Consider the following 110,641-nt stretch of genomic DNA (forward strand, 5'->3'; position numbering starts at 1 on the left):
CAATATGGGAAAATAGAGCAGGATGTTCACAGCGATATGAGGAATGCATACAATTTGAATTATGGAAAGAACACGTACTGCTGAGCGGACCTTGACCCTTGACCCCATTAACAAGGGGCCGGATGCTCCAGGATAATGGTATATAGGGAGTGGAAATGAGTGCAACTCCAGATAACTAAACTCCTCCTGAAGAAGGCCAACGGATATTGGCAGAAACGCGTTGAGGTTTTATCTTCTATAAATTAAGTTGGTGACGGAGACTGCGGACTAAGTGTTATACCGCGGAAGCGCGCAGCGGTAACCTTTGTATCAAGGTCCAGGAGTCTCCGTGCGAGTGGTGACGTCACCCGGAAAGTAGAACCAACATACATCAAAGTTACGCTAAGCGGAAGTGCAGCGAGCGGGGATCTGTATCTTGTGAGCGGAAGTGACGCAGGCTGCACGAGAAGGCTGGCGTGGAGTGCACTGAGCGAGCTGCGTGACAGCGGAAAGTCTAGAAGGTCCAGGAGCGGTATGTGGACTTTGTAAGGATTTACCTAGCAAACCTTGTAGATTGAGGCACTTGCCATATAATCGGACTGATTCATATCTGTAACAGGAATGTGGTACTTGCTGGAGGAAGTTTAACAGGACGGTCCTTAAATCAGTTTTAAATTTTCTCTTGATCCATATAGGAAACTGCTGGGTCGGAACCTGCATATGTAGGGAAGCATTATTTGCCTATTTTTAACGTTCTAATTTTTATGATTATTTTTATTTCATTTTTGTTTTTTAGAAGGGCCCTTCAGTGGTATGAAAGTAGAGGTGGTGTGGAGTGTATGAGTGGAGTGGGGTACTTATTTTTTATTGCAATATTTGTAAACAACTTTGTAGGAATAAAGCTTATTGATTGGATTAGCGCGTGTCAGACTCCTATAAATCTAACTATTTGCACAATTTGAGCATTTAAGGGTACTCCTCAGTTCTGCACGCTGCTTTGATTAACTAGGGGTTTGTTTTTTTTTCTCCAGCGCATGGTAACATTCAATCTAAATCTATCAACTGCCCATGTGCAGAACACTTCCAGCCATGCCAGCCTGGCAAGGGATGCTATGATTTTTGTCCCCAAGTATTTAAAGCTATCCATGTAATCTAGAGGGAATTGCATCATAGAAGTGGGAACAACCCTATCATCAAGTGCCATCCAAGCTGATTTGCTCCAATTGAGCTAGAGCCCAAAATATTACAAGTCAGTAATGATTTTAAGTGGTTTTTTTAAATTTTGCCATATTTGATGAGTACAACATTTGGAATCTCTCCAATAAACTTCCAATGGCACAATTGTAATTGCAAATAGGGCACCCCAGCCTAGTCCCTTTTTTTTGGAGGAAAATACAATCTGAGATGTCCCTATTGCTTGCTGTCTAGCGAAGACGTTTACAGAAGTTTAACTCAATTTATCAAAGTGTCCCAGAGAAAATTGCACTCGACACTGTCTAAGGCCTTGGCAGCATCAAATGAGAGAATTGCTCTGTGAAAAGGATTATCTTGGATGAGTTGTAAGATCAGAAATACCATTCCGATTGTAATGGCAGTTCTGGAAGGCTTGAAGTAGAATGATCTGCATGGCTCAGCTTCATTATCACCCAATTCTGAGGACAAAACCTTAGCAAGTAATTTTATAGCCAATGTCACAGAGAAATGGGTCGATAAAGTTGTGGCAATAGGGAGATGGTTTCCAGGCGTTGGAATCGGCACAATCAAGGCTTTTTTTTTCAGTGGATCCAGAATCCTGCTCAACTACTAAAGCCCCCCTCATACAATTCGAATGGATTAGAGAACAACTTATCTTTATAGAGCAGTGATGGCTAACCTTGGCACTCCAGCTGTGACAAAACTACAAATCCCATCATGCCTCATACTCCCCAAGTTATGTTTAGAGCGGTCAGAGTATTGCAATGCCTCATGGAACTTGTAGTTCCACCACAGCTGGAGTGCCAAGGTTAGCCATCACTGTTATAGAGTGTGAGCAGCTCTATTGGTAAATCATTGTGGGTTCAAGCTCTTTTAGCGTGGTCACAATTTTTATCTAGAATGTAGTCATGTCCAAGGTGCCTGTGCCCCAAACTAATAATGAGAGGAGTGTGATCCAAAAGAGCTCTAGGAACGGGCTCCATTTTCAACACCAGTGGGAGAAACTTATCAATACCAATTGTAAGATCTGCATGGGATGGGGACATGTGAATCCTGGAGTATCGTGTATAGTGTAGGTCTTGTATATGAAGAGACCACCGAATGTCAATAAGACCCAACTCTCGAATAGTCCTCCCAATGAAGTAATGGGTCCTACCAGAGTAGGAGAAAGAAACCTGTCTTTACTATTCTGAATACAAGAGTTAAAATCTGCAATTATACAAGGTGAGCCTTATCGGCAAGAAACTTGATAACTATATTAACGCAATGCTATTATATTGCAATGTATGTTCACACCAGCATGTTATGGTGCGGTGGAAATGTCGGCATAACAAAAGGCATGCTGTGTGGTATTGGACAACATGCATGTTTACGGTTGCAGTTAAACATACTTTTTCAATGATTGTGTCACATCATGTGCCTAATGCACAATGGTAATTAATCCTTCCCTATAGTTCAGCCTGGTACACACTTTTAATCACCAATCTTACCACCTCAATGTACATAGTATGAGGGTTTGCCTGCACAATCTGCTTATAGTATTCAATACCTGTTGACCCTCATACTACATGAATGTGGTAAAATTGGTCAGTGATTGGTAAATCACAATTGAACATGTGTACCAGGCTTAATGCCTGGCATACACGGTGAGATAATGGGCTGGAATCGAGCCAGTGCATCACTGCGCGTGGATCGATTCCTGCTCGTCTCTGCGGGCGCTTCCTTATCAGCGCTTCGTTTTCTGTATTGTCGGAGCGTGGTATCGATCCGCCGTGGTGATCGGACACGTCGGATATTATCAGTCGAACCATCAGCGGCTCGATTGATGAGAACTATCGCGCCGTGTATGCCCAGCATTAGCCTCAGATCATACAATTCACTATTAGGTGTCCTATCAAGTTCAACCCTCCAAAGATGCTCTAGGGCACAGGTGTCAAACTCCAGGCCTGGAGGGCCAGATCCATTCCAGTTTTTAGGAAGGACTGAGAAAGAGAGGAATGTGTCCTACCTGATGGACTACGCCTCTCCTGATTCAGACCCATCAATTAATTTGAGCTGTGTAAAAAAATGTGTGAGGACCTTGGCCCTCAAAGGACTGGTTTGACATCCCTGCTCTAGGGCGTTCATTTGCACCAGAACATCCTGGGACCAGTAAGTGGTCAATGTAACTAACCGTGCAATAATAGTGCATAGAATATGTAAAGAGAGAAGACACAAGAATTGCACAAGTTAGGAGCTGCCCTGTTATTCATCAAATAAATGCCTAGCATGACATTCTTAGGCCCAGTTCCCACTTGTGTTTAAAGATAAATTGTAACTAAGAATTGAACTTCATCCCAATCAGTAGCTGATACCCCCTTTCCCATGAGAAATTTACCTTTTCTCAAACGGATACTCAGGGGGCTCTGTGTGACTGATATTGTGGTGAAACCTCTCCCACAGTGTGATGTCAGGACCATGGTTCTGACATCACACTGAGGGAGCCTTGTTGCATTGTGGGAAATAACAGCTGTTTCCAACTGCCAAAAAAGCAAGCAGCATCGCCTTCCACAGATATCACCTGCCAGCAGTAAAAATGTCACCATGTGATAAATGTCAGAATGTAAAACTCTTAAATCATTTATAAATAATTGTGAAAAAGCACTTTTTTATTACTGTATTCTCACTGGAGTTCCTCTTTTAAAGAGAACCAGAGACTAAGAACTCTCATGTATGTTACCTTATAAATCAGTGGGAACATGACACTAAACACCTAATCTGCTTTTTGTTTCATTGTTCTCTGTTTAATCTGACTGGTAACACCTCTGATAAGAATCCCAGACTGAGCATTCAGTCTGGCTTTGCTAAGGAATGATTATAGCTGAGTCTGTCTTCTCTGGTGTCTTTTCAAGCCCAAGCCTGCCCCCTTGTGGCTCTGCTATAATAACTCAGCTATAATCATTCCCGGCAAAGCCAGCTTGAATGCTCAGTCGGGATTCTTAACACAGCTGATAACAGATACTTTTAACAGTGAGGATCAAACGGAGAGCAGGGTAGGTGTTTTCTCTAATGTTCCCACTGAAATATATGGTAAAATACATGAGGCTGCTCTGTCTCTAGTTCACTTTAAGTGGCAAATGATCAGTGAAGACTGATGTGATTACCAATCGATTGGATCCGTTTTCACTCCATTTGCCTTTAACTGCTTCCGTTCCATTTCCCCATATCCGGCTCAGAACTCTATTACGGGAGGCGTGGGCACAGGGCACAGTGAAACTCCTTTTTTTTTTTGCAGATGGTTTAACCCCCCTTTCTGGATTTTAGTGTCTAAAAGCAGTGCAATTTTTTGAATGCTTTTAGATCCTAAAGCCAGGGGAAAAAAATCATACTGCTAGGGAGTTCTGCAGCGCAGCCCAGCACTCACCTCCCTTGGATCCAGCGCTGCAAGTTTGCCTCTGTCATCTGGGTGGTGCTATAACTCTATAGTGAGATTGACAAACTCACCAGGGGGAAGCAGAGCCTCGGAGGAGAGGAAGAAGAATGGCTGTCGATGTCGGGTACCCTGGGAGGTGAGATAAAATGCTCTGTGTAGACCTCCCATTGGTTATCAGGAGTTTAGCTCGGGTTTATTGCTCCTGGCATGTTTTTTTCCACCCCGAGCTGAACTCATGATTACCGCTGAGGAGGTTAAGGGTCCCATTAAGTGACAAGACAATATACTCTGGGCTGGATTTGTACATATTACTGCCTAAGGTCTACTGTCACCAACCCTGCCATCCACCTGCCCTGGTCCTGTGCTTCCCCCATCCTGTTCTCTTCTCCCCCATCCTGTAATGACCTTCACTGCCGCGGACTGGGTCTGTGACCACTGCCATTTACATATTTAGCCAACTACCCGCCTGAGTGTGCCAGCAGCTACCCACCCCTTGCTTTCTGATGCTCCAGGCCATGTCTTTTGTAGCCTTGCCTCAAATCCGGCCATGATTATACTCCACAGCACTGCGGAAGATGTAGTCACTATATAATTACTAAATAATAACCACAAAACCAGCAGTAATACAATCAGTGCAACATAGAGCTATATGTCCAAACAAAATGGTATGCACATATCTGATTCCACATGATAAAGGAACTGTTCTGGTTTGTCATCATTTTTATATTATTCATACAGACTAAAAGCATAAATCACACTTCTCACCCCTATGCCTGCTCGCAGCACAAAGAAAAGGCCTAGCAAAAAGCCGGAGAGGAGAAAAAGATGACAAAGGATTAGGCAGAGTAGGTAGGTCATGCAATTGATAACCACACATACATAAAATAGCACTATAAAAAGATACAGAGATTAGGTAACTACCTACTGTGCAGGATGTTTCATGATCCTACATATGAGACAGCCAAAGACCTATGTCCAAAAATGGAAATTCACTTATATCATGACCTGATGACTCCATTGTAGGAATTAAAGTCTTCAAACTCTACACATACTGTACTTCCCACATAATGATATATTTATCAATCAGCTCATGTTTTATAGCAATTAACACTTTGATTTCTTCAAAGTGGTTAAAGAGGAACTGTCATTAAATTACATTAGTTATGTTAATTAAAATAGATCGGTAATATAATCTCTTACCCAGCCTGTTTTAAAAGAACAGGCATGTTTGATTTCATGAGGGCAGCCATCTTTTTGGTGGAAAGCAGGTGACAGGGAGCATGAGACACAGTTCCAACTGTCCTGTGTCCTGATCACCCCTCCCAGTTGCTAGGCAATGTGAATAACAACATAGGAAATCCCATCAGGCTTTGCACAGCATCAGGGGAAAAATGCCCGGGCAGTTTTCTTTGATGGGGCGGAGCTTAGCTTTTGTGCAGCTAAAAATAACATATTCCTCTGTTTAGAATGGAGTTCCTCCTTTATGGTGTCCCCCAATACTATATATACTAAATGTGTCTGCCTCATAAGAGGTTAGTCCCAATATTTCCTTAAATGCCGTCCAGCTTTTTCAATCAGTGTAAAATACCCAATGGATCCAATGTATCACAAAGATTCCACACTTACAGTTCTGTCCATGTGAATCCGCAGATACTTCATGCCGTTCCTAATAATCTCCAATGATCCTCATAACCACGAGTCCGGGGCCGTCTGCTCTCAGACTGTACACTTACTTCGCTCCACGCTGGTCTCTGTCTGCGGCCTACGTCACTTCCGTGTGGCAAACACAGTGATCGGCCCGCCGCACTTCCGTCCAGCTGACTCTCGCTTGAGTTGGTAATGGGTGACATCCCCACTCCAGGATCTTTGGATCTTAGTTGCTAGGTAACCGCTGCGCAGGGGAGGACTGACAACTCATGGGGCCCCCGGGCAATAGGAGATTATGGGGCCCCCATACCAGTGTTTCCCACCATTCACGTTATTTTTTTTAAAGACTAAGATATAATAATTTACTGACAACAGATATTTCATACTGATAAAAACACCTGTGCCGCGTAGCGCCGCGCGCCAAAAAAATGGGTGTTGTCACGCAACAGAATGTGGGCGTGGTCATGGGTAGGGCAAAATATACATGTCCTTAGCAGTGGTGTAAAAGGTCTGCTGGGGAAGTTTGAACCCTGCCATAGTGTTTCCCCCCAAAATACATGTAATCTGACAGCATTTCACCAAAAATCCATGAAATTTGGCAGAGGTTGCTCCAAAATACAGATAATATGGCAGTCGTTCCCCCAAAATAGACGTAATCTGGCAGCAGTGGTTCTCCCAAATACAGGATCTTCTCAAAAAATTAGCATATTGTGATAAAGTTCATTAGTTCAGCAGATGGAAGCATGAACCCACTTTTGAACCAGAAACAGCGGCAGAGGCACCTGACCTGGGCTACAGAGAAGCAGCACTGGAATGTTGCTCAGTGGTCCAAAGTACTTTTTTCAGATGAAAGCAACTTTTACATGTCATCCGGAAATCAAGGTGCCAGAGTCTGGAGGAAGACTGTGGAGAGGGAAATGCCAAAATGCCTGAAGTCCAGTGTCAAGTACCCACAGTCAGTGATGGTCTGGGGTGCCATGTCAGCTGCTGGTGTTGGTCCACTGTGTTTTATCAAGGGCAGGGTCAATGCAGCTAGCTATCGGGAGATTTTGGAGTAATTCATGCTTCCATCTGCTGAAAAGCTTTATGGAGATGAAGATTTCATTTTTCAGCACGACCTGGCACCTGCTCACAGTGCCAAAACCACTGGTAAATGGTTTACTGACCACGGTATTACTGTGCTCAATTGGCCTGCCAACTCTCCTGACCTGAACCCCATAGAGAATCTGTAGGATATTTGTGAAGAGAAAGTTGAGAGACGTAAGACCCAACACTCTGGATGAGCTTAAGGCCACTATCGAAGCATCCTGGTCCTCCATAACACCTGAGCAGTGCCACAGGCTGATTGCCTCCATGCCACGCCGCATTGAAGCAGTCATTTCTGCAAAAGCATTCCCGACCAAGTATTGAGTGCATAACTGAACATAATTATTTGAAGGTTGACTTTTTTTGTTTTAAAAACACTTTTCTTTTATTGGTCAAATGAAATATGCTAATTTTTTGAGATAGGAAATTTGGGTTTTCATGAGCTGTATGCCAAAATCATCAATATTAAAACAATAAAAGGCTTGAACTACGTCAGTTGTGTGTATTTGAATCTAAAATATATGAAAGCAGTGGCGTTCCTACTGTAGTGCGCAGGGGGGCGGGGCGCACCGGGTGACAGACACCCAGGGGGGTGTCGCCACGACCCCCCACAGCACAGAGCAGGAGGGGGAAGCAGCGCTAGAAGGAGGGGCAGTGGGGGCAGCGGTGGGGAGGGGGGAAATATCCCCCCCCCTCCCTCACCTGGGACCCCTCCTTCTGCCTCTCTCCCCCTCCATTCAGCGGTGGCAAGTGCGGGCTCGGCGGCGGGGAGACGTGCGGAGAATTACTCACCACTTCCGCGTTCCAAGCGTCGGCAGCGTCATGGCGTCACAGATCTCCGCCTTCAATGTCGTCACAGATCTCCGCCTTCATTGAAGGCGGAGATCTGTGACGCATGACGCTGCCGGCGCTTGGATATTTCCCCCCTCCCCACCGCTGCCCCTCCTTCTAGCGCTGCTTCCCCCCTCCAGGGACATCTATACTGGGGGCAACTATACCAGCTATACTGGGGGCAGCTATACTGGGGGCAGCTATACTGGGGGCAGCTATACTAGCTATACTGGGGGCAACTAAACTAGCTATACTGGGGGCAACTATACCAGCTATACTGGGGGCAACTATACCAGCTATACTGGGGGTAGCTATACTGGGGGCAACTATACCAGCTATACTGGGGGCAACTATACCAGCTATACTGGGGGCAACTATACCAGCTATACTGGGGGCAGCTATACTAGCTGTACTGGGGGCAACTATACCAGCTATACTGGGGGCAACTATACCAGCTATACTGGGGCAACTATACTAGCTTTACTGGGGGCAACTAAACTAGCTATACTGGGGGTAACTATACTAACTTCATTGGGGGCAACTATACTAGCTTCACTGGGGGCAGCTATTCTGGGGGAAACTACTAGCTATACTGGGGCAACTATACTAGCTAATACTTTAAATTACAGTTAGCTCCGCCCTCATCCGGTCATGACCACGCCAATTTTTGCCACGAAGCACGCCGCAGGTTGTGGTCACGCCCATTTTTTTTAGGGGGGGTGTCTTTTAATACCCAGAACCGGGTGCCAAATGCCCTAGGTACGCCACTGTATGAAAGTTTAATGTTTATCAGTACATTACAGAAAATAATGAACTTTATCACAATATGCTAATTTTTTGAGAAGATCCTGTACATATAATTTGGCAGCGGCTCCCCAAAATATGCGTAAGGATAATGAATAATTGTATAAATTATGTACAATAGTATACATTTACAGGTTAATATCTGTTAGCCCTTCGTTACTGGCCAGGGAAGGTCTCTGGGAATAGTCTAAGTATAGTGAGATCCAGACAGGATATGTAGTACTCCCAGCTGAAATAAATATATATTAAAAAAAAAAAATATATATATATATATATATATATCGTATATAGCCAGCGTATATATTCAGATCCTCCCCCGTATATAGCCAATGTATACAGTCAGATCCTCCTGTACATAGCCATTGTATATAGTCAGATCCCTCGTATATAATCAGATCTCCAATGTATACAGTTAGATCTCCCCTGTATATGGCCAATGTAAGTCTGACTGAGTGACCCCCAGGTGTACACACCCACAGAGAGAGAGACAGAAGTAAAATAGAGTGGAGAGTGTCAGGAGAGAGAGACAGAGCAGAGAGAGAGAGACAGGAGGGAGAGAGAGCAGAGGGAAAGAGGAGAGAGACAGGAAGGAGAGACAGAGGAGAGAGAGCAAAGAGAGACAGAGCAGAGAGAGATGATGGGGAGAGAGACAGAGGAGGGGAGAGAGAGGGGGGAGAGAAAGACAGAGCAGAGAGACAGGAGGGAGAGACAGAGCAGATAGAGAGACAGGAGGGAGAGAGTGGGAAGAGAGACAGGAGGGAGAGAGAGGGAAGAGAAAGAGACAGGAGGGAGAGAGAGAGAGAGACAGAAGGGAGAGACAGGTAGAAAAGAGAGCGGAGCGAGACAGGAGGGAGAGACAGAGCAGAGAGAGACAGAGGAGAGACAGGAGGGAGAGAGCAAAGAGAGACAGAGCAGAGAGAGATGAGGGGGAGAGAGACAGGCTGGAGAGACAGAGGAGGGGGAGAGAGAAAGACAGAGCAGAGAGAGAGACAGGAGGGAGAGACAGAGCAGATAGAGAGACAGGAGGGAGAGAGCGGGAAGAGAAAGAGAGACAGGAGGGAGAGAGAGGGAAGAGATAGAAGGGAGAGACAGGTAGAAAAGAAAGCGGAGCGAGACAGGAGGGACAGAGCAGAGAGAGACAGGAGGGATGGACAGAGGAAAGACAGGAGGGAGAGACAGGAGGGAGAGACAGAGCAGAGAGAGACAGAAGGGAGAGACAGAGCAGAGAGAGACAGGAGGGAGAGACAGAGGAGAGACAGGAGGGAGAGACAGACAGGAGGGAGAGAGAGAGGTGTACTGTCTAGCGGAAGTGTCCAATGCTAATGTTCACCAATGGTGTACCTGGGTGGCCCAGCTTGTCGGAGGAAGCGGCAGGCATCTGGTTGTCATGGCTGCAGCGGTGGAGGAGCTGCAGCATGGATGGGCCCGCCTCTGGGTTCCCCGTGAGCCTGGAAGGGGGAGCAGAGCAAGTCTACGCTTGGCATCTGGTGATGGTTCCACTAACGCTACTTCTGCCAGAAGTTTAGGAGACACGTGACCCACTAGGTCACCTGATCGTTTCCACTGCCTCCCTCATAACTGCGCCGCTGGCCCAATCCCGGTCCTCGCTTGGCTGCAGGCTGCTTGTTGTTTTCATAGCAGCCGGCCGGGCGTGTATGAAAACGGCGGCCGCGCTGCCTGCCCTGCTCGCATACAAACCAAGCAGCAGGGCCAAAGCACAGACACTAAACCTTCGGAGGGGCTCCAGGGGCGGATGGGCCCCCCGACCATGGGTCCTCGGTCCGTGCCCGAGTGCCCCTATGGTCAGTCCGCCCCTGCTGCTGCGCTTCTGCGGTATACCTATAATCCACGATCTCCGCCAATCATTAAGAGTAACAAATAAGAAACCTCTAGGCAATTCAGCCACTTATCGGTGGCCTTCTTCAGGAGGGGTTTGTTAGTCTGAGGCTGCGAGAAGTTTCTGCTGCCTAAATACTTCCCATCAGATTGTCCGTCCTCCATATTAATGGGGTCATAGGTCAGGATGCATAGGATAACTTTCCTTCTGTAACGATTGTGGAATTCTCTCCGTGATCAGCACACAGGGCGTGCGCTGACACTGCAGAAATCCTCCACAAGCGTATAATTTGAGGGAACCCAGCAAAAGGTGCAATGCACCTGTAGAGGGAAATTCCTGTCGACAGGTGGAACTGTGGAGTGCAGAGGAACAGCTCCTCTGCCCTGCCACAGACGCCAGACAGGAATTGTACGAAGGGAAGAAACGCAGGGCAAGATAGCCCTGAAAGAGAGAGATCAAAGCGACAGAGGGTATGTGTGTCCACCAATCTAGTCGCCACCCTGCGACGATGAACACACAACCATGAAGATAAAGTGAGAAGGCAATCGCCAGAGATGGCGATTGCTAACAGCGACACAAGACCGAATAAGCACAGATGAGGAATGTATGTATGTCCAGCAATCTAGCCGCCAACCTGCGACGGTGGACACACAACAGAAGAAACCAAGTGAGAACGCAATCGCAAGAGAAGCGATTGCGGAAGAGAATGAGCACAGGGACAGAATGTATGTATGTGCCCCAATCTAGTCGCCAACCCGCGACGGTGCACATACAACAGCAGATATGAAGTAGGAACGCAATCACGAGAGAGGCGATTGCCAGAGGTGACACAAGGCTACAGCAAGGCAGAGCACGAGAGTAGCAAAGGCACAGCAAATCATACAATGATAAGATAAGGAAAATAACAAACGCTAACTAAACGCGAACACCGCACTCATTCGCAACAGTGCACGCCTTTATGCGCGGTCTCCGCGTGTTAAGCACAACAGAGACAAGCACGCCTAACTAACCACCGACAGACAAACATGAAACAGAGGACGCGAGCGCTTGCTTAACGGTTACCTCACCAAGCCTCCAGCAAGCGTTCATGGCAGACAAGACAGATACACGAAAACAGGAATAAGTGAGAGATACGATCCACTGCTCTTTCCGCCAGAGCGAGTGCGATCCAAGTATAGAAACAGAGCGAGCTGGATCCACTGCTCTTTCCGCCAGAGCAAGTGCGATCCAAGTACAGCAAGAGAGATGGAGATCAGACGGATCCACAGCACTAGCGCCAGGCGAGTGCGATCCAGGCAAGACAGATTAGAAGGAGCTACCAGTAACAACCGCTGTTCCGGTTAGCACCCAGACACACAGAACGATCTCCTGTCGACCACCGCTGGGACAGGACAATCGTAACAGACAAATAAACAGATATGCAATCCTAACTGCACTAGGAAACCTGCCTAGTGCAGTCCCAAGAATTACTCTAAGCTAATCTTTAAACAATGAGCAAGGCTGACACTCCAGGAGTGTTTCACAGGACTAACCCTTATGACCAGCCCAGGTCTGTGATATCACATGGTATTTATAGAGCAAGCCTACAAAGGATGTGGCTAGGCAATCTGCATGACAAACGTATGCAAATTCCTCAGCAGCAAGCTGCAAAACTGACAAAAGGTCTCTCTTCCAGAGACCTGCAGAATGCAGACCTGAACAGTGGTCAAAAAGCTGCCTGCCTGCGCAGGCAGCCGAGCGGATCCTCACACCTCCATTTATATTCATTCTTTTAATTTGAGTCCTAATTTTTCCTTCATAGCACTGATCCTGTAATAATGCACTAGCATCCAATGTTAAAAAATGATAAAAAATAAAATAAAGAAATAGCAAAAAGCATATTATATGTGCATGCCTCCACTCGCACCAACATACACACTCTAATTGCCTCCCCCAAATAGGATATTTTGAATCTCACAGCACTACCTTACTCAAATTCAAGTCTACATACTTCAGATACAAATCTAATAATTTTATCTACCAATCTCACACATCCACATTTCATTATCTATCATAATATACTTTCTTACATCCACATTATCCAAAGAAGGCAAACAGCTCCATTTCACTGTTTAAACCCTTAGGAATAAGGGTATCCAGTTGGAAAACCCACCTTGACTCACTCCGTGACATTTTCCTGATATAATCCCCTCCCACTTTGTTTAACAATCTCAAGACCAAAAAATATCGTCCCCCCTCACACTACCTCCATGTTCCTCTTTAAAATGTTTGGACAAGGGATGTCCCTCATTTCTCTTCTTGACCCCGCATGACCTGCAGCACATGCGGGGTCATTTACTGCATTCAGTGTCCTTGTCAAAAGAGATACATAGGGAGAACTAAGAGGTCACTGCAGAGTAGGGTGGGAGAACATTTTAATAATATAAAGAAATGTTGGGGGTCGTCTTATACGCCGGGTGTTATTGATGCCGGGTGATACGCCCTATCCTGTTACCGCCTCTCAGATCTCCCTTCTGAGGAAGCGCAATCTATTCTCTTATACCGCTCTGATAAACAGGTAGACAAGGAGAGCTGACCAGTCTACTTAAGGAGAGTTGACCAATGCAACAAGTCAAGTGATTATATACTGTTATATACTGGGTAACATATACATTACAGCATCAGTATATGTTCATACACAGCACCAGTACATGATTTTTTTAATTTTAATTTTAATTTGGTGTGCGTTGGAAGAGGGGTAGTCTTATACGTCGAGTATATCCCAAACTCTATATTTTAACTGGAAAAGGTGGGGGTTCGTCTTATACGCCCAGTCGTCTTATACGCCGGAATATACGGTAAGTAGATAAATACTACTTCTACAGTACTTACATAACAGATGTATTGTGCTATCCACGTAATGATTCCTGTGAATTTTATAAAGGAGAAGCAGAAAATCATATTCTAGGCAGTGGCCATCTTGCCAAGCTAATGCTGATATCATATCCTCCCTGACTCTTGTTTTCCCCCCTCCCTTCTCTTGCTCATTGTGTATTCATTAGCTGCCCTCCTCTCAGAGTCTTCAGACACTCCCACTGAGGTGTATACTAACAACTGCACTGGTTTTTTTTATTTACACATCCAATCACTGAGTCACCTCAGCCTTGCTTGTAAACGCAAGTAATCAGAGGGTGTTTCTGATAAGGAACTAGGCAGGGAAATAAATGGAAGAGGAGGAATATACAGTGGGTTGCAAAAGTATTCTGCCCCCTTGAAATTTTCCACATTTTGACACATTACTGCCACAAACATGCATCAATTTTATTGGAATTCCACATGAAAGACCAATACAAAGTGGTGTACATGTGAGAAGTGGATCGAAAATTATACATCATTCCAAACATTTTTTTACAAATAAATAACTGCAAAGTGGGGTGTGCGTAATTATTCGGCCCACTGAGTAAATACTTTGTAGAACCACCTTTTGCTGCAATTACAGCTGCCAGTCTTTTAGGGTATGTCTCTACCAGCTTTGCACATCTAGAGACTGAAATCCTTGCCCATTCTTCTTTGCAAAACAGCTCCAGTTCAGTCAGATTAGATGGACAGCGTTTGTGAACAGCAGTTTTCAGATCTTGCTACATATTCTCGATTGGATTTAGATCTGGACTTTGACTAGGCCATTCTAACACATAGATATGTTTTGTTTTAAACCATTCCATTGTTGCCCTGGCTTTATGTTTAGGGTCATTGTCCTGCTGGAAGGTAAACCTCCGCCCCAGTCTCAAGTCTTTTGCAGTCTCCAAGAGGTTTTCTTCCAAGTTTGCCCTGTATTTGGCTCCATCCATCTTTCCATCAATTCTGACCAGCTTCCCTGTCCCTGCTGAAGAGATACACCCCCCGAGCATGATGCTGCCACCACCATATTTGACAGTGGGGATGGTGTGTTCAGAGTGATGTGCAGTGTTAGTTTTCTGCCACACATAGCGTTTTGCATTTTGGCCAAAAAGTTCCATTTTGGTCTCATCTGACCAGAGCACCTTCTTCCACATGGTTGCTGTGTCCCCCACATGGCTTGTGGCAAACTGCAAACGGGACTTCTTATGCTTTCTGTTAACAATGCCTTTCTTCTTGCCACTCTTCCATAAAGGCCAACTTTGTACAGTGCATAACTAATAGTTGTCCTATGGACAAAGTCTACCACCCGAGCTGTAGATCTCTGCAGCTCGTCCAGAGTCCCCATGGGCCTCTTGACTGCATTTCTGATCAGCGCTCACCTTATTCGGCCTGTGAGTTTAGGTGGATGGCCTTGTTTTGGTAGGTGTACAGTTGTGCCATACTCCTTCCATTTCTGAATGATCGCTTGAACAGTGCTCCGTGGGATGTTCAAGGCTTTGGAAATCTTTTTGTAGCCTAAGCCTGCTTTAAATGGCTCAATAACTTGATCCCTGACCTGTCTTGTGTGTTCTTTGGACTTCACGGTGTTGTTGCTCCAAATATTCTCTTAGACAACCTCTGAGGCCCTCACAGAGCAGCTGTATTTGTACTGACATTAGATTACACACAGGTGCACTCTATTTAGTCATTAGCACTCATCAGGCAATGTCTATAGGCAACTGACTGCACTCAAATCAAAGGGGGCCGAATAATTATGCACACACCACTTTGCAGTTATTTATTTGTAAAAAAATGTTTGGAATCATGTATGATTTTCGTTCCACTTCTCATGTGTACACCACTTTGTGTTGGTCTTTCATGTGGAATTCCAATAAAATTAATTCATGTTTGTGGCAGTAATATGACAAAATGTGGAAAACTTCAAGGGGGCCAAATACTTTTGCAACCCACTGTATTATAGATAAAAAGAACTCCCAGCATTCAACTCTTTGGCACTAGGGCCAGTGCTCCTAAAGTATGTGATAACTACAAACCATAACAGCAGAAAAAGTTTTGCAAGTTTTGAATGCAGGATTAGCATCTGTATCACTTAATACACTCAGACCAGTTGCTGTTGAAATTTGATGTTTATGGTGACAATACCGCTTTAACCTTCTGGTGCTATGCACTCCACTGCGCGCTCAGTGATGACCTGTGTAAAAACGACTTCACATAGCGTAATACTGCATAATCAAAAGGTATAACACACTCCTCAGTGCAGGTGATAAGGTGCTCACACGTGATCCCATCTCCCCTATAGGTTGAAAGGCTCACCAGATAGTTTCCACCGAATCACAGGTGGTAATTTCACATCAGCACATATGTATCACTTAGACCTTCAGTGACCATATCCAATTCTGATAAAAAGCAGCCTTTAATAAAACACATACAAATACATCATCGCGCAGTATGTCAGTTCCAACATAAAAACACACTGCGCCTCTCGCGCACTCAGAACACTTACAAGATCCCTCTGGGGGATAGAGTAGCTTGTCACAGCGGTAAGTCCCTCGGTTCCAGACGCTTGAGAACTTATTCCAGCCGTTCGCGGCGTCCCGCACTGCCGGCTCCCGCGCCTCCGGACTTCCGCAACTCCAACCACGTGACGTCACGTGGTTGGAGTTGCGGAAGTCCGGAGGCGCGGGAGCCGGCAGTGCGGGACGCCCCAGATAACTCCGCCCCAGATAACTCCCTCCCATAATGTAAAGTACACAGTGGAGCTTGAAAGTAACTCACCTCTCCGAGAGCCAGCAAGGCACATTACCCATACTCTGCATAGGCCCATTTCATCCCAGACAATGAGTCGCCTTGTCCGCCCATCCCTAAAAACGGGCCTGACCTTAATGGTAAAATAATAATACAATCTATTGACAGCTAAGGTACCTTGTTATGCATATATAAACAGATCAGAACCAGGGCTGGTTCTCTCATAAAAGGATACCCAAACTGACATGTGACATGATGAGATAGACATGTGTATGTACAGTGCCTAGCACACAGATAACTATGCTGTGTTCCTTTTTTTCTTTCTCTGCCTGAAAGAGTTAAATATCAGGTATGCAAGTGGCTGACTCAGCCCTGATTCAGACAGAAAGTGACTACAGTGTGACCCTCACTGATAAGAAATTCCAACTATAAAACACTTTCCTTGCAGAAAATGGCTCCTGAGAGCAAGAAAGAGGTAAGAAAGGGGAATTTCTTATCAGTGAGGGTCACACTGTAGTCACTTCCTGTCTGAGTCAGGACTGAGTCAGCCACTTGCATATATGATATTTAACTCTTTCAGGCAGAGAAAGAAAAAAAGGTACACAGCATAGTTATTTGTGTGCTAGGCACTGAACATACACGTCTATATCATCATGTCACATGTCAGTTCGAGTATCCTTCAAGCAAGGGGAAACATTTGCATCAGGCAGCACAGAACACATGGGCAGCATGTTTTTACTGTGGTTACAATAACAGCATGCAGTCAGAGTAGGAGGAGAAGTGAGAGGCTAGGGAGATGAAGAGGTCATCATTAGGGAAAAGCAGCTTGTTCTGCTCTGTGAGAAGTCTGACAGTGAGTCAGGAGAGCAGCAGTCTTTCATTTGACTAGCAGAGCAGAAGGGAGGAGGTGGCACTGCTGTCCTGACAAAGGAGGAATGGAGTGTAGAGATGGGAAGTTCGGATCTTTTCAATGATCCGGATGATTCGAATCGGATCATTGAAGAGATCCGGATCTTTGATCCGAATCTCGGATCATTTTACTACCGAAGCATTCGGGGGTGAAATGAACAGCAGGACAGGTCTGTGGGCAGGAGAAGGAGAGGGGGGTGGACACACGGAGAAGGGGAGAAGATGGACAGAGGGCAGGGAGTGGACAGAGAAGGGAGGAGGGACAAGCAGAGAGCAGAAATGTTTGCACACAATACCCACATGCTGCAATCATATGCTTTACATGTATTTCACCTATATGCTCATCCGTATACTGTGAATGGAAACGTCGCACAGTGAAAGAAAGCATTCCCAGAAGATAAGTGCAGCTGTTTAGTGCCGAGTGCAGGAGGATTATATTGCCTTTCAATCACACTGTCTGCAAAGTTACTGAGCTGTGCTGAGCTGAGCCAAAAGCTTCCCATGTGTTCACTGTGCAGCACTACGGAACAGACAGCCTGTAGTGAGCAGCACATTATAGCCAGTATGTGTGCTCTACACATATCTGGCAGTGGCACCCATGTCCCCTCTCTCTCATCTACCTGTCTCCCTGCAAGGCTGCCTCCCCTCCAACAAAGCGATCCCTGCTTCCAGGACCCCGCTGCCCGCTGAGAGGGGGCGTGCCGCTCCTGGCCCCGCCCCTTTTCCGATCCGAATCGTTCATTTTGATGATTCGGATGATCGACTCATAAAATAGATTCGGATCAAAGATCCGAATCGTTCATGATCCGGACAACACTAATGGATAGAGATGGGAAGTTCGGATCTTTTCAATGATCCGGATGATTCGAATCGGATCATTGAAGAGATCCGGATCTTTGATCCGAATCTCGGATCATTTTACTACCGGAAGCATTCGGGGGTGAAATGAACAGCAGGACAGGTCTGTGGACAGGAGAAGGGGAGGGAGTGGACACACAGAGAAGGGGAGAAGATGGACAGAGGGCAGGGAGTGGACAGAGAAGGGAGGAGGGACGAGCAGAGAGCAGAAATGTTTGCACGTAATACCCACATGCTGCAATCATATGCTTCACATATATTTCACCTATCTGTTCATCTGTGTACTTTGAAAGAAAAGGTCGCACAGTGAAAGAAAGCATTCCCCAAAGATAAGTGCAGCTGTTTAGTGCCGAGTGCAAGAGGATTATATTGCCTTTCAATCACAGTGCCTGCAAAGTTACTGAGCTGTGCTGAGCCAAAAGCTTCCCATGTGATCACTGTGCAGCACTACGGAACAGCCAGCCTATAATGAGCAGCACATTGCAGTCAGTATGTGTGCTCTACACATATCTGGCAGTGGCACCCATGTCCCCTCTCTCTCATCTACCTGTCTCCCTGCAAGGCTGCCTCCCATCCAACAGAGCGATCCATCTCTGCTCTGCTTCCAAGACCCCGCTGCCCGCTGAGAGGGGGCGTGTCGCCCCTGGTCCCGCCCCTTTTGCGATCCGAATCACTCATTTTGATGATTCGGATGATCGACTCATAAAATAGATTCGGATCGTTCATGATCCGGACAACACTACTAATGGAGTGGCTATTGTGTTGAGCTGGCAGCATGTAATGTGAGTAAATTGTTGGTTGTTATGCGATCATTCCATATAGGGGACGCATCCTCACATTTGCGAGTGACTGCACAGAATACAAGACTATTAAATGCCTATAATCCCGTATATCACACCAGCAGCAGCACTCCTTTACCGAGGTACAGCAATGACAACCCACCCCTACACTCAAGTTGCTGAGCAGCAGCAGTGAAGCGCTTGTAGTTCCAAGGCGGACACGTTTCCGGGCGGAGGGAAGAGCGTGGTGCGCAGGCTCGGAGTGCTGTCACACGGTGCTGGAAATAGTTGTGGCTCCCGATGCAGCTGGGTGTGATCTCCGCGCTGTGTCACCCAGCGCAGGCAGCTGCGGACTAGGACTCTCTCCTCTTCTGGTGGTACAGTCCGGAGCCGGGCAAGATGCCGGGGCTGATGCTGTTCGGCCGCCGCTGGGCGATTGCTAGTGACGACCTGGTCTTCCCGGGAGCGTTCGAGCTGCTGATCAGAGTGGTGTGGTGAGTGATCATTGGCTGCTGCTGTTCAGGAACGACAAGGCCTGCTTATACTTGTAGTGCAGCTGCTGGTCACGCTCTGCCAGGCAGGCGTGTGTCATGTGACAGCAAACTGAGCTTGGCATCTCCCCGCCATCCACCAGGGCAAGTGGCGCCTGCTGCTGTGTCATGTGACCACCAAATGTCAACATCAATGTTTTACTGCATAGATTACAGTGGAAGTGCCCATGGAGGTTACATTTAGATCTCATCGTTTGTGCATGTAGGTGCTTGGGGGGTCTTGGAAGGTGGCGACCATATTTTTAGCAGTGTTTTGGTGATCTTTCTCCCAGACCCATGTGCGTAACAATAGGGGATGCAGCCCATGCGCCTGCGGGGGGGCCTGGGCCCCCCCTAGGGCCCGCTCGTGGCTGATTTGGGGGGCTGGAGGGGTCGCACCATGAGGGGAAAGCTATGGCCACACTTGGCGGGGAGGGGGGAAGGTCCCCCCCCCCTCCGGCTTTCCCCTCTGTGGACCCATGTGCGTAACAATAGGGGATGCAGCCCATGCGCCCGCGGGGGGGCCTGGGCCCCCCCTAGGGCCCGCTCGTGGCTGATTTGGGGGGCTGGAGGGGTCGCACCATGAGGGGAAAGCTATGGCCACACTCGGCGGGGAGGGGGGAAGGTCCCCCCCCCCCCCCCTCCGGCTTTCCCCTCTGCTGTGCGCCCCTCCAGCTTCAATAGCTATACAAGACAAGTGCAGCGGCAGGCAAACATACCTTCCGTGCGTTCTATCGCGGACACTTCTCGCTCTAGTGACTGACGTGACTTCCTGTATAAAACAGGAAGTCGCGTTAGTCACTAGAGCGAGAAGCGTCCGGACGCACGGAAGGTATGTTTGCCCGCCGCTCCGCTCGCTGCACTTGTATAGCTATTGAAGCTGGATGGGCGCACAGAGGGGAAAGCCCAAGGTGAGGGAAAGCCCCCCCCCCCTCCCCGCCGAGTGTGGCCATAGCTTTCCCCTCATGGTGCGACCCTTCCAGCCCCCCAAAACTGCCACGAGCGGGCCCTGGGGGGAGGGGGGCCCGCTCACAATTTCTGCAGGGGGGCCCGTGGGCTCTTAGTTACGCCCCTGTTTTTTCCTAAGCGAAATTCACATCTCTTTTTGTCACACTATGCACATTATAGCGCTATAGAGATATAGATATATAGATATAGATATATATATATATAGAGATATAGATATAGAGATATAGATATAGATAGATATAGATATATATATATATATAGATATGGCCGTATTGATATGTGGGAACTCAGTGCCAATATGTTTGTTTATATATGTAGATTAGCCATGCGTCTTCCTATGCTCTGGATAGATAGCGTAATCGCGTATATTTCATGCGACTCTCAGGCCGCATATGTATGGGGATGCCCTGATTGGTCGGTGGTTCGGGCCTCCTAGTGTCCACCTGGTGACGCCAGGCGGCGTAACGTCGCTAGCGTCCCCATTGTTTCCGCCTCTACATGCTGCGGCGGCGCTGTTTGGCGCCGCCCATGGCATGACGAAATGCAGGGCTCCCATCAGGTCCGCCATGTGCGGAGGAGGTGGCGCCTCTGCGATGGGAGGCGGACAAAGGAGGTTCCGAGCCGCTGGCCAGGAGGGGCAGACTAGATGGGAGGTTCCTGGACTCTGCGTCCTATCAGGTTAGCAGCATAAAAGTTCCCCATCAGGTCTGCGATTTTAGGACTATTATGATTGGTGTGAATATGTTTGAATTCTATTGGCTGCTGCCATCCATGATCAGTATAAATACGTAGTATGTTTGTTATGTTACTGTTATTCCCAGCTAAGCTTGACAAAGAGGCGTGCAGCCATGAAACTTTGCACTTTTTTGCTGGAATATATTCATGCTTTAATGCAATAAAAGAGCAAAAGTAATAGATGGTGCCGGCTTCTTACTTCTTGTGTTGCTGATTGATCCGGAGTGCTGTTGGATCGCTGGCCGAGCACTTCGATTTGAAGCTATAAATAGAGTGTGCAGTCACATCATTTCCAGTTTATCTAAAAAAATTAGCATATTTCATCTGACCAATAAAAGAAAAGTGTTTTTAAAACAAAAAAAGTCAATCTTCAAATAATTATGTTCAGTTATACACTCAATACTTGGTCGGGAATCCTTTTGCAGAATTGACTGCTTCAATGCGGCGTGGCATGGCGGACCAGGATGCTTCGATAGCGGCCTCAGGGCTCGTTTCCACTAGTGCGGCTCGTAGACGCACGCCAGCACTGAGCGGGTGGGCAGGATCGCAGGCGAATCCCATGAGCCGTGCCATGCACGGCTATGGGAACCGCAGCCTCCGCCGCAAATTCTGTAGGGGGTTCAGGCCGAATCGCTACTGCAAGCGATTCGGCCGGCGGCGCCGTTATCCCCTATGGCAGAGTTTCCCCGCGCGATTTGCCTGCGGGGAAACTCTGCGGATTCGCGGCCGTTTCGTGAGAGTGGAAACAGGCCCTTAAGCTCATCCAGAGTGTTGGGTCTTGCGTCTCTCAAACTTTCTCTTCACGATATCCCACAGATTCTCTATGGGGTTCAGGTCAGGAGAGTTGGCAGGCCAATTGAGCACAGTAATACCATGTTCAGTAAACCATTTACCAGTGGTTTTGGCACTGTGAGCAGGTGCCAGGTCGTGCTGAAAAATGAAATTTTCATCTCCATAAAGCTTTTCAGCAGATGGAAGCATGAAGTGCTCCAAAATCTCCTGATAGCTAGCTGCATTGACCCTGCTCTTGATAAAACACAGAGGACCAACACCAGCAGCTGACATGTGCCATGTGGGTACTTGACACTGGACTTCAGGCATTTTGGCATTTTCCTCTCCCCAGTCTTCCTCCAGACTTTGGCACTTTGATTTCCGAATGACATGCAAAAGTTGCTTTCATCCGAAAAAAGTATTTTGGACCACTGAGCAACAGTCCAGTGCTGCTTCTCTGTAGCCCAGGTCAGGCGCTTCTGCCGCTGTTTCTGTTCAAAAGTGGCTTGACCTGGGGAATGCGGCACCTGTAGTCCATTTCCTGCACACACCTGTACACGGTGGCTCTGGATGTTTCTACTCCAGACTCAGTCCACTGCTTCCGCAGGTCCCCCAAGGTCTGGAATCGGTGCTTCTCCACAATCTTCCTCAGGGTCTGGTCACCTCTTCTCGTTGTGCAGCGTTTTCTGCCACACTTTTTCCTTCCCACAGATTTCCCACTGAGGTGCCTTGATACAGCACTCTGGGAACAGCCTATTCGTTCAGAAATTTCTTTCTGTGCCTTACCCTCTTGCTTGAGGGTGTCCATGATGGCCTTCTGGACAGCAGTCAGATCGGCAGTCTTACCCATGATTGCGGTTTTGAGTAATGAACCAGGCTGGGAGTTTTTAAAAGCTTCAGGAATCTTTTGCAGGTGTTTAGAGTTAATTAGTTGATTGAGATGATTAGGTTAATAGCTCATTTAGAGAACCTTTTCATGATCTGCTGATTTTTTTGAGATAGGAATTTGGGGTTTTCATGAGCTGTATGCCAAAATCATCAATATTAAAACAATAAAAGGCTTGAACTACTTCAGTTGTGTGTAATGAATCTAAAATATATGAAAGTCTAATGTTTATCAGTACATTACAGAAAATAATGAATTTTATCACAAAATGCTAATTTTTTGAGAAGGACCTGTATTTTCCTGCAGTTTGGTAAATATTGCCTAGGGTTTTGGTTCAGAGAAGATTAGAGGAAATTACAGCTTGGGCTTTCAGATAGATTGATGTTGAACCCCGTATAAAGTCTAGAAAAGAAAAACACAATTCCCTAGGTTAGTGCTGACTAGTCCAGCATTACTATTCATCTATTTCTCTCAACAGCATTACCTGTGAGTCAGTTGGTAGGGCAAGTCCTCCCCTTTGCTGCACTACCGCTTCTTCCTTGACACTAACTTTGTGGTATCCTTTAGGCTGGGTTTCCACTGGGGTGCCATGTTTTTTTCCAAAACAAACGTGACACCTGTGCTGATTCGACTTTGCATCGGAATTGCTGTAGATGGGGATTTGTATGAATTGGGCAGAACACTGTAGCAGGCACCATTTCTTTCCTGTACTTGATTGGAATACAGCCTATTGATTTAAATAGGCTTCGATTCTGCATTTGAATTTGTGTGTGGGAAACTGCGGCAATTTTAGCTGCAGTGGAAACGGACACTTAAGGCTGCAGCATCTCGTCCAAATTCTTTTCTACAAGTGTCCAGAAAACCATTTGGCAGCTTTTGATGGCAATCAGCATTTTCCACCCCTGCAGGGGGACAAGGAGGCACATTAGTAAACAACCCTGAAAGCAACCTAAACAACAAATGCTGCGGCAATTATTTACCGCCCGGCAAGTGTCCGTGTGACCTGGCGGGCCTAAAGCTAACTTGCAATCATAATTTCTACTCTGTTCTAAAAGAATAGCCGTACTAGTGCAGCTGCTAGAAAGACTTCGGTTGAAGTGCTTGAAATGGTTACTAAGTTTTACTTTCACTTTCCCCTTGGAGCCTGTAACAATGCTCTGGCTCATATTTCCCAGCTATAAAGGAGAGTGTGACAGCAGCGGGTAGCTGCAAACATTGCTCAGTTTATAGGTATATATGCAATGGCATGGCCGCTTCCATCGATTGTGGCTGTTCAGTATATTACGGGATGGGTTTAATTCACAGGTGTCAAACTCCAGGCCTGGAGGGCCAGATCCATTCCAGTTTTTAGGATGGACTGAGAAAGAGAGGAATGTGTCCTACCTGATGGACTACGCCTCTCCTGATTCAGACCCATCAATTAATTTGAGCTGTGTAAAAAATGTGTGAGGACCTTGGCCCTCAAAGGACCGGTTTGACATCCCTGGTTTAATTGTATGTCATGACTGTAAATCCACATAGTTTGCCATGCCTAATTGGTGGTCCTGCCTGCCGTAATTCAACATTAGATTCAATATCCACATAGTCCACATACATTGTTATGTATGTGAGATGCCCTGATCGTTTGTGATAATTTTGGGTGACAATTAAACAGCAGGGTGGGGGGTTGTAAGAGGATGAGTTGGAGGCACCTGCTGCTGGTGCTAAAATGGCATTCTGTTGTGAAGGACTTGTGAAGAGCAGAGATGGTCACAAAATTCACCTAAAACTCAAGTTCAACCGGTTCTAGTCCAGCCCTCAAAAATGTAGGATCCTGTTGAACACGTATTTCCAAGAAGCACTTAATGCTTGTAAACATGTTTAACCTAGATTAGCTGAAACAATGGCTCATGATCAATATATGTACAGGTGTTCCCCAACACCCGCCGACTGCTTATTAGTGACTGGGCATGCTGTTGTAAAATCACCGCTGATGCCAGCTGGTTTTCTCCTTCCCTCTTTAATGGGCAGAACAAACTGCTCAGCTGATAGCTAAGAAACATGTTTGTACAGCAAAACACTATCCAGAATGATCACGAATGAAGATTTCAGATGACCAGTATTGACAGTGTGTAAGGAAGGAGCTTTGGGGGTTATGTAGACTGACCTTTGACTTCAAGTAGAGCTGGTTTTTTAGCATTAGTTTCAGTCAGGGATGATCAATGAGATGCAAATATTTCAGTTTATGCAGATTTTTGCATTTTTAATGCAAATATATGCAGCTTGAAAATGGACCAATCAAGTCCCACCCAGGTGTAAAATGATTGGTCCATTTTCAAGCTGCATATACAGTAGAATCTCATTATAGTAAGCTCTGATATAGTAAACCTCGATATAGTAAACTCAGTCCTCTGGTTCCAGCAAATGTGTCTATATAAATATACAATGAATAACCAATATAGTAAACTACTTTTCCTGGTCCCTTGGAGTTTACCATAATGATATTCTACTGTATTTGCAAAATACATTTCATAAATCTGCATGAACTCAGAAATATTTGCAACTCATTGATCATTCCTAGTTTGAGTGCAGGCCGCCTGCTGGTTTTCTTCAGCTTGAGGTTGAAGTCAGAATTGTGACCTGAACTCAAAACTTTACACCACTGTAATACAAACACTTAATTATTGCAGTTCCCATTCATTGATCTAAGTCCCTGTGTGAACGATCGTTGGCATCAATGAGATGCGGCTTCATTCACCAAAACCGATACTTACACGTCCATGCATTACTTCCTGTTTGTGTACTAGTTTTGAGCACAGGAAAGTTATGCGCGAGGTTATCTTGTGGTCAAATAGTAAAATTATACCTACACACACTATTTTAAATAAACAGACCTCACCAATTGTTACCCAAATAAAATTTTTGTAAAAAAAAAAATAGATGCAATAAAAAAAAACAAAAAAAAACATAATTATCTTAGGGACTGAATTTTTTTTTAATATATATGTCAAGAGGCTATATTACTGTTACTTTTTAAATTATGGGCTTGTAATTAGTGATAAACGCAAAACTGAAAAAAAATTAACCTTTATTTCCAAATAAAATATTCGTGCCATACATTGTACTAGGGAAATATTTAAAACGCTGCAATAACAGGGACAAATGGGCAAATAAAATGTGCGGCTTTTATCCACAGTAGAACATTGTATTTTAAAGCTATAATGGCCGAAAACTTAATGATTTAAAAAAAAAAAAATCTTATTATTCCCATTAAAATGCATTTAGATTACAATAATTCTTAGCAAAAAGTACCACCCAAAGTACCGGTAAGCCTAATTGGTGGCAAAAAAATGTATAGTTAATTTCAGTGTGGTAAGTGCTGATAAAGTTATTGGCAGATGAATGGACTGAAAGGTAAAAATTGCTCTGCTTTTTAAGGTGAAAAACCATTGGAGGTGAAGTGGCTAATTACAATGTTGGACAGCTATGCTGACTTGATTTTTACATGAGACAATCGCAAGTGATCGTCATTAAGAAGAAAATTCTTGTATCTGTGAGAGCCGATCGCTCTCTGAGCCTCTCTAGGGGACAGCTGAGTGACACGGCTGTCCCCAGCTGCTGTAGATCGCAGCGCTGTACAATGTAAATAGATGGTGGTTTCACTGTCTATCAGTCTCCTATCAGCAATCACCGCTGGTAGACTGATGACGGAGCGGAGCAAAACCCCGTCCCAGGACTTGACGCCTTTCGGCGTTAGGCGGTCCTGGGGCTGCCATCTTCCTGACGCCTATCGCGTTAGGAGGTCGGGTAGGAGTTAAACGTCAAAATTATATTCATAGGCTTTTTTGCAAATAATGGGACATCCTCAGCAGCAGAAATAGACTATTCTTGGAAGAGAATGTGAAGTATAATAGCAGCTCAGAGAAATCACATGAGAACCTTCCCAGTGCAGTGATTCTGTGATTATGACCTTGGACCTCAAAGTACAAGACTAAGCCAAACAAGCAGCGCGGTCTGGGTCCAAAAGGGCAGTATCTTGCACACTTTGTAATATCTTTACCGTAAAGACAACATTGTATAAAGTAGCAGGGCTGTGAAGTCGGTCCAAAAATCCACCGACTCCTCAGTTTAGGATTCCTCCGACTCCTCTAATTTGCATATTACAATCTTGTTGATTGAAAGTATGTAACATGAAATTCGTCTTCTCACTGCCAACGCTTAGGAATTTTAAAAGACAACTGAAGTGAGAAGGATATGGAGACTGCCATATTTATTCCCTTTAGTCATAGACTAAAACTAGTCCTTGGTAAGAGTACTTGTAAAAGGTACAGGCCGGAACAAAGAACATCTATCAGGCCATAGGCAATGTAACTGTGGGTACATGTAAGAGTGATGTGCAGGTACTCTGCAGGGGAATAAGGAGATTCTTCCTCTATCACACATTCTTCATGCACAATCTGAACCAGGTTTATGGGTGATAGACAACACCTCTGTGTTCAATGTGCACAACATTCTCAGTGAATTCCCTGCAGCTCTGTGGAGAGTGCATATGTAGAGTATAGTACTACTGTGTAACAAAGTAAACCTGAGACAGATGAAATTAAAATTTTATACATACCTGGGACTTCCTCCAGCCCCCTTCAGGCTAATCAGTCCCTCGCTGTCCTCCTCCGCCACCTGGATCTTCTGCTATGAGTCCAGGTACTTGAGCCAGTCTGGCGTAGTGTGCATGCACACACTCCGCCGCCTGGAGCGTACTGTTGCGCAGGTGCAGAGCGCTCCTGGCTGTGGAAGCGGCACGTGGCCGGACTGCGCTGACTGGCTGAATTACCAGGACTCATAGCAGAAGATCCAGGTGGTGGAGGTGGACAGCGAGGGACTGATTAGCCTAAATGGGGCTGGAAGAAGCCCCAGGTATGTATAAAACTTTTTATTTTCATCCTTCTCAGGTACCATTTAATTCGTAGTCACCAAACCAAATTTTAACAACATATCAAATTATTTGATTTCATGAGCAAAGAGAGTGCGTACATTTGCATAAATCAGAATCAACGCAGAATTATTTTCATCTCATTGACCATCTCTATTAGTGACACAGCTACACATTAGGCTTTATACTTACAGCATACATCAAAGGTCAGCGTAGGTTTAGAAAGTCATTGTATGTAGGGAATGGTAAATTCTTCACCACAATATATCAAATGCTCAGAGGTAGGTATCCGCCAAACATCAAAACTAGAAAAGGCTTACCAAGCTCCCAACAACCCACATTATAAGGTTGTGAAATGGCTCAGGTCACAGATAACGTCCAGGGAACATCAGACGTCGTGAAGATCCAGTGGATTGCCGTTTTTGTTTTCCTATATAAATTCCTGAAACTTTACCTCCATACGGATGTCCACTGGATCTTCACGACGGGCCGGCTTATATAAAAGTATACACGGCAATTGATTTTCCAGCCGGCCTGCGTTTAAGCCGAGGCACCCACTTTTCCCTCAGAAACTAGGAAAAAGTGATTGACTTGTTTATAAGCCCCCTCCCCAGAATAGCCCCCTCCACAATAGTCAGATGTGCCCTCAGTACAAGTCCTCCCCTCTCCCCATAGCCAAATGTGCCCCAAGGATGGGATAGCTGTGTTTCAAGATGCCACTAGATGGCGTCATAGATATGAGACACAGCAATTGCCACACAGGAAAAGGGGATCACTGCGAATCATCTATCAGTTGATCAGACAAGTCACATGCTTCTGCATGAATTCTCCTAGAAATGACCATCACTAGTGGCCTACCACCCTTATGGTTTCCCTCAGTTGACTGCTCACCAGTCCCTGGTTGTGAAAAATTTGACGTCCTGGTGCTTGGTCAGCCGTAATCTGCGTTCCTAGCTAAGTTTCTGTAGTAACTGCAATGCATAGGCTGACAGTCACCAGAGGGGCGTGGCTTTGGTGGGGATTACATTTGGCCATGTACGCTTGACACTACACTATGATTTCTGGTATATTTTCAGGGGATGGAAGAAAGGTGTTTTTTTTTTTTTTTTTTTTTTTTTTTTTTTTTTTTGCAGGGATGTCATCATCAAACATTTGGTACATTTTTCACATCCAACCTTGCATTGCAATACAAGAATGTTGTAATGTTTGTGAAAAAAAATTATGTAATAGTTCATCTGCCGGATATCTGAAGATTTTGTAAACGAACACTGACATTTTTTTTTCCCTTTGCCACAAACTGAATATGCAAAAATGGCTGGTTAGACTATGAAAATGTTTTTGTCCCCTTCCTGATTTTTTTTTTTTTTTTTTTTTTGTTACATTTTTGTCACACTTAAAGAGACACTGAAGCGAAAAAAAATATGATATAATGAATTAGTTGTGTACTATGAATAATTACTAGAAGATTAGCAGCAAAGAAAATATTATCATATTTTTATTTTCAGGTATATAGTGTTTTTTCTAACATTGCATCATTCTCTAATATGTGCAGATTACACAACACTCAGCATTCAAAATGATTCTTTCAGAGCAGTCTGTGAACTAATGACCTCTCCTCTGGCAGAGAAAAAGACATTTGTTTACTTACAGTTGAGATAATAAGTCAGAAGACAGCCCTCTCCACGACTTTGAAAGTCGTAGAGCTTAATGGCTTTTTTGCATAGAGATAACAACTGAAGTTTCTTAACTCTTCCTATACTGGAAACAATTAGACTGATGTATCTGATCTTAATGTTTTATTTCTTAGCTGTACTTCACATACAAATCATAATATCCTAATTTTTTTTTCGCTTCAATGTCTCTTTAAAGTGAACCATTTTCTATTTTACTTACCTGGGGCTTCTTCCAGGCCTCCGTAGCCTTACAGGTCCCTCAGTTTCCCTCTGATCCGGTCCGCTGCTGTACTCATCTGTCAGATCGCTCGTCATGGGCTGTGTGCCTCCTCGCTAACGTGCCCCATGACTGGTCCAGCCGGTGAACTTTTAGAGGGGCACAGCAGCACCTTGAGGAAGCCCCGGGTAACCGAAGCCCCACCTCCTCATTAACACGCCCACGATTGCTCCAGCCGATGACCTTTTAGAGGGGCACAGCAGCACCATGGAGAAGCCCCGGGTTTCCAAAGCTTAAGGACCACAGACTTACACCCCCTTAGTGACCAGGCAATTTTTTTTATTTTTTTATTTTTTTTTACAATTCAGGGCTCTGCAGCTTTAAATAAAAGCTCTCTGCAGAGCCATACAACTTAGCAGCCAAATTAATCTTGGCTCCTTTTCTGCCCACCAACAGAGCTTTCTGTTGGTGGGCTCTGATTGCTGCTGCAGCTTGTATTGTGTTTTTTTTTATTTTATTTTAATTGTGTGGGGTTTTTTTAATAAAAATGTGGTGTTTTTTTTTTTGTTAGTTTTTTTCTAATCCCTCCCTCCCCCCAACAGCCGATGACAGCGATCAACTCTCATAGGTAGCAGCCTATGTGAGCCTCTCCAGGGGACAGCCGAGTGACACGGCTGTCCCCAGTACAGCGCTGCCTTAGATCGCAGCGCTATACAATATAAATAGTCTGCGGTTTCGTTGTCTAACAGTCTCCTAGCAACGATCACCGCCAGTAGACTGATCTTTTTCACTTAAGCATCACTCGGCACGTGCAATCCGCTGCAAAACCCCGCCCCAGGGCTTTACACCTTTAGGCATTAGGCGGTCCTGGGGCTGCCACCTTCCCAACGCCTTTCGGCGTTAAGATGGTCGGGATGGGGTTAACTGACTCTAGAAGTCTGTTCCTGGCATGGTATGTTCATTCAGCTCTCAGAACAAGTAATGATGATCTACTTCACTTCTTGTTGCTTCTCTACCATCAAGAATATTTGTCACAGCCACACACAAATGTTATCAGGGAGAATTGCTACTGTTGTCTGACTTCAATGCTTGTGACCTATAGCTCAGGTTTACTAACCGGGGAACACCGAGAGGTTATAAGTAGGATTAGTACTATATATACATTTTAAAAAGAACCCGAGGTGAAAAGAATATGGAGGCTGCCATATTTATTTTCTTTTAAACAATACCAGTTGCCTGACAGTCCTCCTAATCCTGTGTCTCTAATGCTTTTAGCCATAGACCCTGAACAAGCATGCAGCAGATAAAGTACTCTGACTCGGCTGACTCAGGTTTTACTGCATTAGTCATATGCTTGTTCCAGGGCTTAGACACACTTATGCCGGAAAATGAACAGCACTGCCAGGCAACTGGCATTGTTAAGAAGGAAATAAATATGGCAGCCTCCATATCCCTCTCACCTCGGGTTCCCTTTAAGCTCATCATGTTACAACCCACACATTTCATTCAGCTGTATTCAGGAGTAGGAGCAAACTGTTTTGTACGTTGCAGATGCAGTCAGGTCTACAAGCAGCCATAGTTGTGACAACCTCTAACAGCTTCCGGACTGATATGTTTGCAATCTACATCTAGCTGGTGGCTGTGTGGCTCTGACAGTACGTAGATTCCATACTATACACCGCTGCACACTCAAGCTGTTCCCGCTGCTGTTTCTGCATCTTGCTCAGAAGCCAATAATTATTGTGACCCCATGATTACTTTAACCCTTTCAGGACCGCCATAGGTAAATCCTACGCCGCGTTTGTAGCTGCGCTAGGCCTATGCGGCGTAGGATTTACGCCACCCGCCGGTTCTGCTCCCAAACTGATTGTGCGCACCCAAGAGGAGCGATTAAGCTGTCATATGACAGCTGACCTCTCCCCTCAGTGATCAGGAGCCATCACGATTGGCTCGTGATCCCTACGATCGCTGACGGATCGTAGTGATTACTGTTAGAGCTGCAGTGGTAGGGGGGAAGAAGAGGATCCACTTACCTTTCTGACGTTCCCCCAACTTGATGACGTCATCAAGCCGCGACCCAGAACTTAACGTCAGTACAAGCGGGGATGCCGGCTAGAGCGGAGGAGTCCACAGCTGCTCATCGCTGGAGCCTCGGAGGTTAGTAAATGCTGCCTGCAATACGGAGGACAACCAGCAACACTGGGGACACAATACCCACCATAGCCCTACCAGGGATCCGACTGCCTGACCTCCTCCCCAAACGCACCCCCCAATGCAAAATCGCCTGGTCTTCAAGGGGGGTTAGGTAGCAGGTCCCAAAAGGATTAATCACAGGGCACAATAAAAGGACAGCTCTGGTCCTTAGGGGCTGGAGCCGTCAGGTCCCGAAGGGTTAAGAAGTAATAGGATTTATTCTGAAGGGTTAAGAAGTAATAGGATTTATTCTTCATTCTAGATATGACACATTGTCTGAACTAGGCAGTGAATAATTAGTACAATAATCTATATTTTACCCTTATTGGGTAGTAATAAAAAAACTCACTATTGGCTTGTTCAAAGACGTAAAATCTAATTGTAAATGTGTACGTGGATACATAATATATTAGCATCCTTGTAATAACTTCTGTCTGCATGTTTGTTAGAGATGGCCTGTTCCAGGTCTGTAGCCTTGATCTGAAGACTCCTAGTCTGAAGATATACAGGATCTTCTAAAAAAAAAAATTAGCATACTGTGATAAAGTTCTTTATTTTCTGTAATGTACTGATAAACATTAGACTTTCATATATTTTAGATTCAAATACACACAACTGAAGTCATTCAAGCCTTTTATTGTTTTAATATTGATGATTGTGGCATACAGCTCATGAAAACCCAAAATTTCTATCTCAAAAAATTAGCATATTTCATCCGACCAATAAAAGAAAAGTGTTTTTAAAACAAAAAAAGTCAACCTTCAAATAATTATGTTCAGTTATGCACTCAATACTTGGTCGGGAATCCTTTTGCAGAAATGACTGCTTCAATGTGGCGTGGCATGGAGGCAATCAGCCTGTGGCACTGCTCAGGTGTTATGGAGGCCCAGGATGCTTCGATAGCGGCCTTAAGCTCATCCAGAGTGTTGGGTCTTGCGTCTCTCAACTTTCTCTTCACAATATCCCACAGATTCTCTATGGGGTTCAGGTCAGGAGAGTTGGCAGGCCAATTGAACACAGTATTACCATGGTCAGTAAACCATTTACCAGTGGTTTTGGCACTGTGAGCAGGTGCCAGGTTGTGCTGAAAAATGAAATCTTCATCTCCATAAAGCTTTTCAGCAGATGGAAGCATGAAGTGCTCTAAAATCTCCCGATAGCTAGTTGCATTGACCCTGCCCTTGATAAAACACAGTGGACCAACACCAGCAGCTCACATGGCACCCCAGACTATCACTGACTGTGGGTACTTGACACTGGACTTTAGGCATTTTGGCATTTCCCTCTCCCTAGTCTTCCTCCAGACTCTGGCACCTTGATTTCCGAATGACATGTAAAAGTTGCTTTCATCCAAAAAAAGTACTTTGGACCACTGAGCAACAGTCCAGTGCTGCTTCTCTGTAGCCCAGGTCAGGCGCTTCTGCCGCTGTTTCTGGTTCAAAAGTAGGTTCATGCTTCCATCTGCTAAAAAGCTTTATGGAGATGATTTCATTTTTCAGCACGACCTGGCACCTGCTCACAGTGCCAAAACCACTGGTAAATAGTTTACTGACCATGGTATTACTGTGCTCAATTGGCCTGCCAACTCTCCTGACCTGAACCCCATAGAGAATCTGTGGGATATTGTGAAGAGAAAGTTGAGACGCAAGACCCAACACTCTGGATGAGCTTAAGGCCGCTATCGAAGCATCCTGGGCCTCCATAACACCTGAGCAGTGCCACAGGCTGATTGCCTCCATGCCACACCGTATTGAAGCATTCATTTCTGCAAAAGGATTCCCGATCAAGTATTGAGTGCATAACTGAACATAATTATTTGAAGGTTGACTTTTTTTTTTGTTTTAAAAACACTTTTCTTTTATTGGTCGGATGAAATATGCTAATTTTTTGAGATAGGAATTTTGGGTTTTCATGAGCTGTATGCCAAAATCATCAAATATTAAAACAATAAAAGGCTTGAACTACTTCAGTTGTGTGTATTTGAATCTAAAATATATGAAAGTCTGTTTATCAGTACATTACAGAAAATAAAGCACTTTATCACAGTATGCTAATTTTTTGGGAAGATCCTGTATAGTGTGTGTGTGTAAGCGCAGAGTGCACAGTATCATTGAACAATTTAAAGATTCAGCAATTCTATTATTTAAACAGTCTGAGGCCCAGTGCACACCAAAACCGCTAGCAGGTCCTCAAAACGCTAGCGGTTTTTGGAGCAGATTTAAGAGCGATTCTAGGCATGTTTAGAGACGTTTTCTAAACATGCCTAGCATTTTTGGGGGCCTTTTTGTATAGCAGATTACAAATATTGTTACAGTAAAAGCTGTTACTGAACAGCTTCTGTAACAAAAACGCCTGGACAATCGCTCTGATGTAGCGTTTTCCAGAGCGGTTTGCCGTTTTCCTATACTTTGAGGCAGAAACGCTTCTGCAAACCACAAACGTGCAGCAGGAGGCACGTTTGCGGTTTGCTAAAAACCTCAAACCGCTGGTGTGCACCATCCCGTTGAAATACATTAACCAAGCGTTTTCACAGGCGGATGCGGTTGGCGGATCGCTGCTGAAACCGCTCAGTGTGCACTGGGCCTAACTCACATATACTTGAACAATGTAATGACTTAATAAACAGACAGCATTCAGACATCCTATATTTTATTCACCACATTTGTTGATTAACCTATTTTGATTCCTGGACGTAGAAACTACGTCCAGGAACCATGCGCGCCACCGCGCGCTCCCGCGGCTGATCGTGCACGCGCACTCCCGGCCGTGGATTCGGTAGCCACGGAATCAATGTATCGGGCTATGATGCCCGATCACTGATTCCTCTCCCCCGCTGAAAAAGCGACAGCTTCTCTCGGAAGCTGTGCTTTTTCTGGCTGTTCCCTCCCCGATGCGTCACTCTAAGCGTGTGTTACGCTTAGAGTGACGTCATGTAAACAAACTCATGGCCGCCATCTTGTGGCCAAAAAGTAATACTACAACTGAAAGTAAAAAAAAATAAAAATTAACACAGATTTACATTATAAATCTATTGTTTACCTCCCACCCTCCCAAAACTACCCAAATAAAATGTTTACTATAAAATAAAAAAAAAAAATTACAATAAAAAAAAAAAAACATGTAAATAAGTTACCTAACTTCGGTGATAATTTTATTAAATGGATTAAACTACTGTATACAGGTCCTAGGGCAAGAGTTATTAAATCAAATAACACAATCTCAAAATTCTTCCCCCTTGAGAGAGGTACACGGCAGGGCTGCCCTCTTTCTCCTAGCCTTTTTGCCCTGGCCATGGAACCCATTGCATCTATCATTAGGCATACCAGCACAGTACAGGGTTTGGTCATAGGTAACCTCCATGAAAAGATATCATTGTATGCAGACGATGTTCTCCTCTATTTAAATGATCCTGGCCCCTCACTTACTAATGCCCTTAACCTGTTTGACACCTTTGTCAATATGTCCGGAATCAGAATTAACCTCCCTAACAAGTACCTCTTCCGCTACCTGCAGCTTCGTCATGCTCACAGGGCTCAATTCGGGTCACAACCCCCCGCGCTTAAAACAGATGATCTTGAACAATTACTTCTGACTAAAGACCTTCCCAAACCCATGTCTGCTATTTATAACGAACTTTTGAAACTTCAATAATACCAGACTTGACAAGTGCCTACAGAAATGGGTAAATGATATTCCTTCTTTAGACAGAGATGATTGGGATGTTCTACTAGAGGACTTCCCTACATCAGTCATCTCAGCCTCCGATCAGCTAATCCAAACCAAATTCCTACATAGGGTTTATCTAACTCCCGAAAGATTACATAGAATTAGTAGTAGTAACTCAGACAGATGTTGGAGGTGCAGTATAGAATTGGGTAATTTCATCCATATATTTTGGACCTGCCCACGAATTATCCCATTTTGGAGAGGTGTGCACACAACAATAAACACTTTATTGCAGGTCTCCTTACCCTTTGATACGGGTTTGCTATTACTCGGGAGATTTGGGGAGGACACTATCCCCAAGCACAAACAAACACTAATTAAAATTCTTTGCTTTCAGGCAAGGAAAGAAATCTTAAAATATTGGAAGAAAGTGTCAATACCAACTATAGGTAACTGGGCTAAAGCCATTAACCTGACCCTCCCACTTTACAAAACTACTTACCTTAACAGGCGCTGCCCTAAAAAATATAATAGAGTGTGGGGAGTATGGGAGACCAGAATTCTAGATCCTACAAGTGAGAATTTCATCCCAATTATAGACTAAATTAATGGGTGTGGCCGTCTGGGGGGGTGGGGCGGGCGGTGATCGGACAGAAACCTTTCCTTTTCTCTCTCTTACAATTCCTATCTACCTCTGGACTTGTTCTCTTCCTCTAACCTTCTTCTAGTACCATAGTGGGATTAAAGACTCCCTAATGCTACTGAGTCTATACTTATGATTTATATTACACTTTGTCAAGCATAATGTAACGATGCTGTAGCCACTGCAACTTGATGTACCATATGTGATTATATTACTATGATTCTAGACTTATTTGGTGAATGGAAAACCCACTGTGTGCTATCTACTTCTATCTGTTGTTGTATCACAAAAAATTCTGATAAAAATTTTAACTGTTAAAAAAAAAAAATTTACCTAAGGGTCTAAACTTTTTAAATATCAATGTAAAGATGAAATATTTCTATATTTTTTTTTATTTTAAACTTGTTAATAGTGATAGATGCAAAATGGAAAAAATGCTCCTTTATTTCCAAATAAAATATTGTCGCCATACATTGTGATAGGGACATAATTTTAACGGTGTAATAACCGGGACATATGGGCAAATACAATACGTAAGTTTTAATTATGGAGGCATGTATTATTTTAAAACTATAATGGCTGAAAACTGAGAAATAATGAATTTTTCTATTTTTTTCTTATTCTTCCTGTTAAAATGCATTTACAGTAAAGTGGCTCTTAGCAAAATGTACCCCCCAAAGAAAGCCTAATTGGTGGCGGAACAAACAAGATATAGATCAGTTCGTTGTGATAAGTAGTGATAAAGTTATAGGCTAATGAATGGGGGGTGAACATTTCTCACGTAAAAACGACGGAACGCGAATGGGTTAATCCAAAATATCAGGAAACAGCAGAGGCGGAGCTTATATGTGTAGGGCTTAAAGCACTCCTGAACTCGTATAAATGACCTGTCAGAAAAATAACATTACCGCCTTACTCATGATTTCCCTTGCCATCATATCGGGCACTCCAGGTCTCCCGTTCCGCTGTAATTCAATTTTCTAATATGGCCACGTGCACAGCAATGGCGCTGACCCCATAATTATTTCTGGGTCAACAGTCAGCAACAGTGTACATGTCCTTTTTAATTAGTGTACAAGCCGCTGCGCACAAACTTCTCAGCTCACAGCTCTCCTGCGCACTGAGGGGTGTGATGCGCATTAGGGGGCGGTAACTACACCGCTACTATAGATGAACATGCAGAGAGAAAGGATCATAGAGACGGGGCTGGGGAGAAACTGACGGTTCCTCTCTTCTACATTCTAAACAGGTCGAAGTTTTTGGAGCGGCAGTGCAAGGACCCCAGGGGGCATTTGAAAGTGAGCTTAGTGCTGTGACTTATGTCAACAACAATAAAAAAAACAACTACATTAAACTCTGCTCCCAGTAAAGGGGAACTTTAACACAGACCATTAACTTTAGATCTACAGTTGTGCTCATACGTTTACATACTCTGGCAGAATTTATACTTTAACCTGCCTGGCGTTCTATTAAGATCGCCAGGGAGGCTGCGGGAGGGTTTTTTTTTAATTAAAAAAAAACTATTTCATGCAGCCAACTAAAAGTTGGCTGCATGAAAGCCCACTAGAGGGCGCTCCAGAGGCGTTCTTCCGATCGCCTCCGGCGGCCAGAAGTAACACGGAAGGCCGCAATGAGCGGCCTTCCGTGTTTCGCTTACCTCGTCGCCATGGCGACGAGTGGAGTGACGTCATGGACGTAAGTCGACGTCCTGACGTCAGCCGCCTCCGATCCAGCCCTTAGCGCTGGCCGGAACTTTTTGTTCCGGCTACGCTGGGCTCAGGCGGCTGGGGGGACCCTCTTTCGCCGCTGCATGCGGCGGATCGACGCACTGCAGCGGCGATCAGGCAGCACACGCGGCTGGCAAAGTGCCGGCTGCGTGTGCTGCTTTTTGTTTGAGCCAAATCGGCCCAGCAGGGCCTGAGCGGCAGGCTCCAGCGGTACTGGACGAGCTGAGCTCGTCCAGACCGCCCAGCAGGTTAACCATTTTTCATAGAATATGAATGATAAAACAACTTTTATTTCACTCTTGGCTAGTGGTTGACTGAATCATTATTGTCAAACAACTGTAAATCATAATCGCTACACAAACAACACCAATGATTCTGATCAAAAGTTTACGTGCCTCAGTTCTTAATACTGTGTATTGCCCCCTTAAACACCAAAGACAGCTTTAAGTTTTTTGTGGATGAGGCCCTTTATCTTTTCAAATGATAAAGCTGTCCATTCTTTCTGGCAGAAAGCCTCCAGTTACTGTACATTTCTTTGGCTGTCATGCACATTTGAAGTCTTCCCAGAGTGGCTTAATGATATTGAGGTCAGGAGACTGAGATGACCTCTTTATGTTGCTGTAGCCAATGACAAATCGACTTGGCCTTGTGTTTTGGATCATTGTCCTGTTGTAATGTCCAAGTATGTCCCAATGCCCACCCACCTGATTGATGAGTGCAAATTTTCCTTTTTTTTTACATTTTTGATTACTTACTGCATTCATATTGCAATCAAAAACTTGACCAAGTTTCCTGTGCCATTGTAGCTCACACATACCCAAACATAAGCGATCCACCATGTTTCACAGGAGGAATGGTGCAACTTTCATCATAGGCCTTGCCCAGTTTTTACACAAGGATGTAAGGAGGATTCTAACAAAGCATAGTGTGATGAGGAGTTATACATAGTTCACATTATAAATCGCCGGCGCAAGCGGTGAGCGCTTTTTAAAGTGTTTTTCCCTGCGCTTTTAGATCAATTTGCGCTTTGTTAAATGCTTTTTTAAGTGCTTTTGTCCGGTGATTTTCTTTTTTTTTTTTTCTTTTTTCTTTCTTTCTTATGACACTCAGGAAGGGAACTCTTTGACCTGCAAGAGAATACAATGTATTTATTCTTAAAAGCGCTGGGGAAATAGTTTTTCAAAGTGCTTTTTAAAGGGATACTGTAGGGGGGGGGGGTCGAGGGAAAATGAGTTAGTTACCCAGAGCTTCTAATGGTCCCCCGCAGGCATCCTGTGCCCGCAGCCACTCACCAATGCTCCGGCCCCGCCTCCGGTTCACTGCCGGAATTTCAGACTTTAAAGTCTGAAAAGTACTGCACCTGCATTGCCGTGTCCTCACTTCCTTTGATGTCACCAGGAGCGCACGGCGCAGGCACAGACCTTACTGGGCCTGCGCAGTACGCTCCTGGTGCCATCAGCGGGAGCGAGGACACGGCAACGCAGGCGCAGTGGTTTTCAGACTTTAAAGTCTGAAATTCCAGAAGTGAATCAGAGGCGGGGCCGAAGCATTGAGGAGTGGCTGCGTGGGCACAGGATGTCTGCAGGGGACCATTAGAAGCCCCGGGTAAGTTCAACTCATTTTCCCCTGACCCCCCCCCCTACAATATCCCTTTAAGCGCTTTGCGATTTCCCTATACTTTGTATTGAAGCACAAACGCTCAGGAAATGGTGCAGGAGCCACGTTTGCGATTGGAAAGAAAACTCATTGCTCATGTGAGAACACTCACATAGAGCAACATTGCAGAAGCGCTTTTAAAGCGATTTTTAAAATCGCCAGCGCTTAAAAATAATCGAAGATACCCAGTGTGAACAAGCTCTTAGGCATTAAGGACAATATCCAGGATAGCGTTCCCAGTGACCAACCTTAAAATTAGTTGCCAGTTATACCTTTTTCATTAACCATTTGTATTCTGGGTGTTCACCAAGGTCTTAACCACAGGGCACAATCTGCACAGACATTGTATGCTCTCCCTGTGCCTGTGGGTTTCCTCTGGGCATCCTTGTTTCCTCCCACACACAAAAACATGCAGATAAGTTAATTGGCTTTCTCCTTAATTGGCCCTATACTACAATACATACACTACACAATACATACGTTGACATATGACTATGGGAGGGATTAGATTGTGAGCCCTCTGAGGGGCAGTTAAGTGACAAGACAATATACTCTGTACAGCGTAGCGGAAGATGTCAGTTCTATATAAATACTAAATAGTATTTAATAATAGCCATAGCACAACCCCCTCTGTTAAAGGATACCCGAAGTGACATGATGAGATAGACATGGGTATGTACAGTGCCTAGCACACATTACTATGCTGTGTTCCATTTTTTTTTTCTCTGCCTGAAAGAGTTCATTATCAGGTATGTAAGTGGATGACTCAGTCCTGACTCAGACAGGAAGAGAATACAGTGTGACCCTCACTGATGAGAAATTCCCATTATAAAACACTTTGCCAGCAGAAAATGGCTTCTGAGAGCAGGAAAGAGATAAAAAGGGGAATTTCTTATCAGTGAGGGTCACATTGTAGTCACTTCCTGTCTGAGTCAGGACTGAGTCAGCCACTTACATACCTGATATTTAACTCTTTGAGGCAGAGAAAGAAAAAAGGAACACAGCATAGTTATTTGTGTGCTAGGCACTGTACATACACATGTCTATCTCATCATGTCACATGTCACTTCGGGTATCCTTTAATAGCCAGGAGCATAACCAGACAACCAGGGCATACCTAGGCTGAATGGAGTAATGGTTAAGGGCTCTGCCTCTGACACAGGGGACCAGGGTTCGAATCTCGGCTCTGCCTGTTCAGTAAGCCAGCACCTATTCAGTAGGAGACCTTTGGCAAGTCTCCCTAACACTGCTACTGCCTATAGAGCGCGTCCTAGTGGCTGCTGCTCTGGCGCTTTGAGTCCGCCAGGAGAAAAGCGCGATATAAGTGTTCTGTGTTTGTTCCCTCTCTTGGATGTGTGCCCAAGCTCTGGGGAGACCGGGGTACACCATGTGACCATGTTGCCAATATGCATCCATCGGTGCATTACATTTAATGGTCCAAAATCTCAGAACACTTACCATAGGGTGAATTTGATATTGTACTTTTCTTCCCAAGAAAACGAGAAAACAATTCTAGAATGAATTTACTAGTAAACTAAAAATAAAAGCAAATGATTAGGCGTGGAGATGGTCAGTGACATGCAGATGACTCTATCTTGCATGCATATTTTTTTACAGGCCTGATTTCAAGCTGCATACAAAGTACATTACATTTGCTTGCAAGTTGAAATTATCTCATTTGTCATTTTTTCCACATATTGGTTAGACAAATAGTCACAGCCTGTCCAAGGTCTCTAGCATTGCTCCCTGCACTGTTGTTTGTAGAGGACTTTCATGGTCTGTGTGCAGAGTATACAAAATAACTGAATATCATCAAGATTCAGCAATATGTTCACTGAAGTAACTGTTTAACTAGATCCAACAGATCCACCGCCTGTAAGGCTCGGTTCCCACTTTTTGGGTATGTTTTTGCAAGCTCTGCTTAGCACAGGAAGCGCTTATACTTAAAATAGGATTCGCTTCCACGAGTCTGAACTTGCTGCATTGTTCCTGAAGAGCGGGTGCGCTGCCCATATCCACCTATGGTGCAACACATCCGCCCCCAGACACAAACACAGCTATAAAACGGAGTGGAGCGAACCCAGAATTCCACTCTGTGCCTAATTGATCTGTTGCAAATGGGAACCGAGCCTAGCTCACTTACATCGGATCATGGTAGTGTAGGAAGCCAAATTATTGCTTAAAGGACAACTGAAACTAGAGGGATATGGAGGCTGCCATATTTCCTTTTAAGCAATATCAGTTGCCTGGCTATCCTGCTGATCCTCTGCCTCTAATACTTTTAGCCGTAGACCCTGAACAAGCATGCAGCAGATCAGGTGTTTCTGACATTATTGTCAGATCTGACAAGATTAGCTACATGCTTCTTTCTGGTATTATTCAGACACTGCTGCTTCCAAATAGATCAACAAAACAGTCTGGCAACTGGTATTGTTTAAAAGGAAATATATATGGCAGCCTCCATATTCTTCTCACTTCAATTGTCCTTTAAACCATTCTGTATCATCAGGCCTGGATTTACATCACTGGAGCCTATAGGCACAGATTTCCTGACACACTAGACTTCACCCTCCATGAACCTACAAACCCCTGCTGAACTGCACCACAAGTGTGATGGTTGGCCCAGCTGTCACTTCCCCCTTACTTCCCTTGCCCATCATAAGTAGCTACAGGCTTAGCATTAGGTAGGCAGAGGTACCTCCAGTGTTGAGTAGCTAGAGGTTTGGACTCTGCATAGGGAAGGAAGGAGGGAGCCACTAGGGGAGGGGAGTGAGCTGCCTTTCCATCATCAGGCACCTCTAGGCACATGCCTACCGTGCCTATGGTAAATCTGGCCTTGTGTATCATCCTCAAGACAGGGAGATTCCATCACATATTAAATCTGGTCTGCGTCAATCAGAGAAGCCCCATCATTGCCTACTTTGGAGAGACTGGGAGGAGCAGCACAGCAGAGAACCAACATTGAAATGTCTTGTGTAATTTACACCTTGCACAACTTAATTTTTTTTTTTATTTTTTTTTTTTTTTTTTTTTACTTTTGATGATTGATAATCTTTTGGTCAAATGGGCTCTGTAATCAGTGGTATGTTGTCTCCCTCCATCCTATTTCTTTCAGGCAGTCTATTTTTTATTATAAATTAGCCCCTTAGCAACACACACAACATAGCTCATGTGAAAAATCGCCATTCCTGTTGCCTTACAAATGTATTTGTTTTTTGTTTCTTTCAGGTGGATTGGAATGTTGGTGCTCTATTTTGTCCATAAAGGGCACTTTGATTGTGTTGGAGGACCTGTTCTGCGCAGTTACTTGATCGTATTGATTGTTATGTTAGCTGCTATAATCTGTTCAGTGACCGCCATTGTCTTTGTGAGCATGCAAGGTAAGAAGATGAATTTATATTGCGGTTTGATTTAGATAAGCAAGAGGTTTTGAATCAGGATGATACCATTTACCATTGATTTTAGATAGGAGAAGCAGCTTCCAGAACTCATTTTTGTGCAGTGAGCGAGGGTGTTTATTCGCCTGCCCACAAAATATAGGCTCAGGTATTGGTTGTTAGCCAAATATAGTAGTATCTCGTAATAGTAAACTCTGATATAGTAATCCTCTGGTTTTAGTAAACTCAGTCCTCAGGTCCTAGCAAATGTTTCTGTATAAATATACAATGTATGACCAGTTCTGATATAGTAAACTCCTTTTCTTGGTCCCTTGGAGTTTACTATAATGGGATTCTACTGTATATACTATGGTCCTTTCCTTTGTGAGCACCAGACTAGTCAGCTTCTCAGCACTGACCCTGCTTAGATGATCTGCCAGATTGGAAAATTCCAGCCTGTTGTAATTGTATCCCCTTATCTCCATTTCCCCTCTCCACTCTACAGAAATATGTATGTATATTTGCATCTTCATATTCATCTGTGATGGTGAAGATGGAGGGGATGTTTGTGTTGATTTAGTATTTTTATAGCACTGACCTCTTCCGCAGAGCTTTCAAGAGTATACAGCCACACACCTGGCTATGTGCACACTTAGCAGAAATGGAAGCTAATGGAAGTCTGTGAGCCGCATCAAAAAACGCATATGCATTTTGGTATGCGTGCGTCCTTAAAAACGCTGGTTTTGTTGCATAATATTCAAAAATGCATAAAAAACGCACATAATAAAAGTCAATGGGAACGCAATGTATTGCGTCTTTATATGCATTTTTTTTTTATTTTGTGATGTATTTCCGCTTCCTGTTGTCTTCTTAGTGATTTGCATAGAACACAATGTAAAAACACTTTGAAACTGAAACAAAAAGCATATGCATTTTGTATATGCGAACTGCAAACGCATAAAAACGCACACAAAACACAAGAAAACGCGCACACAAAAAAGCACATGTCAGAAAACGCGACCTTTCACGCTCTGTTATGTGTGCACCCAGTCTGAAGCATCGTGGGAGACCTCATATGTTCACTCCAACCTGAATTATCGCGAATACCTTCTGTTTTAAGAAGGCAAACTCTCTTGTTTTGAATTAGGGAAGAAAGTGGTTCTTGGAGTTTAGCTTTAGTAGACAAGTGATGGTGGCATGTGGGTTGAGGTAGAAGTGCCCCATTGTCATATCACAGGAGATTAGTGTGTTACAGACTGACATTCCATGCTTCTCCTGGCCTCCTATATCTTCTGCTGCTATAGGAAGACGTCAGCATTTACCTCCAAGCCATGATGTATTGGAATTTTTAGCATGTTGGGGCATTTCTGACTTCAACTGTTATAGCAAGCACATCCTGTGAAGAGTTTAAAGAGAACCTGAACTGAAAGTAAAAAGTCAAAATAACCATACATAGGTCATACTTGCCTCCTGTGTAGTCTACTCCTCAATCTCTTTATCCTCTCCTGTGTCCCATTTGTCCACTGTGATCAAGGGAATTCTCCACCCTCCATTTAAAAAAAATGGCCATTACCCCATATCAACTTCCTGGTCAGCACACTGTTAAACTGTAATATCACCCACTTGAGCCATAGGGAAACATGGCCATTACCTTGCACATTCATTTGTAATTGACAGCTGCTGATATATAACTGACAGCAACTGTTATAGTTCAGTTCTGACAAAATATTGTCAGAACTGGAAGGGATTACTGTAAGAAGAAAATGGTGAGCTTCTGAGAGGAACTGACTGTGAGGTTAGTATGTAATATTCATGTTCCCTTTAAAGAGAAACCGTGACCAAGGATTGAACTTCATCCCAATCAGTAGCTGATACCCCCTTTTACATTAGAAATCTATTCCTTTTCTCAAACTGATGGGGGGGGGGGGGGGGGGGGTCTGTATGGCTGAAATTGTGTTGACACCCCCTCCCACAGTGTGATGTCAGGACCATGGTGGACCATAACACTGTGGGAGCCTTGTTTCATTGTGGGAAATAACAGTTGTTTCCAACTGCCAAAAATTCAAGCAGCATCTCCTTCCACTGACATCACCTTCCAGCAGTAAAAATGTCACCATGTGATAAATGTCAGAATGTAAATCAGGGAGAGGAAAGATTTTACAATGAGCAAACAGTGACTAAATCATTTATACATAATTATTGTAAATATTAAGCACTTTTTTATTACATTATTTTCACTGGAGTTCCTCTTTATGGAACAAGAAACCATAACAAAGATGACATGACATGATATGACAAAACCTTTTTGTTTGTGGGGTTTTTTTTGCATTTCTTTTCCTGCAGTGGGGAGAGGACTAGAACTTCTGTACAGTGTTTATGCCATTACAGAGAAGGAGTACAGTGTGATGTTTTCTCGTGTGTTGCTGGAAGGATGTTCACTAGAGGCTGTTCATTGTTTTCCAGGTACCATCTCCAACCCAGGACCCAGGAAGTCCATGCCTAAGCTGGTCTACATCCGCCTGGCCCTCTATGCGCCTGAGTTTGTGTGGGCAGTGCTAGGAGCCATCTGGGTGTCCAACAATGGAGTGCAATGTGACAAGGCAGTAGTACATGTCATTTTGGTTACAGTTATTGCTAGGTAAAGTCTGTTTTTTTTTTTTTTTTGCTTAACAACTTTGAAGTTTATTGGGGTCAGTTTTTCTGTGTGATATGCTGGCTAACATTTATTATTATTATTATTATTATTATTATTATTATTGTGACTTCTTTCAGTGTACAGAGATTCCAGCATGGTCTATTTCCCAGAATTACTATTTTTACTTGCCATTGTTAATGGAACCTGTAAAAAACATGCATTATAACCTGCTGGCATCCATGCAATGGGGCGGAGCTACAGTGCACAAGCTGTGCCAACCCCTACCCTGATGCCGGGTCACCTCTTTGCTTTAGTGCGAGGAGTTAGAGACCCTCCGGGCTAATTTGCGCACGATGCTGCAGCGAGGATTTGAGCGCCACCATAGGCCGTAATGTTAATTATGGCTATAGCGGTGCTCTCTGTGTAATTTGTGCACTGGCAATAGCCGGAGCCCATGTTATGATAAAAATGGCGTTATTCGAGGGATGGCAATTGCCAGACTCCAAATTACGCGGGAAAAGTAGAAATTGGGTAGTCAGTAAGGGACTATATTTTTAAATCAGAAAGGAAAATAACTAGAGCAGGGAGTGCCATCATTCAGTGTGTCCTTGCGCCCAAATTTCCCCGTGCTGTTTTCATACATAAGCCTTTTGATCCCCGCCGTTGCAGCATTCCCTGGATCACCCACATCCCGCCTCAAATAACACACACCGGAAAGAGGTATGTGCTCAGGGGGAGGGGGGGGGGGGGGGGGGGGATAACGATAACTTTTCTTTAATGGCAGCATCAAATATGAAAATTGTGTAAACTGTGGCATAATCCCCTATTCACCTTTACTAGCAATGAAAAATATGTGAGGGTGAACTGGTTCAGAGATATATGAATTTGAAATCATTGAAAGTTAAGTAGTAATAGCTCCCAGGCTTCTAATGCTTCCTACACACTTGAGATAAAAGTCTTTGGAAAAGGCAAGATCACAGACCAATTTTACCCCCTTCCATGTAGTATGAGAGCCATACCTACACAGTCTATTCTATGGAGCTGCACTCCCGGTCAGATAAAATCTTTGCAAGATGCTGCACACACAGATGCTGTACACATTCAAAAGATCAGTATCTGCAAAAGATCTGTTCCTGCAAAATATCCATTCCTGCAAAATGCATTCATAGTCTATGAGATCTGCAGATCATCATACACACCTTGTTTAACAGACTTCATCTGCATATCTGGCAATCATCTGCAGATCTGAAAATCCATCCTGGTGGATCTGATCTGCAGATGATTGTCTGTTAAACAAGGTGTGTATGAGGATCTGCAGATATCATAGACTATGAATGCATTTTGCAGGAATGGATCTTTTGCAGGAACAGATCTTTTGCAGATAATGATCTTTTGAGTGTGTACAGCATCTGTGTGTGCAGCATCTTGCAAAGATTTTATTTGATGGGGAGTGCAGCTCCATAGAATAGACTGTGTAGGTATGGCTCTCATACTACAGGGAATGGGGTAAAATTGGTCTGTGATCTTGCCTTTTCCAAAGACTTTTATCTCAAGTGTGTATGAAGCATAAGGCAGTAATGAGGTTTCAGTGACAAAATGTGCAGTCTTTCTCTTGTTTTACAGACTTTTTTTTTTCTGTTGCTGCATATTATTTTTGCATCCTGTATCTCTAGTTCTGATGTGCAGCTTTCACAAAGTGTTGTTTTTCACAATGACCTCAGCATATATTGCCCTGATTTATGGCAGTTTTGCTTTAACATTGTACTACTTTTTGTTGCTCATGAACCTTTTTCTCTTTGCCGCATTGTTTTACAGTTGGATCATCATTCTGTTCACCGCAATCGCTGTTCTCATTGTGTTTGACCCAATGGGCCACAAGAAATCTCTGTACTATGTGGACAGGGAGGATCACAACTTGGAGAGCAGCCAATCAGAGCAGCTGATGTACAATGTAAAGAAGACAGCCACGCGGGTGTGGGAGACCCGAATCCGACTGTTGTGCTGCTGTATAGGCAAAGACAATGACAACCGAGTGGCTTTCTCCAGCATCGCAGAGCTCTTCAGCGCTTACTTCTCTGTAAGACTGCTCTAGAAAAGTCATGTTTTCATCACACTGATGGCAGCAGTTGTGGATTTGTTTTATACAAGCTTTTCTATAGTGATTTTAATGCTGTTATTAAAGTACACCTAAACTGGTGGGTATATGGAGGCTGCCATATTTATTTCTTTTTAAACAATACTAGTTGCCCTACTGTGCTGCTGATCTCTTTGGCTGCAGTAGTATGTGAATCACACACTTGAAACAAGCATCTGACTAATCCAGTCAGACTGTAGTCAGAAACATCTGATCTGCATGCTTGTTCAGGGTCTTTGGCTAAAAAGGCTCATACCCACCAAATTATTTTACATGGACGATTTTGCGCGACAAAGATTTTTTTTTTTGGGCGATACCGCACAACATCGTTTAGCAATATTTTGTTAACCCTCCTGGCGGTCTATTAGAAACCTTCAATGGGCAGCGCATCAGTCTTTTTAAATGTTTTTTTTTTTTTTAACCGTGTAGCGAGCCTAGGGCTCGCTACATGATAGCCGCTGTGCAGCGGCATCCCCCCGCCCGCTTCGATCGCCTCCGGCGATCTTTGATCAGGAAATCCCGTTCAAAGAACGGGATTTCATGAAGGGCTTACCCCGTCGCCATGGCGAGGGGCGGGATGACGTCACTGACGTCCTCGACGCTGTGACGTCAAAGGGAGTCCTGATCCACCCCTCAGCGCTGCCTGGCACTGATTGGCCAGGCAGAGCACGGGGTCTGGGGGGGGCGGCGATCGACAGCTAATCGGCGGGGGGCGGCGGCAATCTGAATGCACACGCATCTAGCAAAGTGCTAGCTGCGTGTTGCAAAAAAAATTATGCGAATCGGCCCAGCAGGGCCTGAGAAATCCTCCTGCGCGGCATAGCCTGAGCTCAGCTCAGGCTTACCGACAGGAAGGTTAAATAATATTGACTGACGCATGACACCCGTGGTGAGCGTACATGGTTGAACAACCTACAGGTCCGATCAAGTTGACAATTGTTCTGATCCTCATTGACTTGTGCACATTTGCCGTGATTGGTAAATAATTGTATACACAATTGTTTGTTGGTGCTGAAAAACAGCGATTGCAGATGCAGCCAGATGGCTCATGGAAACGATTGTGCAGCAGCGATCCCCCATCCATCTGACTGCATTTGCCGGTGGATATTCATCTTAAGAGCATTAGAGACAAAGGCTCAGGACAGCCAAGCAATCTGCATTGTTTAAAAGGAAAACAATATTTCTATATCTCTCTTAGTTCAGGTGTGCTTAAAGTGAACCTCCGGACTAAAAATCTACTCAGCACAACTGAAAAGGCTTGGTGTTTAACAGTTTCACAGCATCAGAACTTTGCTTTTCTTACCAAAACATCATTTTTAGCTGTATTTTTAGCTAAGCTCCACCCATCAAAGAGACCTGCCCGGGCGTTTTTTCCCTGATGCTGTGCAAAGCATGATGGGATTTCCTATGTTGTTGTTCACTTTGCCTAGCAACTGGGAGGGGTGATCAGGACACAGGACAGTTAGAACTACTGTGTCTCACGCTCCCTGTCACCTCCATTCAAGCAAAAAGATGGCTGCCCTCATGGAATCAAACATTTGCCTGTTCTTTTAAAACCGGGTGGGTAAGAGATTACCGTATAATACCTATCTATTTTAATTAACATAACTAATGTAACTTAATGACAGTATGTTTGTTTAGGCTGGAGTTCCTGTTTAATAAATAAATATACATTCTTGTCACAACAAAAACATTTGAATTCTCTCCTCCCCCACCCCCTATTTTTTCTCTGATATAAATAATTGCGTGTATATAAAAATCGAGTGTACTTTTTTGGCAATAGAGAACAATCTTATAAATTTTTCTTGAATCTACAGCATGTATCACAGATGTATGGATTAAGAAGAGCAGTTAACAAATAGAGGTTTGGAACCAAAGGCAGATATAACATGTGTTCAAAGTACCTGATATTTCCCTTCCTATAATATTTAATGTATATTACTGTACCACAGTGCTGCTTATGTGGCTCATATTGGTCAGTATATAAAATATTGTCCTATTTGGCCTATGCAATGTACAGAGAGATGGAGAAACATGAAAGTGGATAAAATAAAGTAGAGTTACCAAAAAAAAAATGGGTTGGAGGTAGGATAGGCTGTACAATTAGCACTCTGAATTAGCTATTTGATTCTGTAGTGCTTTGAGTGATGGATTTTTTGTTCCCACAATGTCCATAATTTGTTGTATTTCTTTGGGCTTCACCTTCTCTTGTATGTGAGTTTTCTCTAGAGAAGTTACATTTAAGGCTCTAAACCTTCCGTCTGTTGTGGGTTTGTTTTTGTTTTTTTTGGTTCGTCAAACCAAGTGTGACGTATCACTTACCACTGCCGCCGCTATCTGCACCGTCCCTTTGTTGGAAGTGTGCGGCTGGATGCGGCGCCCGAAAATTTACATTGCGGTCTATGCGGAGCGCAAATTACCGGATGCACGTAGATGCCTAAATTAGCAGCTTCGAGTGAAATAGCAACCCATTAGGAAGCTAAAACTCACTGCAAAGTTCTTTGAAAGTTTTAATTCTATTAGTTTGACAGACATGTTTTGGTTTCTTTAACACCCTTCCTAGCGCGGGTCGCTAGATCAGGGACTGTAGACACGTGGTAGTCCTGGCATTGTCCAACAAGACTCTATGTGGTGACCAATGATCAGATTATAACAGTGGCACTGTGGGTATGAGCCTTGCCTGTATAGTGGTAAGCATCGGTATTGTAATCTCACTGTTGGAGGTACCTCTTTATTATTATTAACTGCAAGCAGTGCAAAAAGTGGGCAAGAAATGTTTATATTTTTTGTGCCCTTGTACATACTCTCTGTGCCCTGGTAGATACTCTCTGTGCCCTGGTACATACTCTCTGTGCCCTGGTACATACTCTCTGTGCCCTGGTACATACTCTCTGTGCCCTGGTACATACTCTCTGTGCCCTGGTACATACTCTCTGTGCCCTGGTACATACTCTCTGTGCCCTGGTACATACTCTCTGTGCCCTGGTACATACTCTCTGTGCCCTGGTACATACTCTCTGTGCCCTGGTACATACTCTCTGTGCCCTGGTACATACTCTCTGTGCCCTGGTACATACTCTCTGTGCCCTGGTACATACTCTCTGTGCCCTGGTACATACTCTCTGTGCCCTGGTACATACTCTCTGTGCCCTGGTACATACTCTCTGTGCCCTGGTACATACTCTCTGTGCCCTGGTACATACTCTCTGTGCCCTGGTACATACTCTCCGTGCCCTGGTACATATTCTTTATGATGTGGAGAATGAGGAGCTGAGGCTAGTGGAGGATCCTATGTTCTGTTTGACCATATGATTTGGTCTACTTAATATTGGTTAGAGAAGGTGTCAACAAGGTGAGTGCTTAGAACACAAGGGTGTCCTTTAAGTAACAAGTTCCATTGACTTGTGCTGTTGACCACTGAACTCTATACATTCCCCAAACTATCAAAAGTATGTCTGTGAAGCTATAGGTGTGATTGGTGATGATGACCGTGCTCTTCCCCTTGCAGGACACAGATCTGGTTCCTAGTGACATTGCTGCGGGGCTGACTCTCCTTCACCAAGAGCAGGACAAAGTGGAGCACAGCCGGGATCCAGATGAAGTGGTGTGCCAGTCACTAGAGTCACCCGCCCACTCGACAGTAAGACCTAGTTACATAGAAGTGTTAAAGTGCCACTTATTAACCAGTTATGCTTTTTTTTTTTTTTTTTTCTTTTAATTAGCCAATATTTTCCCTTTTTTATATTGGGTACAGTCTACCTCACTCATTTCTGGGGACTAACCTACATAGCCTATACTCATATGTATGTAATTTGAAAGTTGTATGATCGGTTAATTAAGAACGTCATGCTTCCTAAGTGATGATAGTCGCCAGCAGGGCAGGTGAGAATTAATAGAGCATATAGAATTTATAGAGCTTGTGCACCGGGAGTGGGGAAGGGGGGACATTTTACACTTAGGGGTACATCAGGGATAGATTTTGCACTTGGGAGTCTTTTGTGTAAGTCGGTTGTTGTGATATCGATTGTGTTGCCATTCCACACCCTATCGAGCAGTTTTGATTTGAGATTTTTTAGCATGTCCGATCGGTGCATTTTATCAATTTCGGCCTGAAAATGATCAGACAGCACCAAATTTTCATCCTCTTCGATAAAATTGGATGCTCAATCGGGCCACAAAATAGCTGACCTGACCTTAAAGTATGCAGTTTTTTGAAATACAGTCAAATAACTAAATTCACAACAAGAATAGAAATACATGCTATAATATGAAAATGAATTCTGGTTACAGTGGGTGTCCTCACTCCAGTATCCTCAAGTCTGAGGCCCCTTATTGCCATTTTGCTGTGGACAGTGTGAGGGCACAGGGTTATGATGAAACATGGGCTTCTGTCTTCCCAGCCATCCAAGGTTCACTACCTCAGCTGATCTTTTACTTCATGACAGAGATAATCCAAACAATCCTTCAATGACCTTTTACCCTGGCTTGTGCTGTCAATAAGCCAACAGATTTTCCATTTTCACATTTTTTTTTACTGCTCAAATGGATTTTGAGTGGGCAGAGTAGATTGTCTCTTTCTCACAGAAGCTGACTATGGGCAGTTAAATCTGACAAAATATATATAACTTTCAGGGGCTGCAGTATCGCTCTGATTACTTGATGGCCCCAATCTGTTAGGCCTTGTCCCACCAAAATGACATGTAAATGCATAGAACGTGCATTTTTCAATGGGTCTTTCTGTGGAATTTTGTATGTTTGCTGTGCATGGGTATTTCATTGTTGGCTGAATTTTTTATTAGTGGTTTATAATTTATATGTTCTTGCAGAGAGAGGACCTGGAGGTGGAGTTGAATAAGGCTGCTTATTATATGCAGTTTGCAGCTGCAGCCTACGGATGGCCCCTCTATGTATACAGCAACCCCATTACTGGATTATGCAAATTGTGTGGAGAGTGGTAAGTGCACTTGGCTTACTATGTTGTCTTTATAGAGCTTATGGAGAGTTTAATGTTGTAACACAACTGGCACAGAATTTGGAGCGCAACTGACAGAAGTAACAGGACAGCTAGCAGGTGACTGGAGCGGCCCAGAGGGACGGCGAGGGAGCCCGTGGCCTGAAAAGGGCTGGAGGAAGCTCCAGGGTAAGTATACATTTTTTTCATCCATTCTTCTCAGGTTTTCTTTAATGCTAACATCATAATATCAGACAAGTAACCCCTTTCTGTTGTGAGAGTGCTATCATATGGTGGAGATACTGTATGAATATTGTCTGAATACAAAATGTAATTTTATCAAGGCGTTGATTACTTTTCAATAAAAAGTTGTTAAAAAAAACACTAAGAAAAGTATCTATCTTTTCTCAGAAATATTTTTGCTTTAGATTGGTCTTATTTTCCCAATGTATACAGTACAGTATTAATCTTCTATAACTATTCTGATCAATCCTTACTTTCAGTTGCCAAAACCGAAGAGCCCAGAGTGATATTGTTGGGGGCGATCACCTGAACTGCCACTTTGGCTCCATCTTACAGACCACAGGCCTGCAGTACCGGGACTTCATCCACATCAGCTTCCATAACAGGGTGAGGGAGTAAATGAGCACATTGCATCTTAGGAAATACTTTATCTTTGCGCTAATTGTAATTTTATTTTGATTTTGTAGATCTACGAAATTCCATTCTTTGTTGCCCTGGATCACAAAACAGAAGCCATCTTAGTAGCTGTGAGGGGAACATTGTCTCTAGAGGTAAATGATTCATTGAGTTTGTTTAGTACTGGGGGGGGGGGGGTGGAGGCGCCCAAAAATAGGTATTGTAATGAAAAAAAAATAATAGTAATAAGGTGGAGGGAGGTGCCTTTACCACTGCAGATGGAAGAACCCAAACCACAGGGTTAATGTAAAAAGATTAAATTATTTATTCAGCACGATTAAAAGGACAATGCGTTTCACTGGATTCTTCAGGTCAATACAAGTGCCTTTAAAATATTGTCACAAGCATGGATGCCTGAAGATTTCGACACTAAAACCAGCCATACACTGGTCTATAGCAGGCCAACTGAAATCCATTCATAACCTTACACTTCTCAGTCAGGTGTGGGCAGCATCTTTCCCAACCTAATCAACAAAAACATTAGCTCTGTGCTCATAAAACCCTTAAAGGATCTAAGTCAGGGGTGTTCAAACTTTTTAGGCTAGAGGCGCTACCAGGAGACAGGCTAGTACATCAGGAGATGTAGAGGAGGCCGTAGGAGTGCAACAATCCAGTAGTGGGACCATTACCTCCACCTTTGTGCTGGGAGAAACAGGAGGAGCACTGCCAAAGCAGTGCAAAGTGACCTCCAGCATCCCCACAAATGTGCATGTGTCTGCTCAAATGGTCAGAAACATACTTCATGAGGGTGGTATGAGGGCCCAACATCGGTGGGGATTGTGCATATCAGGGCCGGGTCGAGGCATAGGCTGGAGAGGCTCCAGCCTCAGGGAGCAGTGTAGGAGGGGGCGCAGAATTCATTCAGCTGTCATTCCTAATTGTGTTTCAAGCAGAAATAAATAAAAAAAGGGGATACATGGCAGTGACTGCAAGCCAGATAACTAGATATTAAGGTGTTGGGGAGGTTGTGGGCCCTGTGGCGCCTCTTAGTCTAATAGCAATCAGTGTGTGATGGCTGGGGTGGCAGGGATGGAGGGGCGCACTTTGGTGTCTCAGCCTTGAGTACTGGAGGACCTTGTCCCGGCTCTGGTGCCTATAGCCCAATACCATGCAGGACGTTTGGCATTTGCCATAGAACACCAAGATTGCACTTCACAGATGAAGCAGGTTCACACTGAGCACGTGACAGAATCTGGAGACGCTGTGAAGAACGTTCTGCTGCCTGCAACATCCTCCAGCATGACCGGTTTGGTAGTGCGTTAGTAATGGTGGGAGGTGGCACCATCAGCAGTTGGCTGATGGTGTAGTGGTTAAGGGCTCTGCCTCTGACACAGGAGACCAAGGTTCGAATCTCGGCTCTGCCTGTTCAGTAAGCCAGCACTAATTCAGTAGGAGACCTTTGGCAAAGTCTCCCTTACACTGCTACTGCCAATAGAGCGCGCCCTAGTGGCTGCTGCTCTGCTCTGGCGCTTTGAGTCCGCAAGGAGAAAAGCGCAATATAAATGTTATTTGTCTTGTCTTGTCTTCTTTGGGGGGCCGCACAGCCATCCATGTGCTCGACATTGGTAGCCTGACTGCTATTAGGTACCGAGATGAGATCCTCAGACCCCTTGTGAGACCATATGCTGGTGCGGTTGGCCCTGGGTTTCTCCTAATGCAAGACAAGGCTAGACCTCATGTGGGTGGAGTGTGTCAACAGTTCCTGCAATACGAAGGCATTGATGCTATGGACTGGCCTGCCCATTCCCTAGACCTGAATTTCATTGAGCACATCTAGGACCTCATGTCTTGCTCCATCCACCAATGCAGTGTACTTTATAGCCTCTTGATAACAAACAATACATAACATTTTACTGTTTGAATGTTTAACTACTTGTAGTTCCAGGATGTAGATTCTACAACCTAATTAGTGCTGCTGTAGGTTTTCTGGACATTGAATCTATGCCGTGCATTAAAACCCGACGCATTTGCACGGTCCTGTGGATGATTGATGCTAGCTAATAGCAACAATCCTTCAATAAAGTTGGGGGGGATTAAAGTGACATGGTCCCAATAAAATAATTTTTTTTTTTTTTTTTAAATGAAAGTTAGTTTTTAACCCCAACCTGGCTTATTAACCCCTGCAATACCTATACCTGTTTATAAACATTTCATGACTACCGCCTGTAGCGATCAGATGTGATCGCTAGGGCGAAAGTTTGGGGCCCTAATGCTCTACACATGTATTGTTCTGCCGTTGCCTAGTGATGCATCTGTACAGCACTTATCCCCAATTTGTCACAGGAAGGGCCAAATAATTAATTCTTTTGTATTTTATAACTGTGGGGCATGTCATGTGAACATTAGGATGGGTGAAAAATGAAAAAAAAAAATGGGTATTTTCTGCATTTACGCCTAATTTGTCCCCATAAAATGACTATAAAATAAAATCGTTTTGGGAGAAAAATATTTCCCAAAGAAAGCCTAGATTGTACTGAAAAAAAACAGATTGCATAAGTAATTTAAAAAGTTACTACTGTATTAAAACGACGCAGCTTAAGTGTCAAAAATGTTGGGAACCTTAAAGTAAACCTGAGACAATGGGAAGTAAAAGTTTTATACCTACCTGAAGCTTTCTCCAACCCCCTCTGCGCAGATGGCTCCCTCGCCAGTGTCCAATGCCCCCTGGATTCTCCTGTAGCAGCCCCGTTATAGTCGGCACAGTCGCAGAATACTCCCGGTGACGAGAGCTGGGAAGGTGCATGGTGCGTCCGGGCTGCACATGCACAGTGCGCCTGACTGCCCGTGGAGAGCGGGGCTGCTACCGGAGGATCCAGGAGGCTTTGGACACCGGCGAGGGAGCGATCTGCGCAGAGGGGGCTGGAGGAAGCCCCAGGTATGTATAAAACTTTTACGTTCCGTCGTCTCAGATTTATTTTAAGGGGTAAAAACCTTGGAACGTGAACCAGTTAATCTTTTTTGTTTAAACATCAAGCTTAAAGGGGCACTATGGCTAATTTCTTCTTTTTAAGTCCCTTTAACATAAATATTTGTATGTGCAGCATTGTTAATGGCATTTATTGTGGCTGTTCAAATTTTTTTTTTTTACTCTGGCACTACCCATTTATTGCCAAGGAGGCTATGTGTACTGCTGCAGCCACCGTACAGCGCAGGATGACATACAAAGCAGGACACAGCAATAGCACGCGTGTCTGCTAGCTGCCTCCGCCACTGTGTGCGCTCTTGAAGAGCTGGTTATCACAGTAACGGACAACAATAGGTGTCCGTTGCTGTGCCAGCTTCAAAGAAGGGATCCTCAGCAGGCAGCGTGAAACTGTAGAGCGGTACTGCGCCGTCCTGCGCTGTACGGTGGCTGCAGCTGTACACATAGCTCAGTAACTGCAGTTACACTTGGAATAATCCTCCCTGAGCGAACCAGAGGGGGGAGGAAAAAACTGCAAGACAGACAACAGTTAGATGCCTCCTACAACACAATGGATAATGCTGATTTGGCGTCAGTAAGGTAAATCTTCTGACGTGCCTCCTTGGCAAAAAATGGGTAGTGCCAGAGTAAAAAAAAAATTGAACAACCACAATAAATGCCATTAACAATGCTGCACATACAAATATTTATGTTAAAGAGGCTTAAAAAGAAGAAATTGGCCATAGTGCCCCTTTAATGATTTATTTTTCAGTTTCTTTAATCAACAACATAAAAAGGCTACTATGACAGGCTTAGCTGTAAATTTAAGACCCAAACTTTGCCGGTCTCATCATTCCCGTTGGCAATGACAGGCCAGGATGGCTGACAGGTTAGTGTGTCAGCTTCCGGTCCAGAATCTTTGTTTTGTTTCCAGAAGCAGATACAGAACCATCTTAATATAGCTTAAAATTTAATAAGCTTTAGCAGTGGTGGAATGCCTTTTAAGTTGCATACTTTCAACGAACATGGAAAATACATTATTCTATTTAAAGTGAAGGAGTTAAAGTCAAGGAGTCGGTGGTATCATAAATTGTTGAGATGACTTTTGTGCCGACTCAACAACCCTGGTATTTAAAAACAAACCCTGCTGTTTCAAAAATTTTAAACTGTTCTTCAAAATGGAACCCAGCCATTTGTTTTTCTTTAGAGCAATTTTTCATTTCTCTTGTTAGCTACCCAGACAAACAGCCAGCTGGGTTCCTGACTGTGGTTCTGTGTTCTACTGCTCTGTCGGAGCTCCGGTGGGGACACATCCGTGCCATAATATTGTGAAAATTGATGTGCAAATCAGCAGTGGCTTGTATCGCCTGCTTTCTACATTCTGCTGAAGTTTAGGTTCCAGTAATCACTGAGGAACATGTTGTGCTACATATTTCATAATATTTCTCTCTTGATAGGATGTGCTGACTGACCTGTCTGCAGACTGTGAGAATCTGCAGAGTGAGGGAGCGGCTGGAGATTGCTTCTCACATAAGGTAAGAAATAGCGGTGGTTCCACAGTTTGTATGGCGACTGTCCATTTCTTGGAATCGCTTCCATGCTCACCTTCAAAGGGACCCTGAGTAGTAAGCAAAATAGGAAATCCAGACTTACCTGGAGCTTCCTTCCCCCGTAGCCGCGAGGTACCCTGACATCCTCTTGGTTCCTTCCTTCCTTCATTACAATCTATGGAAATCCTAAAAGAACCCATGAAGCGTTAACTTCCTGCACATTCCTGGGAGCACAGAAAGGGTTAAGCTTCAGTGTTTACTTATTGTCACAGAGCCCTAGCACAGCACAGCCCAGGCAAAGCTGAGAGCCCTGGGTCACACTTACTGATAACTGCTAATTTCACAGGCTGATCTCCCTAAACACAGAACACACAGCAGAGAATTTCTTAGCAACCATTTAGACTTTTTATAGTGTGCTGTGCAAGAGTAAGAATGCGGTCCGCTTTAATTTTCTTTCCTCTAAATCAGTGCTGTCCAACTTCATGGGCATGGAGGGCCATTTTTTTTTCAGACCCCATGGTGGAGGGCCGAAGGTTCTTGCTAGAGCCCCCCCCCCCCCCCCCCCCCCCCCCCCCCCCAGCAGCACTTTTCACAAAATGCAATTTAAAATAATGGTGAAGTTACGCGCGCCAGAAAACGCCGCGCCGAAAAATGGGTGTGGCCATGGACCAGAATGCAGGTGTGGCCACGGGTGGAGACAAATTTACATGAACTTAGCAATGTGGGACATTAGATTAGGACAGTGGTGGTGAACCTTTTGGAGGCCGAGTGTCCAAACTGCAACCCAAAAGTCACTTATCGCAAAGTGGCAACAGCAATTTAAACTACATACAAACGTTTTAACTCATACATGAACATTATGGAAAATCCAAGTTGAAAATAAACTGTGAAGATAAACAATTTCATCCATCCTACTCCTGAAAAATGTGGGTTTTTTTTAAAAAACCTCCCAGTTTTATTTTCCGTTTTAAAAAGCTAAAAAAGTAGGTTTAATGCTATTGTCTCATGATGACGATTCAGCTTTTCCATAGTCTCAGAGTTCGCAATCATGTGACCCCCAACAAGACAAATTCAGCAATCATGAGGCCCCCAACAAATCATGAGGCCCCCAACAAGACAAATTCAGCAATCATGATGCCCCCAACAAGACAAATTTAGCAATCATGAGGCCCCCAACAAGACACATTCAGCAATCGTGATGCCCCCAACAAATCATGAGGCCCCCAACAAGACAAATTCAGCAATCATGAGGCCCCCAACACGACAAATTCAGCAGTCATGAGGCACATAAATAGACAGCATTTCACATAAATAAGCAGAATGCCCCTTTAATATGGTAGACACCTCTCACCTGGCTTCTAAATTCTCCTCTACTGGCTGCTGTGCCTGGCAATTGTGTTTTGGGCCGGATTGGGGATGATGTGTGGGCTGAAATGCCAGGTGACAGGTGTCCCCCCAGTTGAGGTAGTGACAGGTGTCCCCCCAGCTAGATAGTGACAGGAGCACCCCCCCAGGGTAGATAGTGACAGGAGCACCCCCCAGGCTAGATAGTGACAGGAGCACCCCCCCCCCAGCTAGATAGTGACAGGTGCCCCCCACTTAGATAGTGACAGGTGCCCCCCACTTAGATAGTGACAGGTGCCCCCCACTTAGATAGTGACAGGTGCCCCCCACTTAGATAGTGACAGGTGCCCCCCACTTAGATAGTGACAGGTGCCCCCCCCAGTTAGATAGTGACAGGTGCCCCCCACTTAGATAGTGACAGGTGCCCCCCACTTAGATAGTGACAGGTGCCCCCCCAGTTAGATAGTGACAGGTGCCCCCCCAGTTAGATAGTGACAGGTGCCCCCCCAGTTAGATAGTGACAGGTGCCTCCCCCAGCTAGATAGTGACAGATGCCCCCCAGCTAGATAGTGACAGGTGCCCCCACTTAGATAGTGACAGGTGCCCCCCACTTAGATAGTGACAGGTGCCCCCCACTTAGATAGTGACAGGTGCCCCCCACTTAGATAGTGACAGGTGCCCCCCACTTAGATAGTGACAGGTGCCCCCCACTTAGATAGTGACAGGTGCCCCCCACTTAGATAGTGACAGGTGCCCCCCCCCAGTTAGATAGTGACAGGTGCCCCCCCCAGTTAGATAGTGACAGGTGCCCCCCCCAGCTAGATAGTGACAGGTGCCCCCCCAGTTAGATAGTGACAGGTGCCCCCCCAGTTAGATAGTGTCAGGAGCCCCCCCCAGCTAGTGACAGGTGCCCCCACCAGTAACGAGCCCGTTACCTCGGTGTCCCCGCTGGCCTCTCCGGTGTCCCCGCTGGCCTCTCCGGTGTCCCCGCTGGCCTCTCCGGTGTCCTCGCTGGCCTCTCCGGTGTCCCCGCTGACGATGCCGCTGCTGCCTCACAGATCAGACCTCACAGATCGCGGCGACTGAAGCAAGCAGAGCGCGCGCATGACACCCGTGCGGCAGAACGTCACATGCGGAAATGACTAATGATTCACTTCCGCATGTGACGTACTCCGTGCGGGTACCATGCGCCCTCTGTTTACCTCAGTCGCCGCGATCTGTGAGGTCTGATCTGTGAGGCAGCGGGGGGACATAGGAGAGGCCAGCGGGGACACAGGAGGCCACAATACGAGGGAGCAGGCATGGCGCCGATAGCGCAAGCCATGCCTGCATCCCAGGGACACGAGCGGGCCGCAGCAGGTGGCCTGGCGGGCCGGATGCGGCCCGCGGGCCGCCAGTTGGACAGCACTGCTCTAAATGTAAAAAGTTTGTCCCTAATACCAATTAAAAAATGTTGCTTATAAAGTTTCTGTAAAAACACTTGCATTACTATAGCTTTCATAGGAACTGTATGCATTAGACTGGCCAGGCTGTGATACAGTGTACAGTTATCCCTAAAAATGGGGGGGGGCCTGTGACATCAACTAATATTGCATTTTTAACACCTTACAGTAGTGCTCCTGGCCAGGGGAGCAAGATAGGGGAGCACAAGGTTAGCACTAAAGAAAACTGCAACTCCTAGTTGAATCGGGAGGGCTCAGTCTTCCAGACTTACAGTGGTTTGAAAAAGTATTCGGCCCCCTTTAGGAGCACTTGCCCTAGTGCCAAAGAGTTAAATGCTGGGAGTTCTTTTTATCTATAATACAGTGGGTTGCAAAAGTATTTGGCCCCTTTGAAGTTTTCCACATTTTGTCATATTACTGCCACAAACATGAATCAATTTTATTGGAATTCCACTTGAAAGACCAATACAAAGTGGTCTAAATGTGAGAAGTGGAACGAAAATCATACATGATTCCAAACATTAAAAAAAAAAAAAATAACTGCAAAGTGAAGTGGGGTGTGCGTAATTATTCAGCCCCCTCAGTCAATACTTTGTAGAACCACCTTTTGCTGCAATTACAGCTGCCAGTCTTTTAGGGTATGTCTCTACCGGCTTTTCACATCTAGAGACTGAAATCCTTGCCCATTCTTCTTTGCAAAACATCTCCAGCTCAGTCAGATTAGATGGACCGCTTTTGTGAACAGCAGTCTTCAGATCTTGCCACAGATTCTCGATTGGGTTTAGATCTGGACTTTGACTGGGCCATTCTAAAACATGGATATGTTTTGTTTTAAACCATTCCATTGTTGCCATGGCTTTATGTTTAGGGTCGTTGTCCTTCTGGAAGGTGAACCTCCACCCCAGTCTCAAGTCTTTTGCAGACTCCCAGAGGTTTTCTTCCCAGATTGCCCTGTATTTGGCTTCGTCCATCTTCCCATCAACTCTGACCGGCTTCCCTGTCCCTGCTGAAGAGAAGCACCCCCAGAGCATGATGCTGTCATCACCATATTTGACAGTGGTGATGATGTGTTCAGAGTGATGTGCAGTGTTAGTTTTCCGCCACACATAGCGTTTTGCATTTTGGCCAAAAAGTTCCATTTTGGTCTCATCTGACCAGAGCACCTTCTTCCACGTGTTTACTGTGTCCCCCACATGGCTTGTGGCAAACTGCAAATGGGAGTTCTTATGCTTTTCTGTTAACAATGGCTTTCTTCTTGTCACTCTTCCATAAGAGCCAACTTTTTGCAGTGCACGACTAATAGTTGTCCTATGGACAGATTCCCCCACCTGAGCTGTAGATCTCTGCAGCTTGTCCAGAGTCATTATGGGCCTCTTGACTGCATTTCTGATCCTTGTTCGGCCTGTGAGTTTAGGTGGATGGCCTTGTCTTGGTAGGTCTACAGTTGTGCCATACTCCTTCCATTTCTGAATGATCGCTTGAACAGTGCTCCGTGGGATGTTCAAGGCTTTGGAAATATTTTTGTAGCCTAAGCCTGCTTTAAATTTCTCAATAACTTTATCCCTGACCTGTCTGGTGTGTTCTTTGGACTTCACGGTGTTGTTGCTCCCAATATCTTCTTAGACAACCTCCTGAGGCCATCACAGAGCAGCTGTATTTGCACTGACATTAGATTACACACATGTGCACTCTATTTAGTTATTACCACTCATCAGGCAATGTCTATGGGCAACTGACTGCACTCAGACCAAAGGGGCTGAATAATTACGCACACTCCACTTTGCAGTTATTTATTTGTAAAAAAGGTTTGGAATCATGTATGATTTTTATTCCACTTCTCTTGTGTACACCACTTTGTATTGGTCTTTCAGGTGGAATTCCAATAAAATTGATTCATGTTTGTGGCAGTAATATGACAAAATGTGGAAACCACCAAGGGGGGCGAATACTTTTGCAAACCACTGTACATGATTAAAATTTGGCATGCCTTTTCAGACATGCTGGAGACTGATTAAACGGCCGCTATTGTGAACATTTCTAAATACATAAATATTCATATACATTTCTCCCAGAGTAAAGTGCACTATAAATGACAGTTCTCATGTTTGTCACCACAGTTGGTAGTAAAAAGTTGACAGATTTTGGACTAGTACCATCTTCTCATGAAAGATTTTCGGTATTGGCTTTATTCTTTACAAAAGCACTGCCTGGAAAGGATCTATAGAAAGATGTCAGCCAGCTTTCCTGCTCATTTGCACACTATTTTTGCTATTGGACCAAGCAATTGCAGTCGATGAAATGCTTTTGAAAATAAAGAAACAACTTAAAATTTCCCATGAGGAGATGTACTAGTCCAAAACCTGACAGATCTCAGATTTTTACTAACTGTGGTGCATAACTCTATAGGACAAAAGGTATTAATGGTGCATTTTGCTCTAGGAGAAATTTATATGTATGTATTTTACATTGTACAATTTTTCATGATGTCTCCTCCTTCTGCCCCCTTGTAGATCTGGTTGCTAAAGGCATTACAGAGCACCCACTTCCCACCCCTATCAAGGATAGCTGCCCTAGGTATAAAGAACTAAGAGGCAATCTGAGTGTACACAAATCTGTGGGCAGCCTTTCAGGCAATTGATCATTCTTATCTGTTCAGTAAGCCAGCACCTACTCAGTAGGAGACCTTAGGCAAGTCTCCCTAACACTGCTACTGCCTATAGAGCTCGTCCTAGTGGCTGCAGCTCTGGCGCTTTGAGTCCGCCAGGAGAAAAGCGCGATATAAATGTTATTTTTCTTGTCAGTCAGTGATCGATTGGTTGGAAACGCCAAAAGAAATGTTTTCTAACTGAATAACTTTCTGTGGGTTCCGGTTACATTGTTTGATTGCTTGCACATGTACACTGTGCGGTGTGGGGAGGACAAGTTAATATTTACTAGAATTTTCTGTTGCTCAACAACTGATAAAAAATGTATCTATTTTTGACCAATCTGCAGAAGAATTAATCTTCAATCAACAAACAATCATTTCAAGCATTGGAAATTAATATTGTGTATTAGCCCTGAGAGGTCTTAAAGGGAATTCCTTCCTCCTAGAAAACAAGCAGAAAATATGTAAATCTAGCACAAACAGATGTTAGCGCCACACATTCCAGAGATCGCCTGCTTTCTCAGGTTTAAGCTTTGTTGCTTTTGAATGGCTCAAGTGACTTTCGGAAGCCTTTGAGTCTGTTGCAAGCAGGTACTTTGAACCTGAGATAGCAGGTGATCCTGTGAAACTTAAGTTCAATAGTATCCATTGATGCCATGATTGCACTTTAGAACCCGACTTGGTGTGTTTGAGGGAGGTGGGGTAGCTGGGCTTGAGAATGTGGCACGTTCGCCCATGTGACATGCCCAGTGGTCTTGTGGTACCCCCATGTGATATCCCTTGGGGTACTACAACACTAATAGCCCCGCCAGCTGGAGCCTCGATTGCCTATGCCTAGGTGTCACCCCTTCCATGGTGACACCCGGTGCGCCCCGCCCTGCTTAGTAAACCACTGAAATCCGTAAATTCCTTCAGAATTTTTAATCCATATTTAATATAGCCATGGCACCTATCATACACATTTTTGTAGATTAGACTTTCCCTATACCCCGTATTCCTCTGCTTTCCAAGAAATCTTAACGCTTGAGATCAAGTGACTTTCTTACTTAAAAAGGTGGCTTACACCAGCTATATAATCTGATGGTCTTGTCTTCCAGGGTATCGCTCAAGCGGCATCTTACATCTACAGAAAACTAATAAATGATGGCATTTTGAATCAGGCATTTACAGTTGCGCCAGTAAGCATTTGCTTATATCTTCATATAAAAACGTTTGTATCTCATTAAAGAGGAACTCCAGTGAAAATAATGTAATACAAAAAATGCTTCATTTTTACAATAATTATGTATAAATGATTCAGTCAGTGTTTGCCCATTGTAAAATCTTTTAGATCCCTGATTTACATTCTGACATTTATTACATGGTGACATTTTTACTGTTGGCAGGTGATTTAGCTGCTGCATGCTTTTTTGGCATATGTATAGATCTGTGTAGCGCTCAACATAAAAGTTCACATAAAATCATAGAATAGTAGTCCAGGTCAGTGATACACAGTCCCAGGATAAACAACCAATCCACAAACAAGCCACACAGGGTACTCTCACCGACTTAGGTGGCTGATTATGTTACAGATCAGCAAAAAAAGGCAGATCAGAAAGATCTTTGACCACTTGCATCCATTTGTATCTGGAACTCCGAAAAAATAAAGGCACATAGCGTAATCCAGCTTCTGAACAATGGTATAACTGTCTCATGCACCTTCACGTGTATAAGTGTTCAAGCCTGGCAGCCCTCCACCAGCAATCTCGTAAAACTGTTATATGCTCACCAGATGGACGTGCTGATCATGCAGAAGACCAGCTCACAGCGCTTATCAAGTTCTTGATCGTCCGGACTCCTCTTAAAATATGCAGCCCCTTAAAAACTTAAAACAAACGCTGCATAGCGTAATACTGCTTTATTTAAAAAGTTTAAAAGCTCATCAAGCCTCTGATGAGTCATTTGACGAAACCGGTTTGGCGTAGCCTCTGGCGTGTTGGAACTGGGAGATACTAGTGCGGTAGCTCTGTGGGACGCTGAGGATGTTATATACAATGCGCATTGTTTCAACCTAAATGTGAGTGCACTGATATGCTTTTAAACTTTTTATATAAAGCAGTATTACGCTATGCAGCGTTTGTTTTAGGTTTTTAAGGAGCTGCATATTTTAAAGAGACTCTGTAACAATTTTTTCAGCCTTAGTTCTTCTATCCTATGAGTTCCTATGCCTGTTCTAATGTGCTGGGACTTACTGCAGCTCTTCCTAATTACACTGTCTCTGTAATAAATCAATGTATCTTTCCTCTGTCCTGTTTGTCGGGCTAAGGCTTTGATTGTGTGGAATGTGCAGGGCTGCTTGTGATTGGTAGAAGCGATACACACCCTCTGCAGGCCCCCTGCATACTCACACACTATGCTTAGCTGAGCCTATTAGAAGCTGGTTAGTTTGTTTGTAAACACTGCCTAAAACTGTTAATTACAAGCCAGGATTGCAGCAGAGAGTGGCAGAAACAGCACAGAGGGGCACAGGAGAAAATAAGGAATAGAATGGTATGCTTTTTAGTGTAAGAATATTAGAGTACAGATTCTCTTTAAGAGGAGTCCGGACGATCAAGGACTTGATAAGCGCTGTGAGCTGGTCTTCTGCATGATCAGCGCGTCAATCTGGTGAGCGTATAACATTTTTACGAGATTGCTGGTGGAGGGCTGCCAGGCTTGAACACTTATACATGTGAGGGTGCATGAGACAGTTATACCATTGTTCAGAAGCTGGATTACGCTATGTGCCTTTATTTTTTCTGAGTTCCAGATACAAATGGATGCAAGTGGTCAAAGATCTTTCTGATGTGCCTTTTTTGCTGATCTATAACGTAATCGGCCACCTGAGTGGGTGAGAGTACCCTGTGTGGATTGTTTGTGGATTGGTTGTTTATCCTAGGACTGTATATCACCGACCTGGACTACTATTCTATTCTATGATTTTATGTGAACTTTTATGTTGAGCGCTACACAGATCTATACATATACTATTTCAGGGAGGTTACCCCATTGTGTGGTGATCCATTTGTGCTCAATTTAATTCTGATTAGTTCCTTTTTTCCTAGACAGAAAAGCGCTCATAACCACATTGTTGTTGCAATGCTTTTTTGGCAGTTGGAAACAGCTGTAAACAGCTATTTCCCACCATGCAACAAGGTTCACAGACAGGAAACTGCCAGGGGTACCATGGTCCTCAGAGTTTCTTGTGGGAGGGGTTTCGCCACGATATCAGCCATACAAATCCCCCTGATGATCCATTTGTGAAAAGGAATAGATTTCTCATGTAAAGGGGGGGATCAGCTGCTGATTGGGATGAAGTTCAATTCTTGGTCAGAGTTTATCTTTAAATAACTGCTTTTCTTATCTAATAATTATTATGAGACCGAACTAAAGCAGAAAATGCGGCACTTCACCAAATCAGATGAACCATAAGTGGCCAAGATGGGACACACCTCACCTGTCTATACCAGGGGTGTAAAACTCAATCACATAAGGGGCCAAAATCTACAACATAATCTAAGTTGCGGGCCTACCGTATATACTCGCAAGCAAGCTGACCCGCATGTAAGCCGACCCCCCCCCCCCCCCCAACTTTTACCTGAAAAACCAGGGAAAAAATGATTGACCCCCATATAAGCCGGGGGTAGGAAATGCTGGCCGCGTGATCCCCCCCCCCTCCCCCCAGTGTGTCCCAGTATAGCTCGTATAGTGCCCAGTATAGCTAGTAAAGTGCCCAGTATGGGTAGGTAGTCCCCCAGTATAGCTAGTAAAGTGCCCAGTATAGCTAGTATAGTGTCCCAGTATAGCTAGTATAGTGTCCAGTATGGGTAGGTAGCGACCCAGTATGGGTAGGTAGTCCCCCAGTATAGCTAGTATAGTGTCCCAGTATGGCTAGTATAGTGCCCAGTATGGCTAGTATAGTGCCCAGTATGGCTAGCATAGTGCCCCAGTATGGCTAGCATAGTGCCCCAGTATGGCTAGCATAGTGCCCCAGTATGGCTAGCATAGTGCCCCAGTATGGCTAGCATAGTGCCCCAGTATGGCTAGCATAGTGCCCTAGTATGGCTAGCATAGTGCCCCAGTATGGTTAGCATAGTGCCCCAGTATGGCTAGCATTGTGCCCAGTATGGCTAGTATAGTCCCAGTATGGGTAGGTAGGTAGTGCCCCTCCCCGCTCCCCCCGCGGCCGCCGCTGCTATTACCTTAGGCGGCGCCGCTTCCTCTATCCCCCTCCTGCTCCTGTAACTAATTCACGCGATATGTATCGCCGTTACTATGGGAACCACTCTCTATGGTTTCCTCCGTCATCACAGCAGCAGCCGCCGACGGGCGCGCTGCTGTGAATTAGTTACCGGAGCAGGACGGGGATAGAGGAAGCAGCGCCGCCTAAGGTAATAGCAGTGGCGGCCGCGGGGGGAGCGGGGAGGGGCACTACTTACCTACCCACCCACCTACCCATACTGGCACATGACTCGCAAGCAAGCACCCCCCCCCCCCCCCCCCCAACTTTTGGGGGGTGAAAATTTCGGCTTGCTTGCGATTATATACGGTAATTGTTTATTAAGATTTAACATATATTGAAGAAACTCAAACTAAGTGATGTAACTATAGTGACCGTGGGTGGCCCACTCCTCCCCTTCTGAAGGGTAGCGCACTGGAGCAGTTTAATATTTACCTGCTCCAGTGCTGCTTTGGGTCTCCTCTAATCTTCCTGACAGCCACACTCTCTATGGCCAGGCTCCTGTGGAATGTCCCGTCATCGGGAGACGGAGGTATGGAAGCACAGAGCATGGGGCTGCTATGAAGAACTGAAGAGACACCATGTAGTACTGGAGCAGGCAAACATTAAAGTGCTCTGCTGTGCTATTCTGCTATGTGGGGAGATGATGTGGGAGGGGGAAGGCATGTAGGGATGTGTGTGCATGATATACCTTTATTTATTTCTGTATTCTGGCTCAAACTCACAATGTTTCAGTCAAAAACACCGTCACCAGTGGGCTCCTTTAGACTGGAAGTCAGGGTGCGGTCTCTGGACTTTATAGAACCAGTGCCCACCAGCAGTATTGTCCATGTGTACATGTGGCTTCTGGGTTAGATTGTAGGAGTTGGTGTTGCATGGTTAGGACAACACATGCCCTGTTTAGTTGATTTTATGGGTTAGGCCCCATTTACACGTACTCAGTTGCTCTCGGTTATAACTGAAAGGACAACTGATGTTCAAAGTAATTCCTATGTTTTTTAATGGCACAGTTCACACTTAAAGCGTTTTAACTGAAATCTTTTTCACAATGCACTGCTATGGAGAAGAAGAAAAACCGCGTACCAACTGATTAAGTGTAAACGGGGCCTTAGGGTTTTCTATTTGCATATGTTTGAATAAAAGTTAATGAGCTATCATATGAGCGATACTGTCCTTTTGTTGTTTATGATGCAGTTCACTTTTTGGGTCGACGCTCCTGTTCTTGGAGAGTAGTATCCAATCTATGCGTTTGAGTTAATGTCTTATCTAACAAGAAGTGAAGGCCCTACATTTTTCTTTACTGCCTTATCTACCATGAGTCTGGTATTGGCCTAGAAGACAAAGCCCACTATTATTATGGCATCTTCACAAAAGCTTGTGCTAGTATATGTATATCAATACAAGTTGAAATGTTGAACATAGTAATCACCGATTATGAATTCAGTGCATGTTACAAATCAAATTCGTAATATGGAGAGAAGGATGAATCCAGGGACTGATGAAATTGTTGGGAAGGGATGAATTAGTTAGTGCTAAAGTCTGGTTTATGAATGAAATGTGTGTTCTCTTCACAGGAATATAAGCTGGTCATTGTAGGCCACAGCTTAGGAGCTGGTGCTGCTTCTTTGCTTGCCATAATGCTTCGAAGTTCTTTCCCTACCCTGAAGTGCTATGCATTTTCACCACCAGGGGGCCTGCTGAGGTAAGAATACAGTTTTCCAGAGGTGACAGCTGTATCACATTGAGCTGCATACAGGTATTGGATGACTGTTTCCCAGCAATATGTTATGTCATTAATTCTAATGCTGGGAACACATGATGCAATTTCCAGTCCGATGGACAGGAATCGGACGATTATTCCTGACCTTTCTGATCCTGTTTCTGATCGATAAAGGGATTGATTTTGTGAAGTTCAGGGGTGATCTCCGAGCTTAATGACGAGTAATCGCGATTACGCGTGATTCAAATGAGGTGTAATTGCAGCAGGTGTGCAGCAGGGAATGAAAGGGTTATTTATCCATAATTCTGCTGGCTGCCCTGCGTCCTGAGAGTCTCTGACTCACATAACGGACGGCGGAATTATGGGTAAATAACTTTCATTCCCCGCCGCACACCTGCTGCAATTACACCTCATTTGAATCATGAGTAATCACTCGTGATTAAGCTTGGAGAGCACCCCTGGTGAAGTTATAATCTGAAAACCGATCCCTTTATTGATCAAGAGCAATATGAACATGTACACAAAATACAACTTCCTGTGAGATTACCCATCAATCAGACAGGAAATTGCATCCTGTGTTCCCAGCATCAGGACAAGAGACATTTGCTTTAATCCTGTGTTTCTTTTTCTAGCAAAGATCTTGCTGAGTATTCGAAGGGTTTCATTATTTCCATAATTTTGGGTAAAGATCTTGTACCAAGGTAAGGAGCAGACTGCTGGAACATACATGATCTGCTCTTTATACTGGCAGTATGAGCTCATGCTGTTTTCTTCTTACACAGATTAAGCTTACCTAACATGGAAGACCTGAAAAACCGAATATTAAGAATGGTGGTCAATTGTAACCGGCCCAAAGTAAGTCTTGTATTTGGATAAACCTTTTACAAATTGCAACATCCTCTATTATTTTAACCTCTTTCGGACAATGCTAATTAAAATCTACGCCCTGTTTGGGAGCTGTTAACCCTTCCAGGGCATAGATCACCCTGTTGGGATAACGGCAAAGCTCTGTGAGCCGGTCAGGAGCCGATTTCATTGGTTCCTGACCCCATGATCATTGTGAGCCAATATCATAGGATCACAGGTCAGGAGCCAATTAAATTGGCTCCTAACTGTCTCACGGAGCTCTGCCATCATGGCGACAGATGGGTGAGCAGCAGCAGCCGCGATTCCGTGCGGCGTGACGTCAATGAGCCCCGGTCTTTGGTGCCAGTGGTCTCTTTTTATCTGGTAAACAAGTAATAAGGATGCTAACCAGGCAATCCAAAAGTTAAATTCACTATTACTTTTCTTGTTTATAAATTATCATTCCCCAGTTTACCTGACTCTTATTTGGTAAACACAAAATTTGGTACACACAAAGGAAGTTGCAGGGCATGTTGGGTTTTCCTTTTTTGCTTCTGTACTTCCCCTCAGACTTAACTAATGCAGCCTGATTGGCTGAAGCCTCTTTCCCTCCTGTTTTCCCCTCTCACAGCTCTGTTCCTCTCTGATTGGCCAATATTTCTCATGCTGAGACAATGCACTTTTATAGTGAAGGGCGGGCAAATCAAGCATCGGAGACTAAGGGAGGAAATGGCATCAGATTCGGCTTCAAAATAACCACACTTAAAATGGGAAATGCTAAGGAGGATTTTCTCTTTTTTTACTGTAGAAAAATCACTAAAATCAAAACTTGGACAGTACAATACATATGTTATGTAAGTAGAGCAAGTATTTATCTACTTATATATGTGTTGTTGTTTTTCCTGAGATAGTTTGGCTGATCGCTCTTCTTTAAGACAAGACACAAAACATTTACATTGTGCTTTTCTTCAGATGGACTCAAGCGTCAGAGATGCTCTATTTTTTGATAATGCAATAATACAGCTGGAATGATTTTGCTCCTCACAGGCATATGACTCCCTTCAGTTGCCTGTTTACAAACCTCTTTACTCCACAGCAGCCTGTATACTGTGCACACTATACAGCAGCTCTAATACCTCTGCACTCTGCCAGCCTATTTCTGCAAACCCCTTGTTGGCTATTTCTAAGTGACCTTGATGTGTCAGTAGACATTGTATAAAGACAGCAGCCTGATTCTAGTAAGGTCCAGGCATGTTACTGTATAACACAGAGCATGGCCACCAACTCTGCAGTGCACCCAGAGGCACATGGGCCTAGCTTTCCCTCATATTACTCTGCATATTGCGTTTATTCATTGTACTAAACTGAACTGGAGTCAGGATTGACTGAAATGCTCTGTAATCTCTAGGCTCCTGTAATCTCTGCCTCCCAAACTCTCCTGTATTTTAACAATGGCTCTGTCCCAGGAGCCTTCCACGTTCTGTACTGCTATATGTGATTTCCTGCCCATTGGTCAGTTTTATTTAAATGGAAGACCCCCTCAGCTGGTTAAAGATAGAGTTCAAATGGCCATGCTGACAGACAGGAATTTCTATGCCAGTATTGTAAATCTTGACGAATATGAGACTATCTGAGAAGAATTAATTGCCTACAGAGGATTTAGACCTGCTGCTGTGCCCTAAGTTTTCTTGGTTTGGACCTTGATGCTGCTGTTATTTTAAGATAAACTGTAACCAAGAATTGAACTTCATCTCAATCAGTAGCTGATACCCCCTTTTACATGAGAAATCTATTCCTTTTCTCAAACGGATCAGCAGGAGGCTCTGTATGGCTGATTTTGTGGTGAAACCCCTCCCACATGTGATATCAGCGCCTTACAGCACTGAGGTCCTGACATCACACTGTGGGAGCCTTGTTGCATTGTGGCAAATAACAGCTGTTTCCAACTGCCAAAAAAGCAAGCAGCAGCTACTTCCAGTGACATCACCTGCCAGAAGTAAAAATGTCACCATGTGATAAATGTCAGAATGTAAATCGGGGTGAGGAAAGATTTTACAATGGGCAAACACTGACTAAATCATTTATACATAATTATTGTAAAAATTAAGCAATTCTTTTATTACATTTTTTTTTCACTGGTGTTCCTCTTTAATGTGTATCCCCATATTTTGTGTGATTCTCTTTATTAGAAAGTCTGGATGTTGTTTGATCTCTTTTATTGTTCTGGAAGTATTATGGTCCTTTTTGATACATTTTTATAGCTCTATATAATACATGTCAACCTCTGGCACGTGGGCCAAATGTGGCCCTCAGAGCCATTCAATTTAGCCCTCAAGTGGTTTTCCCACTTTGCATTATGTTTGACCCATTGTGGACTACCAGGAAAGCTTTATTGGAGGGGTAGCCCAAGAACTGCTGGGAAGACATATGGATTGGTTTGGGTTACTCATGCTGTCCATGTTTCTACTGCTTTAGTAAATAAACAAACACCAGCGGCTGTTATGAACACACTTTTTTTTAGTTTCTCCGACTGGAGTTTTCACTATTGTAGCTAAGGAGCTATGGGCCCCGGTGTGCGTTTTACATGGGCCCCCCCAAGCACTCTATACATAACAATTGACATGGAGCACCAAAACCTGCCGATGGCAACTACAGTGTCAGAGGTGCAAGAAGGGGATGGGGAACAGCTTGTTAATGATTATCATTCAAAGCATTTATAGAAGTGATCATTTACAAGCACAGGACTAATAAAGAGCAAATACTGTGATTGAGGGAGGGCCCTGGGGTTCTGGTGCGGTCAAGCCCTCTGCAAACCTTATTGCTATGTCACTGGAAGAAGCAACCTCTGCAAAGTGAATGGAGAGTTCTGTAGTCATTTTGTTGTTTTTCTCCCAGTATCAGATTCTGCTGCGTGGATGCTGGTATGAGTTATTCGGAGGAGACCCTGATAACTTCCCTACAGAACTGGATGGCAGAAACTTGGCTTCCTTGTCCCAGCCTCTCCTGGCTGAGCAGAGCTTGCTGGTTCAGAAATCAAGCTCATATAATACATTGATTGAGAGCTCTCCCACCGACTCCCCTCGCTATCCTCATCTGTATCTTCCAGGAAAAATCATCCACATCACAGAAGACAGCAGATCGGGGTGGTAAGTAGATGGAGCGAACATCTAATCCTTTGAAAACAGGAATTAATAAGATCTAGCACTTTAACACAAATCTGAAATCGCACTAAACAGACTCGACATTAAATTAACTTGGCATGCAGCACTGTGCAGGGCTGGGATAAGGTCACCAAGCAAGACAGAGACCCCAAGCAAGGCAGAGACCCCAAGCATACCCCTCAATTTGCCAAGTTCTTCAAGGAAAGACAAATAACATTTATATTGCACTTTTCTCCTGGTGAACTCAAAGCGCCAGAGCTGCAGCCACTAGGGTGCGTGCAGTAGCAGTGTTAGGGAATCTTGCCCTAGGTCTCTTTACTTCGCTGGCTTAGTGAACAGGTAGAGCTGAGATTGGAACCTGGGTCTCCTGTGTCAGAGGAAGAGCCCATAACCATTACACTATCCAACCACTGATATAGAGAGTGTGTGTATATTTGTATCTCATATACACATTTGCATATGCTGTACATACTCTGCACATACTGTATACATATACCCCATATACACATAGCCTCCCTCGCTCCCTGTAAATCACCCACCACCCAACTCTGCACATACTGTATACATATACCCCATATACACATAGCCTCCCTCGCTCCCTGTAAATCACCCACCACCCAAGTGGATGTCTTTGCACTGAAATGTTTCTTCCTTTCTCCTGCACAGAAGCGAAATCCTGGTGTAGAGTATAATGAGACAGTAAATGGGAGATCAGGCATTGGGCTCTGCTTATTTACTGGTCAGTAACATTGCTGTGCTCCATGGCCTTTCTTTATTGGCCATGATGTTACCATGAGGTCTTCTGCTGCTCTCTGCACCAATGAAGGAGCCAGAGCACTGTCACAAGGGGCGGGTCTTGAATAGCAAACACCCCTCCTAAGGGCATCACTAGTCCTTTGGCTTTTGAAGCGTTGCTACAGCAGTCTGCTCTGAATTGTTGCACGAGTGATCGAGTCCTATTCCCAGCAGGCGACACCATTCCACCTTCTTTAGACGAGCCTTTTTTGTTCTGATTTCGAGATTGCTCCAACCGGGTTTATGGCATCACTTATATACACACATGATGCTTCCTCACTTGTCATGTCATTAAAGCTTCCAATATATGATTTGATTTTGTGATTTCAGTAGTGCACTGTTAAAGGATGTGTACTTATTTTATTTAATTACTTAATCCTTCCTTAATAACGTATAATGTGCAGCACTGCTGTCAGCCCAATAATAGCAGCAGACCTGTAAGTACAAGACTGTCTTCCACTAATGACTCAACTTCCATCAGCCCTGCTGCTGCCTTGTAACTTATGTGCTTCCTACCACACTCCAAAAACATACAGATATGTTAATTGTGCCCCCTCCCTTTTTGGAGGCCTTCCCTGCCGCCCCTCATTCTCTGCACACAGAGTGCTCCCATTGCCAGTCACTGTCACCAACAGCCACCAGCCTCATGGGAGGCCTTGCCGCTGACCCCGCATCTTCTGCACACCGAGTGCTCCCACTGCCAGTCACTGTCACCGACAGCCACCAGCCTCATTGGAGGCCTTCCCCGCTGACCTTGCATCCTCTGCATACAGAGTGCTCCCATTGCCAGTCACTGTCACCGACAGCCACCAGCCTCACGGGAGGCCTTCCTGCTGACCCCGCATCCTCTGCACACCGAGTGCTCCCACTGCCAGTCACTGTCACCGACAGCCACCAGCCTCATTGGAGGCCTTCCCCGCTGACCTTGCATCCTTTGCACACAGAGTGCTCCAATTGCCAGTCACTGTCACCGACAGCCACCAGCCTCACGGGAGGCCTTCCTGCTGACCCCGCATCCTCTGCACACCGAGTGCTCCCACTGCCAGTCATTGTCACCGACAGCCACCAGCCTCATTGGAGGCCTTCCCCGCTGACCTTGCATCCTCTGCACACAGAGTGCTCCCATTGCCAGTCACTGTCACCGACAGCCACCAGCCTCACGGGAGGCCTTCCTGCTGACCCCGCATCCTCTGCACACCGAGTGCTCCCATTGCCAGTCACTGTCACCGCCAGCCTCATGGGAGGCCTTCCCCGCTGACCCTGCATCCTCTGCACACCGAGTGCTCCCATTGGCAGTCACTGTCACAGACAGCCACCAGCCTCATTGGAGGCCTTCCCCGCTGACCTTGCATCCTCTGCACACAGAGTGCTCCCATTGCCAGTCACTGTCACCGACAGCCACCAGCCTCACGGGAGGCCTTCCCGCTGACCCCGCATCCTCTGCACACCGAGTGCTCCCATTGCCAGTCACTGTCACCGCCAGCCTCATGGGAGGCCTTCCCCACTGACCCTGCATCCTCTGCACACCGAGTGCTCCAGCTGCAAATCACTGTCACTGACAGCCGCCAGCCTCACGGGAGGCCTTCCCCGCTGACTCCGCATCCTCTGCACACCGAGTGCTCCCATTGCCAGTCACTGTCACCGACAGCCACCAGCCTCATGGGAGGCCTTCCCCGCTGACCCTGCATCCTCTGCACACCGAGTGCTCCAGCCGGCAATTACTGTCACTGACAGCCGCCAGCCTCACGGGAGGCCTTCCCGGCTGACTCCGCATCCTCTGCACACTGATCGCCCCCTCTGCTAGTCACTGTCACGGGCCACCGTTGTGCTCATGCGCAGCCAGCAGATCCACTGCCAGGAGTATCTGCCTCCGCATGCACACAGCGGCAGATGCAGCAACCCATAGCAAGTTATTATATAGGATATGCCTTTAAAGGGAACCTAAACTGAGAAGGATATGGATTTTTCTTTTTAAAATAATACCAGTTGCCCGGCAGCCCTGCTGTTCTTCTGCCTCTAATACTTTTAGCCACAGCCCCTGAACAAGCATTGCACATCAGGTGCTCTGTCTGAAGACTGGGTTAGCTGCATGCTTGTTTCAGGTGTGTGATTCAGCCACTACTGCAGCTAAAGAGATCAGCAGGAGAGTCAGGCAACTTGTATTGTTTAAAAGGAAACATCCATATCCCTCTGTTTAGGTTCCCTTTAAGTTTGTTACAGGGTAATGATGGTTTATTTTTCCTGGGTTTCCCACACAGTTGATTGCATAGTTACTGTTGCTGTGTACATAGTGCAGGCATACAATGCGTTTGTGTCGGCCGTAGTGCGCATGCGTGGAGCTTGCAGCCACGCTTATATACGCAATGACTGACACAGATGCAGGTACTCTGTAGACTTTTTTTTAGGTAAGATAGGTATAGTAATTTGGTTTCTAATTCCTCCCTGTATCTTTGTTTTCCAGGCTCTGTTTTTCTGATGTTAAATATAATGCAAGATGGTCAAAGGAGACTTCGTTCAGCAGTATTTATATCAGCCCCAGAATGATCACAGACCACATGCCAGACATTGTACTGAGTGCCCTGAACAGCCTGTGTCAGGAGAGGGGCAGCTGCGGTCCCTGCCAGACTCCACAGCAAGCCTTACACAGTAACCGCATATAGCACAGGCTGCCTATGCAAGTATAGACCCTCCAGACTGTGCTGAGCTGCAGAAACAATAATTCACACTGTGACCCGCACATCAGAGTCTCCGCCCCCCAGACCACGCAGGATTCGCAAAAGGAACTCCAGCTATTTCAGCTCTTGCAAATAGCTTTTATGCTTTATTTTTTTAAGTGACTTGGAATTTATTTGTTCATATTGTGCTTATTTTGGAAAACATGAGAATGTAAAATGCCGTAATGAAGAAGACATGATTGTTGATGTCCAGTCTGTGAAGCGCTATATGTAATTGTATGTTCAGAAATCAGAGTATTGCCATGGAGTCTATCCATGTATAGGTGGGTTTTGCATTGATCTGATGTCTGTAAGTCATCCCCTGTCTGAGGGGAAAATTGAATGTCTGTGTTGGGTTTTCTTAGTTGATCGCTGATTTATTTCCCCAGAGGTACAGAGACAACTAATTACACTTTTTGCCCTTTCCTTCGTAGCAAAGAACCTGCATGAATATTTATGTGCTTTGTCTTATCTCAGTTGCCAGTATTACTAACTGCCAGTGCCTGGGGGTGGTCAGATGATGCCTACATATCCAGCTGCCCTCCTAGGTCTGCAGGAGGCTTTAGCAATGTCATTGTAGTGGAGACCTGTAGAGATCACTGATCTCTACTTCTGTTTACTTATCATCTGCACAACTGAATGTCAGAGCACCTCAACTCGCCTTTGTTTATAGTCAGATCTACCCCCTAATTTAACTTTTATATAAAATATTTTACAAATGCAGCCCCGAGACTGCCTAACGCCAATTGGCATCAGGTTCTAAGACCAGCTAATGCAGGAGATCGCATGCAGGTTGCGCGCGTATCTCCTGCTCGAGGGGTGGAGCTCTGCCTCCTCTTCAGTCTCTGAGCGGCAATCTCCGCTCGGGAGACTATTAGACGCCGAAACCGGCTTTACACAGAGTACAGCGCTGCGATCAGCAGCAGCACTGTACTGGGGACAGCCGTGTGACACGGCTGTCCCCCTGGGGGACAAGAGAGCGATCGACTCTCATAGGCAGATGCCTATGGCAGCCAATCGCCAGGATTGGCTGGCTGGGGGGAGGGAGGGATGTGTATAAAGAAAAAAAAAAAGTCAAATATTTTTCATTTTTTATTTATATTTTAATTTAAAAAAAACAACTGGGGAGCTAATAGATCCTACCAACAGAGAGCTCTTTTGGTGGGGAGAAAAGGGGGGTAATCACTTGAGTGCTGAGGTGTATGGGCCTGCAGCTTGGCCTTAAAGCTGCAGTGGCCATTTGAACAAAAAACTGCCTGGTCTTTAGGGGCTAAGGGCTCTTTCACACCAGAGCCCACTTCTGGCGTTTTAACGCAAAGTCTATACTTTGCGTTAACCAAGGTAAAAGGAAAGTCCATAGACTTTCCTTTTACCTTTCACACCCGATGCTGCGTTTCGATACGTTGCGGTACGACGCGTCCCGGCGCATTTTATCGTCGGGAATCGGCGCTTCCCCTTCGGTGTAATTAACTACCACCGCTGCTACTCAGCGTCGCACCGGAGTTTCCTGACGACACGCCGCAACGCGTGCAGGAACCATTCTCCTGCACGCTTTTGGTGTGTAACGAGCCTTAGCACTGTGGTCCTCAAGAGGTTAATACATACAATTAAACAATACAAATTTTTCACCAATTCGATAATTTTGAACATTTCTTTGTTTTTGATCAATAAATCCGATCGAATTCCCTGACACCCCCCCCCCCCCCCGGAGTTTCCTGACGACACGCCGCAACGCGTGCAGGAACCATTCTCCTGCACGCTTTTGGTGTGTAACGAGCCTTAGCACTGTGGTCCTCAAGAGGTTAATACATACAATTAAACAATACAAATTTTTCACCAATTCGATAATTTTGAACATTTCTTTGTTTTTGATCAATAAATCAGATCGAATTCCCTGACACCCCCCCCCTCCCCCCCCCCCCCCTCCCCGATTTTGGGTGATTGGCCATGGTGGAAATTTCAGACCAGCTTTCTCAATTGTATGGTCAATTACTTGATGTACAGTTCCAATCAGAGTTTTCTTTCAATTATTTCATTCATGATTGGAGAAAAATTGAACATAGATCTGTGTGGTACATTGGTCAGATTTTTGAATTGTTACAATCGGTCAGAAAAATTGATTGCTATTCTTGAATTGAACAGATATTTAAATAATTGTATGGTGTGTGGCCATACACCACGACCATCAGATCAATCCCCATCAGATTTAATTTGGGATTGAATCCACGCACTGTACTCAGATTTTCAGTAGATATAACCACCTTCCATGTCGCCCCAATTTAAAGTGTACCCGTTGGGCTGTGCTAGAAATTGATGCTGCAAACCATGCAATCAAATTTTCAGCAAACATTGATCGACTGCACCAGACAGAAGATATTGTTCAGTTGGTAGCAGGTCGGGAACAGGGCACTAGCGGCATTAAATTTGGGGCGATTGATGTGCAGTATTGGCAGCACTCTCACCTGTCAACCAGCGTGCCTCCTCCCATCCCTTCTCTCCATGCTGCGGCGCTCCTCTATGTGTATTCTCTCGCAGGGTGCCTGTATCATGTGACAAATGTTATGCTGGGAATACACCATACAATTTTCTGTTAGATTTACCTGCCAGATAGATACATTTCCAACATCTTGAATTTTATCTATCTTACCATCTATCTGCCGAGCAATTAGGCATTGTTCTACTCAGCAGGAGATAAACAGAAGACAGATTATTTTCTGCAGAGACTGGTCATTATCTCTGGTGCACTGTCTTCTGTTTATCTCCTGCTGAGTAGAACAATGCCTAATTGCTCGGCAGATAGATGGTAAGATAGATAAAATTCAAGATGTTGGAAATGTATCTATCTGGCAGGTAAATCTAACAGAAAATTGTATGGTGTATTCCCAGCATAATGCCAGGCATACACAGCATTTTCAGACCTTATCAATCGAGCCGCTGATGGCTCGATTGATAATATCCGACAGGCCCGATGACCTGCCGGATAGATTCCCCGCTCGATCCCCGCTGGCGGACAATAGCGGGGAATTGAGCGGGCGATAAGCAGCACCGGCGGGGACGAGCAGGGATCGATCCGCGCGCGCAGACGAGTGGGGATGCGCCGGCATCGAGCCATCGGCTCGATCCGGCGCATAATTGGCTAGGTGTATGCCTAGCATTAGAGACCAAATACTAGAGGTCTGTAGTGTATGCTATAACATTTTGTCACATGATACAGTCTCAAGAGAGAAAGAGAGAAGACACAGGAAGGCACACCAGCGGACAGCTGAGAGTTAGCTCAGCTGCCAACACACTGCACAGCCCAAAAGGTACACTTTTTAAGTTGGGGAGACATGGGAGGTGGTTAACTATATTGAAAATGTGTGTACAGTGTGTGGAAGGATTTGATCCCAAAATGTATGGCCACCCGTAGTCTATCAACCCCACTGCTGTTTGCAGTAAGAGTTTTATAATCTTCGCCTGGGTTATTATCAGTACACAGTGGAGCTGCAGAAAGGTTGCACGACTGCAGTGCAGCACCCACAGTAAAAACCTTCAGAAATCCAGGATGGCCAGTATCTATTAAAGGGGAACTTCAGCCTAAACAAACATACTGTCATTAAGTTACATTAGTTATGTTAAATAGAATAGATAGGTAATATAATTTTTTACCCACCCTGTTTTAAAAGAACAGGCAAATGTTTGTGATTCATGGGGGCTGCCATCTTTTTGGTTGGAAGGAGGTGACAAGGAGCAGGAGACACAGTTCCAACTGTCCTGTGTCCTGATTACCCCTCCCAGCTTCACACGCTAGGCTTCAAATGTCAAATTCAAAATGTAAAAAAAAAAAAATTGCACCAAAACAGCAGAACGGGAGCAACAACATCAGAAATCCCATCATGCTTTGCACAGCATCAGGGGAAAAAAGCCTGGGCAGTTTTCTTCTGTGCAGCTAAAAATGAGGCTTGGACAAGAGAAACAAAGTTCTGATGCTGTGAAACTGTTAAAGAAACACCAGGCCTTTTCAGTGCTACTGAGTCGATTTTTAGTCTGGAGGTTCACTTTAAAGATAGGTTTGTGCTGTGAATGCTGCAAGTAGTGGCAGTAAAACATGCTCCTTTCAACAATCCTCTCCGTAGTCCAATATGACCCAGGGGAGGGATAAAACTTTTACTGCAAAAACATTTTCTGTAACATCTCTTTTGTCACTTAGTGTTCTGTAAATCAACCCCAAAGTATATTGAGGATTTTATCAAAGGTCATATAATATTATTATGCATATTATTATATGTTATATATTTCGTTTTGTTCTGGTTTTTTATTTTTCCCTAATGTGGAGGCCATCAGTTTGTGAGTCACAAGTAGATTAGCTGGATTGGCTAACCTGTCACTGTAATGTGCCGGATTATTTGGGACTGATGGGAAATTGATACATGCAAATATTACATTTTTTCAGTATATTCTACCATGTTGGCATCCCGTATCGCACGTTGTGTGCAGAGTCTGTGCTGGAACCAGAGACATAAGCCTTTGCAGTGAGGTCTTGACACCAATCAAGCTGTGTATTATTTCGCCTTTGCGATTTCATCTACTGCACCCAGCATATCCGATAGAATTAGGGCTGTTTCACACCAAAAGCACTTTCCTGTGATGATCCAATCAGTAGCGTTTTGAAAAGCACTTGGTTAATGTAATCAGCCTGTAAAATAGGCTATTTCGTTCTGGGGTTTTGTTTTGTTTTTACGCAAAATTGCTGCATGCAAAAATTATACAAAAGCAAAAACGCTTTCAAAATTCCTTGCCAAAATTTGCTATAAAATTGCTCCAAAATCGCTTTTACGAAGGCTCTTTTTGGTGTGAAACATTTTATTTGATTTCTAGCAGTTTTTCGATTGTATGAGCAATTCTGTTGGAAAATCTCCATAAATTTTAGTAGTAAAAATGGAGTGGGATGGATGGTAGCATAGAGTTGCACTGTATTAAGTGATACAATGCTAGTGATTTAATCAATGACCAGTAGATTTCTGCTAAAATGAAGTTTAAATGTGATTTATTCAATTAATTTCCAGTTGGGAAGGGGTCTATTTCCTGCCCATATTGGGCCATTACCAACCAGTGTATGTCTAGCTTAAGTAAAAGTGATTAGTCTCGGGTCTTAAAAGTGAATTGGATCCCTAGCGTTTCATCAGATGGGTAATTGCAAAGGTCATATGAAAGGTGAGCAGATAGCACAGGGAATGTTTTAATTCGTACTTACTGTGAGGAGCCAGGGAACCAATGACCGAAAGAGAGGAGGGGATAGAAGCTGTTGGCGCAGTGGTGAGGGAGGAGGGGCTGGAAGCTGTTGGTGCAGTGGTGAGGGAGGAGGGGCTGGAAGCTGTTGGCGCAGTGGTTATGGAGGAGGGGCTGGAAGCTGTTGGTGCAGTAGTGAGGGAGGAGGAGCTGGAAGCTTTTGGCGCAGTAGTGAGAGAGGTGGGGCCGGAAGCTGTTGGCACTACAGTGAAGGCGGAAAGGATATAAGCTGTTGGCGCAGTGGTGAGGAAGGTGTGTGAGTTGAGGGCTGGTGCAGTGGTGACAGTAACATACTGAACAGGTTTGGTAAGCTATGTGAGATTTCATTTCTGGAAAAGAGCAGCTGGTGGAGAGAGAATTTACACAACAGCACACATGATGGCCACATGGTCTGGCTGAAAATGGCCGGATTGGGCGTTTGCCGTCTCCTGTCTATGGACTAGTTTTATTTGCTTTTCCACTAGATTTTTGCAAATTGATTCGCTCAATTTCTTTTTCAGTTTTGTAAATGTGTGTTAAATATTTTGCATGTGTGTAAAATGTATGTCACAGCTTTGCAAGTGACAGTTGTGCAAGGATGTGGCGCCGATGTATGCAGTCTGTTTAGATCTTTTTTTTTTTTTAATCTTAAGACTACGCACATAACAATGTAACAATGTTGACAGTTTGTTATAGCTCAGCCAACCTGACATAAAGCGACAGCTTGTAAAACGTTAGCAAGTGCTTTCATAATGTAAGGTTGTAAACATATGTAGAAAAAACTTCCAGGTTTTCAATAGCACCATAAATTGAAGAGTTTCCAACTGAACCTAATAAAAGGTTGTAAACAAATATAAAGAGCTTCTCGTTTTCTATCAGCACAATACACACCTTCTATTCGCTATGCGGGGAAAAAGGGTGCAGATCAGAATTTTCTACAGTGTACTGAAACACAATCAAATGAAAATGACCTATAGAAAAACATTACAAGCCTTAATCCTTTTGAGTGTGCTGCCCAAGCAGAGCAGTGAATGCCCATATTGTGAACCGAGCCTTAGATGCCACTTTGCTGCACACTACACACAAGAAATAATGGGATCGATTCAAAAAGCTTTTCTGTTGAATTATCCCACTTTACTTAGTAACTCACAATTCATCTCTTCTTAACAGATTTATATCACTCCTAGTAAAAAGGCCCACCCGGTAAAAAAACAGGCACTAGGTCACAGCTGCTACCCCCCCCCCCCCCCTCGCGTCCCGCTTTCTTGTTCCCCACCACTGTCTGAAGTATAAGCACACAGGGAGCTGCTTGCTTGGCAGTTGGAAAAAGCTGTTATTTCCCACAATGCAATGAGAACCTCTGTGAACCACACACAGCAAACTGTCAGATCCGGCCCTGTGTCCTAACTGCCTTGGCTGCGCATATGCTCAGTACAAAAATGCCAGGGACACACAACCATTCAGTTGATGACACAGGGACATTTGCATTTTATTGTATAGGATTTCTCCATAACTGTTATAAAAACTCATGATTTATCTCTGCTTATCTGTTCATCTCATGCCTTAGCTTTTCTTAAAGAGGAACTTCAGCCTAAACAAACATACTGTCATTAAGTTACATTAGTTGTGTTAATTAAAATAGATAGGCAATATAATCTCTTACCCACCCTGTTTTAAAAGAACAGGCAAATGTTTGATTTCATGAGGGCAGCCATCTTTTTGGTTGAAAGGAGGTGACAGGGAGCATGAGACACAGTTCCAACTGTCCTGTGTCCTGATCACCCCTCCCAGTTGCTAGGCAACGTGAACAACATAGGAAATCCCATCATGCTTTGAACAGCATCAGGGAAAAAAAGCCCGGGCAGTTTTCTTTGATGGGTAGAGCTTAGCTAAAAAAAATGCAGCTAAAAATTATGCTTTGGTAAGAAAAACAAAGTTCTGATGCTGTGAAACTGTTAAAGAAACACCAAGCCTTTTCAGTTCTGCTGAGTAGATTTTTTTTTTTCCAATACAATTTTTTGAGTTTAGTGTAACAACTGAATTACAACCATAACAGTCACAAACATAAATGAGAAAAAACTGACAGTGAACAGGAGATATTTGAGTGCAATTCCACAGCAAAACCACTCATGACTTTCAGTAGGAATTAAAGCCAAAATTAGACAACTAATTACAATATACCTGTATGGTATAGAGCATATAATTAACACGTTCCTTACTAAAGTTAAGGACAGGTACAGTTAATGTGATAAATTACTCGGAATGACACTTCTGTCCATTCACAAAACCTTAAGAATGGCTGGACTGGAGCATATGCTGAGTAGATTTTTAGTCTGGAGGTTCACTTTAAGGTGGCCATGATGGTTTGAGCAGTTTCGGCCCTCAAATTGGTCCAATGTATCAAGTGCTGGGAAATCTCGGGCATTTGGCTGGCGGGGGGGTAGGCGGGAGGGACAGGGGGGAAAAAAATACAAAAATACACTTTTTTAATAAAAATAAATATTTGTAAAAAAATAAACAACTTGGGGGCGATCAGACCCCACCAACAGAGAGGTTTGTTGGTGAGGAGGGGGGGGGGAATCACTAGTGTGTGCGGTCCTGCAGCTTGGCCTTAAAGCTGCAGTGGCCAATTATGCAAAACACAGCCTGGTCTTTAGGGGGGTTTACCACTGTGGTCCTCAAGTGGTTAAGCTAGGTTCACAGTGGGATGTTGCGTTGTAAAGTTGCAAAGAAAGTTGCAACAAAAAAGGTGGTCAGTCTCACATCTGATCTGGAGAAAGAACCCCTGTATTATAGGGAGGGAGGGTATGCAGTTAATTGCCCTCACACCAGTTGCAGGGACTGCTTCCCCTATAGTTACACCCCTGGACTGATCAATATACAGGCTGCAGATGACTAAGGCTAGGGATCCTGTTGATATGTTACTAGCAAGGTCTGACCACAAGCGGTGAAGTGCAGTACAGTGTCATAATAGGAGAACAATAAGGAAACAAGCACTTTGTATTTTCCCTCAGGACAGACAGCTTGCATAACAAAGGGGAATTTTACAGCTATTGATTTTATGGATTTCTAAGTTTCGAATACCTACTGTCATTTCTAGCTTTTGTACTTCCTTGTTGACAAAACATTTGTTAGCTTATCTCATAACTCCCTGTGAGGCACAAATATGAAGCTGGGGAGTTTTGTAGGTACAATAAGGTGCAGCATTCTAACATTACTGTTCATAGGTGAGAATTTTATGACGTGAGAGGTTCATGGTGAGACAGTTAACCCACTGATGATACAGAATGAAGTGATGCATATATTTCATTTAATAAAGCTGGTATTGTCCATCATAGATTTACAGCTGAGGAAAAAAAATGGTGAACACTTATAAAGTGTACCCAAGGCGATATATAACACGATGAGCTAAACGTGTGTAGGTACCAGGCTGTTTTATTTGTTCTGTTTTGTTGCCTGAAATAGTTAGTTTTTAGGCATGGAAGTGACAGCTGTAACAGTGTTGGTACCTTGTGGGGAATATAGTAAACATTACTGATAAGCAAATTACAGCCATTAAGGTTTCCTAGCAGAATACCACTTCTGAGAGCAGTGGGAGATAAAATACACAAACTATTGACCTTTTTATAACTCTGGGACACTTAATAGGCTGCCACTGAGCAGAGGCAACAAAACATTCAGTCTAGTTTGTAAATGTTATATATATATCAATATCATACATATATAATACATTGTAATTAAAAACAATTAATATAATCAATCCCTTCCACTTCCAAAGCCCCCCCAATTAGATGCATATCATAGAATCCTACTCAGTAAGCCAAATATAGAACAATGCTTCACCAAATAAGAGTCACAATATCATACTTACAGTATCATGCTCAGTGTCCAGCAAAATTCTAATCAGCAGAAGCACATGCTTCTAAATATGTGTCTCCCCAACCTAACCAGGGCTGGATTTAAGCCAAGATCACATAGGCCATGGCCTAGGGCACCACAGGATCAAGGGTGGGTAAGCAGCAGGCTCTACTAGGAGGGGGAAGGTCACTTGGCTATCTATACTGGAGGGAGGGGGGTCATCAGGCTGTCTAAAATAGAGAAGGGGAAGGGTTATCTGGCTACATATACTAAAGGGAACTGTCAATGGGCTACCTATACTGGGGGGAGGGGGAAGAGTCAGCTGGCCTGGCTACCTATACTGGAGGGGGGCGGCTGCTGATAGTGGCCTTGGGTGGTAAAGAGTACAAATCCAGCCCTGCTTGCAACACCATAATCCTGTACACTGTTGTGCAAAACGTCAGGACAACATATAGCACTAAGCTGATCCAAGTCGGAGACAAGAGTACAGTGCGTACTTCACTCAGGTGGGCGGTGTGGGATCTGCCCTGAAGTCCTTTGTGATCTACGCAATGGGCACCCCTGTTATAGAGGCACATATTGTATTCCCTGATCAACTAGTGGTGCCCCCCCCCCCCTTTCTTTCCCAATTACTGATTTAATATAATACAGTATGTGGGGAAAGGTTTGTCATTAACAACTGAGATGGCCAATAAAAAAATGGACAAATAATTAATTTACACAAGGTAAATGTTACTTCTGATATGCTGTGCTGGGAATAGGTTTATTCTTTTTTGATCCGTTTTCTGCTTTACTTGACTTATTTTATGAATGGATGACTACTTAATTGCACTGCGCTAATTAAACATTATTAAATTACACTAAGTAGCAATTACTATTACAAATGATATGTTTTGACAATCCCTGCACAACTTTGGTTGAACTGATAATGGATGGTGCTCATCTTTTCATTTTTCTTTCCCAGTATCTGCAGAGAACAGCAATGTTCAGATAAGTTATACATTAACTGAAAATACATTCTAAATTAGCAGAAGAATACTAAATCTAATACCAGTAGAGAAATGAACCAGTTCAGTTTGACATAAAAAGGGTAACAAACTATAACCGGGGCTGTCAAATATCTTATCGATATCTGCCTTAAATGATTATCAACTACTTAAAGAGGCACTTAAGTGAAAAAAAAAAACGAGTTCTACTCACTTGGGGCTTCCCTCAGCTCCCTGCAGCTGATCGGTGCCCTCAACGTGTCTCTCCGATCCTCCTGGTCCCGGCGGCGACCACTTCCAGTTTCACCGGCAGAACCCGACAGGCTGGGGACGCGAGTGATTCTTCGCGTTCCCAGCAACAATAGCTCCCTCTATGTTGCTATAGCAGCATAGAGAGCAAAATTTGGATTTTCTTGTTGGTTGTGATGGATAGGAAGCAAAGATTGGTTCGTTGATGGTGTAGTGAACGATGTATTACAATATTTCACTTCCAATCAGAATTTCTGATCGCTCAAATGATTTTTCGCTAGAAATTGGATCATTAGTGGCCACCTTTACTCTAACCAACAATCTAACTCTGGTTAAAGAATAACTCTGCTTATAATCATAAAATCTTGAAATTCACTCACATAATCTGCAAAACATTTTAAAACATATATAATCAGCTTAAAGCAAGATGGAGATAATTTCTCTGCATTAATATGAGATTTTCTGACAGGGCTAGATTTCTGGTAAAGGCCTTGATGTCCCATGCTGCAGCTTAAAGGAGACCTGTAGTGAGAGGTATATAGAGGCTGCCATATTTATTTCCATTTAAGCAATACCAGTTGCCTGGCTATTCAGCTAATCCTCTGCCTCTAATACTTTCAGCCATAGACCCTGAACAAGCATGCAGGAGATCATGTGTTTCTGACAAATTTGACAGATATGACAAGATTAGCTGCATGCTTGTTTCTGGTGTGATTCAGACACTTCTTTAGCCAAATAGACCAGCAGGGCTGCTAGGCAACTGGTATTGCTTAAAAGGAAATAAAGATGGCAGCCTCCATATACCTCTCACTACAATTCTCCTTTAAAGAGAGTCTGAAGCCTCCTAAAATGCCACTTTTTTTCAGCCATTCTTATTAAGTAATAAGCATTAATGCATTAGCTGAAACACCGCTATCCCGCGGCAAAACAAGGCTGTAATCACCCCCAAATACCAGGGCAAAAATCCATGACTTTTAAAGTCGTGGATTTTGCTGCCTGGGGAGGCAGAACTTTGAGCTGCAGCTCTACCTCCATTCGCGCCAGTCTCCCGCAGATCTCCGCCTCCTCCCGCCCCTTTCAGTGAAAGAAGACTGAGAGGGGCGGGAGGAGGCAGAGAACCGTGGGAGATTGATGTGAATGGAGGCAGAGCTACAGCTCTGCCTCCAACAGGAAGGAGCCCTGCAATTTGGCCGGTGCATTTTGGAGTTATTAAAGCCTCGTTTTGCCGCGGGATAGCAGCGTTTCAGCTAATCTATTAATGCTTAAGAAGACTGGCTGAAAAAAGGGGCATTTTAGGAGGCTACAGATGCACTATCAAACCAAGTGTTCTTAAATGGCAATGTACAAATAATATTTAAGTAGCTGTGTAAACAATTTCCTACTTTTTATGTTAAATATCAGAAGCAAAAGCTTTCATTGTGTGTAGATTTTAGTTCAGTTGGTATTTTTCATTTGCAAAGGTTTGCTTCAATATTACACTGTTCATTGCATGTCAGACTGCATATGAAAAGGGGTGTCAGGATTCACATACAATTTCAAACAAGTTACATTTCCTCTGCTCTCCGTGCTGGGTGCAGACAGCTCATTCAGAAAGACCGGCAGCTGCTGAGAGCTTTCTCACACACACAGGGTTAACAGATGCAGTGTGAGGGAATCCCCCCTCCCTTCATTAATGTAGTCCCATAAGATTTTGCCTCAGATGTCATCCGTAAGTGTGAAAGGAATTTGATAACCGTAAACAGAGATAAGCATTTAAAGTGGTCTAACACCCAGCATTTCAACTTTGCTTTAAAAGATTGCTTACAGCTTATAAACTATTATGTCAGATTTTTTTTTTAGCAGAAATTCACTGAATGGATTAAACATGACATTTTAGTGCTGCATTTAGCTAGAAATGCTCCTCGTGCTTGCTTGTTTAGTTACAAATGTATCTATCTACAATGTAACAAACAAACACTGCTCTGAGAGAACAAAGAGGGCTTCCCCAGCAGGCTTTTCAAAGGTCTATTTGTATTACAAATAAAGATACATTTTGTAACTACAGATAAGAACGGATGCGGATTCCTAGTTAAATCCAACACTAAAATGTCATGTTTAACCCATTCAGTGAATTTCTGCTTAAAAAAAAATCTGGCATAATAGTTTGTAAGCTGTAAGCAATCTTTTAAAGCAAAGTTGTAATGCTGGGTGTTAAACCGCTTTAAAAGTATACAGTACACCCATACTTCCCAAACTATTTCCATCTCAGCTGAAAAAAACATGTTAATCGATAGTGTTCCTTTAAGGCGGCACCTGGATGTAAAATAGGGGTTACTACATATGAAAGAGGGGGCTGCAAATGGGGAGCAATACATGAAAAGGGAAAGCTGATGCCCATGGGAGCTGTACATGAAAGAAGGGGTATGCAGTAGATGGATGTTACACAGAATAGGGGGCTACATGTGGAATAGAAGGGGTGCTGCTGCAAATGTAAGGGAGCCCCGACATACTGGGAGTAGGGGCATAAAAAGTATAAATCCGGCCTTGAGTATTACACATCATTAAGCAGTAATAGAACCACATTTTTTGGTTTTGTTTGTATAAGATTAGCCATAAGGCATACCTTCCCACACTGTCATGAGTAAAATAATTCACTTCCATAACAGTGTTTCCAACATGATTCCTTCCACCCGTAACAGGGGTGACCAAAGCAACTGCTATAGAGGGAAGGGACCCTGTTCCAGCAGCAACAAAGGTGAATATTAAGCAACCTCCAGAGCCTTGAAGCCCCCCCCCCCCCCCCCCCCCTTCTTTTAATGGTGGCAGTGACTGCTTCCTAAATAGTTACAACAATATCATCACAGCAAATCAAGCCAGGCTGGTTTTAGAATGACACCTGAAAGGGGGGGGGGGGGGGGAACCGCAGAACTGTTCATAGCCCACTGTGTGTTGTGTCATTTTTATACACAACTACTAGATCCAATAAGAAGGGGCAGGATCGTAATTTTAACACCTAAACGGGCACTGCTGGCTGGCTTAGTGAAGGCGGCCTGCATAGCATAACAATGATATGCCAGTTGCTATTAATGTGCTAATTAACCTGTAATTATTTTATATTTGGTCTGTATTGATTGTTACAAGTCTTCTGATCCCCAGAACAATATTCTGACTTGTAAAGACCCAGGCTGTACATAAACAGCATAACATTTTTATAACATGGCTACTTAACCCTCATAACAATTAAGTAAGGGTTTGTCATGTCTGAAGTCTTGTGTTTGGGCTGTGAGGTGTATCACGGCTGGTATTTGTGTATATTTTATAGATCTATTTAGAGAAACAACATCATATCTGACCTATTTAACCTATAATGAATTTGTCATTAATACCTGCTAAGCTAATTAATGTAGAATAATGTAGGTTGATGATGTTATCCATTCAGTCGTGTCCGACTCTTGGCAATTCTATGGGTTAGCTCTCTCCATGCTGTCCGATCTTGTACTATTTCTGCTAGTTGCCTTAAAGAAAACCTGAACTGAAAATTAAAAGTCAAAATAAGCATACACAAGTCATACTTACCTTCCATATAGTCTACTCCTCAATCTCTTTCTCCTCTCCCGTGTCCTGTTTGTTCACTGTGATCAAGGGAATTTTCCGTCCTCCATTTAGAAAATGGCCGTTACCCATAACAGCTTTCTGGCTAGCACACAGTTAAACTGTAACATCGCCCACTTGAGCCATAGGGAAACATGGACATTACCTGGTACATCAGTTTTCCTCTCAGCTATAACTGACAGCAGGGGAGGACTGGGGCCTTTTGGCCTGGAGGGAAAACACAAACTAGAGGCCCATTTTCACAGCAGCCCGGGCCCAAATTACATCACACACGTGCCCCACGTGCTATATGCCAAAAGGCACATGGGAAATACAGCAAGGACACATGAGGGACAGCGTGACAGGTAAAGTATAATGCACTAGCAATGGGGGGGGGGGGGGGGGGGGGGGGCACATAAAACATTTTGAGTTACAACGGCCAGAGTTTCCGTCGCGTTCATGGTTTGTGATTATCGCACTGGATCGACCACATCAGCCTGAGATTTCCCAGCATCTCAGATCGATACTTTCAATCAATTTCCACCCAAAATCAGACAGATATTTTTCCACGGACCCTGCAGGCAAGCCTCTGCTCTGCATCATGCTGTTTATATTTACCAACTTGCCCACCCTCTAATTACTCTGTAATTAGGCATTGATTTTCCTGGGCCAGCCTAGTGGTTCACATTGCCTTATACAAAAATGTGTACCAGGCACTGTACCAGCCCTAAATCATTAAATGAGAGGCAGCCTGGGGGGAAATTTCCCCCCTTCCCCCCTGGCCAGTCCTCCCCTGACTGACAGCAACTGATATTTTACTGACAGCAACTGATATATTTCAGATCTGACAAAATATTGTCAGAACTGGAAGGGATTATTGTGAGAAGAAAATGGTGAGCTTCTGAGAGGAACTGATGGCAAGGTAACTATGCAATGTTCATTTGAAGTTACCTCATGTGCTTATTTTAAATATTTTTACTCAGTACAGGTTCTCTTTAAGCTCAATCCTGTTACAGCTTTGATGGCATCAAGCCAACGCGTTCTCTGGCGGCCTTGTTGCCTTTTGCCACTGATCAGTCCTAGCATTAGGTCTTTCTCTAAGGAATTTGATCGCATCACGTGGCCGAAATATGAGAGTCTGGTGATCTTGCCTTCCAGTGACGTCTGGTCTTATACATTCCAATACTTCTTTGTTCGTCATTCTTGCTGTCCATGAATGCGAAGGGTCCAACTTTCCCAGCCATACATGGTTACGGGGAAAACAATGGCACGAACCAGTCTACATTTGGTCGTAATGCTAATGTCTTCTGCCGAGGGTTATCCGATGTTTTATTTCATGACTACAATCACTATTTCGATCGATCTGAGAGCCGAGGAAAGTGAATTCCTGCACACACTCAATATTTTCATTATCAACTGCTATCTTGATCTTGCAGTCATCTACTGTTGTCATGATCTTGGTCTTTTTGATATTCAGGTGGAGGCCGAACTTTGCACTTTCATCTTTGATTCAATTAATCAGATGATGCAGACCATCCGCCATTTTTGAGAGAAGAGTTGTGTCATCAGCATACCGAAGGTTACTGATGTTCCGTCCACCACTTTTCACGTCAATTTCTTTTTCCTCAAGATCCAATTTTCTCATGATCACTTTGGCGTAAAGATTATACAGGAAGGGGGATAGGATACAACCTTGCCTCACACCTTTACCAAATTTTAACCAATCCCTGTCTCCATAGGGTTTTCGCACTGTGGCTTCTTGGCCGTCATATAGTGATCTTATCAGCTTAACCAGATGAGTTGGCACGCCCAGTTCACCTAAGGCTTTCCACAGCTTATTGTGTTCGGCTTTTTTATAGTCGAGAAAGCACATAGACATTTTTCTGATATTCATGGGCTTTCTCCAAGATCCATCGAAAGATTTGCAATATGATCGCGAGTGCCACGACCTCTTCTAAAACCTGACTGATCATCCGGTAACTCTCTGTCAATGACTGGATTGAGGTGTTGATGTATAATTTTAAGAAGCACTTTGCTCATGTTAGGAATGAGGGCAATTGTGCGGTAATTAGAGCAATCTTTAGAATCTCCCTTCTTTGACAATGGAATAAAAACTGACCGTTTCCATTCTTTTGGCCATGTGTTGGTTTCCCAGATCTTCTGGCATATTGCAGTGATGGATGCAATCGGTATGGGTCTTAGCATTTCAAATGGGCTTCTGTCAATGCCAGGGGCCTTGTTGTTGGGTAATTGTCTTATTGCCCATGCAACTTCTTCTGAGAGGATGGTTGGCTCTGATTCAGATGTCATGGTTTCCTTTTCTTGAATCTCTGGAAGTTCACTCTTGTGAGCATACAGTTCTTCTGTATATTGCTGCCATATGTTTTTGATGCTACATTGGTCGGTCAGATCTTTGCCTTTCTTATCTTTGATGGTCCCTTTACGTGCTGAGAAGTGTGTTCTAAACTTTTTAACTTGTGCAAAAGCATTTCTGGTATGACTCCTCACAAAATCCTCTTCCAGTAATTTGCATCGATGGTTCCAAGCTTGTGAAAAGAAAGGTAATGTAGATTATTCACAAGCTTAGAGGAAAAGTGCCTTGCCTCTGGCATTAAAATCATCAAAAATGCCCCTTTGACCCAATCTACTGCTGTCCCTCCTATGAAGGGGTGTGGCCATGCAAATTATTCCCTCCCTTCACTACTATTTGAAGAGAGGTGTGGCTGTTACGGCCACTTGATCCCCCACCACCATTGTGACAAACAGTAGTGGCTATTGTGAGGATGAACTAGAGCAGAGCTCCCCAACCCTGTCCTCAAGGCCCACCAACAGTACATGTTTTGCAGGAAACCGCAAACATGCACAGGTGAGGTAATCAGTGTCTCAGCAGAGCAGATTAACTACCTGTGCTGATTTCCACAAAACATGCACTGTTGGTGAGCCTTGAGGACAGGGTTGGGGAAAACTGAACTAGAGGACAGAGATTCTCAGATCCACCGCAGGCGGTTGTACCAGTGGGTTCCATTACAACAGTGCAATCTCAGCTCTGTAACCAGAAGGCTTCAGGCAGTCCGCTTGAACAATATGAGGACTCTTGTGAGTATGGAGAGAGGTTTTGTGGGATGGAGACTACATTATAGGCTAGGTGAGGAGCTGATAAGACTAGATTAACAAAATAGAATATTAAATTTTTCTTCTATTTGTTGGCCAAGCATCTTGACACTAGTGCAGTTCATCTCTCAAAAACTCCACTGTGCAAAACCAGCCCTCTCTGTATGGCCCAGTGCACACTAAAAACCTCCAGCACATCTGCAAAACGCTAGAGGTTTTTGAAGTAGATTTCAGAGCGATTCTAGGCATGTTTTCTAAACATGCCTAGCGTTTTTTGGAGCGTTTTTGTGTAGCAGATTACAAATAGTTACAGTAAAGCTGTTACTAAACGGCTTCTGTAACAAAAACGCCTGGAAAACCGCTCTGATCTAGCGTTTTTCAGAGCCGTTTTCCATTTCCTATACTTTAACTTTGAGGCAGAAACGCCTCAGAAATCTAAAAAATGCTGCAGCCCCCGAGTTTATGTAAGTGGAAAAAACGAACCGCTCTGGTGTGCACCAGCCCATTCACTTTCATTAGCCAAGCGTTTTTCCCTTGCAAGCGTTTTAAAAAACGATTCAAAACTGTTCTGGTGTGCACCAGCCCTGAGTGTAGCACTCTTCTGGCACTCTTGCTATAGGCAATACAGAATCCAGTAGCTTATACAAGCAGCTCAGTGTGTGCCCATTTAGTATTGCCCATAAGGCAGTGGAGAAAAGTGTGCCGGCGCTGGGAGTCTTCAGCAGATATTATACACACTGGTAAGTGTCAATACACTTTCTGGCAACTCTGGATTTGGACATACAGTTTATACAAAGTTTTTTTTGTTGCTTCCTTTCAATGTAATTTAATGTGCTTTAGACCTGGGACCCACTAGCAGTATGTTACTAAGGGCTTGTGATTTGAAAAGCTCTTGCTAATGTAATGCTATGGGTGTGATTCCACTTGAGTGATGTGATTTTATAAAACTCTCCCATAGCATTGCATTAGCAAGAGCTTTTAAAATCACTAGCGCTTTAAGAAGGCTGCTAGTAAGTTTGAGCCCTTAACCTCCTTAACAGTAACCCCGTGCTGGACACGGGGTAAGCCACCGCAGAGGATTCCTCAGGCCCTGCTGGGCCAATTTGCATAATTTGTTTTTCAAACACGCAGCTAGCACTTTGCTAGCTGCGTGTTTGTTGCGATCACCGCCGATGCGCCGCTACCCGCCGCGATACAGGCCCCCCCCCGCATAACCCTTGCGCAGCCTGGCCAACCGGCGCCAGGCTGCACTATGGGTTAGATCGGGATTCCCTGTGACTTCACAACGTCGATGACATCACTCCGTTCGTCACCATGGCGATGGGGGAAGCCCTCAAGGAAATCCCGTTCAGAACTTATGGGCAAGCGACGCCGGCGGCGATCTAACGGTACGTGAAGACGCCGCAGGGAGGGGGGAAGCATGTAGCTAGCGCTAGGCTAGCTACATGCTGAAAAAAAAAAAAAGTGTGAGAAAAACCCTCCCGCGGCCGCGCAGCCGCAATATTCATACCGCCAGGGAGGTTAAACAACTTACAACCGTTTATGCAATACTTAGGCATAACACAAATACAGTATGTCATAATAAAAATAGTACATTTGTATGTCAGACTACTGCCTGTAAAAAAGCTGTGTGTATTTTATTTCAACTGCGGTTGAAAAAAGTTCAGCTTTGTAAAGTAAACCAGTTATGTATTGTTTCAGCCTCTGGACAAGAAAAAAGAAACCATGCACGCCAATAACATTGCACAATATAACTGATCTAGTGTTTAGTTGACTTTCATTCTGTTATTGCAAACCAGCTATTTCTCTTTCTTCCTCAGTATACACCTAACACGGAAGGGTCTCCTGGAACATATTAGTGTGCTGTGTGGAATTCCATGCTAGTTGGTTCTTGTTGCAGCAGAAAAGCACATCTGCTTATCATCATGGACAGACAGCGCAGCACAGGAAGCATATTCCAGGTAAAACTAGTAAAATCCTGTCACCATCACTAGGGCGTAATTATAAACCACATGAAGTGTATTACTTGGTTCACACATAAAAAAGGTGTCCTGTCAGTTTTTGACAGTTAGCATCAGAGCCGGGACAAGGTCCTCCAGCACCCAAGGCTGTGACACCAAAGTGCGCCCCTCCATCCCTGCCACCCCAGCCATCACACACTGATTGCTATTAGACTAAAAGGTGCCACACGGCCCACAACCTCCCCAACACCTTAATATTTAGTTATCTGGCTTGCAGTCACTGCCATGTATCTCCTTTTCTTAATCTGTCTGCTTCAAACACAATTAGGAATGACAGCTGAATGAATTGTGCGCCCCCTCCTACACTGCGCCCTGAGGCTGGAGCCTCACCAGCCTATGCCTCGGCCCGGCCCTGGTTAGCATCCCTTTTGTATGTGTTTCTATGGCTGAGCTTAATGGTTGTATGGTATGAATTTGTAGGACTGTGTTGTCCTTGTAGGATTGGGAAAAAATCTGGTAGTTCTAGAACTTCCTTGTCTCTGGGTGAGATATGAGCACAAAGAAAGGGGTATTTCTTCACTTCCACCTGGCAGAAATATTGGTGGGCGTCACTTAATGTCACATATTTGTCTATCTCCATCCCCCAAGAATGGTGTTTGGAGGCAGTTTCGTATTTCCAACAATAAAAGTGAATGGGTGAGCATTTTAAAAAAGCTGGACATTTTTTTTTTTAAAACTGTCCGATTTTGGCTTCTAAAACAGATGTCGATATCACTACATTACAAATGGTGTATCAGCGGTTTAGTACATCAGTTGGAATGGTCCTTAAGTGTACCAGAGATGAAGCACTCATGTATTTTACCATATATATCAGTGGGAACATTAGAGAAACCGCCTACCCTGCTCTCTGTTTCATCCTTTACTGCTCAGCCTGCTTGTTATCAGCCCTGATAAAATCCCCGACTGAGCATTCAGTCTGGCTTTGCTCAGGAATCATAGCAGAGTCTGTCTTTTCTGATGTCTTTTCTAGCCCAAGTCTGCCCCCTTCTGGCTGCTTTCCTGTTCTGTATACAGCAGCATCACAGAGAGCTGTGATGAGATGGGAGGAGCTATGGGTATATTGAAAAATGTTTTTTTTTTTTAATCTATATCTGTTAGTCATAAGAGGCTTTTAGAAATGGTGATTTTATTTTGCACACAACCCACTAAATAATGTTTTTCTGATGAACTGTGTTTTGCGTACAGTTTTAGTAAAATAAAAAACCCACAAAAAACGGCACACCAGAGCAGCGAAAACACAAGGTATAGTATTTATTTTTTTCAAATCTATAGCAGGATATTTTTATTTTGTGCAAAAGCGTTCATTTTTGTTTTCCTTTAAAGGTGGTACAATTTTTCACTAAATACGATCTTTCGATGCAATTTGAACGATCGTAACTATTCGGAAAGCAATCATCAACTGTTCACATTTACTGAACGAATCTTTCTTCAAGTGCGATCATAAAATCCAACTTTCGGACTAATTTTATCCTATTTAGCAATTGACCAAAGAATTGTTATAGCTTCTGAAAATAATAATTCCTAATCAAACAACGGCCAAACTAGTATTTCAGCTAATTAAAAACAATAGAGAATGCAGGAAACTGTTTAGAAATGATTATCATGTACTATTGTTAAGTGCATCTGTATCAAGGAGTACTTGAGATAGTATCTACCATATCAGGGGGTACTTGGCCAGCACAGGCTTTGAAAAAGGGTACATACCCATGAAATGTAGAGAATCACTGGTGTAAAACACTTAAAAGCTTGTATCCCCTCAAAATAAACAAACAACAAATTGCATGTACAACGGAAAGGATAAACAGAGAAAAAAAGTGTTAGGAATTAAGATTTTTTAGGAAATTGGAGCATTTTTCTTTAACCTCCTGGGGGATACAATTATATCGCCCAGGAGGTGGCGCAGCACTATTTTTAAAAATTTTTTATTTTTTAAATCATGTAGCGAGCCCAGGGCTCGCTACATGATAGCCGCTGTGCAGCGGCATCCCCCCACCTCCTCCGATCGCCTCCGGCATACAAAGCAAACAGGAAATCCCGTTCAGAACGGGATTTCCTGTTTGGCTTCCGGGATTTCCTGTTTGCCTTCCCCCGTCGCCATGGCGATGATCGGGATGACGTCATCGACGTCGTGACGTCAGAGGGAGTCTCGATCCACCCCTCAGCGCTGCCTGGCACTGATTGGCCAGGCTGCGCAGGGGGTCTTGGGGGGGGGGGAGCGGCGCGGCACGGCGGGTAGCGGCGAATCAGCGCGGAGCGGCGGCGATCGGTATATACACGCAGCTAGCAAAGTGCTAGCTGCGTGCAACAAAAAAAATTATGCAAATCGGCCCACCAGGGCCTGAGAAATCCTCTGTGGCGGCTTACCCCGAGCTCAGCTCGGGATTATCCCCCAGAGGGTTAAGGATCTATAAACCTAACTGAACCACATTTTTGTTGTGACTAAGTGCTCATGACCTCAGCTCCACATCATTAAGGATCATGTCAACTTAATCCAGCAACTCTAGTGCTTGTAGGCATTATGCAATCTATGCAGAAAGCCTCTACCAATGCAGTCCATGGGCTTGCACTGCTGGTCAGATTGGAGTTTCCAAGCCAATCACTATTGTCCCAAATTGTAAACTCAATGAAGCGTAAAATAAATGCCTTCTTAGTGCAAACAAGCTGCTATGAAATATATTCTAAGGCCTTGTTCACATTGTGTTCCAATCGCTTTAGCATTTCGCTTTTTTTGAAGCAATTTTTTTTGTGATTCCCGGCGCTTGGGTGGGCAGTGCATTTTTTGTTAAAAAATCACTTTTCTAAGTGCTTTTCCACAGTGTGTTTTTTTAATTCACTTCCTGACATAAGTCAGGAAGTGAACTCTTTGACCCGGAAAATAATACAGTGTATTTATTCTTTAAAACGCGAAAGCAATCGCTGCACAAAGTGATTTTGTGAGCTTTTTCCTATACCTTCCATTGAGGTGGAATTGCCTCAAAAAGGGTACAGGCAGCGATTTGCTGAGGGGAAACAAACCGCTCAGGTGTGAACTCTCTCGTAGGGAATCATTGCACCAGCGTTTTTAGGGCGATTTTGAAAATTGCCTGTGCTTGAAAAAAGGGCAAAAACACCCTTAGCAGTCAGGGCTCTATCACACTATCTCATATCTACAGGGCTCCACAAAGAGTCATTATCTAGAAGCACCATAAACATGTATGCATGGAACTGGCCTTGCCAGCTCGGGACTGGAGCAGACAAAACCTGACAGCCCCCACCCTAACCATAGCCCTCATTCCCCCTCCATTGTAAAATACTACTCTTCCCCAACAAGCTTACAGCTTAACTCCCTCCAAAGGTAAAGTACAAACCTCCCTCCAAATTCTAGCAACATCTCCCATAACCTCAAAAGTGAGGGGGAAAAAATAAAATAAAAAAAAGACTCACCTAATGAGATCTTATGTCTAAATCTCTGGTGCCAAAATCAACAAAAGCCTGCACAGAAACCACCCAAAACCATAATAAACAGAGCTGAGGTTACACTGCTGTATAATCTTGGCACCGGCTGCTTCAGCATGTTGCAATAATGAGGTAAGTTTCATCTGAAGAAAATCAAACCCCAGGAAGATTTCCTGCAGCACTGCAGAGAATTCATCTTTCTCAGGATCCAGCACTGCATTTCTTCATCCTGTCCTCTGGGTGGTGGTCTACCCTTATGGTGAGATTGCAGTCTGTAGTCATGTGACAAACAGCGATCTCACCTGAGGGATCAAGAGCCTAGGAGGACACTGTGCAAATGCCAGGGAGATGGGAGACATAAGTATCAAGTTTTTTTTCTTCTGCTGTAGCCAATGATTTGTAGATTTGGGCTTGTGTGTGGGATCCTTGCCATGCTGTAAAGTGTTTCCTAGGCACAGCTTTCTGGTTGATGAATGCAAATGGTCTTCCAGTACTCTCTGATACTATGTTGCATTTATCTTCCCACAAACTCTTACCAAATCCCCAAAACACGGGCAGATTACACAACTTGCATTCAAAACAGATGCAGGAGGATGTTAGCTTCCAAAACAGTTTGAGCAGAGATTGTTCAGTACTAGGCTCTTCCACGACAATGATGTGCGCTTACGGAAGAGAAAATATTTATATAAATAATTAACCTGTGTCAATTTGTGTGTATATTATCCAACACTTAATGGTTATGTAAACTTTTGAATCATATTATTCAAAAAATATGCACACAAAAATAACGTGATCAGATAAACTAGTAAACCAGGGTGCTAGATCTAATAAGACGGGCAAATGCCCAAACGTCAGCAAAGTAAAAAAGGGACCAGCACACCAAAATGCAATAGTAGATATGTATTCACATCAAACAATTTACCAGGAACAAAATCGCTAGTTGTACATTACATTGTAGTGATTTGTTCCTTATTGTTTGATGTGGATACAGATCTACTACATTTTGGTGTGCTGGTCCCTTTTTTACCATGTAAACCTTTGATCCAGCCCATTTAGATGCCTACACGTGCTAGGTTAAAAAAAATAAATAAAACCAATTGTGTGATAATAAATGACCATGTGATTTAAACAAGAAGGGGGGGGGGGGCAATATTTAATGAATTTAGTATGTACATTTGATTTCCACTGTACATAATAGTCTTCCACGCTTAGGTACAGACCCAGTGCTGTGAGATCTGTTCCGCCTTCACCACCCACATACATAATGTTACTGTAAAACTGAAAATCAGTCTATCAGGCTGCTGTGTGTTTTTTTTTTTGTCAAAGCCACTTTTCAATTTATATAGAGCAACTTGAAAATTTGACTCAGCAGGACTCATTAGACCAAAATAGTGCAGCTCTGTTCTGCTCTCACGTCAGACTGGATTGGCCAAATCCTTCTGTGTTGTGAAGTACAGAGACAGCTGAGCGAAATAAAAAAAAAATAAAAAAGCACAGGCCGTTTCCTGGGAAACAGGTTTTTTTTTTGTTACAAGCGGGGGCAGGGTATAAGAAGCAATGGGCTGTAATGTAGAATTGATATTCACTGCATATGTTGTTAAAGGAAACCTATAAATCCCATCACTTCCATTTCAATCTGTTTTCAGCCTTGTTTTATTAAAATGAAAAATAAATCTCTTCACACATAGTAACAGTACTAAGTATGAACATAGGCATTGCCAGAATCCTAATGCTTCTGTAACTGGCTTTCAGTATTTCCTGCAGTACCTGAAATCCATGTGTGGCATGATAAACGTGTGCACAGGACTAAAGGTGCCCATACACTGTACAATAAAAACTTAAAATTTTTCCATTTAATCAATTAAAACGATCGGATCGACAAAGTCAAAAATAATTTTTTTTTCGATTAAGGAAAACAATCGATTATCCGTTTTCTTCCTATAAAAATCCGATCGGACAAATCTTTATATTTGATCTAACAGAATAATCGAACGAAATTATCTAATCGATTAAAAAATGAAAAAATTGTACCATGTATGGGCACCATAAGACCACTCAGAACTAGCATACGCACACCACCAGTGTTGAGCACCCAGTGCTCAAAAGGTTTCTCTGCAGCTGGATGGTAAAGTAAGGGTGCATACACATCCAATTTTGATTGGCCAATTATACCACAGACAGATTTTCAGATGTATTTTTTTTTTTTTTTACTATTAACAGATTGTCGTTATGCTGTCATACTACATGGGAGTGGTAAAATTGGCCAATCAAAATCAGATATGTGTATGCAGCCTTAACTCTCCCTGATAACTGAATAGGGTTGGATAACTGAATAGGGTTGGAAAACTGAATGGCAGAGAAATGCACAGCGTGCGAGAACAGAAAATAAAGGAAACTTGGAGAGGGATATGGAGGCTGCCATGTTTATTTCCTTTTGAACAATGCCCGTTTCCCAGCAGTACTGCTGATCATTGTGGCATCAGTAGTGAGTCACACACCTGAATCAAGCACGCAGCTAATCCAGTCAGATTTTTGTCTGTGACAACTAATCTGCATGCTTGTTCAGGGTCTATGACTAAAGGTCAGATGCATTAGATCAGCAGGACAGCCAGGCAATGTGCATTGTTTAACCTCGTTCACACTTGGAACGGAATTAGCAATCGTGATTTTGCATTGCTGTAACCGGCCCCATTCACACATGGAATCGCAAAACGCTAGCAAAATCACTACTGTTTGCAGTTCAATACCCGGGAAATGCAATTGCTCCAAAATCGCTAAAAAAATGCTGCATGCAAGTTTGCAGGCAATCAGTAAGTGTGAACACTGCCATACACTTTGCTAGAGTTTTGCAATACTGCAATGTAAATCACCAGCAATTGAACGCACTGCTGTAATCGCTAGTAAAACACTGCAGACTGAATGAGGACTACTATGATTTTTTGAGACAAAATTCTAATATTGTTTCCAGTAAAGGAAGAGCTAAGAAACGCCAGTTATCTATGCAAATTAGCCATTGAGCTCCACGACTTTCAAAGTCGAAAGTCGCAGAGAACTCTGCCAGACACTTGAGATAACAAGCTTTAAAAGACAATAATTGGCCTCAATTCACTAAGCTTATCTCCTGTCTTTAATAACGTTTCTAGAGTGGTCACCATGGTGATTAGGCATGTCGTATTCAGGAAACATTTTACCTCAGGCAAACCTAAAGTTAACTCTTCTGTCTTTAAGAAAAACAAAAGTTTGCTTTCCTAAAACAGAAAGAATTTGCGATAATTCAGGTTGGAGTGAGCTTGAGATGTCTCCCAGAGCAACACTGCTGAATATATGCAAATTAACCATTGTTCTGTCTTTAAGTTAACTCTTCAATCCTTAAAATAACTCCAGAGTTAAAGACAGGCTGTTTACTGCGTGTGAAAATAACTACAGGGGAGGTACCTTAACTACAGGGGAGGTACCTTAACTACAGGGGAGGTAACTTAACTACAGGGGAGGTAACTTAACTACAGGGGAGGTAACTTAACTACAGGGGAGGTAACTTAACTACAGGGGAGGTACCTTAACTACAGGGGAGGTAACTTAAGATATGAAGAGATAAGATAACTCTCTCACTGTGACGCAGTAAGTTTTCGCTTGCCTTATCTCCAGCATGATCTTAGTAAATTGAGGCCAATGTATCTTTTTTCCCTCTGCAAGGAAGATTTTCCAGAGCAGGCTAGTGAACTTTTGAACCCATTTAGAATGCTGAGTAGTGTCTAAACTGCAAATATTAGAGAATGATGCAATGTTATAAAAAATACTATATAACGGAAAATACAAATATTAGAATATTTTCTTTGCTACTAAAATTCTAGTAATTATCCATATTACACAACCAATTCATTATATCATATTTTTTTTTTTCGCTTCAGTGTCTCTTTAAAAGGAAACCAATATGGCATCTTTATTGCTCTCACTACAGTTGTCCTTCAATGACAAGGAAAAATACTTTTAAATGGTGGAACATCTCAGAATAATCTTTGTAAAGTAGTGAATAGGTGTATGTAATAGGTTTTCTCCTGTTCACAGCTAGCTAGTGACATACAGGCTTTAATTCACTAAGAAATGTTCTGTAAAAACGTCATGTTTGGTTACTTACCCCATGCGGTATGTTCAACTTTCACACACGCAGTTGTAGTCTGGTAATTCACCAAATTAAATAAAAACAAAACTGACAATTCACTCAGATTTTCACCTCATGCAGTATTTGATGGATTATTGCAGTGCAGGGTAAATGGATTAACCACTTCCTGGTTTCGGGTGGTTTGGAGGATCTGTGCTGGGTGGGCTCTTCAGCCCGCAGCACAGATCAGATAGCAGGCAGGGCGATCAGACTCCCCCCCCCCCCCTTTTTTCCCCACTAGGGGGATGTCCTGCTAGGGGGGGGGGGGGGGGTCTGATCGCCGCTGCGCCCAGCGGGGGGGGGGGGGCTCCTCAAAGCCCCACTCCGCAGCGCTATTCGTCCCTCTGCCTCCTTCCCTCTTCATTATGGGCTGCGCAGGACGGAAATCCGTCCTGCGCCGCCTCAGATAGGCTTCAGCCTATCAGATGCCGGCGATACCCGGCCAATCAGAGGCCGGGGATCGCCGATCTCCTTTCCGGCGCTGCTGCTCAGCAGCGCCGTATGTTTGTAAACAGCGGGGAAGATGTTCCCCACGTGTTTACATTTACCCTGCGAGCCGCGATTGGAGGCTCGCAGGGTGTTCACGGAGACACCCTCCGTGAACTGACATGGAACGTTTCCATGGAAACCGCTTCAGGATTCAGGGGCGTACTTATGCGTACGCAGAATCCTGAAGTGGTTAAAGATTAGTGTTGTCCGGATCATGAACGATTCGGATCTTTGATCCGAATCTCTTTTGAGTTGAATCATCAAAATGAGTGATTCGGATCGCAAAGGGGGAGGGGCCAGGAGCCGCACGCCCCCCCTCTCAGCGGGCAGCGGGGTCCTGGAAGCAGAGCAGATGGATGGCTCTGTTGGAGGGGAGCCAGCCTTGCAGGGACAGGTAGATGAGAGAGAGGGGACATTGGTGCCACTGCCAGATATGTGTAGAGCACACATACTGGCTATAATGTGCTGCTCATTATAGGCTGTCTGTTCCGTAGTTGTGCACATTGAACAAATTGGAAACTTTTGGCACAGCTCAGTAACTTTGTAGACAGCGTGCTGGGCGAGGACAGGGCAGACACTAATTGCTGTGCAATATGATCCTCCTGCACTGCTCTAAACAGCTGCACTTCACTCTTCTGGGAATGCTTTGGGGAATGCTTTCTGTCACTGTGCGACGTTTGCATTCAAAGTATACAGATGAACATATAGGTGAAATATATGTAAAGCATATGATTGCAGCATGTGGGTATTGTGTGCAAACAAACATTTCTGCTCTCTGCTCATCCCTCCTCCGTCCACTCCCTGCCCTCTGTCCATCTTCTCCCCTTCTTTGTGTGTCCACCCCCCTCCCCTTCTCTGTCCACCACAGGGAAAGTCCTGTCCTGCTAGTCAGTACACCCCCGAATGCTTCCCCTTGTAAAATGATCCGAGATTCGGATCAAAGATCCGGATCTTTTCAATGATCCAATTCGAATCATCCGAATCATTGAACAGATCCAAACTTCGCATCTCTATTAAAGATGTGACACAGATAGCATTTTTACTATACTGACAAATTAACATGCATTGCGCACCCCCCCCTCCCCCATTCCCAGCATGCATTGCAGCTGCCAGGGATATATTATATCACTGTGGCTCTGCAGCATGAGGAGATAGACGGGTGGGGCTACAGAGCAGACCGCTGTAGGCAAGTTAATGCCTGTTGCATCCCTAAAAGCCTACACAAATTAACAAACCTCACTTAGGCTTTTTTTTTTTTACAAGTTTTTAGAAAAAAATAGATGAATAGATCCCATTAAACATCTTTCCTTCCACAATTCTGGTTAAAATGGAAAAAATATTGCCCACTGGACTAGCGCCATGGAACCCACAGCACTGGTAGGCCACACCTCCAAAACTGCCACAATACAGAGCCCTGGCAAAAGCAATTTAAAATTTCCCAGAGGAATCAAATAAAAGGACCAATGGGGAGCTCTGGCAGATGTGTTATACGGTGGTTCCTTATACTTTACTACCGAGGAAGTAGACTAGTAACCCAGGCAAGAGAATCTTTGAATTTCCCAACCAACTAAATTGCACATTCTCAGGAGATTATCAGAGTTGCTTGAGGCCCCAGGTCTTACCTCATTTCTATCTTCCTGGATCTTGAAATGTGGAACATACTTTTGTGGAAATGTAAGACCAGAAAAGGGAACTCTAAAAGGATTCAAAAAGTATTAAGTTGCCCATACACTTGCTCGATTTTCTCGACCCTGCTACACATCAATGCCACAATGTGGTTGCCCGATCAGAATTTCAATAGATTTTCAGATAAAAAACAGGTGCATAGCTTTAAAAAAAAAAAAAAAAAGTAGGGTTACTTTAGCCAAGCGCTTTTCAAAACGCTGGCGATTTGAAAAGCGCTCTTGGTGTGCACCAGCCCTCTTATGGTGAGAAAAGAGTAAAACATCTGTCAGTACTTGTATGCTCTGTATCCTTTAGCGAGGAGGTATTACATTTTGCCTCCAGGCAATATTCTAACTGCTCCATATAGATATTCACTACATTTCCCCAGTTACCGGAAAAGGGCAGAATTGTACAATTTTCCAGCTGGCACAAACAGCAATATAAACCTGAGACAGGAATTCACTTTTTGCAAGAAATGGTAACTGTATTTCCTCGATATAAATATCTAAGCTGCCCTCAATTGCATTGGAGCATGTCAAGCTATATCTGCCTGTAATGTTGAAGGCTGCACTAGAGAAATAAGTGTAGCAGTCCTCCCAGCATGAGAATTACATGACCCTATTCTCATCCATACTCCTGGTATAGCTTCTGTAAAGCAACATATCACCTATATTGTACAGTGGATAAATTTAGAAAATGGCACGGGTTCTTGATATGTTAAACCAGATAGTATAAATTTATTCAAGTAATAATAGATTACACACTTGATTGCATGCAAAAATCAGCATTCTCTAAAACCAGCTAAAAAAAACCCCAAAAACTTCCTGCTGGAGTTACAGTACCCAATGAATATGCTCAAACATTAGCCAGTATCTAACTATGCTAAGCCGGTGTTCCAACAAACTGGCATACATTGTCAAAACAGCATACATTTAAAGTGATATACCCCTTTTTAGTAGAATCAGTGTCCCCTTGCCCGCTCGCTGGGCTGCAGGCTCGGACAACTTTTTATTCTAACTGTCCACTTGGATAGTGGAGATTGCACATCAGCACACAGGCAGCTAACTCGGCTTGCAAGTTTAGTGCTGCTGATGGGGTTAATTTATGACCTGCATGACTTTGCACATGTTCAGTAGCATTTGTGTGCTATTTTGTCAGGTATGCTAAAATGTTGGAACACCGGCATTCACAACCACCAACACCTTGCATTCTGACACATGGGCCCAGCCAGACAAATATGCAGCTACTTAGTGAGAAGCTGCCAGCTCCCGATAGGGGGCATGAAGTCCACCTGCACAGCAGCGATAAGCAGTTATCAGTGCATAAGCCCCAGGGGAGAGTCTCAGGTTAGTAGAGCAGTTTCAAGAAGCAGGACAAGAGTTGCCTGTAATAATGAGCCAAAAACAATTCCGGGTACAACCCCCGTTGTACTTGGCGAAATAAAATGATTCTGATCTCACCACCTCCGCTGTTTGAATCTTCCCGTGGGTACCCACTATGATTTTGGTGGCTTCAGCGCATCTCAGTAGTCCGCATCAGGGCGAGTTGCTATTCAGCGGCGGATAGATGGCAGCCGTAGATGTAGCATACTTCCACCGCCCACCAGCAGTCCATCCAGCCTCAATGCCGGCTGGGCCAACACATGGGACACCGTGCAACAAGAGCTCCCACAGTCAGAGCAGTGTCTGGGATTGCCACTATGATGTACTGGCTCCGCCCATCAACACGTTTCCCGCCCCTCTAGTGGGCGCTTCGTCAGGATGCGAGCCAGGCGTGTTCAATGCTTCCTTATATGCATCATCAGACCCAGCCTCCTCAGCAGCGAGTCTCCACCTCCTTCCTTTTCCTCACTCACTGGGAACAACAACTAGATCTGCAGCCATTCATACAAGTGTAGCAGCAGCATGAAGAGACATTTTATTATATGTGGACTATTAGTTAATGCTGATAGGGGGAAGCTGCAGTCCTTTTCATCTCCACATTTACAGGTATCATCCTCCCTCTGAGCAATTGCACATCTTAATCACCATCCACATAAGTGAAGCATTTTCCTATGCTTCACTCTCCTGAAACTATTATTAGACAGGGCACAAAATTCCTACATCAGACTCCATTACCACAATGAAGCAGGCAGGATGTAGATGGTAGTTGGAATATCTTATAGGGGAAGCAATTTATAGTGTAATACACCTAGTATGATTATAGTGTAATACACCTAGAGCCTGACATATATATGGACATTAACCACTTTCGCCTCCTAGACGTACTAGCTATGTCCAGGAGGCCATGTGCGCTCCCGGCCGCGGATAGTTAGCCCAGGAATCAATGAATCGGGCTGTGGTGCCCGATCACGGATTCCTCTCCCCCGCAGAAAAAGCGCCAGCTTCCCTCGGAAGCTTCGCTTTTCCTGACTCCAACGTCGCTCTAAGCGTACATGTTACGCTTAGAGTAACGTCATGTAAACAAACTCATGGCTGCCATCTTGTGGCCAAAAGTAAAACTACAACTAAATATAAAAAAATTAAAATCAAACACATTTACAAAAAAAAAAAAAATTACTGTTTACATCCCACCCTCCCAAAACTACCCAAATAAAATGTTTAAAAAAAAACTAAACCCATTACAATAAAAAATGTAAATATTTAGCTAAAGGGTCTAAACTTTTTAAATATCAATGTAAGGATGATTTTTTTTTTTAATTATAAGCTTGTAAATAGTGATGGGTGCAAAACGGGAAAAATGCACTTATTTCCAAACAAAATATTGTCGCCATACATTGTGATAGGGACATAATTTAAACGGTGTAATAACCGGGGCAAATGCAATACGTGGGTTTTAATTATGGAGGCATGTATTATTTTAAAACTATAATGGACGAAAACGGACAATGAATTTTCATTTTTTTTTCTTATCCTTTGTGTTAAAATGCATTTACAGTAAAGTGGCTCTTAGCAAAATGTACCACCCAAAGAAAGCCTAATTGGTGGAGGAAAAAACAAGATATAGATCAGTTCATTGTGATAAGTAGTGATAAAGTTATAGGCTAATGAATGGGGAGGTGAACATTGCTCGGATGCATAAAGTGAAACCGACTGAAGGCTGAAGTGGTTAAGACGTAGGACACCGACCACTCTACCTGATCCATACGCCTCACATTAACTACTTAGTAGCCATTATTAAGTATAGACATGTTTTCTCAGATATGGTTTTAGGTCAAAATCGCCATTTAAACCATAGGGTTGTAGTAGCTGTAGCCGAAAGATCCACATACTTTCTTTGCAGAGCAATTCATTTGTTAGCTCCCCCCTCCTCCGTTTCGGCACATTCAGTTTGTAAATACCCTTGAAAGAGGTGCCCTGCATTTTAGAGCCATGACATTGCGCGTAATGTCTACCAAGGGTTGTGTCCATATTCTTAATATTTCCCAGGTGTTCCAAGATTCTGGCCTTAAAGAGAACCTGTATTGAGTAAAAATATTTAAAATAAACACATGAGGTAACTTCAAATGAGCATTCCATAGTTACCTTGCCATCAGTTCCTCTCAGAAGCTCACCATTTTCTTCTGACAATAATCCCTTCCAGTTCTGACAATATTTTGTCAGATCTGTAAACTATCAGTTGCTGTCATTTATAGCTGAGAGGAAAACTGATGTACCAGGTAATGTCCAATGTTTGCCTATGGTTCAAGTGGGCAATGTTACAGCTTAACTGTGTGCTGACCAGAAAGCTGTTATGGGTGATGGCCATTTTCAAAATGGATGACGTAAAATTCCCTTGATCACAGTGAACAAACAGGACGCGGGACAAGATAAAGACACTGAGGAGTAGACTACATGACTTGTGTAAGCTTATTTTGACTTTTAATTTTCAGTTCAGGTTTTCTTTAAGTGCTCTTTCATCCCTATGTACTTAAGACCACATGGGCAGGTAATCATGTAAACAATATTCTGTGTCGCAATTAATTATTCTATCCTATATTCGACACTTCCCCCACTGTCCCAAAAAGTCTTGGTCTTATGTACATAGGGACATGCCTTACAGTCACCGCACTTATACATTCCCTTAATGGGAGTTTTGTTTAACCAGGTGGTTGGAGCTGGACTCTTTATACTCACTATTCACCAGCATATCTTCTAGGTTTGTAGCGCGTCTAGCCGTTATCTTAGGGATGGGGTCTATTATTTCTGCAATTTCCGATGATCCTGTTAGTATGTGCCAATGGCGGTCCAACATTTGATGTAATTTTTCCCAATGGGCCCCGTATGTGGTGATCAGTCTAATCCTACCGTCCTGTCCCAACATTGCTCCATCATCCCGGGAATTTGCTCCTACTTTCCCAGCTTTTTTTAAATTCAGTAGCTCCTCCATTTCTTTCCCATGCTCTTTTCAGCGCCCTTCGCAGGATCTTCTGCGAGTAGCCTCGTTCCCGGAAGCGATTGTACATTTCCCGAGATTCTTTTCTAAAGTTGTCAAAGGAGAAATTCCTCCGCAATCTAATAAATTGCCCATACGGGATACCTCTTTTTAAGTGGTCAGGGTGGAGGATGCGGTTTCCAGCCATCGGTTTTCGAAAGGACAATGTTTTGATAATTTCTCCTTCCATTGTGAGCATTAGGTCCAAGAAAGACAGTCTCACTACTCGAGTTATAAGTCAGTCTTATGTTCTCGGCACTACAAATGCGCCTCACAAAATCGGTCTAACTCGTCGATTCCCTTCCTCCACACTACCAGCACATGATCTATATAGCGCACCCATAGTGCGACTCCATTCATATAACCAGGGTCTTGATAGACCACTTGTTCCCATAGTCCAAGATGGAGACAGGCATAAATAGGAGCGCTTGCCGTTCCCATCGAGGTACCCCGTATTTGTAATATTTACCTGCAAATGAAAATCAATTATTTCCCACGATTAATGCATTGCCTCAACGACAAATGCATTTTGAGCATATGCACAAGGGTAGTGCTCATATGTATAGAACTCCAAGGCTTTGAGCCCCTCCTAGTGAGGGATGGACGTATACAGCGATTCCACATCAATACTCACCAAGAGGGACCCAACCGGAGCCCTAAAATCTGCCAGTACTCGTAGGACATCACCGGTATAAAGGACAAAAGAGGGGAGTGACATGACAATAGGCTT

At 44.0% G+C, this 110,641-nt stretch overlaps 1 protein-coding gene across 1 annotated transcript; it reads left to right on the plus strand.

Moving 5' to 3' along the window:
- The first annotated feature begins 18,911 nt into the window (after positions 1–18,911).
- Positions 18,912–79,322, plus strand: DAGLB (diacylglycerol lipase beta). Its single transcript, XM_068244555.1, has 15 exons — positions 18,912–19,452; positions 42,762–42,913; positions 45,374–45,548; positions 47,361–47,622; positions 51,188–51,319; positions 52,506–52,633; positions 53,134–53,260; positions 53,341–53,424; positions 57,689–57,766; positions 64,312–64,392; positions 69,047–69,174; positions 69,825–69,893; positions 69,975–70,047; positions 72,934–73,184; positions 76,456–79,322. The coding sequence occupies exons 1-15, from the start codon at positions 19,358–19,360 to the stop codon at positions 76,652–76,654; spliced, it is 2,034 nt and encodes a 677-aa protein (XP_068100656.1). The 5' UTR covers positions 18,912–19,357; the 3' UTR covers positions 76,655–79,322.
- The last annotated feature ends 31,319 nt before the right edge of the window (positions 79,323–110,641 follow it).

The sequence above is a fragment of the Hyperolius riggenbachi genome, chromosome 7 (genome assembly GCF_040937935.1).
Source record: "Hyperolius riggenbachi isolate aHypRig1 chromosome 7, aHypRig1.pri, whole genome shotgun sequence".
NCBI lineage: Eukaryota > Metazoa > Chordata > Amphibia > Anura > Hyperoliidae > Hyperolius > Hyperolius riggenbachi.

Excerpts from the sequence above, each read along its gene's own strand:
- DAGLB (XM_068244555.1), top strand. The coding sequence starts at position 19,358 with ATGCCGGGGCTGATGCTGTTCGGCCGCCGCTGGGCGATTGCTAGTGAC. Across the intron at positions 19,453-42,761 it reads CTGCTGATCAGAGTGGTGTG|GTGGATTGGAATGTTGGTGC; the intron begins GTGAGTGATCAT and ends TGTTTCTTTCAG. Across the intron at positions 69,894-69,974 it reads GGTAAAGATCTTGTACCAAG|ATTAAGCTTACCTAACATGG; the intron begins GTAAGGAGCAGA and ends CTTCTTACACAG.